The 122,539-nt window shown below is 35.6% G+C and overlaps 14 protein-coding genes, 2 non-coding genes and 2 pseudogenes across 19 annotated transcripts in view; 6 read left to right on the plus strand and 12 right to left on the minus strand.

The window, feature by feature from the left end:
- The window catches only part of LOC103955035 (rho GDP-dissociation inhibitor 1), a 2,943-nt gene extending 1,108 nt beyond the window's left edge, over window positions 1-1,835 (minus strand). The window contains exons 1-2 of the mRNA XM_009366902.3: window positions 1,090-1,835; window positions 889-955 (exon numbers count right to left, since the gene is read on the minus strand). Coding sequence (XP_009365177.1) covers window positions 889-955; window positions 1,090-1,290 — 268 coding nt within the window. The 5' untranslated portion in view covers window positions 1,291-1,835. The remainder of the gene's footprint in view (window positions 1-888; window positions 956-1,089) is intronic.
- A 15,184-nt stretch (window positions 1,836-17,019) lies between these two features.
- LOC103955037 (fruit protein pKIWI501) lies at window positions 17,020-18,355 on the plus strand. The gene is made up of 2 exons (XM_009366904.3): window positions 17,020-17,197; window positions 17,484-18,355. Exons 1-2 carry the CDS (start codon window positions 17,183-17,185, stop codon window positions 18,072-18,074), a joined length of 606 nt encoding a protein of 201 aa, XP_009365179.2. The 5' UTR covers window positions 17,020-17,182; the 3' UTR covers window positions 18,075-18,355.
- A 1,331-nt stretch (window positions 18,356-19,686) lies between these two features.
- Window positions 19,687-22,239, plus strand: LOC103955036. The gene is made up of 5 exons (XM_009366903.3): window positions 19,687-19,935; window positions 20,959-21,040; window positions 21,546-21,707; window positions 21,818-21,936; window positions 22,035-22,239. The coding sequence occupies exons 1-4, from the start codon at window positions 19,747-19,749 to the stop codon at window positions 21,883-21,885; spliced, it is 501 nt and encodes a 166-aa protein (XP_009365178.2). The 5' UTR covers window positions 19,687-19,746; the 3' UTR covers window positions 21,886-21,936; window positions 22,035-22,239.
- Window positions 22,240-23,922: 1,683 nt separating this feature from the next.
- LOC103955038 (F-box protein At3g07870) lies at window positions 23,923-25,644 on the minus strand. Its single transcript, XM_009366906.3, has one exon. It carries the CDS (start codon window positions 25,627-25,629, stop codon window positions 24,196-24,198), a length of 1,434 nt encoding a protein of 477 aa, XP_009365181.2. The 5' UTR covers window positions 25,630-25,644; the 3' UTR covers window positions 23,923-24,195.
- A 2,071-nt stretch (window positions 25,645-27,715) lies between these two features.
- On the minus strand, window positions 27,716-28,858 carry LOC103955084. Its single transcript, XM_009366957.2, has one exon. The coding sequence runs from the start codon at window positions 28,517-28,519 to the stop codon at window positions 28,103-28,105; it is 417 nt and encodes a 138-aa protein (XP_009365232.2). The 5' UTR covers window positions 28,520-28,858; the 3' UTR covers window positions 27,716-28,102.
- Window positions 28,859-43,689: 14,831 nt separating this feature from the next.
- LOC125468193 lies at window positions 43,690-51,027 on the minus strand (annotated as a pseudogene).
- A 6,403-nt stretch (window positions 51,028-57,430) lies between these two features.
- Window positions 57,431-60,210, minus strand: LOC103955040 (exopolygalacturonase). Its single transcript, XM_009366908.3, has 4 exons — window positions 60,051-60,210; window positions 59,474-59,785; window positions 58,669-59,190; window positions 57,431-58,257 (listed from the first exon to the last, which is right to left on the minus strand). The coding sequence occupies exons 1-4, from the start codon at window positions 60,183-60,185 to the stop codon at window positions 58,021-58,023; spliced, it is 1,206 nt and encodes a 401-aa protein (XP_009365183.2). The 5' UTR covers window positions 60,186-60,210; the 3' UTR covers window positions 57,431-58,020.
- Window positions 60,211-67,471: 7,261 nt separating this feature from the next.
- On the minus strand, window positions 67,472-69,658 carry LOC103955041 (annotated as a pseudogene).
- Window positions 69,659-71,826: 2,168 nt separating this feature from the next.
- Window positions 71,827-72,507, plus strand: LOC125474540. The gene is made up of 2 exons (XM_048578465.1): window positions 71,827-72,173; window positions 72,294-72,507. The coding sequence occupies exons 1-2, from the start codon at window positions 71,827-71,829 to the stop codon at window positions 72,505-72,507; spliced, it is 561 nt and encodes a 186-aa protein (XP_048434422.1).
- An 8,952-nt stretch (window positions 72,508-81,459) lies between these two features.
- On the minus strand, window positions 81,460-83,815 carry LOC103955042 (exopolygalacturonase). Its single transcript, XM_009366909.3, has 4 exons — window positions 83,652-83,815; window positions 83,046-83,357; window positions 82,239-82,757; window positions 81,460-81,903 (listed from the first exon to the last, which is right to left on the minus strand). Exons 1-4 carry the CDS (start codon window positions 83,784-83,786, stop codon window positions 81,667-81,669), a joined length of 1,203 nt encoding a protein of 400 aa, XP_009365184.2. The 5' UTR covers window positions 83,787-83,815; the 3' UTR covers window positions 81,460-81,666.
- Window positions 83,816-88,937: 5,122 nt separating this feature from the next.
- On the minus strand, window positions 88,938-91,485 carry LOC103955043 (exopolygalacturonase). The gene is made up of 4 exons (XM_009366910.3): window positions 90,957-91,485; window positions 90,379-90,690; window positions 89,642-90,160; window positions 88,938-89,357 (listed from the first exon to the last, which is right to left on the minus strand). The coding sequence occupies exons 1-4, from the start codon at window positions 91,089-91,091 to the stop codon at window positions 89,121-89,123; spliced, it is 1,203 nt and encodes a 400-aa protein (XP_009365185.2). The 5' UTR covers window positions 91,092-91,485; the 3' UTR covers window positions 88,938-89,120.
- Window positions 91,486-93,144: 1,659 nt separating this feature from the next.
- Window positions 93,145-97,166, minus strand: LOC103955045 (threonine--tRNA ligase, chloroplastic/mitochondrial 2). The gene is made up of 8 exons (XM_009366912.3): window positions 96,813-97,166; window positions 96,195-96,341; window positions 95,944-96,091; window positions 95,504-95,757; window positions 94,997-95,374; window positions 94,598-94,906; window positions 94,184-94,384; window positions 93,145-93,779 (listed from the first exon to the last, which is right to left on the minus strand). Exons 1-8 carry the CDS (start codon window positions 97,116-97,118, stop codon window positions 93,519-93,521), a joined length of 2,004 nt encoding a protein of 667 aa, XP_009365187.2. The 5' UTR covers window positions 97,119-97,166; the 3' UTR covers window positions 93,145-93,518.
- A 1,639-nt stretch (window positions 97,167-98,805) lies between these two features.
- Window positions 98,806-101,754, plus strand: LOC103955088 (putative MO25-like protein At5g47540). The gene is made up of 11 exons (XM_009366960.3): window positions 98,806-99,083; window positions 99,374-99,535; window positions 99,624-99,742; window positions 99,839-99,916; window positions 100,013-100,106; window positions 100,194-100,253; window positions 100,458-100,526; window positions 100,655-100,753; window positions 100,877-100,921; window positions 101,058-101,160; window positions 101,240-101,754. Exons 1-11 carry the CDS (start codon window positions 98,946-98,948, stop codon window positions 101,365-101,367), a joined length of 1,095 nt encoding a protein of 364 aa, XP_009365235.2. The 5' UTR covers window positions 98,806-98,945; the 3' UTR covers window positions 101,368-101,754.
- An 867-nt stretch (window positions 101,755-102,621) lies between these two features.
- On the minus strand, window positions 102,622-108,447 carry LOC103955046 (heterogeneous nuclear ribonucleoprotein 1). Of its 3 annotated transcripts, XR_007255984.1 has the most exons (6): window positions 107,960-108,446; window positions 107,706-107,826; window positions 107,182-107,408; window positions 105,601-106,816; window positions 104,224-104,287; window positions 102,622-103,212 (listed from the first exon to the last, which is right to left on the minus strand). XR_007255984.1 is itself a non-coding variant. In XM_048578208.1 (5 exons), the coding sequence occupies exons 3-5, from the start codon at window positions 107,401-107,403 to the stop codon at window positions 103,199-103,201; spliced, it is 1,452 nt and encodes a 483-aa protein (XP_048434165.1). In that variant the 5' UTR covers window positions 107,404-107,408; window positions 107,706-107,826; window positions 107,960-108,446; the 3' UTR covers window positions 102,622-103,198. The 3 variants fall into 3 exon arrangements, 1 of the variants encoding a protein (XP_048434165.1); XR_007255985.1 differs by lacking the exon at window positions 107,706-107,826 and having other exon boundaries at window positions 107,960-108,447; XM_048578208.1 differs by lacking the exon at window positions 104,224-104,287.
- Window positions 108,448-114,233: 5,786 nt separating this feature from the next.
- LOC103955047 (N-acetyltransferase 9-like protein) lies at window positions 114,234-117,592 on the minus strand. Of its 2 annotated transcripts, XM_009366915.3 has the most exons (6): window positions 117,388-117,592; window positions 117,079-117,150; window positions 115,508-115,595; window positions 115,159-115,291; window positions 114,977-115,015; window positions 114,234-114,537 (listed from the first exon to the last, which is right to left on the minus strand). In XM_009366915.3, the coding sequence occupies exons 1-6, from the start codon at window positions 117,575-117,577 to the stop codon at window positions 114,460-114,462; spliced, it is 600 nt and encodes a 199-aa protein (XP_009365190.2). In that variant the 5' UTR covers window positions 117,578-117,592; the 3' UTR covers window positions 114,234-114,459. The 2 variants fall into 2 exon arrangements, with proteins under 2 accessions (XP_009365190.2, XP_048434166.1); XM_048578209.1 differs by lacking the exon at window positions 115,508-115,595 and having other exon boundaries at window positions 115,159-115,280.
- A 1,282-nt stretch (window positions 117,593-118,874) lies between these two features.
- LOC125474137 (cytochrome b561 and DOMON domain-containing protein At2g04850-like) lies at window positions 118,875-121,042 on the plus strand. The gene has a single exon (XM_048577581.1). It carries the CDS (start codon window positions 119,005-119,007, stop codon window positions 120,325-120,327), a length of 1,323 nt encoding a protein of 440 aa, XP_048433538.1. The 5' UTR covers window positions 118,875-119,004; the 3' UTR covers window positions 120,328-121,042.
- LOC125474566 lies at window positions 120,940-121,042 on the plus strand. Its single transcript, XR_007256036.1, has one exon. It is a non-coding gene; the product is annotated as a U6 spliceosomal RNA (small nuclear RNA).
- A 397-nt stretch (window positions 121,043-121,439) lies between these two features.
- On the minus strand, window positions 121,440-121,520 carry TRNAL-CAG. The gene has a single exon. It is a non-coding gene; the product is annotated as a tRNA-Leu (tRNA).
- Between the last annotated feature and the right edge of the window lie 1,019 nt (window positions 121,521-122,539).

Below are 122,539 nucleotides of genomic sequence, written 5' to 3' on the forward strand. Positions count from 1 at the left end.
CCCGATAATTGACAATTTCATCTCTACATTCTACAAGTCTACAAGATTGGAGGAAAAAAGTTCCGAGAATGTTCTAGTAAAATGACGATAGGTGAAGAATCACTAATTTTCAAAGTTCAACAATTATGGTGTTCTAATATCAAGTCCAGATACAGGCCTTGTGCTGCAAGATACACCATATGCAGAAAAGAGTGCAAGATATCAGCTCTAAATTGTTCCATCACAGGTTTTTGAGAAAGTTCAATTCTGTGAATAGCAATGTAGTACTGACATTTTCGTGATCACGATTCGTGATAACACCATTCATTAAAACAGACAATAAAACAAATTATGCAAAACCATTCCCAATATTATAGGCCGCCTAAAATGATAGCGCCTCGGACAGAGATTGAGATTCATAAAACTAAGAGATAAGCTCAGGGTTGTGGCCAAACAGAACAATGTCTCCAAGATGATCCTTTATTCTTTCTTCTACATATGTAAAAAACATGACAATTCATGATAGAATCTTAAATCAAAATAAAGAAAATATTTACAAATTCTCACGTGAAATTTTCTTCGGAAACAAGCGTAACAGGAACATTGACCGAAGCAATGATACGTATTAAGATGCAAACATTCTTAAGATGAGGAATCATTATTAACTATCAAGGCAGGAAAAGGACTGCACATCCAATGAAAGCACAAAAGGAAAAGGGGTTAAGGGAAAGCTACACTTTAATTATTTCCAATTAGTTATTAACAACTTTGATCATTGGCAATCATCGACAGTGAAAGATTAAAGTACAAAAGAAACTAACATAAAATTCAAAGATTTTGAAATTCGACGATTCTAGTAAAATCACAAAAGCTGAGAGCTGATGAATTGAAATTTTCAACGTCTCATACCCCCAACATTCTCAAAATCCACAGCCCCAAGAAGCTGCTCCTTCCACCTCCTCAAACTCTCATCATCCTGAAACAACAAAGTCAACCAACAGTGCAGCAAACAAAAAAAAGTCAACAACCCAAGAAAATATTGCATAAATAAAAGAAATTAATGTGAAAAGATACTAACTTTTTGCCATTAATTGAGCAGAAAAAACAGACCTTATCCTTCTCAATCTGTTCTTTAAGAGTGCATTGGGGACCCAACTGAATTTTACTGCTTCCTTCTTCATCTTCCTCCTCCTCAGCTGCAGAGACGGAAGTCTCACTCATCTGCCTCCCAATCCCCTCAACTCCTTCATTATCTGTATCACCTTGGTTTTCTTTCTTTGTTTCTTTGTCACTCTTCTCTCCTCCCCCCATGTTCTTGGAACTTGAAATAGCTCCAAAATCCAGAAAATTATCAACTCATCAACAAAAGAAAAGAAAAACCAACTGGCAATTCCCAATTGCAGACGAACCGAACAAACGCATTACAGAGAAAACAGAATTAAAGGTTCTTGCTTTGTGAGTTTGGGGAGAAAATGGAAGAAACCCAGGTGGGGAATTGGGGAAAAATGGCAGAAAGTGAGATAATTTGTGTTTTGGGGACAATCCAATGAAGGAATTAATCGTCTGTGTGTTTGGGAATACACAAGAAATAAGACCTTGAAAGCAAAGAAAGAAGAGCAAGAAAAAGGCAAAAGGGAAAAACTGGACTTTTGTCCTCTATAGCTTCCTCTGTGGTGGCTTGTTGAATTTCTCAAAAGGGAGAGAGAGATTGAGGATGATTTGTCAAACTGAGTGAGAATTGGTCCTGTGGTGATCCGAAACATAAGTGAGGAGAGAGGCGAGAGAGAGAACGTGTAGGACACTAATGCAGAAGTTTATGGAGATTGGGGGAATGTTTAGTGAAATAGAGAATAGCTTTGATGTTCTACACATTTATCCCCTTGCACGAGGGATTAGATTGATCATGGGGACCCACATACCATCGAAAATAATGTACTCCCCACTCTTTGAATGTGTCTTCTCTTTTATTTTTCTTATTAAGGGGTGCTAATCCATGTTTGTTACTAAAATAATATTAGTAAGGTTGCAAGGTGTAGGACAGGATTGCACCTATATCTTGTGAAAAATGATAATGACAAGTCATTGATGTAATGTGAGTTCTACATTCATCAACGATTGAGAGTTATTATACACCTCAGCATAAAAAAAATGAGTTTTTTATTTTGTCACATTGATAGAAAGGGTTAGAGATGAGTTTTTCGACACATCATCACAAAAAAATGAGTCTCTTATTTTGTCAGATCATCAATTTAACAAAAAATCTAACGATCAATCAAATCTTAAATAGTTGTAATGTTAAATCATCATGGTGTAAATTGATGAAACTAAACTCAATGACTCATTTTGAAAACCACTCAGAATCATAAAACATTTCTAAAGGATCTTGAATAGCTATTAGAACCCAAAAATCTCTCAAAAATATAACTTGAGGAAACTCGTTATAGGGTTATACCTTGAGTTAAAACTGCCAATGGTGCCACTGCCATGGCAGACTCTATTGGAAGTTTGGAACCATGGCTGACATTAAAGGCTTTGTAATGAAGGTGTAAAAGCATAAACCCAATCACTCTGCTTATGGGCTTTATGGTATCTTTCCAGAGGCTATAATACAGCCCTATACCCCATGACTTTCTCGTAAGAGTGTCTTTATTGGCACCCAACTTTAAATTAAGTTCACTGGATCAATGTTTTAAAAACTTTTAAAATTTTATATTGTTTAAATTATTTTCCTCTCGTAGTTTAGATGAATTTATTTAAGTTATTCTATAGTTTATAAAAATAAAAATTCCTATAAAATTTCAGTCTTAGTTACTTTTTATTTATTACAACGATAGCAAAATAGTTTTCAATTTTCTTTTTTTTCTTTTACTAAAAAATGAAATGAGTTACTAAATAAGATTTCATTTTTCAGTTTTAAAACGGTAAAAGCAGAAAATAAAAACTAAAAATAAAATAATTATCAAACGGTTCCTTAACTAATAATTTCATCTGGAGAGTCATTTGAATTTGAAAAGGCCTTCTAATTGTATGAATCTGATTATTATAATTTGGGTTTTTATCACAAATGGTCCCTGAAATTGACCCTCACTATCAAGATGGTTCCTGAAATTGAAAATCAATCAATGTAGTCCCTAAAAATAGGTGTTGCAAATCAATGTGATTCTTCCGTCACAATTTTGTTAAAAATTTCGTTAAGTGCTGATGTTGCACAAAAATGGGCCCCACAAGATTTACGGGTTTTTATCACAAATGGTCCCTGAAATTGACTCACACCATCAATATGGTCCCTGAAATTGACCCACACCATCAAGATGGTCCCTAAAATTGAAAATCGATGAATATAGTCCTTGAAAATTGGTGTTGCAAATCAATATGATCCTTCCACCACAATTCTGTAAAAAAATTTGTTATGTGTTTTGTAGATATAATAATTAATTAAAAAAGTTGTCTAAATACCTTCTTGCACAATATAATTTTTTTTCTTATAGTAGGACCTACTCTGAAGAGAGATCTCTTCCATAAATTCTCAAAGACACAAGGCTTAACCAAGGCCTAAGAGGAGGTTTGGAAATAGTTTTCAACCACCAATAGACGCACCTCACTTATAACCTCATTATCTCAAGGCAGACCTCGCTGTTCTTTGAGTCACCAAACCACTAGGGAAGCGCCGAACAAGCTCTCCAAGATTAAAGTTGTGAGGATATTGATCGTCTAAATGTTAACAGTGATGTCCCATAAGTCATTACCAATCAGACAAGCCGTCACTAAAGGTGATCTCGATCTAGGTTCAATTCGGTGAGCCGTGTCGAAGTATGTAAAGTTGGATGTATTGAGATTCTTTTTAGAGAATAGACAACGAAGAAGGTAGAGGAATGTGGACTGGGATTGGAGGTGACTATAGGACTGGGTTTTTGGGTTCACAATTTTTTTTATTAACAATTAAATTATTAAACCTATTTGTAATTTTTTTTTTTAAATTGAATTAGGCTTGTGTGATCCATTTATGTATCACATCAACACATAATAGAATTTTTGACAAAATCATGATGGAAGGACTACATTGATTTGGGACACTTATTTGCGAGACTACATTGATTGATTTTCAATTTCAGGGACCACTTTGATGTCATGGGTCAATTTCAGGGACCATTTTGATGTCATGAGTCAATTTCAAGAACTATTTGTGAGAAAATAGGACTTATGGGACCCATTTATGTGCCACATCAGCACTTAGTAGAATTGTGACAAAATGACTAAATTGATTTGCAACACCTATTTTTAGGGACTACTTGATTGATTTTCAATTTCAGGTACTATCTTGATGGTGAGGGTCGATTTTAGGGACCATTTGTGATAAAAACCCTTAAGATTTTGTCAAAAACTGATTTGTTGTGTTATACCAAACAGCTTGATGTAGTAAAAGTTTTAGCTAGAAGCCCAAATATGTCCCAAAAGCTTTACTAAACGCAACCTTAGTTGTTTTGCACTTGGAAATAAATAAGGGTGGCTTCAAAACCATGTAGAATTATGTAAACTGTATATTGTATTGATATCACAAGATACATATGTAGATGATGCTTTACTGTAGTAGCAGAAAGAAATTGCATTTTGGTGCTGGTTTGATCCCCTCCGATCACCCTCCCCCAAGTTATACGCTTGTGTGTGTGTGTGTGTGTGTGTGTACAAGTGTATAACTTAGGCATCAAGAAATACTAAGCCCACAAAAATTTAAAAACCTAACCCAAGTAGAATCCTAATTGGATTCACTACAAGAATTTTGGCTAGAGAACACCATTTTCATTGGTGTCTATTATAAAGAGTGGGCACTGACATTGGTGGCAAACCTCAATTGCCACCTTGCAGCCACCAAATTAAAGTACGTGTCCTATGTAGAAGTCTCTATTGTAACAATAGCTGCCCTTAATACATTGGTGCAATCTGAAAACAATGCCACCAATATAATTGGTGCCATCTGAAAACAGTGCCACCATAAATCATTGGTGTCAAACTTGCAAATTGTGTTTTAAAAAAAAGGATGCCACGTATGGTACGGGCACCCAAATTAGAATTTCATGTTTCTTTTTCTTTTCCTTCTTTTTTTTTTTTAATTTTTTGTGAGAAAACAAATTGTAATATCATTGATATGTGAATACAACTACAAATTTGCATAACTGATCTCTTATACAATTTTGCACAAATGTTGGTAACGATGACTGTTAACAAATAAACTGAAAATTTAGAATCAATGAAGGGCTAAATGACAAAAGCTTCCTTTACTAAAATCACAATTATATTACAAGATTAAGCTACTTCAGACTTACATTTGCTCCTTACACAAAGATAATAGCTTCCTATATGCATAACACCATTTTAACTGATACAAAGTGCTCGTTTTGTGAATCCTTGTAGCATCTTTGCTCCAAGCTATTAGTGATCTGTGGGGGAGAAAATGGAAACACATAAGATGGAATATAGAAATAACTAGCAAGGGAGCCCGCGCGATGTTGCGGGTTTTAAAACCGTATAAAACATGTGAAACTCTATTTATATAATGTAGAAATATCAAATCTATTTGTACTCATCACCTAAGATTAAGAAAGTTTTACAAAGTTTGATATTAAGGAGGAAAATAAGGAGTAAATAAACTCTTTAATCTCAACAACTACAGTTTGACAATTAAAAGTTTTAGCAACAGAGTATGCATGCTTGACCCAACATTTCACCATCTAAACAATAAAAGGAATCAAAATATCAGTCAATTATATACATGAGTTTTTTATTCTATTTATGAAATAGATGACACAAATATCCACTTTGGTTGGATCAATGATTCGAACATACATTAAATCTTCATAGTTTCCACTGTCAACCAAATTTGCAATCACTTAAAAGTTATAAATTCTTTATAAAGTATGATGGCTTACCGTAACTTCAGTGTCTTGAAAACTTTATTTAGTGTGCAGACTTGCATGACTAATAACTTGAAAAAAAACATTTGATTATCAATAATAGTGACAGATATAAGGAAGGGAAAAAACAAACGATGGAAAATAGAATTTTGGATAGCAGAAGATTAGCAAATGTGATTAACATGTGAAAAAAAATATTTAAAATCAATTGAGAGCGAGATTGAGATAGAAAGACACAGATGTTACACTTTTGTCGTATGAAATACATCTTCATATGTATACTCTTAACTGGAAGATTGAAAACCATGCTATAACCAAAACTAAAGAGAACAGTAATGTCACAGCATGGGGTGAAAAAGAAGGAAAAAAAACATACTTTCCAGCTTCACCAAGTATACTCTTAAGGTTCGCCACTAAATGATCCTCAGGTAGGCTTTCTACCAAAATAGTGCACTATAATGCACAAATTAGATGCTTGAAGTGTGACAACCTGTCCCGAAATATAATATATTTTATCATCGATAGCGTGGAATGACTATTTTGCCCTTGAGCGTTAGGTTGTGAATGTATTATTGGGCTAAGAAAATGGACTAATTCTTTTCTTTTCCTACTTCTTTGGACCCAATTGAAACTTGGGATTGTTTTGGATGAATCTTAGCCTACAATTGGTAGCCCAATTAGGCTTAAAGATTTTATATGGATACCCAATTCGGACACACACACATGCACTCACACGTATAAACTTCTCTCTCTCCCTCTCTCGAGTCTTCCTCGTCCGTACAATCCGTATGTCCAATCTCTCTACCAGCTTCATCTCACATAAATCAAGCTAGTAGAGGTTGTTTTTTAACTCCTTGCAAGCCTTGGAGTTGAGCCATGCTCTTGGTTTGAGGAAAAGACTAGTAGAACTTGAGATGCTCGAGCTCCGGCAAGGAATGGAATTTTCTTCTGTGTGATCGAGAATATATTAGCTGGATTTAAGACTTAAGAAGGTAAGAATTCATCTCCTCTAGCATGTTAGGCTAGTTTTGGTTTAGTTTGGACGTAGAAATGAGCTTGGTTGTGGGATTGCTGGAATAGCCGATTTTTCAAGGATTTTTCTGGCCATTTTCCATCGGGTTTAGGACTTAAAAGTGGTAAGAACCAGTTCTACTCGTTTAGAGCTTCATTTTGATACAAATTTCATGAAATTTGGTTGAGAAATGGCGAAGATATTCAAGTTTTAAGTTTTTCTAGAAACCGGCGAGTGCAGCGGTGGCCAGCGTCGGAATTTGGCGAATCATCGCAGAAGAAGGAGAATATTTCGTCAATTTTGACGGAATATGCTAACGACTTCAGGTAAAATTAACGGTATATGCTGTTATTTAACGGAATATTCCTTAACGCCGTTAGGGAATCTGTCAGTGTGCCAGGCACGTGCATACGCATGGGCGGCGCATGACGGCGCGTGGGAACTTAGAAAATTATTCTAAAAATATGGGGATGTTCGTGGGGTTGAGTAGGCCACAATGGTATATTTGAATACCCCAAATGAGCAACGTATGAAAAGTTATTACCTAGTTTTGGTTATGTGCTTAAAATAACGTGAAAATAGTTGTTTCACATATAAGTGAGACGTTTCTAGAGGACGAGCACAGTCAGGCAAGGCTCGGGGGTTACAACCCTGCCATATTTCAGTGAGTGGGCTTTTGGTTTTCAGTATATATATGCCTGGTATTTTTCCCAAAAACTCATTTAAATGGACTTATGTTTTGAAATGCCATGCCAAATATTTTATACTTAGAATATGCATTTAGTAGTTGCACATATTTATGTTTGACACTGCAGAAGCTCAGGTAAGTGCCAGGTGAGTTTATAGATTGTGGATGTGAGTTGCATGATTATGTTGAGATGTATTATAGCTCATAAACCTGCACCCCGGTGTTAGTGCTCCCGCCCATGGTCAGGGCACAGTCTTTCACGTGATGTTCACCTCCCGCACCCTACGCTCACCTTAGATCCAAGTTAGGTGCACAATCATGTCATACAGATCACTATAGGTGGTTCCGACTCATAGGTGACCCGCGATAATTCGCACAGTCTTCACATAATCGTAGCAATTGAGCATATTTATTTACAACCAGTCCTGTCGTACATGCCACTTTAGATGGTTCCGATTCGTGTGCAGGCGTACTTGTTGAGCTATTGGTTGAGCCGTACATGTCATATTAGGTGACTTTGGCTACATGGATGAGATATAGATTCAGCCGTACAAGTCATATTAAGTGACTCCGATTGACATATCATTTGCATTGATTTATATCACCTGACTTACATATTTTATGCTGAGATATTTGACATGGCATATATGTGGATTTTGCTATTCCAAGCATGGTTTTGATATACGTATGTATTCTATTTTCTGGAAAATTATACAGGTTTTATAGTAAGGGGTTATTACCTTTGACAAGTGAAATGGTTTTGGAAAGCTTTGTTTTTGCCCAATCACACTTTCTGTTTTGCGCCGCTCCAGGTTTTAGGTATCACTAATGTAGGACCGCCTCTGGTATTGTATAATTAGTACCTGTCCTGCTGGACTGCACTTTGGCTACCTATGCTCTGATTATTGTGTAACCACACTTAAATATTGGGATTGCACTTTTATTTGGTTAGTGTAAATTAGTTAGCTTGGTTCTTAGTTATTCACATTTCTTTATATCATTATCATTTCCACACTGTGCATATGGTTACGTCACCCTCACGTCGGCAAGCACGTCTTAATTTTGGTCGGGATGTGTCATGAAGTTTCCGAAAAATAATACATAAAAAAATTAAGAACAAAAACTCAAAAAATTAAAATCAAGTTCGAAAGGATACCTTTGGATCCCTGTTTTCAGTTAATGGAAGGGGATGAAATCGTTACACTTTCCCATTCGAACTCACAACCTACAAGAAAGAGATTTATGCTTATCTTTAGCATATTCGCCATTCTACTTGCACTTAGTTCTATAAAAGAGAACAAAATTAGAACATTACAAGGAGGGAAGACTCCCTCAATGCAGTCGCTATTGACAAATTGTTTCGTACGAGCTTTCTCATTTTTCTAAAAGAAGCAACAACTGAAATTGGAACTGCAAAAAGAAATGTCAATATTTAGTGAAAACTGTTAATTAATACGACAGTGTGAAGAAAAGGAGATTTCTAAGAGCTCCACAAGAAGCAATATTGTTATAGATAAAAAAAAAAATAAAAAAAAAAAAAAAGAAAAACTAGAACTTATTGATCTAAAAGATTCAAGATTGGGAGCTTCAACTTTAACTGTAATATCAGTTATCTTGTTCGCCCTATTTTGAAGCAAATATTCTAATTTTATATAAAAATGTGATAGTTGTGGTTAAGGAGAAAATCAACCTGTTCACCTTAGTTTTTTTTCGAAGAACCATGTTCACCTTAGTTTCACCCACAACCTTCCAAGGCTTCCATTCTTCTCGGCCTAGGTTGGAAACAACCTTGGTTAACCTTCTTCGTCCCCAATCTTCGACATGCATACAGAAAATGGAATTAAAATTCAAAATCTAGAATCGAACTGAAAGTTTTTATTTTGAGAAATCACTTACTTTAGGGTACAGCCACAAGGAGAGGATCATTTTTACCTCTTGGGTTCAGGTCCAATAGCCCTGCAATAAACAAGCTTGATTAGTGCACTAGCTATCTCTAAGTCTCATGTGGCATAAGTAGAAAGTAGTTTGGCAAATCAAATATACATTACAACTAATTAATTAGGGACAGCTCGATTGTTGCACCCATGAAGTTTATAGTGAACCACACAAATCTGGCACCATGTGTGATTATCTTAGCTTCATATTTCATTAATCATGAGTTAATGAACAAAATATATGCATTTAGATTCAAATCAAGGAGATGAAAAAAAGACAAAGGTTAATAGAGCACGAAAGCTTTTTCATTCCCCAACTTGCCACACTTCTCTTATTCGTGATTTGTCACGTGGACCCACAAATTGAGCACCAAAACTATGACCATATCATGGAAAAGGATTATCTCCGGATCATTTCCACCAAGTTCACCAAGGCATACAATTTGGGCTTTTGAAATTTAATCAAATGACTACAAATATGGGTCCATTTTAAAAATTATAATAATTTTAACCGTTGGATCAAATTTCAAATGTCCGGATTGTGTGCTTTGATGGACTTGGTGGAAAAGATCCGATAATGATCCTTTTTCCCATATCATTGTCCATTGCTGACAGGGAGCCACATCCCACCAAGTGGTCAGTGATGTGTTCACCATGTATCACACATTCATTGGCACAAAAGTACAGCAAGGCACTGTGAATCTTGATAGTTATTGCCTAAACTGAATGAGGATCATAGGAATTCTCAAATCGTGTTTGTTTATCACATATCGTACGATCATAAATTATTTCAAATGTTTTTTTAAAAAAAAAAAATTAAACATGAAAAGTACTTGACGAAAACTAGTTGTCCGATGTACGATAAATGAACACAATTTAAGGATCCTAAGAGGATCCTCATTCACCTACACCCTAAAGGTGCGTTTGTTGCATCAGACTGTTTTGGATTGGACTAGCTTCAAGGACTAAATTGGACTAACTTAGACTAGACTAAGCTGAATTAGCTTAGTAGAGCGTTTGGTGCAATGTCAAACTGAGAAGCAGGATAATGAAAATAGTACTATCACTAGTTTGGTGTTTGCTCAGACTAGGACTACATTATTGTTCTATTTTAGTTGCTTTTTTATTAAAGATATTATTAAAATTAATAATATTGGATGAGAGTGAGACTCAATAAAAATACAAAAACCAAATTACTCACTATGTCCCCAATTGTTACTCTTTATTGAAGTCAACTTTGTAAATTGTAATAGTGATGTATTTAGGATGACACTAAGCCAACTAAGGTAAAATGGGTGAGATTGTAGTCACTAGTCAGCCACAGCCTTCGGTTTGGTTGTCAATACTTAGGAGCATCTTTGAAATTGTTCTATAACACTACCCCGAAATTGCAGTCTTCAATCCCTGCTTGCAAATGCAAAAGAGGTTATCAGTATCTCCCTACTACTGTCAAAAAGAGATAGCACAATTAAGATGATAAAACTGATCCAAAGTGATAAACTATAAGCTTCAATTAAATCAAATGGCAGCTGAAGAGAAAGAAATAAACAAGAATAAAAATAATCAGCATCCTTATCTCATGAATATCAATGCACAAAGAAAAAAAAATACAAATCATTCAAAAATAAAAATAAACCTCAGGTTTATAGGTTTAAAGAAATGCAAGATGACATCTATGTAAACCTGTGTGGATGACGAAGAACATTAGTTGTTATTATATTGTAGTTGAGAAAAGCTATCTTCCTTCTTGTAATTTATTTGTAAATTTATACGAATACCTCAGATTTATGTATTACCATCACCCAGCTTTAAACCATATAAACCTGTGTAGTTGACTGATTTTGTAATGTAAAAGATAGAAAATCAAGATGACATTAAGAAGTCAAGATAAGTGGGAAGGGGATGCAAGATGAGTGGAAGTCACAAAGCAAATACCTTTTCATATGACCTCAAGGTTGATAAAGGTTAAGGATGCAATCCAATATCACCATAAGTTTGAGTTTACAACTAGAACAGTAGAGGCACTTGAAAATAGGATGATAAGATGGTAACTTCATTCTGGTTAATCAAATATTTTAGCTAGCAACAAGTGGGTCAAGGCTCGATACCAAAGTCATAAACTATGATTTTAAAGCACATTTCAGCCAACAAAACTCAGAGTACTCATGTCAAATATTAACAGCCAAAACCTCGAGTACACATGATAAACTATAATTCATTGATGGGAATGAAACATCTGAGAAAATATGAACTTAACAACCAAATCCAGTGTGCTCATGTCAAATATTAACAACAAAGGAATTTGTGTATGTATGTCAAGACTCAAGAATCAAATAAAAATATCACCCAAGATAAAAATCAATCAGGGGTGCTTTCTGTATTAGGAAGCCCAGAACAACATAAAAAAAAAAGGCTATATGGGTTATAGATCAGAAAGGGGTGCTTTTGCATGCTCAGAAGATTGTTAAAAGGCCATAAAAAGGTGATTTTTATGTAACCAAATCGGACAATTTTGGATAAGATTAAACCACAATAACAACAATAAGTAGGGAACGAAGAAAAAATTGCAATCAATTTACAAAAACTTAGCAATTAGTTCACAGAAGGTAAAATAGTAGATAAATTGGGTAGCAATCAATTCAAAAACTCACTCAATCACAGAACAAAGACGCACCCAATCATAGAACACAAACCCACAAAAATGCACTCAATTTTTGTGCTAGAAGTTCAAAATTTCCAGAGATTTCAAGCACAAAACAACGACATCAATCAAAACCCAATAATAATTACGATCACCAAAACAAAATTGAAGAAATTGATCGTCAGATTCAGAATTTACCAGACGAGAACAAGGATGAGGGGGCAAGAGGAAGGGGCAGGAGGAGGATGAGGGAGTAGAACGAACATGAACAGGATGAGCGAGCAACTGTCTCGTAGATCGTCTTAGTAATCCGGTGATATTGGAGGGTTCTTGCAAGGGCCCTGCCGCAACTCACTATTGAATCCTCTGAACAGCCCTTGTCTTTAATGAACAGTAATATGCACCTCTAAACTTAATAGGTAATAAAATATTAGTATTTTTTATTTATAAAATAATAAAAAAATAATTTTATTTCAAATTTCGGATATGATTTTTAATCGGTCTCACTATTGAATCGTCCCAGTGAATAACAACTGCCTTTAATGAACAGTAACTGCTTTTTGCATCCCCACCTCTAAACTAAATAGTTATAGCAATAGACAATAAAATATTAGTATTTTTTATTTTATAAAATAATAAAAAATAATTTTATTTCAAAATTCGGATATGATTTTTAATTGGTCTCGTTGTACCACGTTTCATTAAATAAGAAATTACAACCCAAAGTATTTGAGAAAATATAAAATTGTGGTGTAAGGTGAAGATAATGATAAGATATTTATAGAAATTTTTTTGAATTTTTTTGGATTTTTTTATTAATTGTTTACATTTTTTTTAATCTTTTACTTTTTTATTTATTTATTACATTTTTATTGCTTTTTTACATTTTTTTTTATTAATTTTATAATATGACTGACATCAGCTTTGCATCATGTGGCCTTAGGCTTTTGGGCCACCAATTCGAGCCAAGCATCTCACTGGGGCCTCACCCGAGCCCCATTGCCCGCATGGGCTGGAGTAGATTGCTAGGACTATTGGGTCATTTCTATCGCCGATCCATCGTGCTCCAGCTCCTACTAGAGTTGCTCTAAGAACTTCTAAGGAAGGGGTTAGTTGGAGCGAGTCTCACTTAATCCCATTAAACATAATCATTTTGTCAAACAAACACAAGATTACACTAATAATTAGTCCTATCCAGTCTAATGAGAGTGAGGCCAAACAAACACATCCTAAATGAAACGGCAAGTAGGACTTGAATCATGGTTGCAATGTATATACAACAGCCATCCCAAAGCCATCATCGCCAGCTGCTAGTAGTGTACGAAGTTATCAATTGCAAATTGAACATGCATGCATGGGGTAGATAATTTGTTCTTGGAATATTGTTTGTGCAACTTGGTTTTGGATCCAAATCGCACAAAGAATGTCATACGTATCAGTGAAACTTTAGTATAGGAGCATTGGAGATAACATTTCTAACTAATAGAAACTCGATTCAATTATGCATGAGGGTTTGAGTTTTCACACTTGCGTTAAAGATGTGATCTACACTGCAGTTACATGCAGTTTGCTTTTCTTTATCTAGTTTCAACTTTCTTAGTTAGAGAAATGTTAAGAAGATTCTTAAAAGTGAGACTTTTATGGATTCTCTGCCACCTCATGTTTCTTACACAATATTTTATAATAATAGCACAGAAATAGACGTTAAACTATGATATGGCATAAAGTCTATTGAGAATCTCACTTTAAAAGAGTTTTCCTATAATTTCTCTTCAAGTTAAAGTGATTAGTGAGAGTTTGATTACTTATGAATTCTAAGAAAATGCTGATGTATACACATCATCGCATGTGTGACTGTCTTCCAATTCAGCCAAGGAAACTAGGGAGAGTGGGATCAGAAAACTATTAGTATTGATAGTGCAAATTTTGTCGCCTAATATTAGGGCTCCAAGACAAATACAGGAGGCAATAGGTGATTGAACATATTGTCTATGATGTTCCACGTCAGAGTGTTATTCATTTCTGATAAGCAAATTGTGCCCATTGGTTGTTATGGTCGCATAATCTAAGGTCGGCCTAACCTTTTATACCTTTAGTGACTTTGTTGATGCTAAAGCAATAAGCATCATGTTTCACACTTTGTCTACTTGTTAAATGTTAGGTTATATCAAACATTTTAAAATTTTGGAGGAGACTTAGGAAGAAGATCATGAAGAAAATATATAATTGCCCAATATAAAACGTGACATAGTAAAAATTTGAATGTGATCGTAACACTGTTATATAATATATATTATAATTTATTTTATATAAAAATACATATGAATTACTAATAGCACGTGACGATGATCGTCTGGTATCAAAAATAAGTTTTCCATAACCTGATGAAATAGTGACATGCATGGTAGCTTAATTAATTTGGTAAATAGGCCAAACAAATGGTAGTTAAATAATAAAGATTTGAAAGATGCATATGAGTGGATATGATGATAGTAATGTAACCCTGCAAGCCCGACTGCACAAAGCACATGAGCACACTGCACACGCAACCGAAAGAAGAATGATGGCTTGGATTTAAAAAGCGAAGGACGTCCATTATTGGCATTTCCTACCCTTCTAAATATGCTAATGAGTCTCCTTCAAAAGTAGAAATCTTTATAGATTTTTTATCATCATACATAATTGAATTTTAATTTATGTGCCAATTTATAAAATATTGTGTCAAAATTAAAAAATAAAAAATGACAAAAAATCTATAAAAAATTTCACTTTTAAAAAAATTTATTTAGCATTTCTCTAACTACCTTAAGAGCGATTATTTAACCCAAATTGGATCCAACAACTTTTGTGTGACATTATTACCAAACATGCCAATCTCTTCAATTTTGAGAGATTTGAGGTGTCAAATCCCAAGATTCCTCAAGTACCATCGCCCTCGCCACCCCACCATGATAAAAAAATTTCTGAATCCATAAAGAGTGTAGTCTCCATGTGATCTTAATTATTGACTGGGATATATATTAAATTTCTAATAATAAAGGTAAAAAAAGTTAAATTTATAAACACGTATCAGTTAATGATTGAGGTTATAGAGAGGCCACACTTATTTTGGATACAGAAGATTTAATCTCCCCTATTAGGGTGTGCATTTTTGTTCACCACTCTCAAGCAGTGGCAATTCTTTACCACCCTATTTAATTATTGTTATTATTATTATTATTACATGAATTTAAATTTTGAGATTTATGTCTTATAAGGATTTTACCACCTGCAAAAGTAGAGATAAAAACGCTTAAAAATACTTGCAAGAGTACAATGTTGTTGTAGTATAGCAGCTCAAGCAAGGTCGTTTTCTATAAGGATTGAATGAATGATTTATGTTAAAATCAAATCTTAATTAATTATTTAAAACAAAGTTTAGAAAAGGGTGATTTAATGACCTAATATATTAAAATCAAATTTAATTAATAAATAAATAAATAAATTGAGAAAGTAAAGAAAACCAAAAGAAAATAGTTTTGAAAATAAATTTGAGCACTACGGTTCCACCGTCACCTTAACAATCCTATGTAGTTCTTCCAATTATTTATGAATTACCCATGCATACTTGAAGGTTAGGTTTTTCCTAAAGTATGTCCTACTTGGAACCTCCAACATAGAACGTATATCTAATATGCAATCTGTCCGTGATGTTCAAATCGAATGTGAACGTGCAAGACTCAATAAATTTTGTAAAAACCTTCTGAAAAACCATATAACCCTTAAGACTTGTCGTCCATCCTAAGAAGTTACACATATTAAGCACAGGAAGCCTTAGTCAATTTCAGGAATTTTAGGGACAACCCTCCGCCAAAATTGCATCAAATTACTTTTCTAAATATCTTAATGGTGGCCAATCATCAAAACAGGTAGATAGTTTTAAATATAGTGATTAATAATTAAAAACTTGCATACATAATATCATAAGCAAATTGAAAAGAAGCTACATATTCTTGCTAAGGCTCATGGCCTCGCCCTAACAAACGAAACTAGCTACGAACAATCATAAAATGAAATATTATTAAAAACATGGATAGAAAACACCTTGATAATAAACTTGAATCCTCTAAAGTAGTGTGTGCGTTCACCTCCTTTTCTCCTTCTTAAACCCTAATGGCTAAAAAGCCTTATTTATACTACTACAAAATAAAACCCTACCTAGAAAAGGTCTTAGAATAAGATTAGGAAACCAAATAAATTGAAATAAATTAGGAAACATAATCCTAAATTAACTTGGAAATTCGCCCAAAATCGTTCACAGCCACGTTTTGGACCCATATCAGCTCCAAAACTGGCCCAAAATAGCTGGATTTAAAGCTTGGACTATTCCAAATACTTCTTGAGAAGGCCACAAACCCATCTGAAACCATCTTGGGCTCCAAAAACTGCATTAAAGCCCAAAAACGTCACTTTCTAGCAATGCATACTACTCCTTTATTTCATCGCCATAAATAAACTGCTTGGTAGAAATTGCTGAAATTTTGAAACGAACAAGTTGAGAGACATATGAACGTTCTCCAATTTGAATCACTCCAAAATTCGTCCGTTTTATCATGTTTTACTCCAGAGGAAGTTGAATGTCCTACATTAAAAATTCATATCAAAGTATCAAAATTCTACCAAAATAACCAATAAATTAATACTAAGATTAGGGTAAAATATGTGGTATAATATCAACTCATCAGTGTCTATCTATTATACAGATCTCGAGATTTAAACTAATCCAACAATAATAGATGATAAGCACCACCATCATTTGAGGGCGGTGAGAAATTTTTTTTTCTTCCCACCACTGGAGTCCTCTCGTGCATCAACCACGAGGCAGTGAGGTCTATGGACTCCTCTATATAAACCATCCCATTGATCATTTTTATTCATGCAACCATTAGTTTTAATTTGTTCTTAGCGCTCTCCTCTTCTAAGTTCGCCTTTCTCTCGATCTTCTTATTTGTTCAATTTGATCACTTTTCGATTCTCATTATGGCCACTGCTCAGGTGTTCACTCAACTTCGGTTCTAGACTGGTTCATTTTACATTGATTTGTGTGAAGTGATTTCCGAACATTTATTTTGTCTTTCAATATATCTTTATTTACTTGTATTATTTTGATCAAAGAGGAATTAGGGACAAAAATAAAGACTTCTGCAAAAATCATTCCCTTAATTTGTTCAATATGTAAAACACATTTGTGTTTGTGACGATCAGTTCAAGCTCTCTTACAATTTTAACTATTACAAAATATTAATCAAAGAGTTGTATCTGTATGTATATGATCATGCAGGTTGTATCAGCAAAGACAGCTCTTCCTGTAGAGGATACAACTCATCACGAGGAATCAGTTAAGGCTCAAGAGGCTATTATCACTGCTACTACAGAAGAAGTAGCACCAACTGAAGTTGCGGAGGAGCCAAAGGAAGTTGCAGAGACTGTTGTGGCTTCTGGGGAAGAAGTACCTAAGGCTGAGGCGGAGGCTTCAAAAGACGAGGAAAACCTAGTTGCAAAAGATGAGGAAGCCCAAGTCGAAGCTGAGACAAGGGAAGTGAAGGTAGAGGAGCCCAAGGAAGTTGTAGGAGTCAAAAAAGAAGAAGAACCAACTCTGGAGAAGAGTACTACAACTGAAGAGGAAACTACTACGCCTAATTATAAGGTAGCCCCTGAGCCAGAACCAGAACCAGTGCTTGTGTCGGAGGCCAAGGACAAGGAGAATACTGCTGAAATTCCTCCGGTGGCACCAGTTACACCGGAGGCACCGGTGGAAGAATCAGCAGTTGAAGCCCCTAAAGAGGAGGTAGTAGTTAAGGAAGAAGAGAAGGCAGCTGATGATGCTGAGGAGAAAGCTGGTACTGAAGCCCCGGTGGAGAAGACTGAGTGAAATTTTAAGTTGTATTATTAGTGGGTATATTGGGGTTTGCATACATGTGAAGAGATCAATTAAATGTCTTTCATTTAGTGTGGTTTAAGAAATTAAATAAGGAGTGACGTACAAAGAAGGTGAGGTGAGTGTGGATCATAGATAATGCTAGCTCTCCATATACATATGGTAGACATGATGATTTGTATCGTGGTGCATGTACGTACGGATGTTTGAATATTTGAGTAATAAGATCGACCATTGTAGTACTATATACATAGCTACTACTTGTTTCATGACAACTTGAGTTACGTGCATTTTCTACTTGATCAAGTTTTTCTTTCTGATTTTAAGTTTTCTTTTCCTTGATGACAAAGGTTTATCATGTGGTTGTTAGGAGTTTAAGGTATATTTGGAGATAAGAATGGGTGTATATGTAACATCTCACATCGTTCATGGGAGTGGATCTTGTAAGCCTTATATGTCTATTCACATCTCTACCTAGCACGAGGCCTTTTGAGAGCTCACTTGCTTCGGAGTTCATCGGAACTCCGAAGTTAAGCGAGTTCATGTGAGAGCAATCCCAGGATGGGTGATCTACTGGGAAGTTCTCGTGTGAGTTCCTAGAAACAAAACCGTGAGGGCGTGGTCGGGGCTCAAAGCGGACAATATTGTGCTATGGTGGAGTCGAGCTCAGGATGTGATGGGGGCCCGGGCCAGGATGTGACAATTTCGTATCAGAGCCAATCCCTGGCCAGAAGTGTGCCGACGAGGACGTCGGGCCCCTAAGGAGGGTGGATTGTAACATCCTACATCGTCCAAGGGAGTGGATTATGTAAGCCTTATATGTATATTCCCATCTCTACCTAGCACGAAGCCTTTTGGGAGCTCACTGATTTCAGAGTTCATCGAAACTTCGAAGTTAAACAAGTTCATGCGAGAGCAATCCCAGGATGGATGACCCATTGAGAAGTTCTCGTGTGAGTTCCCAGAAACAAAACCGGGAGGGCATGGTCGGGGCCCAAAGCGAACAATATCGTGTTACGGTGGAGTCGAGATCGGGATGTGGTGGGGGCCTGGGCCAGGATGTGACTTTGGATCCAAGTCTCTGGGATGTGACCTTGGATCCAAGTCTGGTGCCAGCTTATCGTATAGACCACAATAGGTGGTTCCGACTCGTAGGTGACCCGCGAATCATCGCACAGCCTTCACGTGATGGTAGTACTTGAGCGTACTTATTTACACCCAGCCTATTGTACAGACCACATTAGGTGGTTCTGACTCGTGTGCAGGCATAGGTTGATGAGCTATAGGTTCAACCGTATAAGTCACGTTAGATGACTCCTGCTGGCATATTATTTTACCTTGATTTTCACACCTGGCTTACATTTTTCAATATAAAACGCTTGATGGGCCTTAAAAGTTAAAAATGATATGAAAGTGTGAAGAAATCTCCGAACTTTATCTTGTGCGTGGAACTTTCACACAACATTTGTCTTTTATAATCTTTGGACGGGGATTGGGTCAATTGACAAATGACTTCCACCAAGGCTAACCTTGTGGACAGAAATGAACCCAAAATTGCGAATTATCCCCTTTATAATAATATAAAAATAATATTTAAATTTTTTTCATATTTTTGTTGTTCATCTGAAACCGATTCAATATTTTTTTTTTTTTTTTGGAAAACCAAATGGCCTCACTGCTCACGAAACCAACAGTGACAAGAGGAAGGGATGAAGTTTATGTTGCAGCAGTGCCTCTAAGAGCAACAAAAGGACCCGCCCAGCTGCTTACATCTGCTGCTTACTCTCTCAATCTCTGGAATTTGCAGCATTTCATGGTTATCATTAAACCCTCCCCACCACCACCTGATTGTCAGGTTCTCCTCCCTCCATTTCTCTATATAAGGTAGCTTAGCTAGTACACTAATTATTCTTTTGGATTTTCTTAGGCAATTTAATTTACTTGGTTGATTTTTGTTTACTATAATTAACATTAAAATCTATTTCCTAACCTGTGTCCCAACTAGTACATAATCTCAGTTTGCCAAAAAGTCAACTCTCATGCAATTTCATTACCAAACTGATGCTTTATTTTTTTTTATTTTTTGTCAAACGATAGAATTCATTAAGTCGAATATAAATGTTTATATCATGAGCAAGAATATTAAACAACTACACGGGAAATAACATGCCCAATCTATAGACTCTTCCATTCTTACTCACAAAAGAAGCCACAGATTGTGCTGCTCCATTACAACGTCGGGAAGCGTATGAGCACTCAACTAGCTCCAGTTGTTTCGTTAACTCCCACACATCAAGAAGGATACCTTCAATAGACAGAGCCCCTTCCTTCTTTGGCATGCCTATCAAACTTAAGACAATGACTGCACAATCACCCTTTTAAATGCCTCCTGATCCAGACACACCACCATCCGCAAACTGATATGCTTGATTCAAGAGTGCTTAAATCTTTGATATGAAATCACCTTGAAGCCCAATGGTGAATTGGTATAACAAAAACGAAAAGGGTAAATTGAGATTAAATGTTAAATGCTGCTTTTTTCTGTTTCAAATACCAAACTTTTTTATATTTAGATTTTAGTAGTAGTTGAGAAGATAAAGCATGCTACAAGAACAAAAACATGGTAAAAAATATAAATATGAAAAACGTTTTTTTCTTGAAATTAATTAAAGTAGTCTAACTCAAGTGAAAAGAAAAGTTAACTGCTATGGAAAAAATGTCTCCTAATTAGTACTTAATCTCCAACGCTAGTAAGGTGCAGTACAAAAGTTTTTGGGAAAATGTATATTAACATAGCCCTGGTATCCATATTTTGTTACCTTTTCAATACAAAAGTTTGAAAATTTGAACTCTAAATTCGTCTAGTCTCTTTTTTCAGGCCATAGTTTTCGATTTTCAACCTAAAGATCCTGAAAACATATATGCAGCCCTTGCAGTTCTATCCGGAAAAGCAATACCAGGTAAGCCTAACTAGCTGCATCATCTACTACATCTTTCATGTTGCTCAAGAAAGCATAGTTCATCGCTAATTGGCATATGCATTAGTAAGTTATTGAAAATAATTAAAATGCAAACATCAAGGTCGAAGAACACCTAAACTTAAAACTTGTGCACCTCAAACCGGGGCTTGGTCTTGTCTGTCCTGTCTGATATACCGCTTTGAAACACCGTTCCTTGGAATCCTTGATCTCATACCGCATAACTCTTTGACAGACTACGGCACCCTGTTAGTTGTTTTTGATCCTTTAGTTTCTACCTGTGAAACTTTGAACCTTAGTTAATTTGTATGGGTTGAATATATAATAGAGATACCATCGAATGTTGCTTATGAAATTAAAGAAGAAATTGTGACTGTACTGATATAATTATAACCCTGCAACATAATATTACAAATTTATCTTTGGGTTCCATTTAAGTTTGCTTTTATTTCTTGGTATTTTAGACTAGCATGCATTTTTCTTTTAGGAGTTGTTCTTATGAGGAAGTCGTCGAAACTGCCGAGAAGAAAATGCTGGTACGTTGGTTCTCCCAAAGGATCAGGTGCCATAGATATGGCACTTGAATTCAACAAACTGTGGGAAACTAAGCTGAGAGTTGGCCATCATGATTGTCGGAATTATACCAATGGTAACAATTTACATAGGATGTCAATATTCACTTAGGTATAATTTATTATCTTATTAGTAAAGATGTGCTTAGGAGGTTGATGTATTTATTTACTTTGAATTATTTTGAAGGCTTGGTCCAGTATCTGACCGATGAAGAACATATCTTGGAGCGTTTAGAAGGAAAACGGAGATATTGAATGGGTGATGCGCGCATTATGGTGGCTAGCAAGGCCCAAACTCACTTCCAAGTAAGTTTGATTTTCACTGATGTTTGCAAGGCTATAAACGTGACAATATATCGTAGCCTAGAAAACTTATCTAAGTGATTTACTATTTCATTCTGCAGTTCGGGACTCTATTGATGTTGCGTAATCCCAAGAAGGAAATCATTCACTACTTATCTATCAAAAGTTTTGGCCGTTTTCAAGTGCAACTTTGCTCCCATATGCTTCCATATCGTCACCTCTTACACACTCTTTTTTGGAATTATTATTACACTGGTGAAGCCTGAATATGGTCACCAAGGAATAAAAAGAATTGTTATTTGGTCATGCTTCAAGTCCTCACTTTCACTAATCACTATACACAAAAACAACTGACAACAACATAAAAGGTACTCTTGTCACCAGTTTATCATGTGGTAAATTTTTAATAGACGAATGGTGTACGTTTTGAACCCATAACAAACATATGTTCCACGAATAACGCTACCATAACTATGTCATGGTTTCTAGAGAGGATCTCTCCAATAGTATAGTCACGAGGTTTGATTGAAGAGGACAAAATTAAGAAAATTTTGTTCCTTACTATAAATAAGGTTGCAAGTAGATCTTCACATGCATGATAGTATTGCCTATCACACACGCACACACATATTTGTTTATACTTTTCTATATGTTTTATACGATTTTAAAACCTACATCATCACACATGCACTTTTGCTAGTGACCTACGAGTAGATAGAGTAAAACCCTAAAACAGAAAACGAACATGAGCACAACGAAAGCGGAATCTTAATCAAGATCCAAAAACAAGAACATACAATTTTCACGAACTTAAATAAGACAGATCAACAAACTCTAGAAAACTGATATCAAATAAGAGTGGATTAAACCCTGAATGAACGAACATAATACTAAACTACAAATAATATTTTATTAATCGAAACAAAACAGAACATTATAAATTTGCCAAAGCGACTAGATAACTAGTAAGACTTTTTTTGTGACTAACTTGCTTCTAACAACAGTACAAACATCTATTTATACGAGAAAACGATAGCAAACCCAAACTTGACGAGCAAGACAAATAAATTTAACGAGCAAGGAATCCTAATCCCTGGCTTACAAGAAGAACAATAAAACTAACAATAATATTAAAACTAATTTTCCAACATAAAGCTCTAACTCTAAACTCTAGTTTCCAAACATCAATCTTAGGTAAACTATTAGGTGTCCAGATTTCAGCAAAGAAAAGGCAAATCAGGTTGCATTGAAAGTAAATTATTACTCGTGATCTTTACCTCGAGTGTGTTCTGAATCTCCTCAAGTTTACACCTCATAGCAAGAGCTTGTAGTAACGGTTAGTATTAGATTACTCGTGATCTTTACCTTGATTTGCTTTCTTCTTTGCTGTTATTTCGACACCTGATAATAACTTGAGGCTGATGTCTGGAAACTAGAGACAGTAGTTAGTAGTTAGAGCTTTATGAAGTAGGGCTTTAAGTTTCATTACTAAAGAATAAAATGATCAGTAACCATATTCTTTCGTTGTGATTTTAGTTGCTACGGGATGCATTTTGTTTGGGTAGAAAATTCGTTTAGTATCGCAGTTTGCTTGAGACATTTGGGAATATACTGCAGCCGTGACAAACCACAGGCCCAGATGCATTCTGAATTCACACATGATCATTTGAAACAAGTTAAGATGCAGGGATTCAAATGTCTTCCGTACGAAATTGAGTTCAACTCAAGGATGTAAAGACTGATGCTCGAATAATTGAATTGTAGTTCTGTAATCGTCGCACAGAATAGCTTCAGACTAGTTAAGCTAATTTCTATGATGCATATGTAAATGTTATGTAAGTTAACCATATAATTATCAGAGTAAATGAAGAATTTCATGTTGGTTTCATTACATTTGTTTAGGATACAATTCTACAAACAATACAGAAACAAAGACATCTCAACACCCCGCCCCCCACGTTATGTAAGTTAACCAGATAATGATCAGAGTAAATGAAGAGTTGGTTTTATTACATTTGTTTAGGACACAATTCTACAAACAATACAGAAACAAAGACATCTCAACCCCACGTTATGTAAGTTAACCATATAATGATCAGAGTAAATGAAGAATTTCATGTTGGTTTCATTACATTTGTTTAGGACACAATTCTACAAACAATACAGAAACAAAGACATCTCAACCACACCACCCCCCCCCCCCCCCCCAACAATTCCATCAAAGAACCTGCGCAAGAGCCACTGTCTTCTCATTGCCTGCCATCACATATTAACAAGAGTATGTATCGGATTGAGAGTGCCCTCGTGAACAACAGTTTGAAACCACTTAGGCATCCCCTGAAACAAAAGATCCTTAAACTTTCGACTACTTGGTTCATAAACAACTAGAGCTCTGCTTTTGTACTCCAACAAGATCTGGCCACTCCCCAAAACACACAAAACCCTAACATGTCTTCCTCTTTTAACAATCTTTGAAATCTTCCATGATCTATCAACATCTTGTTTCAATGTCTTTGGCACATAACTTCCAATGGTCAACTCTTTAACCCATGATTCCTTCACACCGTACTCCGCCATAACCCACATCTCCAATTTCCCATAACTGCAGTAAAAAAATGCAGCAAGACAACCTCTCACAACCAGCACATGATAATTCCACCTGCTCAATCCGTCACCTTCCAGTTTCGGTACCTCCCTGAACTGCTCGTCTCCCAAGTCAAAAGAAATGAGCTTTCGACCCGGGTGGTAACCCTTTCTCCAAGTAACCCAATGAAGCCTTCCATTGACCAAGACCTGAGCTGGCCAGTGATGAAGGTAGTGAGATGTTCTTCCTAAACTTCTCCAATCAGAAGTCCCAAGAGTGAAAACTTGAACTTCTGATTGTGGCCGATACACACGAAACCGGCTCCATGATTCCCGTCTACTATAGTACACTATCTTAACTACCTTGTACTCCTTAGTAATCGGATGAAACCCGAATCCGTAAATCACTTCTTGATTAGGAAATCGAACTGATTTAGGCAGCTCTCTATGATCCCTAGTGAACGGATTATATATGCATATTGCATCATTGTACAACGAATCAGATAAGCACAGCAGACCATCACATGATCCTACCACATCAAACTCAGGCATCGAACCACAGAAAGGAGGGTGAATTTTTTTCACTAGCATTGTCTCCTTTTCACCATGGTGAAAAGGGTAATCTACAAAGTAAATATGGTTTCTGATGGGGTAATCACAGTGAAAAATCAGGCACAGATTGTTGAGATCAGCTGTGTTGGAGTTATGCAAAGCATCGAAAATTCGAAGATGTTGGTCTTGTGCTAAATTTTTCCATGCTCTGCATACATACCTGAATTTTACCAGAGATGAAAAGGGCAGCCTTGATGTTACCTCAGTGATGATTTCATGTGGTAAATTTTCCAAGCCAATTACTGATTGATCTTCTCTTTGGTGGCTCCTCCTCCTTTTGCTCTGCTGCAATCCAGAGTCTGAGTCCATGACCAAAGGATGAAGTATTTGTTCCAAGAGAGATGATTTTCTTTCGGATGAATTTTCATGGCATGAAATACAAGGATTTGGTGACACGGAAACCACAAGGGAATAGCGGTGTGTGGGATCCACAGTTGAATAATGCACTTGGAGGAAAGTTGGGTTCTTAGCCTCACCGTTGGCTTTGAAATGTGAGGCCATGATTTGTTGGAGAAAATTCAAACTTGAAGAGTCTCTAGTTTGTGTTGATGTTGATCGAGGAACAAGAAAGTCTTCGTATAACAACCAATTGGACATTGTTGAGTGTTTGTCACTACTTTGGAGGCTATTGGTGTAGTTTTGTTTTTGGTACCGTCTGAAGGTAGAACACGAGAGATTTTTCAGTGTAATACAAGTACATAAACTATATGTCATTGTATTATACAATTAGAAGAACACTTAAAAAAAGAATTCTCTCAACTTGTATAATAGCTTACAGAGTGCCGCACTATATTCATGGCATGTTGAAACATCCATCACAAAACACCTCAGTTGGTGTAGCTTTTTTGAAAATACATAAAAGCACCTTTTACTTTCACTATATTAAAACACACATTTGAAAATTGTATTTGGCCTTTCGAGTTTAGTTTTATCTAGTGGGGGTGGTTTGGCTTTTAAGTCCACTTTTTAAGAAGAAATGGCCATTAAGATGCTCACAAGTTGAATTTATTGCAAATTTCTCTCACAAAAGAAAAAGGGAAGTTTAAATTTTGTCCCTCCACTCCTTTTTTTCATCTTTTGCTCTCATATCTCTATTCATTCACTCAATTATCTTTTAGTTTATTCAATTTAATAGTCATAAAAACAGATTCGTGTAGAAAGTGAAAATAGTGATGCAAAAATTGCTTCTCTTAGTTTTTGTCCTAAATACAATAATTCGAGCCCAAACCACTTTTGCGACCCCTCAGCAGTCCAATCATTAAGGGCCAATCCAAACAGCCCAAGATACAGTTAAAACCAAAAAAGTAACAAAAGAATCCACTTAAGCATTTTTATGACTTTTTCCCAACACCAATTGAATTTACTATCAACATAAAATCTAACGTAGGAACTGCTTTTATAATAACTAAAACAGCTTTCATAGATTGTTTGGAGCCAAATTTCTTAGAAGAAATACCTCAACAGGTTTTTGTTCACTGTAATTCACACGCTTGTCGAATCACTAGCTCTACATCTTATGCGTGAGTGAAGGGCAACTAACATAGCATGCAAGTGGGTTAAATGCACTCCCCTCGTAAGTGGCCTCCTATCACAGTGGTGAAGAGAAGTGTTGTTCTTGCATCACGACATGAGTTTGAATTCTGTCGTCTCTCTAATCTAACATTCATTCTAATAAATCTATCGTTTGACACAAAAAAAAAAAAAAAAAAAAAAAACCACCTCCCCTCTATGCTTCACACTGAGTGTGGGGCGTGATGACTTTAGTAGGCCGCTAACAAAGAACTTGATAACGAATCTCCGTCCTTGGGCTTGTTTCATATCCCTATATGCACAACTTGAGATGGGTACGTGTGTCTAAATCGAATTTTATTCTCTCACAAGTGTTTATGATCATGTTTGACAAAAAAAGTTAAAAATATTTACGAAAAAACCACTTGAAATGCTTTCTAGAAACAGCATCATATGTGTACTTCTTCCCAAAAAAACCCTTGCATTTTTAATATAAATTTTAATGTGCTTTTAATAGTAGTTCCAAAAATAAGTAGTTTCAAACAGATGTCCCAATTGCAAGTAAGTTCTCTTTAGTCTTCAATGTCCCGATTGCATGTAAGTTTGCAGGGGAAATATATTGTTGATTAGGATGAATTATTGGATCACTAATACAAGTTAGAGGTAGAACCAACCAAACCCCTTGGTGGGGGTGGGTGCAACAGCTTACCAGCTCCAGCTGAGACATTGGCCACCACATTTTTTTGGGTTAAAACTTAAATTAATGAAAAAAAAACTTAAAAATTTTAAATTTTAATGATAATAACAATATAAAAGGTAAAATTAATAGTAACATGTTTGATTTTTTAGTATAAAAATATAATTTTTCATTAAAATGACCAGTACCGTTGACTTTTCGTTAAAACTCCCTTAATTCATTCCTTTTTATGAAATTAAACACAAACATTTTCATCAAATTAAACAAGCATTTTGTTAGTTCTCAAACCTTTCTCGCAAAAATCAAACGTAAATGATTTGAAGTTATTCAGAATTCAAAATCCCATCCTCTGAACAAATGTATGGAAATTAATACCTGAAATTAGAAAGTTAATTATGATTCAAGTTTACACAATAGTTGTACAGATAAATACAAATACAATGATGAATACAACAATCTGTAAGATACATGCTGGCATCTACAAGAACCTCAGAAGAAAATCAACAAAAACAAAACCCAACAACCCAATTGTCCTCAAATCAAAGAACACAATTAGCCTCAAAGCCGAGCCAAATAATTTGTAAACCGAGGGCGAAAACGATAATAAATCAATCAGAAATGTGCAGCAAGTAATGAATTTGACATATCTTCCACAATGTATTAGCTAAAATTATCTGCTAAAGCTGCAATCTTTGGGAGCTCCATCAATACAGCTTCCGAACAACCAACTAAAGCGATGAATCGAATTGGACTGGAATCCGAAAACTCTCAGAAAAGGCCGAACATGACGGAGAAGCCGAGGACGATGAGCCAAACCATGTGAACCAAAAGCAGAGCTTGAGCAGAGTGGGGGGCGGAGCCGCCGCTACCCACCTCACAAAACCCTAATTTCTCCACCTTGACACCAGCGCATTGGGCATCTTGGCACCCACACCAGTACGTCACGCCGTCCACGCCGCAGACCGGGTCGGGACGGAAGCAATTGACGGGGCACAAGGGGGCTGACCGGGTCGATCGGCCGCAGGCGTCCGCGGGCTCGGATTCAGAGGGCAATCTGATGATGGTGGGTTCGGATACGGATTCTGGTTCTGATCGGACGGCGGGGAAGGAGCAGAGGACGATGAAGAAGGCGAAGAGAAATAGGGAAAAAATCGAAATTAGGGATTTGGGGAATTGGGTATCCATAATTGGAGGTAAATATTTGATCTTTGAGAAAAGAAAAGCAAAACCTTAGAAATGCAGCCCTCTCCGAGAGCCCTGAACCTCCCCCAAATTCAAAGAAAGAAAGGTCCAAGCTGTTTCCCCAAATTCAAGCAATCCTCGATCTTTTTCCCCAAATCGAAAGAGGGTATCTTGGGGCTTTTCTTCGAATTCGACTTCACGTTTGGAATCGAATGTCAAATCGCCTTACAGTTTTTTTTTTTTTTTTTTTTTTTGGGGTGGTTCGAATGGAATTGGAGAAAAATGTGAGAAACTGATGAAACCCTAATTTTGTGGTTGAAGAAAGAAAGAAATGGAAGGAAAAGAGATTATTACCGAAAAAAAAAGCAGAAGGAGACAAGACACTTGGTTGACGCGGTAATTATTCTCTAGAAGTATCGGAAAAGTAGTTTGGAATTCGGACGGTGACCGTTGGAAACCTAGATGGCAACCTGTCAGCCGTTGATCTTGCCAGCCGTTGATTTGTTATTGTTCACCTACTTTGCTCTATGTGTTTTAGTTCAAACAAATTTTTTAATTTTTTTTTAATTAAGACACATATGTTTAATTGAGAACTAGGTTTTGGCACCTTTTGATGGGAGGAAATCCTCTTTCCTCCTATTTACTCCCCACGCGTTTCTTTTTATTTGTTGTATGGTGCATATAAAAGTTGTTGAACAAATTGATAAGAACGACAACACAATCTAAGAATTTTTCCTTACTTCATTGATAGCTCTAAGACTTTCAAAATAGTTGTCAAGTTTTGTTACGACCTCTAGATCGACTTAAGGAGCCACTCATGGCTGGTGTGTTAGAAGGAAGGCGATAAGTGGTGGTGTGAACATGAATGGAAAAGTTAGGGAAAGATTGTTGGACAAAAGCGATAAAAATAAAATGAAGCTCATTAAATATGTGGCACAACTTCAAACCATCAAATTTTCATTGAATGGTCTAGATTAAAAAAAAGAGGGGATGAGAGAAGAGAGAATTCAAGTCCCTTTTGATGATGAGACCAAAAAATCAAAAGTAAAAAGCAGGGCTTAACTTACTTTCCTACTTTTTCATATAGATAACATCGTATTTATTCAATAAATTGGAAAATAATTTGTTGCATAACAAACTATATACTTGGATACTTTTTTTCTTAACTTATACGGATTTTGTTTTCAATCTAATCATCATCCTAATCAATATTGGATATTCTTACCTTCTTTTTTTGCTGAGTTGGATTTTCTAAGCAGATCACGATCCTATCTAGCATTTTTCTATTTTCGTGATTTAAATGTTATGAATATCTCATATATTGTTTGTTTGTTTGTTAGCAATTAAACAACTTGATGTCCACAGATTATTCACACCATCACATAACATTATTAGTCCACGTATTAATAATGTTAATAGTCTCATTCATAACATTTGTTGCGGTACGGTCGTTTGTCCAAAAATAGATAAGAAAGGATATAACTAGTTTTAACTTTATATATCCTAATTAGACTTGGTATTAAGAGTCCACTTTTGATTATGAGACCACTCCAGCCATACCTAGCACAAAATTGAGAAAAGAAAAAAGAAAAATGAACCCTTGCCCAATAAAAATAAAAAAATGTTTATGACTTGCATTTTAATTTGTATAACTTGGTCAAATGGTTTAATTAGGTGATACCTACTTTCCCTAATAGGATTGGAAAAAGAAAAGTCCCCTCAAGTTGTATATATAGCACAGTATCCATTGACCAAATGCATATAATTTGATAAATTCAAGAGAGAATGAATATGTGCAGCCTTAACACCCCCTACCATAATAACCCTAATCCTCTTACTAACACTAAGCCTAGTACTAGTCGTTTTAGTGAGTTTAGTGCCGTTGAGATTGAGGTCTCTGAAATCCTGCTTCGTATGACCAAACTCATCTCTGCATCCAATCAGAAGATGGTGCGGGACCTTCGTCATCATCAGACGGCTAAGGTTGGTGTCAAAAAGCTTGATCGGGTAGATTTGGACAATGTACCTGATCTCAACATGCCTGTTTCTCTAGAGGAGGATTAATCAGCTGCCGTTGATCACTACACAAAAATCTCGTGCTATGTCAATTTGGGGTTTTGAGTAGATGATGATGGGCCAATGTCCTTTATGTATGACAAATAATTATTGGATGAATAAAATTATTTTATGTGTGTTTAATGTACCTACTCTACCCTTTTGATCATATTCCACTTGTGTATGTGAATGTTTGATGAATACTGCACACAGTCTATCCATCACAACCCTGATTCAAATTGATTTAGAAGAAATTTAGATATTGCAACAAAATAAAATGCAAAAAGTTTGTAATGTGGGACTCTAGTTTCATGGTACGTGTATTGGATCTGACTTGAAAGGTTAAATATGCAAGAGCTCTGCTGCATTGCGTTAAGTATGGACTAAGTGATGCAACCCGGCTCAGACCATGACGATTAAACTAGTTCTTTTATCGAAACATTGAGTTTATCTATTAATTTAATCATGTTTAGATTGCGTAATTTTTTGAAGGATAAATATTGATGGTCGTTAAAGGAGAACCTAAACAATAAGTTCAGGTCATGAAACCAGATTTTGAGGTAAACCAAAAGAAGTGGTTTTGTGCCATATATATAAGGAATTAACCTAGCTACAATAGCAAAGTAATCCCTAATACATGATTATATATTACAAGTTTGTGCGAAGCTGGTTATATTGAGTCATGTTTCAGTATACTATAGTGTCACAAAACTGCGTTAATCATGTATGGTTGATTTTTTAATCTCTAAATGGTATGTCCAACGTCAACGCATTTGTTAAAAACAAACGAATTGACCAATACCATATGCATTATAATGGCTAACAAATACAAACAAACAAGGAGTGATCTTTAAGTAGCTTTAAGAAGTCAGTATAATTTTTTTGCCCAGATTGTTTCAATTTTTTAATTTGCAGATGCTATCACTACAACTCTCATAAACATAGTTGCTTAGTGTGCATGAAAGGTGAGCAATTGAGTATTATACCTACCGACCTAAATAGTGAATACAAAAACAAATTATATTTTTGTGAACAAAAACAAATTATGTTTTGTGTCCATGATCGAAAGATTTTCTTCCTCTAAGGTTGACCATCAAAGTGGAAGTATGAGTATGGACTTCATCTAGACCTAATTAGAGTATCCCCAGTGAAGGGCTCTATATGAGGTTAGAAAAGTGGTGGATGTAGCCAAATTTAGAGCTCTGAGGAATCTTTGGGGCCCTAAAAAAGAATCTCTCCCAATAAAGGGTTATATATCTTTCGAGCTCTATATGGCGCTATATATTTTATTATGTAGTAATTTGATTACGCAGTAAATTTATTATTGTCTTACCTTCTCTAAACTTGATTATTGGACGTGTCATCACTTATGCACCGTTGTAGGTTCTCTTATTTCAATCTCATTCATTGATTTGTTTCTATGAAATCAGACAAGATAAGATTTCGTTTCATAACAATAATTGATTTTGATTATCTTATCTCAATCTCATATGTTGGTTTGTATCTATGAAATCAGACAAGATAAAATTTCATTTCATAACAACTATTGGTTTATTTCTCTGATTGGCACATTCTCCGAAATCAATCAAGATTTTCATTTCATAACAATCATTGGATTGGATTATCTTATCACAATTTAGTTATATTATTTGGTTATATTTTCGGTTTAGGTCTCTAAACTACCAATGTTAAATTTCATCTTTTTATTTATTTATTTATTTTTTATGAATTTTTCATTCTAGAAAATTAAACACGAAGCACAACATTTTTTTCTAATCAACAACACAAAAAATAGTCGTTGTTTGTATATGTTTTCTTAATCAAACAAACAGTTGAAAATAAACTCTTAAAATCCTAAACTGTTGAAAAATAAATCCTTAAAATCATGTTTTGGAATTAAAAATGGGGCTCACCCATTCCTAAACTAAAAAAACAAAAACAAAAACAAGAACCAAGACTGGGGCCTCAATTTGGTGTGGTCCCCCTACTTTTTGGGGCTAGATGTAGCATAACTTCTTGCTACCCGAGGATTGAAGTTGCTAGCCCTTGTGGTGGATGTAGTCCTATTTTCCGGCCCATTGGGGATGATATTTTTCATTAGAGCTACAAATGTGGTAGCCTCAAGAAGGATAAAGTCCCTATTGGGGATATCTCTATCTATTTGCAGGCCATGATAGGGTTAGCAGCCAGACCATACATTTGTGTAAGGCAATTTACATGAACTGGATGAACATTGACATTAATCGAGCCTTTGACACCTTGGAATTGGTCACTGATCAGTTGCAAATTCCATTATAGGAGCTGGCATTTTAAATTATAACTTTCACATAATTGGAGATCATAATATGATTCCGCACTAGTGATTCTAGTGTGTTTCTACAAAAACAATTAGAAATTAATTGAAAAAGACCTAATAAAGTCGTCTCCGTTTCTGTTTAAGTCCATATATCAAGTGTGATTGATACTTTTAAGGGCTTGTGAACATTAGTCCTTGAAAAAAATTGAAATTTAAAACAAATTTAGTGTTAGATTACATATTGATTTTAATTCTTTGAAGAGTACTTTTATTAAAATTCATATTATTATTTTTTTGTTATTTAATGTTTCCACATTAAAATTTTGATTTTATTAATATGCACATTTTAGTTCTTCCAATTATAAATAAATCTAAATGAGAAAACATTCAAAGAAATTAATGACACATAAGAAGAATATGTAAATATATAAGTGTACAAAAATAATTGTACTGAAATATATTATAATGAATTAGTATATCAAAATGTTTGTACTAAAATATGCTTATAATGAGTTAGTGTACCTAAATATTTGTACCGAAATATATTATAAGGAATTAGCGTAGACATAAAAAAAGAAAAATCATGAAATTACAAAAGAAAGAAGAAAAGACATGCAATATAAATGTTGGCATTTAAATAGAGCATTATCATACGATATTTAGTCAATGAAGCTGAAGTTTTGTAGCACCAATGGACTAAACTCAATTTTAGATCTTGTACAATCACTATGGGGTGGCCCAGTGGTTGGGGATAAATTTCAGGTATGTATATTCCATACAACACATCCTAATAAGTTCAATTTTTTTTGCGTTGGTGAATTGCACGATGTGGCCAAAAGAGGCTGAAATGCCTCTGTGAGTGTTCCTGGCCTCCATAAAGGTTGATTAACGTGGCGAAGCCACGAGCTAGTCTTTTTTTTTTTTTTAATATATATATATATATATATATATATATATATATAAAGATCTTGTACTAGGCACTAATATAAACTTCATTTTGTTTAAGAATTAAAACCTAATTTTGTATTAATTTTATTTTTATTACAAGGTTTTTTACATTTTAGTAATTTGTTCATAATTATAGAATTTTGTGAAACAAAACTAATTGAAGCATGCAGGTTCATGAACTTCCATCACTATGGACCTAATTAATCACTTTTCCAGTACTCAAGCACTAACTTGTTGATTATGTTTCTTTTCCTAAAAGAAGCAGCTAGCTAAAAAAATAAAAAGAATATGTGAACAAACCAGCCTGGTTTTGTTTCTTTCTTGAAGGTATAGCCCTAATAACTGTGGGTTGTATAAAAATAAGATTAAAAAAAAAAAAAAAAAAAAAAAAAAGCTGTGGGTAGTATAGCTAGTTAAAAGACAAGTAAATGGCAATCATGTCCAAGATCACAACGATTAAACTATCCATTATAGAAAAAGTAATGTTTTCTTGCTAAATTGTTGGACTATATCACCCCGTAATGTAGATAATATCGTTTATTAATAAAAAAAATTGTTGGACCACAACATATATAGTTTTGTTGTGACAAATTGTGAATTTAAATGCTTTAATTATAGTTAAGTCTTGAGTGATTTTGTCAAGGAATATGCTAGCTAGTACCCTTCTCACTTGAACTTTTTCTTTCTACCTTCTCGACAATCCTTTTAACCCTACAATGTTGCTTGATGATTGGAACTATCAACTTTCTAGGTTACCAACTGTGCAAATAATCAACTAAATCAGAGTTCATTTAATTGTTTAATTAACGTTCTTGAAATTCAGCATTTTAAGTAATTAAGAAACATAACTCGTATATCCAATAATTTTTAGATTATTACTAATCAATTTTTAGTTTATTTAATTTATTTGTAGAGATAATATTTGAAAAGTGATTTAAAATATAAATGCTTTGGATCATACAACACTACATATGATAAGAATATAAGCCACAAAGAAACATAAAGATCCGAATAAAAAGGCTGCTAAGATTTCTAAGTAATTATTTAGCAACAATACCAACTGATAGCTAGGTTACTATGCATGTTGATTACACCTGTAAGAGACTGACTTGTAGTGATAGCCAAGATATCAGAATTCATCACACAAAAAATTCCAGTATTTGATTCTCTCCTATGTAGTCCAAATCTGGGACCCGACTGATAGCTAGTAGACTTCCTTAATTATGCATCATCCGTCGTATGTGTGTTATGTATCCAAAAGAAAATATATATTCGAAGTTCAGTAGTTATCAAATAGTTGAAATTCTCTCATCATAAAATGATTGGTACCACACCATGATCTGATTTTTGATACGATCTGTAAGCGTCCCAAGCTTCATACACACATATGTGGGACATCCTCAGCCCTCAGTTTTGTACCAAATGAATTGTAAAGGTAATGCCAAAATTTTAAAAATTCACTCCTTTTGTATATGCTAAAAATGTGTACAAAATCAGCACAACAGGAGGGGGTTTTAATTTGTAATAATGTTATATAATTAGCTAGGCAGCTTTGTGGGAATGTTGGCCTTGATATTACCCCACAAAATAGGAATATATATATGTGAATGTGAAGTTCCTTATAAAAAGGCACACTCAGACATAAACCCTTTGTGATAAACACTAGCACTAGCAACTCCACTATCATGCCATTATCAAAAGCCACATAGAAAGTTTGGCCTCCCCAAAAGCTTTTTCCTTCAATTCACCAAATTTACAACCAAAATCTTCTGTTCATTAGTTTTCTGATTCCGGCAAGCAATTAGGCATCCGATTGGTGATTAGAGAGATGTGGAGTATGCTAACAACAATGAGGCAAAATCTCCACAACATAAGGAAAAGCCCTAGAGTAGCAGATGAGAGCATGGTAAATGTTGGAGCAGGGAACCCAGCACCAGCAGAATTGCCAATTTTTCCAGCACATCATGATCATCATCACGTGGATAGAAGATCGTTGCTGCGTATACGTTGGATTAAGGGGTTTAATTCGCTGTTGTACAGCGTTGTACTCGTGCCATTTTCTGTGATTTCTTGCTTTTCTCAACCTCATCATGTTCATGGTGCTGATGGGGTGTGGGCATCTGGTGAGTTTTCCCAGATCACGGAGATGAATCAACTAATGGTAAGTGATAGCATGCGCTATGCCATCTTGATGTGAAAAAAATAATGAATGTAACGATTGTAGTTGATCATCTTGTTTTTGTAGAAGTACTACTTGCATGGATTGGCAAACGGTCATGGTTACTTATAGATGGCCATCCATGTAAAAATGTTTCCCGTAGTTTTATCAATGATATGTTGGTGAGGTACTACATCTACATATATACATACATGCCTATGTATATATATAAAATAATATAATTCAGCTTTAATTTTGTTTTATGAATAATATGGGATGGTGTGGCTGCTTAATTTTATTCTCCCAGTACTCTATTTAGTCGTGTATGTCAAGGAGCAAAATCAGTTATATTATGGTAGGTTTAGGATAATTCACTCTTTTTTACGACATACTTTTGTTAATTTTTGGTCATTTATCTTCTTCAATTCATTTAATATGATGGTTGAAAATTAAGAAGTATGTGAGAAATAAAAATAAGGGTGTGAATAACGTTATCCTAAAACATAGTTTTCTCCAATTTTTGTGAGAGAATCATTATGTCCCACTGAGAGCTTTTTTTGCCGTTGTGTGAGTGATCTCCATTCTGATAACTTCTATGCCGCTGCCGACCTTAGCTATAGCTAGTGGTAGCTCTCTGCTCCTCTTTTTCTTTTTGTTTCAGCTTGTGTTTTCCCTCTCTCTCTTGATCTCCCGTCCTACACTCCTCTTGCCTTCAATATCACTGTCCTTAGCCCCAAACTCCGTCCTCCACTTCCCTCCACTCCCTGATGCCCGTCCACCTCCATGTTTCTCATCAATCTGATTCATACTGTTCCCACTTGGCTTCGTCCCTCCGTGGTCTACAACATCAATCTTGTTAGCCTTTTGGCATTGTAGCTTGCGAAACGTGAATTTTCACAGGCTCTCTTTGATTTGTGGCTACAATCTTTGTGGTGATGCTCGGTAGAGAATGGTAGAGAATGATGGAGCCTTATTTTCTTTCATTTGCTTTACTTCTGGGTTGTCGTTTGGTTGGATCTCAGGCTAGTTTATGTTGGTGGATCTGTGATGCTATGGCGGCGGCGGGGGTTGCAAGCGGTTGTGTTTTGCATTTTTATCTTGTTTTCTTTCTGTTTTGGGCTCCGTTTTGTTTAGTTTTGGGGGACTATTTCTTTGTGGTGTGCTTATCTTGTAATTGAGCCTCTGCTTGTGTACATTTATTTTGTTTGTGATAATATTTACCTTCGACAAAATAAAAGTACTTATATCATTGTTAAATATGACTGTAGCCCTTGAAATTAAAGTTCTTTTACATAAACTCGACCTAGCTAGGTTTTTTACTTGAATAAAACGCAATAACTAGATTCCATATAAGCAAATTTATTAATCCTATTTGACTTACCACATTTTACATTTTTTGGATGTCTAAAGTACCTCTAATTACAATTTTAATGTATACAATTAATTTATACGCCGATTTCAAAAGAGAAATTAATAATTCGGTATTATTGTATTAATGTTTTTTTAACAAACGATATTATCTCCACTAAAGAAGTGGAGGAGTGAGTTAAGTCTCACAATGACCTAGGAATAATGTAGTTCAAATTCGCTTTTGACGAGAATTGAATCTAAGACTTCTCGCTTACAAGTGAAGATGAGTACTATTAGACTATAGTAATAAGTGGATGAATAGATGTTTTAAATTCATTGCGTATTAATACAATTTGGAGATTAAGGTTTGTGGCCCAAAAAAAAAAAACAAAGAAAAAAACAGAAGCAGCATCCACTTTACTTAACAAATATAAAATGATATGATGTTTTGATTCCTCTTAATTGTTTTTCAAATTTGCATAAAATTACGCATTTTAAATTTATTTTAATTTTCTCACCAAATTGAAAATCTAAAAGGGCACTATAAAATGATTTACCTACAAAATAAATGAATATTGTTTGATTAAAAATTAATTTACCTATATTTTACATTAAAATATAGGTAAATTAGATTGGTGTTTTTGGCTTGAACTTTTCAAGATGCCACAATTGTGTCGACATTATTACTTTACCTTTAATTAGTTTCAATATGCATAACACAATGTTGTTGGAATATTTTGTTTAGTAGTTAAAGGGATTAAGATACAAAGGCATGCACCTTGTTGTCTGTACGTTTATACTGGTTGATTGCTGAGTGTGGAGGAGGGAATTTGTTGCCTTTTAAACATTTCTTGGCTCATATTCTGATAGTTCAATTTTTTTATGAGTTGAGTTATTGGTTAACATGGTAACTTTGGTTGTAGAGGTAAAAAGTGCAATCAAATTACCTCCAATCCCCCACTCTTACTTCTTTGTTAATTTGAAAGGTGTAGATTAGAATGATGGTGCTTATATATCTATTTGTACAATGCTATTCACACACCTGTTTTTACTTTACACACATCCTTGTTAATTTTTTGTCATTGATCTTCTTCAATTTATGCGATTCAACGGTCGAAAATTAAAAAGAGTGTGTAAAAAGTAAAAATAAGTGTGTGGATAATACTATCCTTATATTTTTATGGACACGCTTCGACATACATACGTGAAAGAGAAAGGTGAATTAATGTATAGCGCTCATTACATTTTACACCCTTAAAATTTGGGTGGTTTTCAAATTACGCTATGAGGTTTTAATTTTTTCATATGCATCATGAGGTTGAAAACTGTATCAATTTATGCCTTTTGTCTAAGAAATTATTTGTATCTTTATTAAATTGATGACATGATGAGTGTGAAAACCATAATTGGATTAGCATGTAAGCTATATTTGTACCAAATTGGCTAAAAACTCATCAATCTAATAGAGAATTAGAGGTGCAAATAGACAAAAGGTATAAATTGATACAATTACGAAATCTTAGGATGCAATGTGAGAAAATTGAACCCTCATGACCTTGAAAATCACTATAAACCTTGAGGGTGTAAAATGTGGTTAGCCCTAATATATTTAAACATGGGTCCGGATCGAGGGACACATTTTTTTACACACATTTTGACACACTTTCCTTGTAGTTTGCATTTCCTAACTTTTTTTCAAGGATCCAAACCATTTACATTTTAATTTATCATTCATAATTCATCTTGCAAAAAGATAGACAAATCCAAAACTATTAAGATATTATTTTCTAGTGAAAAAATAGACGGATACGATTTTGCAAAGAAACACTGTAATGACAATCATTTAGTCCAATGATCATATGGTTTCAAATTTAGAAATTTTTTTGTGGAGGTGATATGTGAGGATGACCTAAAAAGAAACAACAAAGTAAGGTATAGGGGATGGTGATGAAAACTGTCTATGCGCGCGCGCGCACACACACACATATATAGTAGGAAACGAAGGGAGCTTTTACTTGTATTAAAAAAAAAAAAAAAAAAGTTACCTTGATAAAAAAAATTATGAGATAATGAGTGTAAGATAATTATTTTGGAACACTAATAATATTTCTTTATTAAAAAAAGAGAACAGAATACTCTATATGTAAACCAAGGACAAAAGGGAAAAAAACTAATGGTCCTTTGGCCAACCCATCAATTTTTGGTCCCAACGTATATGGGAATAAATTCCAGTGTTTACCAACAAGGCTACAAGAAACCCCGCTACCGAATTTGACAGAAACCTACCACATCATGCGTTACTTGACGAATATTTATGCATTTCCCAAAACCTTGTTTTTCCTTGTATTGGACATATATATTCAAATAAATATAAGGTTTTGTTTGACAATATATATATGGTTTTGACGATTGAGTAATGACGAGGGGACCCTATGAAATTGTGTTCAAATTAACAAATACGAGGGGAAAGAGAGTAAGAATGTGGCTTGGTTTTTGTCCAAAATAAGTGGGAAACAAGGATAGAGTCAACTGCCCCAACCTTTGTCCAAAATAAGTGGAATTTGTAGGAAGTCATGTGTATACTAGCAATTGCAGTTGTGGTCACTATGCCATCCCAACAAATCATTTCATTTAAGATTTTCTTTTTCCTTGTATGATGATCAGTCCTTTCATTCATATCCACACAAAAAAGTCTCGTTTCATAAACCATATGTGATGAGCTTGGTAACATTTTCTATCAGGTCTCCGATATGTATATTTTCATGTAAAGATATGAAATGTATAGTCAAATTTGAGCCACTCCTGATGATGAAGTACACACTGAGAATTTTGTGTTCAAGAATAGTTGTCATTGTGAGTTTTGTGGAAAAAGGATGTGTTCCATTTAAATCGAAGTATGCATTAATTAAACAGTAAAATTAGGAAATAGAAAACGCGGTAAAACTTGCCAACAGCAATGGCATCAGCATGCACTCTTTTTCAGTGTCAACCTTTTTATATCCTTATTAAGGAGTCTTACTCTTTTTCTTTTTCAATACCGTTTTGTTGATTGCTTCTCATATGTTTCTTAATTCGACAGGTTACCTATACATTATTGCCAACAACAATATTGGCTAAAACATCGAAAAGAAAATGTTTGCACGTTTCTGGAAACGAGTAATACTTTCCTTTTATATATGAAAAACACATTCAGTGGTTATGTATAAAAATCGTTGATCTTTTTCACGCGTGGAAAATACTATTTTAATAGTGTTAATGGTTGGTTTAACCATATGCTTGGTAGGTGGAGCTAGGGTGACTGGAAACCTTTTTGAAATTACACAAATATCTCTGTTGGGCGGAGTGGAAAAATGTGCGTACAACCAAACTTAGCCACATATTTGTATACAATTAAAAATTTAAGAATGTATAAAAAAAAAAAAATTAAGAATCTATCATTAGAGTGATACTTTGTTATACTTAGTGAGATAACTTGTGACACAATAAAATAAATTCAAAATAATCTCGATACGTGATAAGTAAAACAAGAGTTGTAACTACCATAATATTGCATAAAAAAAGATCTCTTTTGATGCTTTTTTGTAGGGCTGGGGTTTTAATTAGTCTCATCGAATAAAACAATTACATATGTATAACATTTTATTTGGTCAATTAACATAATAAAAAAAGAAAAGAGTTTTACTTATAAAGACAAAATTATAAAATACATTTTATAAAATTCTACTGGTTTTGAATCATTTTAAAAGAGACAAATCCTAATAAAAGTAACCCAAAAATAAGCAAACTAAAATTTTAAAATTTCAGTCACGCTCCAATAGACTTGTTACTTAACCAAGGTAAAACTACAAGTTGACGCTATCTATAAAAACTTCAAACTGATTCTAAATCCGTAAAAATCAATTTTTGCACTTCTGCAATATCAATTTCACATTCATGCTTTTGCAAGATTAGTTTCAAAATTTCTAGCATTTTTGCAAGATCAATTTCAAAGTTTTCAGCACTTCTGCAAGATTAGTTTCAAAATTCCAGCACTCTTCTAAGATCGGTCTTAAAATTCCAGCATTCTGTAAGATTAGTTTATGAGTTTTCAGCACTTCTGCAAGATCATTTTCAAAATTCCAGCAAATCTACAAGATTAGTTTTAAAATTTCAGCATTTTGCAAGACCAATTTCCAAAATTTAGCACTTATGCAAGATCAGTTTCAAAACTTCAGCATTTCTATAAGATCAATTTCAAAATTCCAACACTTCTACAAGATTAGTTTCAAAATTCCAATACTTCTACAAAATCCCTTTCAAAATTCCAGTTTTAAATTTTCAACACTTGTACAAGATCAATTTCAAAATTTCAGCACCTCTACAATATTAGTTTCAAAATTTTTAGTACTTTTGCTAGATCAATTTCAAAAATCATGCAACCAAATAATCAAAACCTAAATCAAATATATATATATATATATTTAAATGCTAAAATAAAAAAAATCTCAATCATTCTCATAAAAGAAAAAATAAACTCATAAATCTAAGGATTAATTAATACGAAGAACAAGAGGAGGAGAGAGAAGTACGAATAATAAGTAGAAGTAGGAGAGAGTGAAGGACGAAGGAGAAGGAGAAGAGAGAAAGAAAGAGAGGTAGGAAGAAAAAGGAGGAGAGGGAAAGTGAGATGTACCGAAGAAAAAAGAGGAACGAGGGAAATAAGGAGATTATCTTTCAAACATATAAGGATAAAATCGTAAATGCAAAGACAATTAACATCATCTACCACATGAATACATCTTGTTTCGTTATGAAATAAATAAATAAACTTTGCCTCTCTTCAAAATACAGTCTTCTAATTTGGTTCCACATGTAATTTCTTCTTCAAAGGGAATCACAAAGCATATAGAGAGAAACCAATGATGATGCTAAAAGAGTAACTATCAAAGAAAGATACCCTCGTTAATAATCACTAACTAGAAAAAAAAACAACATATGCAACTAAAGTACTTTCCCGTGCCCTTTAATTTGATCTTATCTTTTGCTTAATGAATACGATTTTAAAGTGCTAAGAGCTCCAATTATCTTATGACCATTTCTCACTTTTTATACAGACTGAAAATGACATGAAGAATAAAATAGATTATCATGGAAGACGGAAATAATTGAGTCTCAACAATGACTAATAGTAATAAAGATACATGTACTTGATGCAAAACACAATTAAATAAGCTAGTTAAACTAATTATCAAATTATTACCAATTCCTCTCTCTTTTTTTTATATAATTTTGTTGCTTGTTTTTCTAATCAAAATTTTACTTTCTACGGTAGCATCAAAGATTATGAAGTTGCCTTGTTGGTGACATTTTTGTCCACTTAAGGATTCTGAATTGTAAATCCACTTGCCAACGCTTTGATTAGTCGCTTTTGGCTTTGTTTTAATTATGATTATGGTATGTCAGTATCAGTTATGTGCTATATTCGACTTCAATGCTTTCCATATATATATGAGCAGCAAAATCAAATCCCAAAACTAATATTCTAAAACAATTAAAAGTGGTGAAAGATTCTTCTGTTAAATCACTTGATTTGGATTTGTATGTGCATGTATTTGATGACAGTGAGTCTTACATATCAAACTTATGTATATGAAAGCAAACAAATAAAATAAAATTATGAGTGACAAATTTTGCGACCAATCTACTCACATCCTGTCAAATTTATTTGTAATTCCAAGATTGTAAGATCTTTTTTTAAAGATAATAAGTATTTTATTAGTCAAATGAACGAAGAATAGCATCTATCATGATTACAAACGCAACAGAAAGACAATACAAAACCTACTCCACATAATCACATTTAACCAAACAGAAAGATAACGCTCACGAAGTTTGTGCTCTTGGCAAGGATTATGCAGAGGAAGCTCTACTTTTGTTGGAGGTGACTCATAGCAGGTTTTTGCCAACAATTGCAAGATTATGAATGGGTGATGCGGTCTTTCCTTCGTGGGGTCGTGGCAATGGTTCGAGGAATTCACAAACATGTTTTCTTGTTGTTGCAAAGTCTTCTATGATAGTACGATGTTTACCTTGTGTGTCTTGATGGTGTTAGGTCCGATCGTAAGGCTTAGGCTTTGTGAGCTTATCTTCTATTGGTTAGGTGTGGAATCCTTGATAGTTAACTTTTCTCAACTCACGTTTTTAAATAATAATTCAAGTATCCAGTATTAAATATCTTTGTAAAAATGGATTAGATATTGTTGATGATAAGGAATGATGATTTACATACACAATCACAAAAATATTAGGAAAGCAGTAGTAATCTAAGACCATAATGTTGTTCTCAATTTCTTAGCAAAAACATGGCAAACAAATTTTTACATCAAATCAGATAGGACTGCGAGTGCGACTGCGTAGATTATATCTTCCATTATATGAAGAGACTGCACGTAAATTATCTCCAACTTCTTCCTGTAAATGCTTAGAATCCTTCAGGTGTTCAATGTCGTCCGATACGTCTTTGTCAACTAATGCAGACCAGTCGGATTCATCATCTGATTCCCATGACAACTCTGCGTTTTTTCGCAAGCATATAACCTCCTCTGTTAGTTTTTGTAGCATATTGTAGTTTAGCCTTTCATAGTCCCTGAAATTTTTAGAACACATAGACATGTTAAATCCAAATCATAAAAACCAACTATATAATTTTAATGTTTGATGAGGTCTGTTCACTTGTATTTCCAACAAGCATACAATAAGTTAAGGGCAGCATACAGCACATAAACGTTCCTAAGTCCACTACCCCACCGAGTCCGTTGTTCTATTCCCTTTGTTGCAAATCGAAGGACTGCAAATTCGAGCATGAATGCAAGGCATAGAACTGTGACAAAAAATGTTCACTTACAAGTTAGTTACAAAATCACAAAACATATTTTTGTAAAAAATACATACGAATAATGGATGATACACTTACACAAGTAAAGCCAGTGTCTCACTGGATAGGTTTGCTTTGTGATGGTTAACATGTAAATGGCAAGCATTGATATGAAATAGAAAACGACTGCTTTCATTGACCGTGATTCCACCAGCAACGCGTCCTGCAAGGCAAATAGCCTATCCAAAGCAACAAACATGGATGACTGCTTCTGTTCAAAAGCTTCCCGTATACGTTAAAATGAATCAGTGTTACGTTAATCATAAATTATTACAAAGAGAATGGAACGAAAAGAAATAGTTACTTGAGCTTCCAATATGGTCTTTGAATTTTTGACTAAATGGTCTTGAGCTTGTTGAATCTTCTCTTGGCTTTGAAGAAGCTCTTCCTGTTTTTCACGGCCAAATGTAGCGAACTGCTGCAATTATCACCCTGCAAATTTTAAAATGTGTTATTAGCAACATTAAAACATACAGCTTGATAATGCCTAAAATTTCCTCACCACCATGACTAGTGCATTATGTCTTACTTGCTCTCTTTCAGAGCTTGGGATTGGAATTTGGTCAGAGACTGAAGCCCATTAAGCGCTTCAGATTGGCCATTTAGAAGTTCCTTTTGCCTTTCCAAGGAAATATCAGCTACATTCCCAATATCATCCGCCTTGCTTAATTTGCAACTTGCTCATCTTTGAAGACATGGTTTCTCCAACTACACCTATCTTCTTCTCTATTTCACTAGTCTCATCCTGCAAGCTGGGTATTCCTTTATCTAAGATGTGATAAGAGTCGTGAGCCATTGCCATCCTTGATTCTAAGTTTTCCTTCATTTTGTGCTACCCCATCTGCAATTCCAATTGGGAGGCTTCAATTTTCTTGGACTGCTCGAGCACTGCCTCTGACTGCTTCACTATCTCACCAATGTGATCACTGACATTAATTCTTGGAAGTTTGAGCCACTTCTTGTGTTTGTTCTTCAATTGAAGTCAAAGACTCGTGTATATCCTTCGAGCCGTCTAACAACTTATCTGCCTTTTGTTGGTATACCATGGGTCCAGCCCATGATGAAGGACATTAAAGGTCCAGCCCATTATGAAGGATGGATGTTAGAAAACTCTAGCATGCAAAGTTGGATGGCTAGTCTAGAATTATCTAAGTTAGAGGTTTGTAGAATATACTAGAAACTAGAAACTAGTTCTAGTTTGTAGAAAGAACTAGAAACTAGTAGAATGCCAAGCTTTCACCTATAAATATGGGTATGATGTTGTAGTGATGTAACCAATCAAGAAAGAAGTGAGCAGCAAAGGATCAAGTCCAAAGCTAGAGTTTCACTCCAAGAGTGAGAATGAGAGTGTTCCACTACACATTGTGTGAGTAAAGTTTAGAGTGATAGAAAGTGTGTGTTATACTTTCTTGTATCCATCAAGCCTTGTATTTGGCTTGGTAAGACTATTCTTATTGTACTCATTATTTTCATATAGTGAAGATTGATCGTTGTTCCGTGGATGTAGGCATAAATTGCCGAACCACATAAATTCTTGATGTCAATTTTCTACTACTTACTTTGTGCATTCTCTATCTTATAGTACCGACATTCCTAACAAGTGGTATTAAAGCCCGGTTGGCTCGTACTACGAGATGGAAGGAAGTGGCACTATGATCAAACTCACCAACTCTAATTGGGTAACATGGAAGCCAAGGATGGAGGACATTCTTTATTGCAAGGATCTACATGAGCCAATTGAAGAAGATACCGCTAAGCCCGAGAGCATGTCCAATGCCGAGTGTAAGAAGATGAATCGCAAGGCAATTGGCACAATTTGACAATGGGTGGACGATAGTGTTTTTCATCATGTGTAATGAAACCAATGCCCACGAGTTTTGGATGAAGCTTGAGTCATTGTTCGAGAAGAAGACCCCAGCCAAGAAAGCCTTCTTGATCAAAGAGCTCATCAATATGAAGTACAAGGATGGTTTAAGTGTAGTAGAACACTTGAACAATTTCCAGAATATCATCAACCAGTTAGCTACTATGAACATGACAATTGAGGACGAGCTGTAAGCACTCTTGTTACTTGGATCCTTGCCAGACAGTTGGGAGACCTTTTGTGGTGAGTGTAAGTAACTCTGCTCCTATTGGTGTTCTTACTTTTGATAATGTTAAAATAAACATGCTCAATGAAGAAACAAGGAGAAAGACTTCTGGCACAGATAACAGCCAAGTATTTGTCACAGAGAACCGCAGAAGAAGCAAGAGTAGAGGGCCTAGAGGTCATGGCATGAGTCCTAGCCGATCCAAGTCAAGGTTCAGAGGTGTATGCCACCATTGTGGCAAAGAAGGCCATATGAAGAAAAAATGTTGAGTTTGGAAGAGAGAGCAAAGGGAAGGAAACAATCAGAAGAAAGATGATACTGGCAAAACCATTGTTGTCATATATGGTGATGTACCAGAAATATTGTATATTGGTGAATGTCTGCATATGGGTGATTCTGACAAAGACATTGAATGGATCTTTGACAATGGAACTTCTTTCCATGCTACATCCAAATAGGAGTTCTTCAATATATACAAAGAAGGTGACTTTGGCATAGTGAAGATGGGGAATGAAAGCCATTCCAAAATTCTTCGAATTGGTGATATTTGCCTAAGAACTAACCTCGGTTACTAATTGATGTTGAAAGATGTGAGACATATTCCTGATATATGTCTCAATCTGATATCTATCGGTACCCTTGATCGACAAGGTTATTATCACCATATTGGCGAAGGAAAATTGAAGCTTACTAAATGCTTAATGGTGGTAGCAAGAGCACGACTTTGTTGTACGTTGTACCAGTCAAATGCCAAGGTTTTGAAAGGTGAGTTGAATGTTATGGAGGACTCATCTCTAGACTTAAGGCATAAGAAGCTAGGTCACATGAGCGAGAAAGGCCTACAAGTTCTGGCAAAGAAGTCTTACATTCCCTTTGCCAAAGGTACGTCGTTAAACTCTCGTAAGCACTGTTTATTCGGAAAACAAAGAAGAGTTAGTTTTTCTATTCCATTTACAAAGAAAAGAAATTTGTTAGATCTTCTTTATTCAGATGTGTGTGGTCCCATGGAAGTTGAGTCACTTGGAAGAAATAAATATTTTGTTACTTATATTGATGATGTTTCACGAAGGGTCTGGGTGTTTTTGTTGAAATCCAAAGATCAGGTGTTTCAGGCATTCCAGAAGTTCCATGCCATGGTGAAGAAGGAAACTGGGAAACCTCTCAGTGCCTTCATAGCGACAACGGGGGTGAGTACATATCTCACCAGTTTAGAGAGTATTGTGTGAAACATGGCATACGTCATGAGAAGACAGTTCCTGGAACTCCACAACATAACGGTGTTGCTGAAAGAATGAATCGAACCATCATGGAGAAATTCAGGTGTATGCTGAGGACTGCAAAGTTATCTAAGTAGTTCTAGGTTGAAGCTGTAATGATAGCTTGTTATTTGATCAACCGATCTCTAACAGTACCATTAAGTCTTGATGTTCTAGAGAGAGTATGGACTGGTAATGACGTGTCTTACTCTCATCTGAAGGTGTTTGGTTGCAAAGCTTTTGTGCATGTGCCTAAAGAGCAGAGATCAAAGTTAGACTACAAAGCTACACCTTGCATCTTTCTTGGTTATGGCGGTGAAGATTTTGGTTACAGATTATGAGACCCATACCAGAAGAAGTTTATTAAAAGCAAAGATGTGATCTTTTATGAAGATCAAACAATTAGGGATTTGGATAAAGAGGCACAACCAAATGGTGCAGTTAGATGAGTTGATCCATTAGCTTCAGATGAAGAAAGTCATGGTGACATCCCTGAAGCAGCTGCCAATGAAATGCCTGCAGAACCAAATAATGTTGATCAGGGGGAGCCTGATCAAGATGAGCCAGACCATGAAATTGCTGATCAGGGGGGGGGCCTGAAGAGAATATTCAAGGGGAACCTAATCAGGGAAAGCCTTCAGCTATGCAAGAGAATGAAGACTAAGTCAGAAGATCCAACAGAAGTCGAAAACTCTCTACCAAGTATTCTTCATCAGAGTATATCATGTTGACTAATTATGGAGAGCCTGGAACTTATAAGGAGGCCAGAGCTCATAACGACAGTGACAGATGAATGAAGGCAATGGAGTCAGACATGGATTCCTTATTAAAGAATGATACCCATGAGCTGGTGAAGCTTCCAAATGGCAGAAAATCATTGAAAAATAAGTGGGTGTTCAAATTGAAAAGAGACGACAACATGAAAAGGTACAAGGCTCGTTTGGTTGTTAAAGGTTTTGGTCAAAAGAAAGGAGTTGACTTTGATGAGATTTTCTCATCGGTAGTGAAGATGACTTCTATTCAAGTTATCTTTGGTATGACAGCAAGCATGGATCTTGAGCTCAAGCAGTTAGACGTTAAAACTGCATTTCCCCACGGCAATTTAGAAGAGGAGATATACATGGAGCAACCCAAAAGCTTTGAAGTCAAAGATAAAGAAAATTTGGTGTGCAAGCTGAAGAAAAGCTTATATGGTCTTAAACAGGCTCCGAGACAGTGGAATAAGAAGTTCAATTCATTCATGGTAAGTAATGGGTACAAGAGAACTCATGTTGACTCTTGTGTCTATATCAAACAATTTTCTGGAGGTAAATTCATCATTTTATTGCTTTATGTTGATGACATGTTGATTGTCGGTCAAGATGCTTCTATGATTAAAAAGCTCAAATAAGAGTTATCTAAGTCTTTTGACATGAAGGACTTAGGCCAACCAAGCAGATTTTGGGCATGGAGATAATTCATGACAGAAAATCCAAGAAGTTGTAGTTGTCATAAGAAAAGTATGTTGAACGAGTGCTTGAAAGGTTCAACATGAAAGCAACCAAACTGGTAAGCTCACTTTTAGCCAATCATATCAAGTTGAGCAAATAGTCGTGTCCAAAAACATATGAAGAAAAGGAGAAAATGGCAGTTGTTCCCTACTCTTCAGCGATAGGAAGTATCATGTATGCAATGGTGTGCACACGGCCAGATATTGCTCATACAATAGGTATGGTGAGCACGTTTCTCTCTAATCTAGGGAAAGAATACTAAGAAGTTGTTAAGTGGATTCTCAGATATTTGAAGGGGACTTCTAAGATGTGCTTGTGCTTTGGCGGTTCCAAACTAATCTTGGAAGGACTTACAGATGCTGACGTGGGAGGTGACCTAGATGGTAGAAAATCTACGTATGGGTACTTGTTTACTTTTGCAGGGGGAGCCGTCTCATGGCAATCCAAGCTGCAAAAGTGTGTTACTTTGTCCACAACTAAGGCTGAATATATAGCCACTACAGAAGCATGCAAGGAGTTGTGGCTGAAGTGGTTTCTCCAAGAGTTAGGTTTGAAGCAAAGTGATTATGACGTTTATTGTGATAGTCAGAGTGCTTTGGATTTGAGCAAGAACACTACATATCATTCACGCACCAAGCACATTGATATTCGTTATCACTGGATTAAAGATGCTATCGAGAACAAGTTGCTACGACTGAAGAAGATTCATACCGATAATAATTCCTCAGACATGTTGACAAAGGTAGTCACAAAATCAAAGTTGGAATTCTGCATTAAGGCTGCTGGGATGGACTCCAAGTAGTCATGATCGGAATTCCTCCCTCATGGACTGGAAGGGGAGATTGTTGGTAACCATGGGTCCAGCCCATGATGAATGAAATTAAAGGTCCAACCTATTATGAAGGATGGATGCTAGAAAATTGTAGCATGCAAAGTAGGATGGCTCGTCTAGAATTATCTAAGTTAGAGGTTTGTAGAATATACTAGAAACTAGAAACTAGTAGAATGTCAAGCCCTCACCAATAAATATGGGTGTGATGTTGTAGTGATGTAACCAATCAAGAAAGAAGTGATTAGCAAAGGATCAAGTCCAAAGTTAGAGTTCCACTCCAAGAGTGAGAGTGAGAGTGTTCCACTACACATTGTGTGAGTAAAGTTTAAAGTGATAGAAAGTGTGTGTTATACTTTCTTGTATCCATCAAGCTTTGTCTTTGGCTTGGTAAGACTACTCTTGTTGTACTCATTATTTTCATATAGTGAAGATTGATCGTTATTCCGTGGACGTAGGCATAAAATGCCGAACCACATAAATTCTTGGTGTCAATTTTCTACTTTACTTTGTGCATTCTCTATCTTGTAGTACCGACATTCCTAACACCTTTTCCGCTATGCTCTCTAATTTTTTCTCTGCATAATGGGATGATTTTTTCAAATCATTCACCAATTTCTCCGTCTGATGCCCGAATATACCAGACTGTAACTGATGGCAAATGGAGTTGGTTTCAAGATAGAATCCACGGTACGTGTGAATAGCATCATTGTCCAGTTTTTCAAGACAAGGTTTCATAGGAGATTCTACGCGACATGTAGGAAAAGGGCTTCTTCCAGAATCCTTTTCAAAGCAATTGCTAAGATCCCAAGCAAATCTCTTCCTCTTATCGTTGTCATCCGCGGCCATCTCTGAGCATGCTCCAAATATTCCTTTATAAGCATCATGCCAACACGAATTAGTGCCCACCAGTTTTCTTCTAGCGTTGTTGACACGTTCGATGCCTTTTTCATAATTGAGAGAATCCATAGAGATTTCGGAAGCAGTATCACCAGATATTTGAAGATTTTCCGGAGGATTATTGTCGGTCTTGCCGGCCGGAAGAAGAGGACCAAAACCATGACATACCAGACCTTGAGAGAGTTAGGAAGATCAGTTGGAATAGAAGAGACTGTCATTGTCCCATCTGAGCTTCTTTCCCTAGCAAAAGATATTCTTCAAATTTTGTATTTAATTCGAATATCCGGTAATAAGTACCAGAAAGTAACATAAACTATATGCTGCTAGGAAGTAGAAAGGTTAAGTCATTTCAATAAAAATTGGCGCAATTGGCAAAAATATAATAAAAATCAGTGAAAGGAGGAAAAAAGAAAAACCAATACAGAGAAACAAAGGTGATCGTAAATTTGATTCATCATACCAGTTGTGTCTAGAATTATGTTCGTACATATTCACTCCAGTAGAAATAATAAGCACCACATAGCCTACTAAATGAAAACTAATGATTGCCTTCGAATTCGAGGGCCCGGCAATATGTGCTTAATTATGTCGTTTTGAAGGCCGCTTCATCGTTTCAATTTTGTTCTTTAAATTGAAATTTGACGTTCAACTAATATGATTTAGTCCTCCTAAGGAGAAACTGTAGAGACGGGCCAGGGACACACCCTACATGCAGGAAGAGACGGGCCATGCAACCTACTTTCAACAACACCGATATTGTCCCAAATTTGGCCCACTTCTAACAACACCGATATTATTCAAAATTTGGTAATTATCACTTGCACAATTCGTCAGGTGTAGAGTTTTATCACAAAAGACATTGGTATTAGTTAGAGTAGGGTTAAAATATTTAAACTATTATTTCTCTTTTTATATAGCTAACGTGGGACCCAACAAAAACATAATTAAGGAAAAAAATTACAAAACAAAGACTATTACTTTTCATCTTCCTTAACAACTCTTTTGGAATCAATTATTTGATGGCATAAACAAATAAAACAGTCCAAAATCCCCGAAGGAGTGCAATGAAAACAATCAAACATCTAGGAAAAATCACACAAACCTTGAAATCTATGCAATCGGATGGTGAAAATTTAGAAGTATATGCAAAACCGAAAACGAGAGTTCACAACCTCAGAGAGAGAGAGAGAGAGAGAGAGAGAGAGAAGACTTACTTGAGAATGCGAAGAGGAGTCGCTCTGCCTGTGCTTGGGACTGTTGGGTTACATGCAATGGTGACTTTGAGAGAAAGAAACGGGTATGGGTATGTTTATAAAGGAGGAGACGCTGTCTTTTGAAAAAAGACCAATAGTGGGCTGGGCTGCCACGTAATGTTTTGATGGGAACTCCTTATTTCCGAGTACTGTTAGTGAGATTAAATATGTAAATTAAATTTTGTAAAATAAATAATATGAAAGTTGATGATTGAAAAATTATTTAAGTATTGATTACGTGTCTATTTTTTATTAATGACACATTATTTAATTTACAAATTTAGCATAATTACTCCTCAAGAAACATCGCGACCTAAAGAAAGGACTTGCGAGCCAAGGAAAAGCAGGGGCATCTAAAATAACAGAATACTTTTTAGAGAAAATATGACTTTAGCCCTTCAAACTCAATTTTTTTCATATAAAACCCTACATAACTTTTTTACTCAAAGAAAACCCAATGACTAGGATCCACATAAGCAAATTCATTAACTTCATATTAATTCACACATTTTACATTTTTCACATGCCTAAAATACCCCTATTACATACTTGATGTAGACAATTAATTGTAAGGAAATAGTAAATGATTTTGCAACAAGAAAAAAAAAGACATTAATGTTAAAAATTTATTGCATATTAATTTTTTAGAAAGGTTTTGAATTTTCATAAAACTATTCGATTTAGTTTTTTCACCCTACTCTTGAATACTTTTGAATTTATCCCTTTTTATTAATATATTAGAACATTGTATTTCATTATCTACATGCACATTAATTTACCTACAACAATTATACCATGGGTGTAATATAATATCTCTTTTTTACAATGATGCAAAATAATATACCAACAACAAAACGTGCCTAACATATGTACTAATTACATGGAAAATAATTTACCTATATTAAGAAGGAATGTAGTTCGATGCATAGTATTAAAAATACTATGTTACACCCATGTTTATAAAACAATAAAACGTGCCTAACATATCTAACAATACATGGAAAATAATTTACCTACAAGTTAGAGAAATGTTATTTGGTTGGGTGTAGCATAAATTTTTTTAATAATTGGAAAAATTAAATATAACTAGGTGTCGTGTAATTTTTTTTATATAATTAGAACAAATTAATTTACCTACCTACTCTTTGAAATGTTCATTTCCAATGATGCAAAATGTTCATTACCTAACTACAAATTAATTTCCAATAATTTACCTACACCAATTATACCATGGGTGTAGGTACCAACAACTAAACTTGCCTAACATAAGTACTTGTACATGGAAAATAATTTACCTATAACAAAAGAAATGCAGTTTGATGTATAAAATCAACAATATTATGTTCCACTCATGTTTATACAACAACAAAACGTGTCTAACATATATAACAATACATATAAAATAATTTACCTACAAGTTAGAGGAATGTTATTTGATTCAAAATATATAATATAGGTGTAGTATTTTTTTTTAAAATAATTGGAACAAACTAATTTACCTACAAATTAATATGGATAAAATTGCTACAAAATATATCATGAAAAAAAAAAAAACTACTTTTCTAGTTTAACATAGATACGGTTAATGCAAACACTTTTTTCATTTTATTTCACTTTTTCTACTACTTTTAATTTGGCATAAATTTAGGAATTTGAAAAAGGGACCATAAAGTATGAGTGGCATGAGTGTAAATAAATTGCATTAATAGGTCAATAGTGTTCCTATATGTTTGCAAATTTTAAATTAGGGCTTAAACTGGATCTTTAAAGATAGATGGGTTTTTATCTAGAAATAATGAATTGTAAGGGCTAAAATCTAAAGCACCCTAGTTTTTTCACCCTACTCTTGAATACTTTTGAATTTATCCCTTTTTATTAATATATTAGAACATTGTATTTCATTATCTACATGCACATTAATTTACCTACAACAATTATACCATGGGTGTAATATAATATCTCTTTTTTACAATGATGCAAAATAATATACCAACAACAAAACGTGCCTAACATATGTACTAATTACATGGAAAATAATTTACCTATATTAAGAAGGAATGTAGTTCGATGCATAGTATTAAAAATACTATGTTACACCCATGTTTATAAAACAATAAAACGTGCCTAACATATCTAACAATACATGGAAAATAATTTACCTACAAGTTAGAGAAATGTTATTTGGTTGGGTGTAGCATAAATTTTTTTAATAATTGGAAAAATTAAATATAACTAGGTGTCGTGTAATTTTTTTTATATAATTAGAACAAATTAATTTACCTACCTACTCTTTGAAATGTTCATTTCCAATGATGCAAAATGTTCATTACCTAACTACAAATTAATTTCCAATAATTTACCTACACCAATTATACCATGGGTGTAGGTACCAACAACTAAACTTGCCTAACATAAGTACTTGTACATGGAAAATAATTTACCTATAACAAAAGAAATGCAGTTTGATGTATAAAATCAACAATATTATGTTCCACTCATGTTTATACAACAACAAAACGTGTCTAACATATATAACAATACATATAAAATAATTTACCTACAAGTTAGAGGAATGTTATTTGATTCAAAATATATAATATAGGTGTAGTATTTTTTTTTAAAATAATTGGAACAAACTAATTTACCTACAAATTAATATGGATAAAATTGCTACAAAATATATCATGAAAAAAAAAAAAACTACTTTTCTAGTTTAACATAGATACGGTTAATGCAAACACTTTTTTCATTTTATTTCACTTTTTCTACTACTTTTAATTTGGCATAAATTTAGGAATTTGAAAAAGGGACCATAAAGTATGAGTGGCATGAGTGTAAATAAATTGCATTAATAGGTCAATAGTGTTCCTATATGTTTGCAAATTTTAAATTAGGGCTTAAACTGGATCTTTAAAGATAGATGGGTTTTTATCTAGAAATAATGAATTGTAAGGGCTAAAATCTAAAGCACCCTAATTTTTAAACAGAATGTAATGACTTCACCATTTGGGGCTCTTATAAAAACCCCACATAATTCTTTCCTTTATCAAAATTATTTCTCTTTTGATCGCGAGTTGGTGGTCTAATAGTAAGAATGGATTATAAGGCTTCTTTAAAACTAAAAACTGGAAGTCCCAGGTTCGAAACCCGCTACTAGTGTGGAAGCCAGACTTGTAACCAGGAGAGGCTGAAATGTCTCTTATGGATAACCATAACTTGCCACCGGTTATCTTCCTTTGAAGAAGAAAAAAAAAAATCTCCGTTCGAAGCAATCAAGCTGTGATTTATGAATGGGGGAAATCGTAAGTGCCGGTATTTTCATGTCGAGTTGTCCTCTCGATCTCTGCTGCTGCCACCTTCGACTCCTGTAAGGAAGGCTACCACTGCCTCGGTCTCGATCTCTAAATCATTAATTGTCGCTGCCCTCAATTATTTCATGATTTTGAATTTGATTACGAAATGACGATGAAGATGTCGTTGTATAAGCAGATGAAGAATCAGAACACCACCAAGGGCAACCGGCTCTTGATCAGCATCACTGTGATCGGCAGCGCCGACCCGATCCGCTTCGTTGTGAACGAGCTGGAGCTCGTTGCCGCCGTCATCGACACCGCCTTGAAATCCTATGCCCGTGAGGGGCGCTTCGGCAAACAAAGCGGGCAGGTTACATGGATAAAAGAAACCACCATTCTTCTGTCGAAAAATAGGGTCTAATTGTTATATTAATCACATACAAAATTACTAAATTATTGTGCAAGTAATACACAATTTAAAAACATGCACATGATCAACTAAATGTTAAATGAACATATGACATAATGAATTAGAAAAACCTGAAAATTAATCGAGGCAATATTGGGAGTGTCACCTTTCTGACGTCTTCGTCAAATCTAAATGGGAAATTGCCTTGGACAAGGGCCTAATTTTGCCAATCATGAGTAGTAGTCCCCCTGAATGTTGGAGCTTTTGAGTTGTTGAATGTATTCGCTTTTCTAGACCTTTTAGTTTGTTTTGGCTCAAACTCCGGTAAACAAAACAGAAGTTCAACAGTTCCTACGAAAAGAAGAGCATCCATGGTAGGACTAACTGAAGAAAGTTCCATGTGAAGGTGGAAGGAGACTCTAAGATCCTAATTGATGATATTAATGGTGGATCTTCGTTCCCTTGGCACCTTCTTACTTAATATTCATAATCTGCAGAAGTTGGCGTGTAACTTCCCGTGTATCTCGTTTCGTCATATCTTCAGGGAAGTTTATCTTTGTAGCTGATGAATTAGCTTCTTTGGGTCATTCTTTTGTTGTTCCTGCTATTTGGGTTCGCTCCTTGCCCAGTGAGGCAAGAGCATCGTGGATTTGGGATTTTGTTGCTTCTAGTTGCCCTAAGGGCTTCTCCTTGTACTTTTTGTTTCTATTAATTAAAAATAAATAATAAAAAAGGGAAATGTTATTAGCAATTCAAAAATCTCATTCTACACGCTTCATAAGTGTATTTTTCTTTCTAATTATAGAAAGTTTGGAATGTCAAATAAGATTTTTGGAGTGATAATAACAATTCCCATAAAAAATCAATAATTACCCAATAACACTATTACACATTACAAGAAAATAAAAATAAATGTCATTTAATACAACGTATTTCTCTTCGCTTACAAGTTAAATATGTCTTAAATTCAAATCACATGTGAAAATTCACTACTAGCTAAGGAGATGAAGTAATGAACACAAAATTTCTTTTGTCATCTAATTACAAAGAGAGCTTTGAACAAAAAAACTCAACCGTCAACCCACACTCATCTCATGCTATTTGGGAAAAGTCTTATGGGCAACTTATTTACAACGCACGACAAAAAAAAAAAATCCTTATTCACAACCAGGGTCGGTTCTGAGATTTTGGAGACCTTATGTGAGACTCAAACGGAGGCCCTTGCATGGTCTAAAATTTTGGTTGCTATATTTTCTTTTATATTATATATTTTTTATTGTGTGTAAATTGATATAACGCAAAAGAAAATAAATAAATAAATAAATACAGAAAAATGAAGCATAGTGTGGTAGTCATGTACCTATATGCGTTCTCTATGTTTTTGGTTAAAATCTCCATGCTTTTTAAATACAAAAATCATGGTGATATGACTATGTACCTATCATATCACTGTACAAATATCATAAGCAAAACCTTTCATGCTCTTCTTATCATCTAGAGTTCATCTCAAGAAAAATTTATGTGTTAAACGAATCACTGGTTATGATATTAGTAGTATCTTATAATGAACATTTTTCATTGCATTTTTTGTCACACCCTAAAGTGAGGATGATTCTCACTCCCCTTCTCCCGTTGATTGCCATTAGATTAGTTAAAATTTTGAGATTCATGTCTTAAACAATTAAACCAACTTAATCTAACAATATCGGTGTGGTTGTACTATAATTTTCTTTTTGATATGGATGACTCAATAGTCTTCAAATGGATTGAAAAATAGATGACTTTAAAACGGTGACCAAAAGAATTAACGATTCTAATTATGAAGTGTATTCTATTAAATGATATCATATAAGAAATGGGGGGCTTTTAAAGATTATATCAAATTTAAGAATTTTAATTTATTATGATATTCCTAACTACAAATTTATTAGCAAAATTATCTTGTATAATGAAAGAAATTAAACTACAAATATTTAAAAATAGAAAAAATAGTGTAGCTCAAAAATCCCAAAATAGTTACCCTGCACATGCCCTATGTTAAAGAAACATGGCTGAAAAATAAAAAATAAAAAATAACAAATATAAGAAAGTACCACATGAAGGTACCAGCGCTTGACAAACATGCTAGGTAAACATATATAAATTGTTTCCCAACTTTTTTATATATAGAATATTAAGAAGGATTTTAGAATGTGCGGACCCCAAAAATTCTCCTCGCACCTCCTCAAGACCGGCCCTGTTCACAACCAATAATTGGCTTGTTTTCAAGAAGATGTAGCACAAGCAAGAGGCTTCGCCACGTTGTTAATGGTGGGCTTGACATGTTTACATTCAGAGGTAAGAGAGCCTTTATCTCCAGTGTATGTGAGATCAATGTTACTCAGTTCTACATTCTCACATGGCAGCTTTCCACTGCATAAAAGCTTGACACCAACTGGGCCTGAAGACGAGCCCTTTATGTTCTTGAAGCTAACATTGCTGATCTTAACTTTGGATGAAACCTGCATACAGTAATAGTATTATTAGAAAGCATTTATACTCATAAATATTTTTGATAAAAATGTTTTAAATATAAATATGTCAAAAAAGTTATTAAAACTTCATGTGTTTTTTTTTTTTTTTTTTTGTTTGGTGGGAAAACCATACGGGAGTTCTTCCTAAAAACATATACCTTTCTCCAGAAATTACTTTAAAATTTTTATATCAAACATCGCTAGAAGTGCTTTTGTTGAGAATTTTTTTTAAACCTTTCATAAACAATCTCAAATAGGCCGATGGACTCAAGTATCCATTCAAAATAGTGGAGGTTGGTGTCAAGAAATCTTTGGATTTCTGTTTGGGTTCTTCAAGATTAAGTATTTGACTAAGCAATAAAGAAACTATGATATTAATTTTGGTGTAAAATAGTATACCTCAGGTGTACACAACTTATGTGGGCAATACTCTTGGTCTATGACGACAGGGTTTTTAACATTGTCCATGATAATATCCTCAAAGTGAACATCTGAGACAGCAGTACCCTTTGCAGGGGAAGCAGGCCAGGTTTTGATCCTTACACCATTATCGGTATTTGAAATTGTGCAGTTCTTGATAAAGATTCCGGACACAGGTTCTTCATCCTCAGTCCTTCCGAGGCTTCCGATGCTTATGCCGTGGCCTGGTCCGCATGTAACGTTGGTTACATGAAGTTGCTTGGTGCCATGACCTATAGAGATGCAGTCATCCCCAGTTCCAATGGTTGTATCTGTGATGTTGATCTCAGTTGAACGTCCCATATGAATTCCATCTGTATTGACACTTTCTTTAGGCGCTGATACTGTAAAATGTTGGAATGCCAAATTCTTGCAACCCAAAAGATTGACGTGGAAATTTTTGCTGTCTTTTGTTGTTATTTCTCGAACTATGGAATTGGTGACAAAATTGAATCTCAAATTCTGCGAATAGTGTGAAAACAATTAAAACATATTAAGACAAGTAATGTCTCTTGCCAAAGTTATGTCAGGAAAATTTTTATATTGTCACACTGAATCAAAATCGCAAATCATCCACATGATCCATGATTTAGATTCGCTACCTAATATATTCTCTTTTCACACGTATGGCTCAAGCTGTCAAGCACCATATATATATATTCTTAGAAGAGTATGATCAGCCGTTTAGTTTCACAATCTAGCAAGTGATTTAAATTATAAAAGAACAAGATTTAAATTATCTTACAACAGCTTTAGATTTGCAATTTTTGTTTTTGTGGCAATCATTTTGCTTCCAAGCAGTTGTTCCTTGGCCATCGAAAATTCCACCACCAGATAAGGTGAGCCCATCAATGCGCTCAAAAGCTACCCAAGTATCTTCTTTTGGGAGTTCCTTGATATGTTCCGGAGCCTGCACCGTGCCTTGGAGCTGAAACTCAATAGGAGCTTTGCATGGTCCTTTGAAAGTTGCCCCTACAAACTTGTATGTCCCACTTGGAACAACAATTTTACTTGCCGATGTCGATGCACATGCATCTGTCCAAGCTTTGCTCAAAGCCTAATTAAAAACATTGTATAAAAATTAAAAATTAAAAATTGAAATGATTCACTTTAATTACCAAACAATTCTAGAACGGAAATGATTTTCCGCTTATTCATATTTTTTCTCATGCATATTTATTTCTTATTTTAAATTAAACAAATCAAAAGGAAAATAAGAATGTGCAACATCCAAAAAGTGTGTACAGAATTAATTTCTCTTCTAGTTAGAAATATTAGTTTAGCATTTCAAGAAGAATTACATAAGCATGTATAATGTCTACCTGGGTTATATCAGAGTTTGCTTTTCCACCATAATTTGCACTTGTTACATCATAGACACCAGATTGGGCATTAGATGTGGATGCTAACAACAAGTACACAAACATTGGCAAGATATTTTTCAGCTTCAAATCCATCTTGAGTTTTCAATTCAGAATTAGTTTCTTTCGTTTGGAATTTTGATGAAAACTTTATTTTGGTTTCATCGCAACTTTATACTTAGACTGGAAAGCTTAACGCCCTCAAATTACTTAGCCAATTACTAGCTAGTTTTATGGAAGATGTCTTACCCCTAAAAACCGTGCACGAAAAAAACTAGCAGCCGTTGAAGAAGTAGTGAAAAAATCTCAAAATTTCTTCCAAAGAAAGGCTTAATTAAGAGCTTAAAATTTCCTCACTCGGAATATTTCTTCCAAGAAACAGGGAAGTAGACCCGAATTAAGATGTTTAATTACTGTGTAGTTCAAGAATTATATCCTATCATTAGGAATTATATCCTATCATTAGTAATTAATTAAGCTGCTTATAGAACATCAATTGCCACCACTATGTATGGCCCTAGGTTAGTTCTCTTAAATTTCAGGTAGACGGGTCATGGGCCCACTCTAACAATATTGATACTGTCCCTAGTTGGTCACCTGTTCAACCAGTCAGGTGTGGGGTTTTAATACAAAAGGTCTCGGTGATAGTTAGAGTGGGGTAATTCTATTTAAGAGGCTTGTTCTCAAGCTCTGTGGCTGATGTGGGACAAAGGAATTTTAACAAGTTCGGTGTCAATTACCACTTCAACATATAGTTCTCCATGCTTCCTCTCCAAGTCAGTACTCAAATTGTTCCTTCTAAGCAAACCCTAGTTGCTGCAGCCACCAACACCCTGATCAACGCCAACTCCACCACCGCGACACACCTACAACTTGTTTAAACTTTACAGCGTGACTTGTGGGAATCCTCACAATAATAGTTTTAAACCATATCATAGCATGGAAACAATACAAAGACAAATTGGTACATCATTTTACTTGCTAGATGGCATATCTCGGTGTCACCCTTTATAGTCTACTCTTCACTGAGCGCAAATTGGTACATCACTTTACTTGCTAGAAAGACGAAGACAAGAGCATCTACTATGACGTACTCATGCAAGTCACGTTTTCTTTCTCAAGGAGTTTCTCTCCATGACTAACGTTGTCGCTAACGGTTGTACCAAGATCCGATTCGTCTGAAGAATTAGAAGCTTGCGTGCCAGTGCTTCTGCCTCGTTGGTGTTAATTTGTCAAGGATTGAGTGGCGGCTGCTGTGGTTGAGGATTTGAGGGATGGAATCGTGGGGTTCAATGTGGCAGTGCAGGGTCGTTTTAGAGTGGAAAGAGGATCGCATTCCGCAGCTAGGCTTGCATACATCGAAATTTCAATGAAATAAATATTTACCAATACATTAAATTTCGACATACCTGAGCTTACGTGACATGCACCAAGGGTCGCACAAATCGTACATGTGACATGTCACTCATCAAAACCGGACGAATCATAAAGTGACACATGTGGACACTTGGCGGAAAGTAATTAAAGAATTATCTTTATTAGTTCTTTGATTAGTTTTAATTTAAATCGAAACAAATTAATTGATTTAAAATGCCAAATCATGAAACAAGCCCAAAATCAAGTCTTGTGTTTCTTTCGTCAATAAATCAAGTCCACAATCAAGACGAAATTCAACCGTAGGCAAGATATGGAAAGCCTATAAATACACGGCTCTAAGACAAACCCTTGTAGCATTTTTCATTTGAGATTAAGTCATCGCCACCATTAAATAAACAACACCCACAATTTTCACACCAGGATCGAAAAAGAGGATTCAAGTTTTGTAAAAAGATTATATGTAACATCCCACATCGTCCAGGGGAGTGGATCCTCTAAGCCTTATATGTATATTCTCATCTCTACCTAGCACGAGGCCATTTGGAGCTCACTGGTTTCGGGTTCCGTAGGAACTCCGAAGTTAAGCGAGTTCGCGCAAGAGTAATCTCAGGATGGGTGACCCACTGGGAAGTTCTCATGTGAGTTCCCAGAAACAAAACCGTAAGTGCGTGGTCAGGGCCCAAAGCGAACAATGTCACGTTACGGTGGAGTCGAACCCGGGATGTGACATTATAAGTTAAAACTCAAAGTTTTTAAGCCATTTTCATTAGTTTTCCTCTTCTTTTTTTTTTTTTTTGTTAAATTTTCGTCTTGCCCATACCACAACACAAAACTATCATCTTGATGTTCTACAAAATGTATTTTTGGTGAAAATTTTCTTCTAATCCATGTCAAAAAAAATTTGAAAATAAGGATACAAATATAAAAGGTATTTGAATCTAAATAAAGTAACGCACTAAGAAAAAGAAATTCAATGGAAAAAGAAAAAGAAAAAGAAAAAGGCGGGGGGAAAAATGTTATGATCGATACTTTGATCCCGATCTTTCCTGAAGAGAGTTGCTATAGCACTAGCGATTGTATCGACTACAATCGCTATAACACTAGCAATTGTACTCAACTAAAGTCGCTAGCTTCGTACCGATCCCCCTCTTTTCAATTTTTTTCTTTCTATTTATTTTATTTTATTTTATTTATCTTACCATAACTACAAATTATCATATTCGTGTTCTTCAAAATATATTATCCCATGCTAAATCTATTATAATTAATATTTAAACACTTGAAATTAATGATTTAAAACCTAAATTTAAAGATACTCTCATATTTTCAACTTGAAAAAATCAATAAAAAAATAGTTTTAGGACCTAATAAACAGTATCACATCCAAAGGTCTTCCAATATTTTCTTTAACTCCGACGCAAATATTTTCTAAAGCTAAAAATTTCAAATTTTCACAAAAACTGTGATTTACAACCCATAGTTCTCTAATCGATGTTGAGAACTTTTACAATATTCGTTATAAACTTATAAGCCAAAGTTATAGTCATTTTACTCGCACCACATGTTTCCTAAAATTAATTTAGCACATTCCCAAGATTTTGGACACCTACAAATCTCTTTGGGAGACCCCACTATTAGTTTTTTTTTTTTTTCCTTTCTATTTTTCAACTTCAAAAAATTAACGAGAAATAGTTTCGGGGCTTAATAAAGGATAAAATCACATCAAGGGACATTTTCGTTAATTCCCACATAAAATATTTGCTAGAGCTAAAGGTTATGGTTTAATAATTAGTAATTATGATTTACTAATTAATTTTATGTAGTTAATAAGTGTTAGGTTTAGTGATTTTTCAATATTTATCGGAATATAAATATTTTTAGATTAAAACATCTATAAAATTAACACGCCCCTAAACACTTGAACTTAGGGTGTTATTATTCACATGCCCCTAAACACTAAACCTCATGGGCCTTGATTGCTTCTACTGCAGCTTGAACTTTTTAGCGGGCATGTGTTTGGACTTAGGCGTGAGTTTGGACTACGTCTAAACCATTAATTTTATTTATTTAACGAAAAGTTCGCGGTACTGTTCACTTTAACGAAAAATCACATTTTTACACTAAAAAATCAATCATGGTACTATTCACTTTACCCTTTATTTTGTCTTTATCATTAAAACTCAAAGTTTTTAAGCCATTTTCATTAGTTTTCCTCTTATTTTTTTTATTTTTGTTAAATTTTCGTCTTGCCCATACCACAACACAAAACTATCATCTTGATGTTCTACAAAATGTATTTTTGGTGAAAATTTTCTTCTAATCCATGTCAAAAAAAATTTGAAAATAAGGATACAAATATAAAAGGTATTTGAATCTAAATAAAGTAACGCACTAAGAAAAAGAAATTCAATGGGAAAAGAAAAAGAAATTCAATGGAAAAAGAAAAAGAAAAAGGTGGGGGAAAAAATGTTACGATCGATACTTTGTTCCCGATCCTCCATGAAAGGAGTTGCTATATTCGTAGCGATTGTATTGGCTTAGAATCGCTACCATTCTAGCAATTTTAATCGTAAAAAGTCGCTATCTTCATACCGATCCCCCTATTTTCAATTTTTTTCTTTTTATTTATTTTATTTCATTTTATTTATCTTACCATAACTACAAATTATCATATTCATGTTATTCAAAATATATTATCCCATGCTAAATCTATTATAATTAATATTTAAACACTTGAAATTAATGATTTAAAACCTAAATTTAAAGATACTCTCATATTTTCAACTTGAAAAAATCAATAAAAAAAATAGTTTCGGGACCTAATAAACGTTATCACGTCCAAAGGTCTTCCAATATTTTCTTTAACTCCGACACAAATATTTCATAAAGCTAAAAATTTCAAATTTTCACAAAAACTGTGATTTACAACCCATAGTTCTCTAATCGATGTTGAGAACTTTTACAATATTCGTTATAAACTTATAAGCCAAAGTTATAGTTATTTTACTCGCACCACGTGTTTCCTAAAATTAATTTAGCACATTCCCAAGATTTTGGACACCTACAAATCTCTTTGGGAGTCCCCACTGTTAGTTTTTTTTTTTTCCTTTCTATTTTTCAACTTCAAAAAATTAATGAGAAATAGTTTATGGGCTTAATAAAGGATAAAATCACATCAAGTGAACATTTTCGTTAATTCCCGCGTAAAATATTTGCTAGAGCTAAAGGTTATGGTTTAATAATTTACTAATTAATTTTATGTAGTTAATAAGTGTCAGGTTTAGTGATTTTTCAATATTTATCGGAATCTAAATATTTTTAGATTAAAACATCTATAAAATTAACACGCCCCTAAACACTAAACCTCATGGTGTTACTATTCATGTGCCCCTAAACACTAAACCTCATGGGCCTTCACTGCTTCTAATGTGGCTTGAACTTTCTAGTGGGCATACGTTTGGACTACGTCTAAACTTTTAATTTTATTTATTTAAAGTTTTATTTTTGGGAGTTTTAACGAAAAGTCCGCGGTACTGTTCACTTTAACAAAAAACCACATTTTTACACTAAAAAATCAATCATGGTACTATTCACTTTACCCTTTATTTTGTCTTTATCATTAAAACTCAAAGTTTTCAAGCCATTTTCATTAGTTTTCCTTTTATTTTTTTTTTATTTTTGTTAAATTTTCGTCTTGCCCATACCACAACACGAAACTATCATATTGATGTTCTACAAAATGTATTTTTGGTGAAAATTTTCTTATAATCCATGTCAAAAAATATGAAAATAAGGATACAAATATAAAAGGTATTTGAATCTAAATAAAGTTGTCACATCCCGACCCGGGCCCCCACCACAACCCGGGCTCGACTCCACCACCGTAGCACGATATTGTCCACTTTGGGCCCCAACCACGCCCTCACGGTTTTGTTTTTGGGAACTCACACGAGAACTTCCTGATGGATCACGCATCTAGCCCCCTTCTCGCTTAACTTCGGAGTTCCGATGGAACCCAAAGCCAGTGAGCTCCCAAAAGGCCTCATGCTAGGTAGGGATGGGAATATACATTTAAGGATCACTCCCCTGGGCGATGTGGGATGTCACAAAAGTAAAGCACTAAGAAGAAGAAATTCAATGGAAAAAGAAAAAGAAAAAGAAAGGGGGGGGGGAAATGTTACGATCGATACTTTGATCCCGATCCTCCTTGAAGGGAGTTGCCATTGTGCTAGCGATTGCACTCAGTTACAATCGCTAGCACTTGAAATTTCATGTTCTTCAAAATATATTATCCCATGCTAAATCTATTATAATTAATATTTAAACACTTGAAATTAATGATTTAAAACCTAAATTTAAAGATACTCTCATATTTTCAACTTGAAAAAATCAATAAAAAAATAGTTTCAGGACCTAATAAACGGTATCACGTCCAAAGGTCTTCCAATATCTTCTTTAACTCCGACGCAAATATTTCCTAAAGCTAAAAATTTCAAATTTTCACAAAAACTGTGATTTACAACCCATAGTTCTCTAATCGATGTTGAGAACTTTTACAATATTCGTTATAAACTTATAAGCCAAAGTTATAGTTATTTTACTCGCACCGTATGTTTCTTAAAATTAATTTAGCACATTCCCAAGATTTTGGACACCTACATATCTCTTTGCGAGACCCCACAGTTAGTTTTTTTTTTCTTTTTCCTTTCTATTTTTCAACTTCAAAAAATTAACGAGAAATAGTTTCGGGGCTTAATAAAGGATAAAATCACATCAAGTGAACATTTTCGTTAATTCCTGCATAAAATATTTGCTAGAGCTAAAGGTTATGGTTTAGTAATTAGTAATTATGATTTACTAATTAATTTTATGTAGTTAATAAGTGTCAGGTTTGATGATTTTTCAATATTTATCGGATTCTAAATATTTTTAGATTAAAACGTCTATAAAATTAAGTTTAGATAGTGTACATAATTTTTTTTTTAAATTATTTAAAAAAAAGTCTAAATTAATTTTTTAATAATTTTGAACTAAAATTTAACCTATTTGGAGCAGGAAAATTATTTCTGAATCAAAACTTAAATTGAAGTTTTAATCCAAGAATTAGAGTGTCGCCGATAAATGAGCTAAAATCGAACAAAAAATTTGAAGAAAAAAGAAGCACAAATTAATAAAAAACCTCACGGTGTAAATCACACACTAATTTATAACCCTAAATTTATTAATACAAATTATTACTTTATACAAGTGTTCATGCATTATTTGTCTCAAGAATCTCGAGTTTACAAGGCTATTGAGGGTTGATTGTGATTTTGTCAGGGTTGAGATGTCGACCAATGGAACTGATGGAGCCTTATGTGGTGGCTCTTGTGTGGTGGATCAAGTAAATGTGATGTGGAGGGTAATTAAAAATGATCGTTCATTTTTATGTACTGCTTCAAACTATGCCCGTGCTACTTTATATATGTATTACTCTTTTGACTTATTGTGATGTGGCTCAATTGATTAAAAACATCTACCCCATATACCGGAGGTCATAAGTTTTATTTTCACTTCCCCCAATGTTTGCTTGCATAAAAAACTCTTGTAAAAGTCTATGGTTCTAGTAAATAAATGTGACTACTTATGTCCATCAGTTATAAGGAAATAACTATAGTTAGAAGGTCTAAACAGACTAAACATAGTGTCATATTCCAACAACTCGGATATCCTTGTAATTTTTATTTTTGTTTAAAAAAATGAAAAAGTTCAACAGTTAACCTATAAATGAAGTATTTTAAATTCAAATCACATATGAAAATTCAGTACTAGCTAGGGAAACTTGGAGTAATGAACACAAAATGTATTTTATCATGTTATTACAAAGAGAGTTTTGAACAAAAAACTCAACCGTCAACCCACGCTCATCTCATGCTATTTGAGAAAAGTCTTATGGGTAACTTATTTACAACGCACGACAAAAACAAACAAAAAAAACTTGTTCACAACGAATAATTGGCTTGTTTTTAAGAAGATGTAGCACAAGCAAGAGGCTTTGCCACGTTGTTAATGGTGGGCTTGACATGTTTACATTCAGAGGTAATAGAGCCTTTATCTCCAGTGTATGTGAGATCAATGTCACTCGGTTTCACATTCTCACATGGCAGCTTTCCACTACATAAAAGCTTGATACCAACTGGGCCTGAAGATGAGCCCCTTATGTTCTTAAAGCTGACATCGCTGATCTTAACTTTGGATGAAACCTGCACATAATAATAGTATCATTAAGAAGCACCAAAAATGTTTCAATTATAAATATGCCAAAAAAAGTAATTAAAAATTCAAGTGTAATTTTTTGGAAAACTACATGGGAGTTCTTCCTGAAAAAATATATTTCTCCATAAAGTGCTTTTAAATTTTTATATCAAACATTGATAAAAGTGCTTTTGGTCGACATATTTTTTTTAAACCTTTCATAAACAATCTCAAATAGGCTGGTGAACTCAAGTATCCATTCAAAATAGTGGAGATTGGTGTCAATAGATGAAATGGTTATCAATTGTATTCTATTCTTCAAGATTAAGTATTTGACTAAGTTAAAAAGAAACTATGATGTAAATTTGGTGTAAATAGTATACCTCAGGTGTACACAGCTTATATGGGCAAATATTCTTGGTCTATGACGAGAGGGTTTTTAACATTGTCCATGATAATATCCTCAAAGTGAACATCTGAGACAACAGTACCCTTTGCAGGGGAAGCAGGCCAGGTTTTGATCCTCACACCATTATCTGTATTTGTAATCGTGCAGTTCTTGATAAAGATTCCGGACACAGGTTCTTCATCCTCAGTCCTTCCGAGGCTTCCGATGCTTATGCCGTGGCCTGGTCCACATTTAACGTTGGTTACATGGGGTTGGTTGGTTCCGTGACCTATAGAGATGCAATCATCCCCAGTTCCAATGGTTGTATCTGTGATGTTGATCCCAGATGAACGTCCCATATGAATTCCATCTGTATTGACACTCTTGAGGCGCTGAGACAGTAAAATCTTGGAATACCAGATTTTTGCAACCCATAAGATTGACGTGGAAATTTTTGCTGTCTTTTGTTGTTATATCTCGAATTATGGAATTGGTGACAGAATTGAACCTCAAATTCTGCCAAAGTGTGAAAACAGTAAAAACATATTAAGACGAGTAATGTCTCTTGCAAAAGTAATATTGTTAGGAGAATTTTTATATAGTCAGAATGAATCAAAATCGCAAATTATCCACATGATTCATGACTTAGAGTCGCTACCTAATGGCCAATATATACGCCTTTCACACGTATGGCTCTGGCTGTCAGGCACCATAAATATATATATATATATATATATATATATATATATATATATATTCTCTTAGAAGAGTACGATCAGCCTATTAGTTTCACAATCTAGCAATTGATATTTAAATTATAAAAGAACGAGATTTAAATTATCTTACGACAGCTTTAGATTTGCAATCTTTGTTTTTGTGACAATCATTTTGCTTCGAAGCAATTGCTCCTTGGCCATCGAAAGTTCCACCACCAGATAAGGTGAGCCCATCAATGCGCTCAAAAGCTACCCAAGTATCTTCTTTTTGGGAGATCCTTGATATGTTCTTGAGCCTGCACCGTGTCTTTTAGCTGAAACTCAATAGCAGCTTTGCATTGTCCTTTCAAAGTTGCCCCTATAAACTTGTATGTCCCACTTGGAACAACAATTTTACTTGCCGATGTCGATGCACATGCATCTGTCCAAGCTTTGCTCAAAGCCTAATTAAAAACATTGAAAAAAAATTAAAAATTAAAAATTGAAATGATTCTGTTTAATTACGAACCAATTCTAGAACGGAAATGATTTTCCATTTATTCATTTTTTTTCCCATGCATACTTATTGCTTACTTCTAATAAAACAAATCAAAAGAAAAAGCAAGAAACAAAAACAAGAATGTGCAAAGACTATGTGTGCACGGAAGTAATTTCTCTTCTAGCTAGAAATATTAGTTTAGCATTTCAAGAAGAATTACATAAGCATATATAACGCCTACCTGGGTTATATCAGAGTTCGCTTTTCCACCATAATTTGCACTTGTTACATCATAGACACCAGATTGGACATTAGATGTGGATACTAACAACAAGGACATAAACATTGGCAAGATATTTTTCAGTTTCAAATCCATCTTGAGTTTTCAATTCAGAATTAGTTTCTTTTGTTTGGAAGTTTGATGAAAAATTTATTTTGTTTTCATCGCAACTTTATACTCAAATTGGAAAGCTTAACGCCCTCAAATTATTCAACCAATTACTAGCTATTTTTATGGAAGATGCCTTACCCTATAAAACCATGCACAAAAAAAAACTAGCTGCCGTTGAAGACGTAGTAAAAAAATCTCAAAATTTCTTCAATAGAAAAGCTTAATTAAGAGCTTGAAATTTCTTCACACAGAAAATTTCTTCCAAGAAACAGGGAAGTAGCCCCGAATTAAGATGCCTTAATTAAGATGTTTAATTGCAATGTAGTTCAAGAATTATATCCTATGATTAGTAATTAATTAAGCTGCTTCTAGTTTTAGAACATGAATTACCACCAATCTGTATGGCCCTAGGTTAGTTCATTGTCAATTACCACTTCTTTAACATGTTCTCCATGCTTCCTCTCCAAGTCAGTATGTACTCAAATTGTTTCTTCCAAGCAAACCTAGTTGCTGCAGCCACCAGCACCCTGATCAACGCCAATTCCACCACCCCGACAACGCCTATAATTTGTTTAAACTTTACGGCATGACTTGTGGGAATCCTCGCAATAATAATTTTAAACAATTCTTCACATTATAGCACGGAATTCCAGCTCAACTCCATCTCGAAGTGGCGGAGCCAAGTAGAAGGTTCCCTATAGGCTATAGCATATGGAGAGTTTTGAATTTTTTAAGTATAAAAACAGTAATCTTTTGGGCTATTTAATGATTTTTAACTGTCATTTTTCACTTAGCAAATGTAAATTTTGAATCTTAAAGATGTTTTTAAGGAAAATAAGAGCTACTAAATGTTAAATAAACTCATCATTTTACCTAATATTATAATTTAGTAACAATTTAAAATTTTCATACTACAAATGGTTTCTTATTTTATTCATTTAAAAGTTTTGAAGATTACAAGCCTAGAAAACATAGTATAAATTTCTTACTTCAAATTATTACTTTTAGATTTACTATTATATAACTTTATGTACGTAAAAAAAAAATTGAAAGATTAATTAACTTTGCCCACCCACGTACGTAATTCTTGGCTACAGCATTGCCATCTCAATTGCTCCCTTTATATACTCTTCACTGACCGCGAATTGGTACATCACTTTATTTGCTAGAAACAATTACAAAGACGAGCATCTACTACGACGTACTCAGACAAGTATCGGTTTTCTATCACAAGGAGTTTCTCTCCATGACTAACGCTGTCGCTAACGGTTGTACCAAGATCCGATTCATCTGAAGAATGAGAAGCAAGTGCGTGCCAGTGCTTCTGCCTCGTTGATGTTAATTTGTCAAGGATTGAATTGCGGCTGTGGTTGAGGATTTGAGGGACGGAATCGTGGGGTTCAAACGTGGCAGTGCAGGGTGGTTTTAGGGTGGAAAGAGAATCGCATTCCGCGAGTAGGCTTGTAGACATCGAAATTTCGGTAAAATAAATGTTCAACAACACCTTAAATTTTGACATGCCTGGGCTTACGTGGCATGCACCGTTGGTCTCACATATCGTACACTTTACATGTGACTTATCACAACCAAACGAGTCATTAAGGAAAGTAATTAAGGAATTATCTTTATTAATTATTTAATTAATTTAAATTTAAATCAAAACAAATTAATTGATTTAAAATGTCAACCAAACCCAAAATCAAGTCTTGTGTTCTTTAGTCAATTAATCAAGTCCACAATCAATGTCAAATCTAGCCGTAGGTAAAAACTTGGAGAGCCTATAAATACGCAGCTCCAAGAGAAATAAAAGGGTCAGAAATACATCCAAACACCAAGATGCTCAAACTCCCAAATTCCCAAACACTCAGAAGATTCAGAAAGCTTTTGTGTTAAAGAGGATATCTTGGATTGATTAGGTCAAACATTGTAAATTATTCATTAGTGATTTACTTCCTTATTTAGTTCTCAATTTGCCTTAATTATAGGCAATAAAATAGGATCAAGTCGTACACAGTGTGTATAAGAATGTAATCTTGTTCTGTGAAGTTAATAAGAAAACCTATTACACCATATCAGTTTTCTCTAGATGGTACCAGAGTGATCGAACTAGGACACACACAAAACACGAAACACAAACGCTAGCAGCAATAGCCATGGGTGACAAATCAGAAAAGTCAACCTCTTCAAGCATGACTTTGTATCAAAAATGGGAAAACCCTAATCATCCACTCTACCTTCACCACTCGGATCAACCTGGCGCAATACTTATGCCGCAGCCGCTTGTGGAAGATAACTATGGCACATGGGTCCAATCCATGACCATGGCTTTGATGGTCAAGAACAAACTAGGGCTTGTTGATGGGACGATCAAGAAGCCAAGTGATGAACAGATTGAAGAACTGCAACAATGGAACAGATGCAACAACCTGGTGAAAACATGGTTGCTTGGTTCCATGTCAAAGGAAATCTCGGGAAGTGTCATACATTGCAAGGACGCACGGTAGATGTGGCTAGACCTACAGGAGAGGTTTTCTCATGTGAACATCGTACAATTATTTCATATTGAAAACGAAATTCATGATTGTGTACAAAGTGACATGACGGTAAGCTCCTATTTTAGCAAACTTAAGAGTCTTTGGGATGATCGTGATGCCTTGTGTTCAATCCCGGCATACCATTGTGAGACCAAGAGAAAGATGATGTCATATGTTGAAACTCAGAAAACTATGAAGTTTCTCATGGGTTTAAATGAATCGTATGCTACGGTTCGTGGTAACACCCTGTTGCTAGAGCCACTGCCCACTGTAAACAAAGCCTATGCACTTGTCCTTTGACATGAGAAATAAGTTAGAGTCTCGAGTGGTAAGAGCATTGTTCAATCAGAAGCAGCGGTGTTCGCTGTGAAAGGTGCTGGACGTGAAACCGAGTCTAACAATAGTAGGCAACGCTATGGTAAATGCAACAAGACAAACCACACCACAAAGAACTGTCGTGCACACCTTAAGTGCACCTTTTGTGGCTGAAATGGTCACACTTTTGACTACTGTCGAAAGAGAAAAGCCGCTGCTGAAAATGAATCAGGTTATTCCTTGCCTTCCAAAGGGAATCAGGTTACATTGCATGGCAAAAAGGAGGTGATGCCTAGCTTTCCTTTCTCTCAGGAAGATTGCAAACAAATTCTTTAAATGTTGAACAAAACAAGTCTTCCTTCGTTAATCAAGTCGGTAATCCCTCACATGTTGAAGATTTTTCAGGTAAAGCTTTCTCTTTTACATATCATGGCAAAATATTTGGATCCTGAATAGTGGGGCTACGGACCACATTGTTTGTAGTCCTGATCTTCTCATGAATTCAAAACCAGTTGAGAATCACACTGTTGAATTACCCAATGGCTCATTTGCTAAAGTCACCCATATTGGACAAATAATCTTTTCACCCAATCTCATTCTTGATAATGTCTTATGTGTACCACCTTTTCGATTAAATTTGATCTCTATCAGCAAGTTAGCATATGACTCACTATATATCACCATTTTCCTAAACCATTTTTGTGTCATACAGGACCTACGCTCGGGGAAGATGATTGGGATAAGCATTGAACGGAAGGGGCTCTACTACCTTGACCCCCCTAAGAAAGGAACATGCAATAACGTTCAATTCACTTCTCCTAGTCTATGGCGTCAACATCTTGGACATCCCTCTCCAAAAGTTTCTTCGTTATTTCCCATTTTCAATCATAAATCTTGTGCTTCCAATAATTGTTTGATTTGTCCATTAGCCAAACAAACAAGATTGCCTTTTCAATTAAGCACCATTTCTAGTAAATCATGTTTTGAGTTAATACATATTGACATTTGGGGTGGTTATCAAGTTGCGTCTCTTTCCGGTGCCAAATATTTTCTCACTATTGTCGATGACCATACTAGAAGCACATGGGTTTATTTGATGAAGCAAAAGTCAGATACACGAGAACTCTTAGTCCAATTTATTCACATGGTAGAAACTCAATTCAATACTAAGGTCAAAATAATACGAAGTGACAATGGTCCTGAGTTTAAACTTGAACGTTTTTATGCTCTCAAAGGAATCCTGCATCAATCTAGTTGTGTTAATACACCCCAATAGAATGGTGTCACTGAACGTAAACATCGGCACCTACTCAATATGGCTAGAGCATTACCTTTTCAAGCTTCTCTTCCCAAAAGTTTTTTTTGGGGGGGGGGGGGGATGCCATTCTTGTTTCTGCATAACTCATCAATAGGACACCTACTCCTCTTCTCCAAGGGAAAACACCATATGCAAAACTGTTCCAGAAAGAACCCAACTATTCCCACTTAAGAGTCTTTGGTTGTTTATGTTTTGCATCCACTCATGCGCAACGACCTTCCAAATTTGATCCCCGTGCTAGTCGTTGTCTTTTTCTTGGATACCCTTATGGTCAAAAGGGTTATAGACTCTTTGATCTCACACTTAAAAAGGTCTTTGTCTCACGAGACGTTGTGTTTTTGGAAGATCAATTCCCTTATCACACTCCTGCTCTTTACACTGCACCACCCTCACATCATTCCATTTCACCTTTATCTTTTACCATAGACTCATTTCCCGAGCCATCTCATTCAGTCACTATCTCAAGAAACACTTCTCCTGATTCTCTTCGTCATTATGGCTTCACACCCGAGGATCCTTTTTCTCCATCATCTCCTTCCACCACCGCTCTCAACAACCTACCTTCTCTACCTTCGCCTACCCACCGCGATACTCCCCCCCTCCGACGTGGCACACGACCAACCAAACCATCCAGCTTCTTGCAGGATTTTCATAGTCCAGGCCTCAGGTACTTCTCACCCTCTTTCACATTATTTATCCTATGATCACTTGTCCTCTCCTCATAAAGCATTCACCACCACACTTACCCTTCTCCAAGAACCTACTAGTTTTCAACAGGCTGTCCAAGATCCCCAGTGGCGTGCGGCCATGCAAAATAAAATTGCAGCTCTCCAAACCAACCACACTTAGACTCTCATGCCCTTGCCACCCTACAAACGTCCCATTGGGTGCAAATGGGTCTACAAAGTCAAGCTTAAACCTGATGGCAGTCTTGAACGGTACAAAGCTCGGCTTGTTGCGAAGGGATATAGTCAAATTGAAGGTGTTGATTATCGGGAAACCTTTGCACCGGTTGCCAAACTGACCACAGTTCATGTCCTTCTCAGTGTTGCATCGCTACAAGGTTGGCATTTACACCAACTTGATGTGAACAATGCATTTTTGCATGGTGATTTATATGAGGATGTCTATATGTCCTTGCCTCTTGGATTCGGACAAAAGGGGGAGACTCGAGTATGCAAATTAAACAAATCCATGTATGGTTTAAAGCAAGCCTCGAGACAATGGTTTATCAAATTATCCACGGCTCTCAAGATTGTCGGATTCCATCAGTCATGCTCTGATTACTCATTGTTCGTCCGACGTCGCCAAGGTAATTTCATAGCATTATTGGTCTACGTTGATGATGTGATACTCACAGGAAATAATTTACAAGAGATAGAAGAGACCAAGAAATTTCTTTCCTTACGTTTCAAACTAAAGGACTTGGGACAACTCAAATACTTCTTGGGGATAGAGGTTGCAAGATCAAAGAAGGGAATCACTTTATGCCAACGTAAATATGCGTTGGAAATATTAGATGACACTGGGTTTCTTGGAGCTAAACCCTCACGGGTTCCTTTGGAACAAAATCTGTCTCTCACACAAATAGATGGGGAATTACTGAGCGACCCATCCCTGTATAGGTGACTCATTGGTAGATTGATTTATTTGACCATCATAAGGCCTGATCTAACTTATGCAGTGCATGTGTTGAATCAGTTCATGGATAAACCACGGCAGCCACACCTTGACGCCACTCACATAGTTCTCAAGTACATCAAACAAGCTCCTAGACAAGGAATATTTCTTCCTTCCATAGGTTCATTGCAATTACGAGCATTTTGTGATGCTGATTGGGCTCGATGTAAAGACACTCGAAGATCGATAACTGGTTATTGCATTTTGGTTGGCTAAGCACCAATTTCTTGGAAAACAAAGAAACAAAGTATCGTGTCTCGTTCCAGTGTAGAGGCAGAGTATCGTTCCATGGCCATTACATGTTGTGAAGTCACATGGTTGAAGAACATTTTGAAAGATTTGAGAGTGAACCATGCACAACCTGTTGCGCTGTTTTGTGACAACCAAGCTGCTTTGCACATCTCTTCAAATCCAGTATTCCATGAACGAACAAAACACATAGAGATAGATTGCCATGTAGTGCGTGAGAAAATACAAGAAGGAATGGTGCGAACAGCCTATGTAAGAACAACAAACCAGCCAGCTGACTTGTTTACCAAAGCACTGGGTTCGGTTCAATTTGAGGCATTACTCAACATGTTGGGTGTTATCAATATACACTCCAACTTGAGGGGGAGTGTTAAAGAAGATATCTTGGATTGATTAGGTCAAACATTGTAAATTATTCATTAGTGATTTACTTCCTTATTTAGTTCTCAATTTGCCTTAATTATAGGCAATAGAATAGGATCAAGTCGTACACAGTGTGTATAAGAATGTAATCTTGTTCTGTGAAGTTAATAAGAAAACCTATTACACCATATCAGTTTTCTCTAGATCTTGTATTCCTCTCCACACTTGTGAAGCACCCCTACACGTACTGATTCTTCCATCGCCACTAGCCAAACCCTTGCGGCATCCGTTCATTCGAGATCAAGTTATCATGACCCTTGGATCAACAACACCCTCACTTTTCACTCCGAATATCGAATCCGAGGATTCAAGTTTTGTAAAGAGATTGTAACTCTAAATTTATTAATACAAATTATTACTTTGTACTCCTATTCTTGTATTATTTGTCACAAGAATCTCGCGTTTACAAAGCAATTGAGGGTTGATTGTGATTTTGTCAGGCTTGAGAATGGAACTGATGGGGCGTTGTTTGGTGGATCAAGTAAATGTGATGTTGAGGGTAAGTAAATGTGATGTTGAGGGTAATTAAAAATGATCATTCATTTTTATGTATTTGCTTCAAACTATACTCGTGCTACCTTTATATATGTATTCTTTTGACTTGCGTTGTAGCTCAGTTGACTAAAAGCATCTACTCGCACTAGTTAAAAAAAAACCCTTGCGCGATGAAACACACATCGTCATGACGAAATTTTAAACTTCGTCCCGCAAAGTCGTGAGCGATGAAATTTTTCGCAACGAAACGTACATTGTCACGCAAAGTCACTTTGCGTAACAAAAATTTAAAGTTCGTCTCGCAAAGTCTTTACAAAAATAAAAAAATTATCATTTTAAAACTTTTGCGCAACGAAATCTAAATATTTCGTTGCCTAAACCCAACTTATTTATTTTTATTTAATTTTATATTTTAAATTGTAAAATAAATTATTTTTACAGTTTTTATTATTTTTTAAAAGCTTTGCGCAACGAATATTAATGTTTCGTCGCCTAATGCCTATTTATTTTATTTTATATTTTATATTGTTAACCTAAATTATTTTCTTTATTTTTTTATCATTTTCTTTGCACGATGAATCAACATTTCATCACCTAAACTCTATTTATTTATTTTATTTATATTTTAAATTGTAAAATAAAATTATTTTCTTTATTATTTTTTTTTAAACTTGGGCGACGAATACTAATATTTTGTCGCATAAACCCTATTTATTTCATTTTTTTAATTTTAAATTGTGTAATAAAATTTATTTCTATAAATTTTGCATGACGAACCAATATTGCGTCACGCAAAACCCAAAAAATTTGGGTGAGCGCCAAAAATGGGGCGCACAAATTTTTTTTAAGACTTTGCGCAGCCAATCTTTCATCGCTCAAAGTGATATAGATTTTAAAACCAAAATAACTCCTCAATTTTCTCAATGTATCTCTCTAGTTCTCTTACCTCTCCCCAAATCTGACCCCCTCCCCAAATCCAACCCCCTCCCTCACACCCAATCTCTCATCTCTCTCTATCTATCTCTCACTCTCACTCACTCTCTATCTTTTCTCACTCTCTCACTCTCTCCCTATCTCTCACTTACTCATCTCTCCCTATCTCTCACTCACTCTCAATCTTGCCAAAAGGTATTTTCTCTCTAAATTTTAATTTATTTCTCATTAATATGTGTTTTTGGAGTTAATTTTGGGTTTGGGGTCAGGTATAGGGTGAAGGGTGGAGTTTTGGGGTATGCCGATTTTAGGGGAGGTTATGTCCATTTTTTGGTATTATTTTATGTTTTTTTTTTTTTTTGCTTATTTGGCTTTTTTTTTTTGTAGGGAATCGTTGGGACTTTGATGGTGAAAGTTGAGGAGTTGAGGATTATGACGCTATCAGACCATATCCCCCCGCCACTACCACCACAATAGACTTGTATTAGGATTTTATTATTGTAATTTGTTAATTTATATGTACATTTTTAATAAAATATATTATGGATAATTTGATCACTATTTTTCATATGTAATTTTATTTTAAATATGTCAATTTAAATTAAAGTAATTAAAAAAATAAAGCCATACAATTAAATTAAATTTAAAAAGTAAAAATTCAAAACATCTTGCGCTACCAAATATTTTGTCACACAAACAATTACTAAAATTAAATTAAATAATAGAAATAATAAAACAAAATGTCAATTTAATTGCATAAAAAAATAAAAACCAAAAACTTTCTTACCAAATATTTCGTCAAGCAACATATTAAATTAATTTAATTAAATAAAAAAAATCAAAGACTTTGTGCGATGAAATGTTTCGTATCGCAAAGTACCTTCGCATGATGAAGATTAATTTTCGTCACGCAAACCCTATTTTCACGAGCTTTGCACGACAAACCATGTGCGACAAAAATTTTATCGCTCAAGGTTTTGAGTGACAAAATCTTACTTTGCGCAACAAATCTTATTTCATCGCACAAAGTATTTTTTGTAGTAGTGCCGTACACTCGAAGTCATAAGTTCTATTCCCACTTCCCCCCAATATTTGCTTGCATAAAAAACTCTTGTAAAAGTCTAAGGTTCTAGTAAATAAATGTGACTACTTAAGTGCATCAGTTATAAGGAAATAGCTATCGTTAGAAGGTCTAAACAAACTAAACAGTGTCATATTCCAACAACTTGGATGTCCTTTGTAACAACCCGTCCCGGGAATTACGGAAGAAAAAAGGTATTTTTGTATTTTCACTAAGTTTGGGGATACTTTCCTTTTTAAAATTGTTTTTGGGTCTTAAATGATGTGCCCAAGGGTCCCACCCCCTGATTCTGTCCCCCCGAGCCTCTCATCTCTTTCTTCTCTCTCAGTTCTCTCTTATCTCATTTCCCCCGACCTCTCTCTCTCACCTATTCTCTCTGTCTTTCTCTCCCTCCCTCCAAGCAGAACACAGCCATACACACACACACACCAACAAACCCTCATCTCCCTTATCATCAAACACCTCAACAACAGCAAAGCATCACCATCATCACCACGTTAGCTATCTCTCTCTTCGTCTTTGTGGAGCGCAAAGAAACTCCGGCGAGTTCCTTGCCCTTCCGTTTTGGGTAAGCCTCAAAACATTCCAAATGTTTCTCTCTTCATCCTTATAGTTCTTTTCTAACCCCATGGTTGTGTTTTGGACGTCAAACCATGAAGAAACCACCTCGGAGACATTTCCCCAGTTTTCCAGCGAGCACCGCCCCTTTCAAGGAAATTTCCGGCCAAACCACGGCGAGTTGGCCGGCGTGCAAGGTATCAATCTCTTCGTCTCGCTGAGTAATACAACTTTTCTTTTTGTTTCACCTAATTTCATTGAGTATTGAAGAAGTTATACTCATTTGAATCTTACCAGTTTCCGGCGGACACCCGTGGCTTCCAGGCTGTTTTCCGACCAACTCCGGCCACAACGACAGGAACCAAGGGTATATTTCGATTCCTTACCTTCGAGGATTCAATTTGGTATATTGAATGACATGTTTTGGTTGAGTTTTGAGCTACATCGGAGCTTGGGAATTCTCCGGCCAAAATCCGGCCTTCTCCTTCCTTGGAATCCGGTGAACCACCAAACCCCTTTGGGCCTTTCCTGCCAAGCCCAAAACCCTGGGCAGCCCAACCCAACCCTTTTATTATTATTTTTTTTTGTTTTGTTAATTTAAAGGCCTTTGGGCCGTTTCCTTTAGGGCCTTCAGCCCGTTAGTCCTAAACCCATTAGACCCAAACCCGAATCCAACCCAAGTCCAAACCCTTTACCCCAATCCGGATCCAAGCCCAGACCCGTTTGACCTGTTGACCCGGACCCGGTCAACGGTCAGCGTTGACTTTGACTTTGACCGGTCAACGGTCAACGTTGACTTTTTGGGTTTTCGTGCGGGACCCCTCCTAGACTAATTTCGACGTCCTGAACCCGTTTCCGATGTCCATTTTCCCAAATTCAGTCGTTTGAGTAGAGTTTGACTAAATGTACCATTTATGTGCTTAGGGGCAATTATCTGTGGCGTTTCCTTCTTCGCTAGATGGCGTGACTTTTCGACAGCAAAGTACTATGAGTGGACCCCTTAAAAAAAATGCATGTTTTGATAGTAGAAATACATACATGAAAAGCATGATTTGATGATTATGTTTTATGAAACGTTTTACGAGATAACATGCTTACTGAGGCTAGTTTGAATTATTACTATTTTTCCTATAACCCATGTTCTTATAGAATATCTGATGGATGATGATATGATATTTAGAACATGTTTAGAATACCTCTTTATAGTATAGATGATGGATGACTTTATACTATGAAGTTGATTTTCAATATATGTATGTTCACTGGTTTTGTACTTACATAGTGGTCCTTTCTGCTACGGGACGTAGGGATAGATCCGGTCTGTCCCGGACGACGATTTGGTGTTGGCATAGGGCCTAGAGTGTGTTTCCTCTGGCTATTTAGCACAGGGACGGGGAGCTGGCATGGGGCCTGTAGTGTATTTTCCTCTGACTGTCTGCTCAGAGACGGGGAGCCGGCATGGGGCCTAGAGAGTTATATCAGACATTCACTAGTGATTATTATATATACAAGTTATGATTTGAGACACTGCACGACATGCTAGGTTTCGGAAAACCAATGTTTATCATAATATTTGTGTTTTCATAAAACCTGGTGGTTAGTACGTTGATAACTGTTTTATTTTATATATATATATATCAACTTGATCCACTCATGTTTGTTTTGCGCCCCCTTCAGCACTTAGAATCGAGGCATACAATCCCAACGTCCAGGCACTTCCGCATCGGCATCTTCGAGTCCTCTTGGTGTAGGAACCACTCCCTTGGTTCATTCAATTTTATATTATTTTCTTTTAGTGTTCTAGATTGGAGGTGTGCTCTGAACACGTTCCTTATTTGCATATTCATTATTCTTTTATATTTATAAGTCTTATTTATCCCTTGTTTTCAGCATTTGCACTCAATAAATGGCTTTCGTCACCCTCGGGTGTCGGCCAGCACGTGTCTATCCTAGTATTCGAGGAATATCGGGGTCGGGGCGTGTCATCCTTGTAATTTTTATTTTTGTTTAAAAGATAAATGAAAAAGTTCGACAATTACCCAATAACACTGTTGCAAATTAGATTCAAAAAAATTAATTTTAAATGAAATATTTTATATAAAATTGTTATTAATTTCAAAAGATAAATGTAAAATTAATTTTAATTTATTTAAAAATAATAAAAAAAATTTATTATGTGATTCAAAATATTCTTCTTAACTTGTAAATGAAATATTTTAGATTCAAATCCCTTGTAAAAATTCAGTACTAGCTAAGGAGCACTAGAGTAATGAACACAATATTTCTTTTGTCATTTTTTCTATAAGATAGGTTTGAACAAAAATTTCAACCGTCAACCCACACTCATCTCATGCCATTTGAGAAAGTCTCATGGGTAACTTATTCACAACGAGTAATTGGTTTAGTTTCAAGAAGATGTAGCACAAGCAAGAGGCTGCGCCACGTTGTCAATGGTGGGCTTGATATGTTTACATTCAGACGTAATAGAGCCTTCTTTTCCAGTGTATGTGAGATCAATGTTACTCAGTTCCACATTCTCACATGGCAGCCCTCCACTGCATACAAGCTTGATACCAACTGGGGTTGAAGATGAACCCTTTATGTTCTTGAAGCTGACATTGCTGATCTTAACTTTGGATGGAACCTGCATACAATGATACAATAATAGTATTATTATAAAGCACTTTTACTCTTAAATATTTTATATAAAATTGTTATTATAAATATGTTGAAGAAGTTATGACAAATTCAGTTTTTTTTTTTTTTTTTTTTTTTTGAAAAACGCTAAAAGTGTTTTTGGTTAATAGAAATTTTTGAAAACCCTTTCAGAAACAATCAAACGGTGCACTCAGGTATTTATTCAAAATAGGTTGAGGTTGGGGTCAAGAGATCAAACGGTCGTCGGTTGTATCTATTATTCAAGAATAAGTATTTGACCAAGTAAATATGATGTAACTTTGGTACTGTAAAATAGTATACCTGAAGTGTGCACTGATTATGTGGGCAATACTCTTGGTCTATGATGACAGGGTTTTTAACATTATCCATGATAATATCCTCAAAGTGAACATCTGAGACAACGCCATTTGCAGGGGAAGCAGGCCATGTTTTGATCCTCACACCATTATCTGTATTTGAAATTGTGCAGTTCTTGATAAATATTCCGGACACAGGTTCTTCATTCTCATACTTTCCGAGGCTCCCAATGCTTATGCCGTGGCCTGGTCCACAAGTAACGTTGGTTACATGGAGTTGCTTGGTGCCATCACCTATAGAGATGCAATCATCCCCAGTTCCAATGGTCGTATCTGTGATGTTGATCCCAGTTGAACGTCCGATATGAATTCCATCGGTATTGATGCTCTCTTTAGGCGCTGAGACGGTAAAATGTTGGAATGCCACATTGTTGCAACCCAAAAGATTTACGTGGAAATTTTTGCTGTCCTTTGTTGTTATGTCTCGAATTATGGAATTGGTGACAAAATTGAACCTCAGATTCTGTGAATAGTGTGAAAAAGTTAAAAACATATACAAACAAGACGAGTAATGTTTCTTGTCAAAGTTATGTTGTCAGGAAAATTCTTATATTATCATACTGTGAATAAACATTGCAGATTACCAACATGTTCGATGGCTTTGATTTGCTCCCTGACATATATACCTTTTTCACATATATGGGATCAGCTATCAGGCACCATATATTCATAGAAGAGTATGATCAACCGCTCAGTTCACAATCTAGCAATAGATTTTAATTATAAAAGAACAAGATTTAAATTATCTTACGATAGCAATAGATTTGCACTTTTTGTTTTTGTTGCAGTCATTTTGCTTCCACGCAGTTGCTCCTAGGCCATCGAAAGTTCCACCACCGGATAAGGTGAGCCCATCAATGCGCTCAAAACCTATCCAAGTATCTGCTTTTGGGAGTTGGCTGCCATCTTCGGGAGCCTGCAATGTGCCTTGAAGCTGAAACTCAATAGGGGCTTTGCATGGTCCTTTGAAAGTTGCCCCTACAAACTTGTATGTCCCACTTGGAACAACAATTTTACTTGCCGATGTCGATGCACATGCATCTGTCCAAGCTTTGCTCAAAGCCTAATTAAAAACATTAAATAAAAATTAAAAATTGAAATGATTCTGTTTAATTACCAAACAATTCTAGAACAGAAATGATCTTCCGCTTATTCATTTTTCCCATGCATATTTATTTCCTACTTCTGAATTAAACAAATCAAAAGAAAAATCAAGAAATAAGAGCAACAATGTGCAAAGACCAAAGAGTGTGTACGGAAGAAATTTCTATTCTAACTCAAATAATTAGTTTAGCATTTCAAGATGAATTGCGTAAACATATATATATATATATATATATATATATATTATGCCTACCTGGGTTATATCAGAGTTTGCTTTTCCACCATAATTTGCACTTGTTACATCATAGACACCAGATTGGGCATTAGATGTGGATACTAACAACAAGGACACAAACATTGGCAAGATATTTTTCAGTTTCAAATCCATCTTGAGTTTTCAATTCAGAATTAGTTTCTTTCGTTTGGAGGTTCGATGAAAACTTTATTTTGGTTTAATCACAACTTTATACTCGGATTGGAAAGCTTAACGCCCTCAAATTATTCAACCAATTACCAGCTATTTTTATGGAAGATGCCTCAACCCCAAAAACCGTGCACGAAAAAAACTAGCATCCGTTGAAGAAGTAGTAAAAAAATCGCAAAATTTATTCAAAAGAAAAGCTTAATCAAGAAACAGGGAAATAACCCGGAATTAAGATGCCTTAATTAAGATGTTTGATTGCAATGTAGTTTAAGAATTGTATCCTATAATTAGTAATTAATTAAGGTGCTTATAGTTTTAGAACATCAATCACCACCACTACGTACGGCCCTCGGCTAGTTCAGTGTTCATTACCACTTCTTTAACCTATTGTTCTCCATGCTGCCCCACCAAGTCAGTACTCAAATTGTTTCTTCCAAGCAAACCCTAGTTGCTGCAGCCACCAGCACCCTGATCAACGCTAACTCCACCACCGCAACACAACTACAACTTGTATAAACTTGACGGCATTACTCGTGGGAATCTTCAACAATTCTTCACATCATAGAATAATATTCCAGCTCAACTCCATCTCGGTCTCTCCCTTTATTGTCTACTCCTCTTCACTGACCGCAAATTGGTACATCACTTTACTCAATTACAAAGACAAGAGCATCTACTATGACGTACTCATGCAAGTCTCGGTTTTCTATCACAAGGAGTTTCTCTCCATGACTAATGTCGTCGCTAACGGTTGTACCAAGATCCTTTTCGTCTGAAGAATGAGACGCAAGTGCATGCCAGTGCTTCTGCCTCGTCGGTGTTTGTCAAGGATCGAGTTGTGGCTGCTATGTTTGAGGATTTGAGGGATGGAAACGTGGGGTTCGACGTGGCAGTGTAGGGTGTTTTAGGGTGTGGAAAGAGGATCGCATTCCGCGAGTAGGCGGGTTGATTGTGATTTTGTCAGAGTTGAGATGTCAAACAATGGAACTGATGGAGCCTTGTTTGGTGGATCAAGTAAATGTGATATTGAGATCATTTTTATGTACCTGCTTCAAACTATGCCCGTGTTACCTTTATATATATTATTCTTTTGACTTCGATATAGCTCAATTGACTAAAGCATCTACCCTGTATGCTCAAGATCTCAAGTTCTATTCCCACTTCTCCCAATATTTGCTTGCATAAAAAACTTTTGTAAAAGTCTAGGGTTCTAGTAAATAAATTTGACTAGCTACTTAAATGCATCAGTTATAAGGAAGTAACTATCGTTAGAAGGTCTAAACAGACTAAACAGAGAATGTCATATTCCAACAACTTGGATGTCCTTGTAATTTTTGTTTTCGTTTAAAAAGAAATGAAAAAGTTCGATAATTACCCATAACCCTGTCACACATTACACGAAAGTAAAATTCATTTTTATTTATTTTTAAATATAAAAAATTAACACATAATTGACACACCCCGATCGAGATCAGGGCATGCTGGCCGTCACGTGGAAGTGACGTAACCATGTGCACAGTGCGGAAGCTAATAAAATAGTAATGTAACAAGTACGAATAAATAAAAACTAGCATACATAAGGTAATAGAAACAAGTGCTAGCGTAAGTGGGACACAAGTTCAGAGCATAACGCCTAAAGCAGTCCAAACGAAAATGACGCGACAATAGTACACCCGAAGGTGGCCCTACGATGGTGATCGTCTGTCAGAAATGCCGGGAAGCCCTCTAGGAAACCACCAAACCTGCTAGACAACTAGAACCTGGAGGGGCGCAAAACAAAAGCGTGAGTGGGCAAAAACAAAGCTTTTCGAAAACCATTTAACAAATAAGTTCTAACCCCTCGCCGTAAAACCTGTATACTTCCCAGAAAATAAACATATGTACATATATATATATATATATATATCAATCATGCTTCAGGATATGTCATGCCAAATCTCACAATGAAATACAAGTGCTCAGGTGAAAATCATATCAATATTATATAGTCTGGCAGCCGGAGTCACCTAACGTGACCTGTACGGCTGAATCTAGAGCTCAAATCTCAATATCTAACTAAACCTGCCCACGAGTCGGAACCACCTAAAGCGGTCTGTACGACAGGCCTGGGTGTAATACATATAAACGCTCTGGTGCTACGATCACGTGAAGGCTGTGCGAATAATCGCGGGTCACCTACGAGTCGGAACCACCTAATGTGGTCTGTACGACAGGACTGTGCACCTAACTTGGATCCAAGCTGAGCGTGTGGTGCGGGAGGTGAACATCACGTGAAGGACTGTGCCCTACTCTGGGCGGGAGCACTAACACCGGGGGTGCAGGTTATGAGCTCTCTAAGCATCTCGAATCGCTACTGAATGTAAACATGAATAACACTTACCTGGCACTTACCTGTGTGTCCGCAGCACCCAATATGCATATGTATATATATACAACTAATAATGTAACTAACGACGCATAAAAAACGATAATCTAATGCATGGCATATGGCAAATGACAATTCAAATCAATTTATGGGAAAATATAAGTATATAGGTATATACGGAAAACCAAAAGCCCACTCACTGGTAAGTGGAAGGGTCATAACCCCCCTGCCTCGAGTGACCACGCTCGTCCTCGGGATACGTCTCACCTATATGCGAAACCACTATAAAAACGTTAATTTTAAAGCACATAACCAAACTTTAGAAATAACTTCTCATACAATGCTCAAATAGGGTGTATGAATACACCAACGTGATCTACTCAACCTCAGGAACATCCCCATATTTTTAAAATAATTTTTCACCGTCGCACGCGCCCCCACGCGCCGGCCACGCGCAGGCACGTGCCTGGCACGCTGACGGCATCAACTGACGCCGTAAGGGAATATTCCATTATCCCTAACGGTTTCCAACAACGGCGTCAGGAATATTCCGTCAAACTTGACGGAATATTCCGTCGTCTTCTCCGGCGATCGAGAAAATTTCAAACTTCGATATCTTCTTCGTTTTTCAACCAAATTTCACAAAATTGGCACCAAAATGAAGCTTACAACGAGAGGAACACAATCATACCACTTTCAAGTGCTAAAAACCACGAAATCTCACCTGGAAAATCACCCCAACTCCGGCCAACCTTGAAACTTGTGATCCCGACATCCAAAACCATCAAACGAACCACCCCGAGCCTCCTAGGGACCTCACCAAGCTTCCTACAAGCTTGAAATTCCCTAAAACGTGAGAAATTACGTGTGCATGAACAGTACCAAAATCGGGCATCGTGGATTCGATGTGAAAACGAAGGTGTTCTTATCTGAAAAAGGTATAGTTAGACTCCTACAAGCCTCACGAGTCTGAATATATGCTTGGATTCCACGATCTGTGAAGGTTCGATGGGTTTGTGGGTGTGTCTGTACGTTTCAAAGGAAATGGGAAGGGAATGGGGACTCGGGACAGTGTGCAGGAAACAGGAGGAAAGGTTGTGGTGTGTGGGAAAGTGTGTGTGGCCTACAACATGCCAACCAAACTCAAAAACAACTAATAAACGTAAAGAAATCGAACTAGGGGCAATTTTGTCTTTTCACACGTACGTCGTAATATTTCTGGGACGGGCTGTCACAACCTACCCACCTTAATAGAATTTCGTCCCGAAATTCAAAACAACAAAGCAACAACCTGTAGTGACCAAAGAACAACCAAGGATACAAATCCCTCATCCGATCTTCCGTTTCCCACGTAGCTTCCTCCACAGAATGATTTCTCCACAAAACTTTCACCATGGAAAGGTGTCGTGCGGTTTGGGAAGAAAGGCAAGTTGAGTCCCAGGTACATCGGACCATACATGGTCACAGAGCGAGTTGGTGAGGTAGCTTACAGGTTGGAGTTGCCTCCGGAGTTGGCTAGAGTACATAACGTTTTTCACGTGTCCATGCTTCAACATTATGTTGCTGATCCGTCTCACGTGATACCTCCTCAACCCTTGGAAATCAATCTAGATTTGACTTATGACGAGGAACCAGTGACGATACTAGATTGGAAGGAAAAAGTTCTGAGGAACAAGACGGACCAATTGTCACATCCCGGCCCGGGGCGGATCACTTCCCAGGCCCGCTCCACCACCATAGCACGATATTGTCCGCTTTGGGCTTACCATTCCCTCACGGTTTTGTTTTTGGGAACTCACGAGCAACTTCCCAGGGGGTCACCCATCATGGGATTGCTCTAGCCCTCTTCTCGCTTAACTTCGGAGTTCCCACGGAACCCGAAGCTAGTGAGCTCCCAAAAGGCCTCGTGCTAGGTAAGGATGGGAATATACATTTAAGGATCACTCCCCTAGGCGATGTGGGATGTCACAATCCACCCCCCTTAGGGGCCCGACGTCCTCTCGGCACACACGCGACCAGGGTTAGGCTCTGATACCAATTGTCACTTGTTTCCAAAAACAAAACCATGAGGGCGTGGTCGGAGCCCAAAGCGGACAATATCGTGCTATGGTGGTGGAGCGGGCCCGGGAAGTGATATGCCCCGGGCCGGGATGTGACAATTGGGCTAAAGCAATCCCATGATGGGTGACCCACTGGGAAGTTGCTCGTGAGTTCCCAAAAACAAAACCATGAGGGAATGGTAAGCCCAAAGCGGACAATATCGTGCTACGGTGGTGGAGCGGGCCCGGGAAGTGATCCGACCCGAGGCGGGATGTGACAATTTGGTATCAGAGCCTAACCCTGGTCGCGAGTGTGTCGACGAGGACGTCGGGCCCCTAAGAGGGGTGGATTGTTACATCCCACATCGCCCAGGGGAGTGATCCTTATATGTATATTCTCATCTCTACCTAGCACGAGACCTTTTGGGAGCTCACTGGCTTCGGGTTCCGTAGGAACTCCAAAGTTAAGCGAGAAGGGGGCTAGAGCAATCCCATGATGGGTGACCCACTGGGAAGTTGCTCGTGAGTTCCCAAAAACAAAACCGTGAGGGAATGGTAAGCCCAAAGCGGACAATATCGTGCTACGGTGGTGGAGCGGGCCCGGGAAGTGATCCGACCCGGGCCGGGATGTGACATAATACTACGTATTCTTCTTTTAGCTTGTAAGTGAAATATTTTAGACTATTCACTACAAGTTAGAGAACAATGGAGTAATGAACACAAAATTCTTGTCATTTTTTTATAAAGTGAGATTTGAACAAAAATCTCAACCACCAACCCACAGTCATCTCATGTCATTTGAGAAAAGTCTCATGGGTAGCTTATTTACGACGTACAACAAAAATTAAAAACAAAAAAAAAAAAACTTGTTTACAAGGAATAATTGGTTTCTTTTCAAGAAGAGGTCGCACAAGCAAGAGCCCGTGCCACGTTGTTAATGGTGGGCTTGACATGCTTACATTGAGAGGTAATAGGGCCTTTGTTTCCAGTGTATGTGAGATCAATGTCACTTAGTTGCACATTCTCACATGGCAGCCCTCCACTGCATACAATCTTAATACCGACTGGGGATGAAGATGAGCCCTTTATGTTTTTGAAGCTGACATTGCTGATCTTAACTTTGGATGGAACCTGCATGCAATAATAGTATTATTAGAAAACACTTTTACTCATAAATACATTTAATAAATGGATCAAAAAGGTTATTAAAAATTCAAGTGGTTTTTCGAAAAACCGGAGTGCTTCCTGAAGACATGTACTATTCCAGAATGAACTCAAGTAGGTAGTCATTCAAAATAGTGGAGGTTGGTGTCAATAGATCAGATGGCCATCGGTTGTATTCTATTATTCAAGATTAAGTATTTGACTAAGTGATAAAGAAATTATGATGTTAATTTTTGTGCAAAATAGTATACCTTAAGTGTACACTGATTCCATGGACAATACTCTTGGTCTATGATGACAGGGTTTCCAACATTGTCCATAATAATATCCTCAAAGTGAACATCTGAGACTACACCATTTGATGGAGAAGCAGGCCATGTTTTGATCCTCACACCATTGTCTGTATTTTTAATTGTGCAGTTCTTGATAAAGATTCCGGACACAGGTTCTTCATTCTGATATCTTCCGAGACTCCCGATGCTTATGCCATGGCCGGGTCCGCAAGTAACTTTGGTTACATGGAGTTGCTTGGTGCCATCACCTATAGAGATGCAATCATCCCCAGTTCCAATGATTGAATCTGTGATGTTGATCCCAGTTGAACGTCCGATGTGAATTCCATCTGTGTTCATGCTCTCTTTAGGCGCTGAGACGGTAAAACGTTGGAATGCCACGTTGTTGCAACCCAAAACATTGACATGGAAATTTTTGCTGTCCTTTGTTGTTATGTCCCGAATTATAGAATTGGTGACAAAATTGAACCTCAGATTCTGCAAATAATGTCTCGTGCTAAAGTTACGTTGTCATCAGAAAAATTCTTATATTATCAGATTCTGTATCAAAATTGCAGATTATTAACATGATCGATGAATTAGATTCGATGCCTGACACATACCCTTTTCACATATATGGTCCGGCATCAGCCGTTTAGTTTCACAATCAAGCAATAGATTTAAATTATAAAAGAACAAGATTTAAATTTTCTTACGATAGCAATAGATTTGCAATTTTTGTTTTTGTTGCAATCATTTTGCTTCCAAGCAGTTGCTCCTTGGCCATCGAAAGTTCCACCACCGGATAAGGTGAGCCCATCAATGCGCTCAAAACCTACCCAGGTATCTGCTTTTGAGAGTTTGCTGCCATCTACTGGAGCCTGCAGTGTGCCTTGGAGCTGAATCTCAATAGGAGCTTTGCATGGTCCTTTGAAAGTTGCCCCAACAAACTTGTATGTCCCTCTTGGAACAACAATTTTACTTGCCAATGTCGATGCACATGCATCTGTCCAAGCTTTGCTAAAAGCCTAAATAAAAACATTGAATAAAAATTAAAAATTGAAATGATTCAGTTTAATTACCAAACAATTCTAAAACGGAAATGATTTTTTTTCGAGCATTCATTTTCTCGTATGCATATTTATTTCTTATTTCTTGATTAAACAAATCAGAGAAAAAAAATTAAGAAACAAGAATGTGCAAAAATTAAAAAGTGTGTGCAGAAGTAATTTCTCTTCTAAAAATATTAGTTTAGCATTTCAAGAAGAATTAAATAAGCATATCTAATGCCTACCTGGGATATATCAGAGTTTGCCTTTCCACCATATGTTGCACTTGTGACATCATAGATACTGGATTTGGCATTAGATGTGGATACTAACAATAAGAACACAAACATGGGCAAGATACTTTTCAATTTCAAATCCATCTTGAGTTTTCAATTTAGAATTAGTTTCTTTTGTTTGGAAGTTTTTTTTTTCTTTTTTCTTTTCTTTTCTTTTTTTTTTTTTTGAAAACCTTTTGTTTTACATCCAACTTTTATTTTGGTTTCGACGCAATTTTATACTTGGATTGGGACGCTTAACGCCATCAAATTATTCAGCCAATTACTACCTATTTTTATGCAAGATGCCTTGCCCCCAAAAGCCGTGCGCTAAAAAACTAGCAGTCATTGAAGTAGTCAAAATATTTTTCAAAATTGCTTTAAAAATAAAAATAAAAAAAAAGCTTAATTAAGAGCTTGAAATTTCTTCACCACAACATTTCCAAGAAACAGGGAAATATGCCCGAATTAAGATGTTTTTATAGACAGTAATGTTAGGGAGACTAAATTTGTAGATAAAAATCTACAAATTTAGTCTCCTTAGCATTATAATTTTTGATTAATTAAGTTGCTTATAGTTTTAGAATTATATCCTATGTTAGGAATTAATTAAGCTGCTTATAGTTTTAGATTACCAACTAATACTTAGTTACTTACTAGTGAGTACCTTATATACTCACTTTTTGATTAGGATCAATTATATCTTAACAAATGTTTTATTGATGTAAAAAATAATAGACATGTTAGTTAATCTTTTATCTTTAAAAAATAATTAATTTTTTAGCTTTAGAAAATAATGAACACATGACATCTTTAATTTTTTAGCTTTAGAAAACAATGAACACATGACATCTTTTAATTGGCCAAATTAGAAAGTGAGTATACAAGTTACTCACAGAGTACCTAAGTATTATCCTTACCACCACTATGTATGGTCCTTGGCTAGTTCAGTGTCTAATTTGCGCGAAAGATGTTCAAAACAGGATGATTGAAAACAAGAGACTGAAGAAAGGATCATTTTAAATCAAAATACGTACGTACCATGAACCATGTATATCCAAATTTAGTGCATATGTTAATTGTTAACCAAAACAAAATAATTTTTTCTATATCCAGTTACATAATCATCAAGAAAAGTCCACTCGTATTATAGACGTGATGGTAATATTGTCAGGAAAAAATATGGTACAAATAATATTGGTTTAGATAATTATGTTCTAATGTCATATTTGAACCTTTTCTTGGGCTCGACTCATGTAATAAGGGTATAAATAGTCTTTCTACATTAAAAATAATTAATTTTCTAATTAGTTCTATATAAAGCCATTCTTCATTAGGGTTTCATCATCTAAAACCCTCTTTAACATATTTTATTGTACTTCATGCTTCCCCTCCAAGTCAGTACTCAAATTGTTTCTTCCAAGCAAACCCTAGTTGCCGCAGCCACCAGCACCCCGATCAACGCCAACTCTCCTCCACTGCCGGCGAACCACCAACTTGTTTAAACTTTACGGCGTGGCTTGTGGGAACCCTCACAATAATAGTTTTAAACAGTTCTTCACATCATAGAATGAAATTCCAGCTCAACCCCATCTCGGTCTCTCCCTTCATAGTCTACTCCTCTTCACTAGCGCATGTTGGTACATCATCACTTTACTTGCTAGAAACAATTACAAAGACGAGCATCTTCTATGACGTCGTGCAAGTCTCGGTTTTCTATCACAAAGAGTTTCTCTCCATGACTTCACTGGATCAACCATGTATTTTCCCTTCGCTTTCACAACCGTGCTCAGCGTTGTGGATGTGCAGGCTTCTTTCCAAGCACCATTAATAGCCTAAAACCAATATGATAATCAAAATATCACTATTGTGCTAATAAATGTACAGTTCAGATTCACACAAATTAGACTAGTTTATAGAGAGAGAGAGAGAGAGAGAGAGAGAGAGAGAGAGAGAGAAAGAGAGAGGGAGGGAGTCAAATGTAGACCAAAACTTAGCCCAAATGTGTCCGCACCTAAGTTTAAATTTCTCTTCCAGTATTGATTTAGTGTATCGCTTATATAAGACAAAATTACGAAAACGAATGTTTAATCCATACCATCCAGTTTGGGTGGGTGGGTGGGTGGGTGTGTGTGTGAGAGAGAGAGAGAGAGAGAGATTTCATTGTCATCAGTTATCTTAGCAGTTCGAAAAAAAAGATGTTTAATCACTGCAAAACAATTTCGTATGCAAACCAGGTTAAGTGTTGATGGCCTTCTGGCTGACATTATTGCCCTCGGTCTATGAATATATACAAATATAAGTGCAGCCTTTGCGTCGATGCGGACTTCAAGCTCTCTCCAAATCAACCTCCATTTGATGAATCAATCTTGGCACTGACTGAACAATAAATGAGTATATGCTACTATGGTACAGGACAAATGCAACAAAATTGCTTTTAAGTTATCTGATTTGTTTCATTTTGGTGTTTCCCTGTGACTAGACATCATTCAAAATCGATAGGATGACCACCCTTCGCCAACTGCAAGAACTTCAAATTGACGCTTTGCTTTCAATGGCCGACTTGATTGTACTGACAAAATCATCAATTGGCATGGTGCCAAGATCGCCACCAAACCTGGATCTTACTGTAACAGTGCCAGTTTCAACTTCCTTGGCACCGACAACAGCCATTAATGGAATTTTCTGCATCTCTGAATTCCTAATCAGTTTTGGAAGGCGTTCACCCTGGCAAAGTTCGCCGCGGATACCATTTGCTTTCAGTTTGTTGGTTACCTCTTTGCAGTAATCAAGCTGCACACATTCAAATTTCTGCTTTAGTGCAAAGATAATCATCTCTGGTAACCAAACAAAAAAATACATTTATCTAAGGTTCGTTTCTTGTCTATAGAAATTTGAATGTCCCTTCGCAATGCACAAATTCTGTCATCTTAAATGGATCCATCACTTTTGAAGTGTTCGAGCGAAAAACCCTTAAAAAATAATAGCATATTGAAAGAAGTACAAGTATACAATTCATGGCATGGATAATCAGCAATGAGATGGATGAAAAAATAGACCCATTTTATCAATGAAAAGGTATAGTAATCCAATGTATGATGAGCCATTCAAACTTTATGGGGCAACCAAAGAGGCCCTACGTAGGTGAGTTGAGGGTTTCTTGAGTTAAATGAAACATAAACGAGTTCTTTACATACCTGAGTGTCGGTAACTGGTAAAACATGAGCTTGCACTGGCGAAAGCCATAATGGAAAATCCCCCGCATAATGCTCTATAAGGACTCCAAAGAATCTCTCCAATGACCCAAGAACAGCTCTATGGATCATGATAGGCCGCTTCTTTTCCGAGTTTGAGTCAACATATGTTATGTCAAAACGCTGTGGTAGGTTAAAATCAACCTGTACAGTTTGGGAAATAAAAGATCAAACAATTGTAAAAAACAAATAAAGTAGCTTTAGTTTATCAAAAAAAACCATGTAATTCACTCCGCTCAGAAATATGCTTAAAATCTCCCATGAACATTTTACAAAGTGATACAGGGAGAGACAGAGAGACTATACCAAATAAAAACATGCATTAAAATTTTTCCCATTAACAAGTTCAGGACTTACCTGTATAGTTGAGCACTGCCACTTCCTTCCAAGGGCATCCTCAATCTTAAGATCAATCTTTGGACCATAAAAGGCACCACCACCTTCATCAATTTGATAGCTCCAACCTTTATCATCCAAAGCATCTCTAAGGGCAGATGTTGCTTTCACCCATATATCATCATCTCCAACAGCTTTCTCTGGCCTCGTAGATAGATTGACTTCATAATTACTGAAGCCAAATTGCAATAAAAGTTCTTCGGTAAGATCTAGGACACCCCTGATTTCATCTTTGATCTGATCTTCTAGACAAAATATGTGTGCATCATCCTGCAAAATGGTCCTCAGGTTAAACAAAAAACACTTTGTAGATCTAGGAGTATAGACTAACAGTTCGGAAATGAGATACTGACACCATACCTGAGTAAAACCTCTTACACGAAAAAGGCCATGCAAGCTTCCAGATAATTCATATCTATATACGGTTCCCAACTCAGCAACTCGAATAGGGAATTCATGATAAGAGTGACGCTTCCTTTTGTAAACCAAGATATGATAGGGGCAGTTCATCGGTCGAAGCTGATAAAGTTCATCCTCAACATTCATCTGATCATACATATTCTCTCTGTAATAATCCAGATGACCACTTATCTGCCAAAGGTTTGCCTTTGCAACATGTGGAGTATACAGCAAATCATAACCACGTTCTATGTGGATCTTTTTCCACAAATCTTCTATTACATGCCTCACAATAGCACCCTTTGGATGCCAGAACACTAAACCCCCACCGGCATCATTCTGTAAAATTCACCAACTAAAATGTTCAATGCAAGAACCCTCATACCAAATAATTGCCATTAATGGAACTGCTAATGATAAATCTGTGTAAAGAACAAAAAGAGAGGCAATCCACTTCAACTTGACTACCTGTAAAGAAAACAGATCAAGAACTTGACCAAGGCGCCTGTGATCTCGACGTTTAGCTTCAGCTTTGAAATGAAGATATGCCTTCAATTGTTCTTCGCTCTCCCATGCAGTGCCATAAATCCTCTGCAGCATGGGTTTCTTTTCATCTCCTCTCCAGTAAGCACCAGCAATAGACTCAAGTTCGACAGCTTTTCTGTTAATTTTTCCAGTTTTTTCAACATGAGGCCCCGCACACAGGTCCCACCATTCATCGCCTATGAATAATTTAGAATAATATAAGGAACTATGACATGAAAACATTTTACTCCAACTAGATGCCAGTTCAAAACAAAATCAAATCCCAGGACATGCATTATGCATATGGTAGATCATTTAAGCAAAGTTCGTGCATATGAAATCATCATCTTTCATGCTACATTGAATAATGTAGAAAACCTTACCAATGTGATATATGGTAATGGGATCTTCCTTAATACTATCCAAAATTTCCAATTTGTATGGTTCGTTGAGAGCAGTTATTCTTCTGTGAGCTTCATCTCTTGAAACTTCCTCTCTTATAAGTGGTAAATTCCTACCAATGATGCGATCCTACAGATGACATGAAAAAACTAATGAATACTGGTCAATGCTTTCATGGTTCCCAAGTTTTGAAAAAAAAAAATTTAGTAACTGAAACATAAATTCTACTTACCATTTCCTTCTTGATCCTCTTCAACTCTTTGTCTGTCAAAGGCTCCATATCAAAATCATAATAGAACCCATTTTCTATCCACGGACCAATTGTTACTTTTGCATCCGGGAAGAGCTTTTGAACAGCCATGGCCATCACGTGTGCACACTGCAGTCATACAAATAAATGGTTCATCCTCATAGTAACCGGAAAGGCACCATCGATACCAAATTCCGAGGAAATTCATATAAAGGAACATAGCTCAAGCTCAACACTTTATTGAAAGACAGAAACCCATGTAACTTCTCACATTCCCAACAACAGGATGAAAATTTTCCCATCTTATCTACTGCTGTAAACCCATTTTTCCGGGTCCTATTCGATCAAATTACCGAAAAGTAATGTTCTTTTTTTTTCTATCCCACTTCCTTGCTCTTCACAATAGAATTAAATAACAAGTAGTAACATAGAACTGGAAATAGTTGCACAAAAGCATCAAGTTTCAAAAAATAAAATAAAAGTTCCTAAGAACCTAAAGATCCATATATTTCGACACGAAAGCACCTCCTACTTCAATTTAACATAACACAATCATAAATCCAATCAAAAAAATGAAATTTCAATACGCATAGAAAATACCGTGTGTCGAATTCTGAGCAGGCTCTCCGAGGACTCGTTGGTTGGAAGCACGACTTTCTCAGGCTTATCAGTTACCTCCATCTCGGCATCCTTCAATTTTTCGTCTTGGGTCGAGACCTGAGCCTCCGTGGTCACCGCCGAGAAGGTGGAGACTCCATTTCTGCCGTAGAGGGCCAGAGCCCTGAACTCGGAGCTCAGTGGCGAAACGCAGTGTTTAATCGGGGAAAGGAAAGAAGGGGTCTTCAGGAGAGGGATTGAGAGGAAGGAAGAAGAAGTGGCCATTGCCATTCTCTGAAGAATTAACATTTGGGTTGCGTTTGAATTTCAGAATTATGGTTGTGTTTGTGTGTAACGGTGGAGGGTGAGTGAGAGTCGTGTTTGTGACTTTGTGGTGGAGGTTTGGCTTTGGGTTTTCTCGAGGACTTGTTTAAAGAAAATATTTTTGGATTTTAAAATATATGTATTTTTAAGGAGTAATTCGTGTCTCAAAAGAATTTGTATGTTTTTAAAGAGTGATTTTAAAAATATTTTGATTAAAAGTATTTTCAAACGAATTTTTAGAGTCAAATCTTAGGATTCAAAATAAAAAATGAAGTCAAATGGTGCGTTTTATAATAAGAAATGAAATCTAGTGAAAATAAAAATAAAAATTTAGGATTCAAAATTTAAGAAAATGCTATCATGATGAAATTTTACATATTTAGAGGAGAATTGGGTAAACAATAGTTTCACACGTCTGAGGAATTTTACTCATATTCACTTTTATAGGACTATAAACAAGAGTAGCCAAACTGAGATTGTAATATTTAAATTTGACTTGTTTAATTTATTTTTCAAGCTCAAATTAGATTGTCTTACTTTCAATTGTTATACGAGTCTATCTCAAGCCAGCTTAAAAAGTTCAAGCTCAACACCAAATTGATCTATTCGAGTTATCAGCTTGGAAACACATAAATCATGTAACACAACAATTTCAAACATAATAATGTAAAATAGTTGCATAAAGATCTCTTTCTTTTATGAATCTTTAAGGTTGGAAGCCAATGAGAGGCTGCATGGTCATCACACATTTATAGTATCTTTAGAAACAAAATAAAACAAAATAATATCAATCTCCATCTTAATAAGGAAAAAGCAAACCGAAGATGGTCAATCTAAACTTAGAGAAAAAGTATTAAACATAATTCATCAAAAACAAAATTTCAAACATAACTTTCTATGCCAAGCAAACTTTTTGAATAGAATCTAGTTAAAGTTGTCTCATAAAAAGTTACCAGCTACTCACGAACTTTACCACTCAAATGTACGAATGTGAGAGCTTGTTTCTTATACATTCAAACCTAAACTTGACTTGTTTCTTTCATAAGCTGAGCTTCAACGAGCCAAACACAAATTGAACCTTAAGTAAACTCAAGTTATTTCATGCTGATTTACAACCTTAGGGTTCAACTCGAACCATCTCCAAGTCTGACTAGATTTATAGACAAATTAAGGCAAATAACTCTAACAAGGGTTTCGAGACCAATTCATGAAAGTTAGGGTTTGTCCAAAGAAAAGTCCATCGTCGCACTCTATGTTATGTGCTAGGTAATCTTATGTCTACAACGACATAAAGAACTTAACACAAATCCTAAAACGACAACAATGTGGAAAACATTCTTAATTATTGTGTAACTTATAAATTAAAGCTAAAAACATACCGATACAGCGAAAAAACAAATGCTCCTCTAGTTTTATCTTCTTATCCTTTTTGCTCTTGCATTCTAAGCCTGTATTTACTATTTTCTGGTTGCAGTAGTTGTAAATCCAACCTACATCTAGCTTTCTGTGCCTCTAGAACCTTAATCCTCTGTCAGCACATATATCCTTCCAAGAAAATTGGCCCCTACCCTCATTTAGATTCCACGTGTCACGAATTGATTAGCAAGTTTATCCCCCTTATCAACGGTTCCTATATTTGTAGATTCCAACAACTCTTTGTTGTCCCAAAAAAACCGGTATGGATTGTAGATTCTAAAATTTTCAATCTCTTCTCTTTCTTCCTGCCTTCCTCTTAAACCCTAACATTCTGAAGTCGAATTCCAAATGTAAAGTAAGAAAAGTAGGGGAGGTTTGAATGAAGAGTTTATTGTAATGGCAAAAAAGTTGACAATCAAGGGTCTTTTCAAGCCTAAGGCGAGAACGCCGATAGAGCTTGTAAAGCACATGTGTGAGCTTCTAATGTTCGTTGATCAAAATAATGATGCGCGTGAGCAAAAGCGCAAAGAAAAGGTTTGAATTTTTCACTCGTATTGTAGAATTGTATATGGAGCATGATTGTTTGATTGGTTTTTCTCTTTGAGTTTTGAAAAATCGAACCCTACGACACAGAATTTTTTTTTTGCAATGCACTTTAGACATGGAATTTAAATTTTTGGGGTTGTGTAGCTTATTAAGCGTATAGAGTGACATGGAATTTAAATTTTTGGGGTTGTGTAGCTTATTAAGCGTATAGAGTGAGTATGGTTTTGAAATTAATGATATTGTTAGGTTAATGACATTTGCTTTGAACTTTGTTATAGATGGAAGAATTGACAAAAGCAATATTGGAGATAAGAACTATTGTATATGGAGATGATGATTCAGAACCAAACAAAGATTCTTGTGCACAACTAACCCAAGAGTTTTTTAGGGAGGACACTTTCAGGCTCCTCATTGTTTGTCTTTCACAGCTCAACTTGGGGGTAAGCGATATTTAAATGAGTTTATATGCCCTATTGCATTATTTAAGCATGTTACATTTGTGTTAATATTTGAGTACATGTGTTGTAGGATCGTAAAAACGCTACTCATGTCATTGCAAATTTACAAAGGCAAAAGGTTCAGTCGCGTTCGATCGCATTAGAATACTTGGAGAATAATATTGATATTATGGACATTCTGATAAAAGGGTAAGAATGTACCAGTAATGAAGTTCAAAAATGTACATGTCCATTACTGGAGTTAAAATAAAATATTAATGAACCGTTTGTTTTGGTTTGGTTTAGCTATGAAGACAGTGGTGATATTGCTCTATCTTATGGTGCAATTTCAAGGGAATGCATTCGTCATCAGAATATTGCAAGGTAGCGCTTTGTTTTGTAATTTTAGTGTCAAAATTTATCATTTTAAATGAGCTTGTATATCATATAATGAATCATTATTGTTGATTAATGTCACAGGTATGTCCTCGAATCAGGTCACATGAAGAAGTTTTTTTATTACATTCAAACTCCAAATTTCGACATAGCATCGGATGCTGCGGCTACTTTCAAGGTTTGGTCCATTTCAAACACTTACAAGATTTTAACGAATGATCATTTCACTACCTTGATCATTAACTCATTGTCCTTCTTTGAACAGGAGCTCATGACTAGGCACAAATCAACTGTTGCTGAATTCCTTTCTAAAAACTATGAGTGGGTAAGATTCATAATCTTCATGAAATAAAATTTCTGGTTGTTTGGAAGTTGGCTAGTATTTAGATGCTTTTAGCAATTTGGGCAGTCAGCAAATCACAGATAATAATTACTTAAATTTCTAAATCTATCATGTTTTACTTTTTGCAGATTATAAGTTTCAATATTTGAATTATTAATTTATCTTTTTCTGTGATTTTGATTCCAGTTTTTCCAAGAGTACAATTCCCAGTTGTTGGAGTCTCCCAATTATATCACCAAACGCCAGGCCATCAAGGTATTAAAATTTACAGATTATTTTTCAGCTGATTTTCTTGCATACCATTCAATTTGTTTCTCTATGTTATTTTCGTCTTCAGAACCATAATTGTTATTATTGACATGCATCTCGTAAATTTGTTTCAGTTGTTAGGAGATATGTTATTGGATCGCTCAAACTCCGATGTGATGGTTCGATATGTGTGCTCTCTGAATAATATGATAATCCTAATGAACCTTCTCAGGGTATAGAATCCCTCTCTCTTTCTCACACGAGAACTTGTCGTATAACCAGAAATATACACAGTGATATAGCAGAACTTATTTAATTCCTTTACGTGTTTTTGTTAATAAATCACATGTTTGCAGGATCCAAAGAAGACAATCAAGTTAGAAACCTTTCAGGTCTTCAAGGTTTGTCCAGAATATCAACTTTTAACCTTTTAGTACAATAAAGATAGAACTATTATTAGCACTCAAAAAATCTCATTTTTCACTTCTCACAAGTGTATTTAAAGTGTGATTAATTTCTTGTTTTTGTTAATGACAGTTATTTGTTGCAAACCAAAATAAGCCTCCTGAGATTGTTAATGTACTTGTCACAAATAGAACCAAGCTTCTTCGTTTCTTTAACGACTTCACCATTGAGAAAGGTAGGGTTTCTTTTTGTTCGATTTCGTCTTTCTCCTTCGAACTCATTTTTAATAAAATCGAACTACAATTTATATGCAGAGGATGAGCAGTTTGAAGCAAACAAAGCTCAAGTTATTAACGAGATTTCTGTTCTTGAACTCAAACCGTGCAATCCCAAGATGTCATCACTCTTCAGCTTTAGAACCAATTGTGAGGTTCGATGCTAAAATTGTACGGTTGAGCCACAAGCCTTGTTTCAAACTCGGTTTGAAAAGAAAAACTGAATTACACTATCACTGACCAATTAAAGTTTTGTTTCCATATACCACCTACAGCTTAACTCCGTCTATTGTTCCGTCCAAAATGTTGCACTTGACCCTTTTTCAAAGATATTTTGATGTGCATTAAATTATCTCTAACATAGTTTTTTTTAAGGGTCATGGAAATTCAATATTTTGAACGAAAAAATAAACAGAATTAACCTTAGATGTTACGTTGTATCAAAACTTTAATTAAGATGATGGATGTGAGTCAAATTTTCTTTTCCCGAAGTAATCTGCAAATAGAGCCTATAATTTCATATTGTATTAGTATTCAATATAATCCAGTGTAAACAGAAGATGTAGCCCAATGTTGGACCTATCTTCTTTGAAATTCTAATAAAAGTATATATTTGTTCTCAATTTTGCATGAGAATTTTAATAAGCTGCATTTATTCCCTTCTTTCTTCTTCAAATATGTTAAACTAATGTTTCTATGTGATATTTGCAAATTAATATAACAATTCGCTTAATATTTTAGTTTAAATTACAAATTAAAACACTTCTATAAGTTCATATAATATTTTAAAGATTTTGCCTCCTTTTTACTTAGAATTCGAATTTGCTCCATCCTTACTAGGTAATGAGCATTACCTCTCATTTCAAATGTGACATGTGTCATTGGCTCTTAACTAATTTTATTTTTATATATAACAAAATAATTTAGAAATTAAATAACAATTACTTCCTAATTTGTACCCCTCAAATCTTGAGATTTTTTTTTTTTTACTGTATTAAAAAATAATAAAAGACAGCCACTTAGTATTACGGTATAGTGATATTCCTCTTCACTTATAAGTGAAAGGTCTTAAGTTTAATTCTCGCCAAAGGCAAATTTGAACCTCATTATTGCTAGCCCATTGTGAGGCAAAGTACACACCTTAGTGTAGATAATATTGTTTGTTAAAAAAAAAAAATAATAATAATAATAATAGAAGACGAAACAATCCTAAAGCTTTTCCTCCCCAATTTTGAAGTCCTTCCTAATTTAATCAAACTTTAGAAGTTCAATAACATAAAGAAAAAGAGGTTGATCACAACCACCGGCAGCGGCCATGGCTGCATCATAATTTCCTTTTAACCTTAGTTTTTTTAATTCCAAAATATTATGAAGAGGGAGAAAAAAAAAAAAAAAACAAAAAGATTTCAAAAGGGTAAAAATACAACATAAAAAGATCAGGATATGCGATTACTTATTGATGGGGGTCCCTAGATGGGTAAACCCTTAAAATGTTTCACACTAATAGTAAATCAACATTAATCTCAGCTCAGGTACAATAAAAACAAACCAAATGATTGGGAAAAGAAGAAGAAGAAGAAGCAATCCCTGACCAGAACCCACAACTTGGCCAGAAGATTTTACAGATAAACTTCTAGAGGGAAAAAAATATATATCAGTTTCTCTCTTTCTTTCTTTCCTTTTCTCTTTTTCTTTTGGGTATCGCCGCCTCACCGGAGATGCATGATACACTTCTGACTATATCCCGCAATCTGATTTTACATCTCACTCATAGACCAAAACAAAACCGAAAAACCCTAAAATTGGTAACTCAATGCATTAACACAAAATCCATTTTTAACTTCTAACTCTAACTTCTTTAAAACAGCCACTCCCAGTTAGCTCTTACTAACCAAATCTCTCTTACTGAGATATATAAACGGCGGTGGTGTGCAAAATTCACAGTTCGCCTGCTTCATTATCTTCACCTACAATGTCGTGACATCAGAAATGACGATCCTAGGCAGCAATTCCTGAAAAACAATAGGAACGGAACTTGTAAGTGTCGGCAGTCACAAATATAATGAAGTGAGCTACAACTTTTCAGTTATATACGCACATACACGCACGCACACACACTTTAAGTTGAACATAATAATATCAATGGCTCTGACTTCCAACAAAACTAAGCTATTAAAACAAAGATATTTGCAGTCTAACACACAAATTGCAAGAAATATTGAGTAAAACAGTATCCTAAGCAATACAAAATATCACCAACTTAGAATGGGCGCTCATACGAGAGATTAAGTTATGTAATTATAACGAAATGCTTTATCTTTTAGAACTGTTGCAAGATTCCAGCAAACAAGCAATATGCAGCCATCATAATCTAAGCTGTTAATTGTTCACTGATGGAAACACTGCACAACTAATGTGACCTCAAATCTGAAAAGATGAGGATCAAGAAATGATACTTTCAATGATAGCCTATTCTCTGTCCCTCTTATTTATCTCTCCATTGTTACTTTGATACACAGTCTTAATTGCAGCAGTTGAATGTCCATGAGACAGCATACTTTTTAGCCCAACTACATCTTCCCTCTCCATTTCATGCCCTGATTAGTGATTTTATTACTTAAACTGGCAGACGGAGTTTAAAGGTTGGGTACAGAGGTAATCGTTGCCATTTGGTGAGGAAACACACGTAGGCAAGAGAGAAAGAGAGAGAGAGCCTAGACACATTTTAACCATAGGCTGAGCTGAATTTGTATTTTATAGATTCAACAATCTTCATCATAGACTCATTTAGATTTCTAGATTTCTCATTTTCTTCCATAAAGGTAAAAGATAATACTCAGAGCATCATATTACAGTATACTAATCTGCAAGGACCTTGTAGCTCAAGTAGCATTTATCCCAACACCTTAGGTCTTGGGTTTAATTCCCCCTCCCTAAGTAACGCTTGCATAGAAACAATAAACTTACAAACCATTGAGTATACTTATTGTGTGCCAAAGGTGTAGGTAAAAGAAAGCTCATACTTTAATATGCATGCCTTCAAGCTCAAGTTATGAACATCAAGGCCACTTTACTAGTGAAGATAACCTACAACGAAGAAGGAAAAGAAGCAACTTTATTTTGTCAATGGCACAGATGCTGGATCTCAGGAAAGACAAGATGAACAAGTCCTTAAAACAACAGATATTTTCAACCATTAAGGGCTAGATATTTCAAAATAGAGAGATAAGCAGTGCAGCGGATTAAAGGGGAAAATACAATTTTATACAATTTCTCATACAAAAGAAAAACAAACATTTATGATCCAAAAAAAACACACGCCTACAGAGAAAAAAGAATGAACTTGCAAATCTGGTGAAAAAACAGGAAAACAAATAAACAAACAAACTCAATGTATTGGAATGAGAATAAGAGAGCAACATTCTCAAAAATATTCATATGCCTTTCATTCCGGCACATACGAGTCATTGAGGTAAGATGCATAATCTTCCTACCACATGCAAAAGGGAGCATAAGATAGATGCACAAGAACACAGGAGATCACATAATGCCTTATCAAGTATCAAAGCCATGTTAGAATATAAGATATTGTCAACTGTCTCCATGCCCCTACACACTCCACAATCAATAATCATTTGGGACCATCATCCCCTTAATTACTAAGACGTTGATAATCATATTAGTTATCAAGGAAGGGTCACTGACCAGCTACAACCTCCACCAACGCCAACAAAATACAAATAAACTGAATTGACCGATACAACAAAATTGAAAGCCTTTTCCATTAATAGTCCATCCCATATTTTCCCCATGCCTTTAGTAAACTTGCCAAAAATCCTAACAAACCTAGGACTCCAAAGCAATACACATCCTGACCATTATGTATAATCCTAATAAGGCAACTAAACAGAATTGAGTGTAAAACAAGCTAGAGGAATTGTGATGAGTCCAACCTAAGTCTACTGAACTGCTAACTAGACAGTCACCTAAATCAACTGCACTATACATCAGAAGCTGCAGCGCCGTTCCTTTCTTGGATGGTATGCTAAACTAAATATAATCCAATACTACAGTAATCAGCTCGATGGAACATCAGCTAGAGAAAAAATAGATTTCATGAACCTATTGCTTGGATGCAAAAATTCAAATCAGTTAAATATTGTGGATCAAGTGCAGCATAGCCAGCCAAATAAGCAAGCTCAATAAGGTAGTGAGATTATATGTTACCAATATAAACTTATCCAATTTTGTATGGAGTCTATGGACCCATGCGAATTACTAGAAAAAAGAAAGTTCCCTATATTTCTATTAAAATTAAAAATTAAAAAAATTAAAAAAAAAACTACAGAGAAAAACAAAAAAGATGAAAATATAAGTTACCTCAGATATTGATCCCGTACCTGTATTTGGCTGTCTCTTATTAACACTAAAACCACCAACATAACCAGGAGAACTTTTAGCTGATACATCAGAGGCTGCACCGCCAAGCCCATAACCAAAGGGACCAGGTCCATCTCGATCGGAATTTGATGAACGCCAAGTAGGATCTCCATATACTGAACCGCTACTGTAAAAGTCAGTGAAGGTCCCATCAAAACCACCATTTGATGCAGCAAATGAAGATGTAGGGGCCACACTTGCACCACTGTTTCTTCCATACCCACCAGTTCCCAGATTGTAACTGTTATCCCCAACTCCATAACCAAGATTCCTGCTATTGTTAGAAACATTATTTCCTCCGACTCGAGCTGACATTGCTGAAGAAGGCCAATTATTTGCAGTATTTCCAAACGTACTTCCTCCAATGGTTCCACTTCCTGATCCGACGTAAGCATTGGCATTTGTGGAGTTTGTTCCATAATTAAGACCACCCTCATTCCCATTCCCATTCTCCCACAAGTTCCGAGTCACTGAGCTGAAAAACGAAGATGTGTTTCCTCCATTACCGCCATCATACCCAATGGGGCTGCTAAACCTATTTGAATTATTGATATAATAAGGACTCAAACCCCGCCCATAGCTCATAGTACTATTAAAATTTGCATTTCCACTAAATCCTGGACTCAACCCTGGCTCGTAATTCATACCAATTCCATAACCAGAAGCATATGGAGGAAATCCACTTCGACCACCTGCAACTGGGCTGAATCTACCAAGTCCATAGCCTCCAACTGTACTTGGATTATACCCCTGAGTGTAGCCATTAAGGAAGCTATTGACCCTACCAAGACCATAGTTGTATCCTGCAAGAGGGCTGCGACTGGGACCAGGTGATAACTCTTTCGGAACTGCTCGCTTTACCTCAACCATTTTCCCGTTCAGTTCATGAAATGTCTTAAGCAAAACCTTGTCCACTGCCTCCTCTGAATCATAAGTGATAAATCCAAAGCCTCTTGGCCTCTGGGTGCTGTGATCATACATCACCACAACATCCGTGATTGTTCCAAACTGTTCAAAGTACTTCTTAAAGTCACTCTCCGTGACAGTGGATGCTAAACCTCCAACAAAAATCTTTCTTGTGCGACCTGGACCTGGACCTGGAGAACCCTGGATGCTCCCACTGCTTCTACCCAAAATATTCTGGTCATCCCTGGGAACGGCCTTTTTCGCTTCAACCTGAGAATAGAGAATGCAAGGGTTAAAACCAAGATCAAAGTATATAAGCACCTGGATTAATTTAACAGGGTATAAGAAGTGAAGAGCAAAGTAATGCATCAACTAAAATGATCGCGGGAGAAAAATAAAATAATGAGAACCGTGATTTACTCTAGCTCAATTTGAAATTTAGTTTAACACAGAACCATAGGAAATGAATTTGTGCAGTTACATTCACAGACACCTAACTGTAACGAGCAAATGAATTTGCTTCGCCATTTCTGTTATCCAAAAAGAAAGCACAACGATGCTTGGTCATTGTGTAAACATAAAAGTGCAACTGAAGGACAAAACTACATTCATCAAGAAGAAGTTATTTTGATTACCATCCTTCCATCGATGTTGTGCTTCTCCATTATGACACTGTCCGCCACAGCTGGGTCAGAAAAAACTACAAAACCAAAACCACGAGCACGGCCTGTGGTCCGATCCTTCATTATCACTGCTTCTACCACCTCCCCGAAACCGCTGAAATACTCTTTTAGCCGCTCCTCATTCGTATCCCACGATATGCCGCCGATAAACAACTTACCACTATCGGATTGCATTTTCACTACAGGCCACAAGCACGTCGTCAATTAAGCTTCACAAATCAAACCCAACCCAAGGAAAAATGTAAACGTCTAATCAAAATCTCAATCCCAACCCGATAAAGATGGAGCATTTTACAACGGATCCGATATAATTCTACAACACTAGTAAACCAATTCCAAAAACCAAAATGCACACAATCACCAATCCAATCCAACACCAACACCGGCAGCTCAAAGTCTATATTTTTTTTATCAATCCACCTAACTAGAACCAAATGCAGAAAATAGATAACCAACCAAACTAGAAAGAATAGTACCTTATTTTTTAAATATTAAGAAGACAGATTGTCGTCCGATTCAAAAACAAGTGTTTGTGGATTTAATTTAGAAGCATCCGATCCTTCACCGATCAAATACAGGACCCAGAATTATGCACACCTACCAGAAGAAGAAAGAAGAAGAAAAACATAAACCAGAGAGAATTTTCAATCAGAAAAATCACCAGGATCCGAACCCACAACAAATTCAGAAAAAGCAAACAAAAAAACCCAAATCAGATTTCCCCCCATACCGGCAGATTAACGAAAACTCAGATGCCAAATCGTGCAGAAAATTAAGATCTGAGAGGAGGCACTGTAAGAATAAGAACAGAGGGCATGTTCAACCTCCTCCCCATATACGCCCCCTCCAATCCTTTTGTTTGTTCTTTCGATGGTGATTAACAAATGCAAATTCAGTTACCAAACAGATGAGTATTACGAGATTAAAAAATGTGTCTTTCCAGAGAGAGAAGGAGAGGTTTGTGAGAGAGAAAGGGAGGGCATCGACGGTCTCTGAAGAATATATAGCCACTGCGGAAAATGGGAAGCTCAAGATTTTCAGTTTTTCTCTTTTTTTCTATTTATATTATATCTTTTACAGGCTTTTTTTTTATTTTATGAACAATTTGATTCGAAAATTCATAGAAATGCAAACAAAAATAATAAATCTAGAAGAAAATAAAATTGGAGAAATTAGTCATGGAAATATATGGTTTTCTCTGGTGTCATAAAATGGGAAGGATTACGTTACCATGTCGTTCCCGTCGCCGTTCATTCCTTTTATAGCTTTTTCTGGGCTAAGGTCATTCCTTATATAGTTATTGACAAAAACGATGCCGTTTAAGGAAATTTGAAACCACACTAAAGCCTTGATTTTGAGGACATTTTTTTAGGCCTCTTCTGATCTTTGGTTTGTATATTTTTTACCTAATACAAGATATTAGAAAGGGATAAACGGAGGAAGTGGAATATTTTTAACCAACTGAGTTATGATATTTTTTTTTTTTTTAGTTTTTTTATTACTGATTATTTTGCTTGCTCGGACCATGCACCTGAATTTGGAACATTGTTTTGATTTGCCGTATGAACTTCCTATCAAGTTTCGAGCATCTTAATCTTTGAAAACGTATTTCGTTAGCTCAACTTTTTGTCTATTCAAGTAGAGAAAACTCACACAATAATAGTGGAAAATTTGATGCTTGGAAGATAATTGGCATGTTTTAGAAAACTAAGACCATCTCCAAAAGAGATGTCAAATTTTAAACCTAAAATTTAGATTTGAAGGCTTACATGGCACTTTGACATCTTTAAAACTTTTGCTCTCCAACCGATATATCCAATTTTAAACATAAAATAATAATTCATGTACTTTCTTTGCATTGGGAATGAAAAGAAACAAAAGGATAATGCTTTAAACTAATAAAAAAATTAATAAAAACATTTAATAATTAATTAAAAAAATCTAAAGGTGTTGTCAAATTTGGCAGTAAGGGAAAGAAATGTCAATCCAAGTCATGTCACATCAGATTTGGTTTCTCGATTGGAAAACATTAATGTTGTCTTTTGTTACCGTTATTGCTGATTTGGACAATTTGACATCTCGTTTAGAGATGCTCTAAAAAGCTCTGAACCAAATTGAAGGTCAACTAGACTAATTGAAAGAAGGTTGTTGTTGCGGATGATGGAATTATTGCATGACCAAATTTAACCATGGAAGCGGTCTTTGTTACGACTATGGCAATTACAAGGTTTGTTTTTTGTTTACCTAGGTGTAGTCAAATAAGATGAGAGGATTTTAATAGATTTTGTTAAGCGATGGGTTTGATAGAATTATGTAGAATTTTACAAAGTTCATATAGATTTTGAAATATTTAAGAAGATTCATATAACAAATTTTATTGGATTTTGATGGATTTTCTTAGACTCCAAATCACTTAAAAAATCGGCAACTACCAATTTATATATATATATATATATATATATATATATATATCTCTCTCTCTCTCTTCTAGCACCAACTTGGGGGCTCTTGCTCCTTTATATTTCTCTGTCATCTAAATATTTCCCCCTTTAAACCAACAACCACTCGCGACCAGCCACTTCAAATCCAGTCAATCATAAAATTAAACTTGAAAATAATAATTTCAGCCCACAAAATTAAAAAAAGAAGTGAACCCATCCAAATCTTTTGTATGAATCCAAAACACATACTAAAGGAGGCCATAATTTTGTATTTTTGAATACATAGGTTCCTTTCAATTTTTTTTGGAAATTCTACAATAACATTGAAATTGTTAGGGTTAGAATTTCAATTGGGATTGTACCATTGTTAGAGTAGCAGTGGATCGGTTGCGAAGAGGGATGAGGGTGGCTAACCCTAAAGATCATTGGACGAAGAGGTTGGCAGGTTCTTTTTTGTCTAAGCTTATGGGGGCGTGAAACGAAATCAAAGTGGAGATGGTTGGAGTTTTGATGGCATTTGGTATCTATACCATTCACCTTCAAATTCATCAAAATTCCTCGCTCATTAAAATCCTAGTAAATCTTTGGCATTTCATACTTAGGATTTGGATGTACCCTAATCAACTACATCTGGGTTTGAATGCATTCTTTAAAATCCTTTAAAATCTTAATTTGACAATACTATGATTTCAAAATCTTTTAAAATAATCTTTTTAATTTATAACTGACTACACATTGATTTTAAAGTCTATTAAAATCTCATCAAATCCTAATTTGACTACATCCCTTATATATTTTCTCTTGAATACTCTGCATTAAGATAACTTGATGCAAAATTAAAATATAATGAAAATATTTAAAAAGAGTGAGTGACCAACGTGGAGTTGGTGATGAGTAGCATCATTCATAAAATGTTAAATTTAAAACTAGTTGGCATGTTCCAAACCCAAACGTTAACTTTTCATTGAAAGAAAAGGTACTACAAAACCCAAATATTAAATTAGAAATAATCAAACAAAAATAAAATCAACATTTAATTTATTAATCTTCTAAACCAATCGACTTTCCTCTGTACTTTTTGTTAATAGGAATGGTTGGTGACCATCCATTGATATTGTTGGCCATGAATACTATTCCCCCTTTATATCACTCAAAGTACATTAATTATCCTTTTTCTTGTCCCATTTTACATGATTTAAATATTGTTTTGAGTTTTTCAAACTAAGTACACAAAATATTACTTAATTAGAATTCAACCATTTTTAAGATCAACTTGTACTCTAAATAAACAAGCATACATTGAAACTAGAAGTTTTGAAGCCTTTTATTTTTCGATGAGATCAAAAGTTCACTACTAGAAATAGAAGCATGTAGTTTTAGTTTTGATAATAGTTCAACAATTAAAGAAAACACACAAACACCCTTTTGAAAAACATACACGTATATATCATCGAGATCAAATGTTCTGCATCCATTTTGTGTGTGCCCTCTTTGTGGTCTTTATTATTGATTGATACGTATTAAGTTTATGATAACAAAGTTAAAGATGATTAATTTTATTAATACGTGTCAATTAATGATAATGACACAAAAGATACCGCATACAAAATGAGTGCAGAAGATTTTAACTCAAGTCCATCACCCAAAATTACCACCAACCTTATTTGCTACTTCACATTATCTCCACCACCCAATAACACTTTAAAGCTTCAAGCAAATATGAAAAGAATACAAGGAGAAGAAAAAAAAAAGAGAGAATAAAGGTCTTTAGAGAGAAGGAAGGTGCATATAAGAAGTTTAAAATTACTTCTTTTATATGAATAATGCAATATAAAATAAAAAGTATCACATTATTCAGTTAGACTTTTTGCAATCGATGATATATTTTATTGGACAAGACAATATTTTAAGATCTGTGAATAAGAATTCGAACTCGCATGTAAAGGACAACGCTGCTCTATTCAAAGTTGAATGTTAATTTAGGTACCTTGCTCATAATTTCAAAATTTCACCACTGAAATGGAAAAATAAAAAAAATAAAGCCTCCATTTGCTTTTAACAAGAGCAAAGAATTTCAAGTTTTTAACTTAAAGAATGTCACTTTCAGAAACTTAATAGAATAAGAAGGGGCTTTGGATTAATTAAATTTAGTAAGATTGGGATCATGGAATATGATTAGCAATCAGCATCTTTCTTCGTGCTCCCCACGAAAGGGAGTTTGGTCCTTCCACTCGATCGTTACTGCTTACTGGCCTACACTACAACCTCCACGTATCTCTAACATTTACACTACCCTTTTCGTTTTTGAAGAGTTTCTTATCACAAAACGCTACCTAATGTTATTAACACGTTGGCGACACATTAACATTATGCTTACTTATATTAAAAAATGCGAATTAGTAATATTACGTAGTTGTGTGAGTTGTGGTTGTCATATGTTAAAAATAAATAGAAAATCATAGTTTCTTTTTGAAGTTTAATGATTTCTTTAACTTGTCGTGTTTTTAGCTTCTACAACTTTTAATTAGTTGACTCTTAACCTAATAATATTTCTCTTTCCAAAGTCTATAGAGACCTAAGTTCAAATTCAAACTACTCCTATAAATAATGATAATATTGAAAAAGAACGACTTTTGATAAATATCATTCCTGTGTATTTATATTGACAACTTTTACCAGGCAAGGGATTAATATGGTCATTTTATATCCAAAGTCGATCGATCTAATGGTTAGTTCATGTGTGATGATGGGATCCGAGGAGTCATCATGCCATCACATGCATGCAAAATTATATTATTATATTTGATACATGTATTATTATGTCTGTGTGTATATATGTATATCAAGCCCCTTTGAGAAAGGGTTCCCCGACAACAATAAAAAAAACCTTATTCCACTAGTGAGGTCGGCTGTATAAATTATAAAATGCTATTGTGCTCGGTTTTACGTCAAATCTTCCGTTAGCTCTAGGCACTCAATGACTTTTCTTAGAGTCTCTTTTCAAATCTTTCTCTACCTCTTCTACCACGAGCCTTTGTCTCAGGGCAACAGGAAAGCGATTCCCATTTTTTGATAAAAAAGGAGATTAGTTGTTGAACCTGCTTTGCATCGGACTTTAGGGATCCGATCCGTTTATTTTGTAATTCTCAATTCACACATTATCCTTGTGAAAATTCAATTAAATCTAAAACTTTTTGCCCATTTAATTTTCATGATGAAATTTGAATGTTTCTAATAACCTAATGCTCATCAATTTTTTTAAAGAGTAATGTTATTCATATCATGTCTTTGTATCACATTTTTGTACCACCTTATGTGGCATTTGATGTGAACAACCACATCATTTGAATTAATCAGGTTTTTAAATTTAGTTCATTATTTAATAAACTAATAATTAAGAAAAACTGATTAATTAAATAATAATTGTGGTATACGATAAGTCTTTCTCCTTCATTTCCTTGGGTTTTGCAAATTTGTCAAATGATGTGACTGTCCACATCATATGCCACCTATTATGGTATAGAAATATAGTATAAAAATATGGTATGAATAGCATTACTCTTCTTTAAATTTAATTAGATGCCTTAAATATTTTTAATTTAGCTAATAATTTGCAAGGATATCTTTGAGTTGCAACTTAAAAAAATAGACGATTCATATCGTAACGTGGTAGAGGCCCCACAACTAATCGTCATTTAAAAAAATAACAATAAAGAACGAGCATCCATTCACCGTACGCATACACCTATATATTCTGGTTTTGTACTTGAAAGAGGAATGCATATGCCCAGTTGTTGTTGCCCCCTTGATTCTACACTTCAAATTAATAACTTAATCACGCATTATCTTCATTAATTAATGTTGTACTTCAAGCTCAATATCCATTAATCCATGGCAATAACTGCAAGACCTGTTTATTTTATTTTATTTTATTGAAAATTTTCAGTTTCTCCATTTTCTTGTGCTTACCTCGTCTGCTAAAACTAACACCTGCTCTGATTTTGACCTTTTCGACCAACTGAATCTTCGGTTCTTGCAGTGACGTCCAGGTACAACAACCCTACCTTCGTCCCATCCACCAGACGCGTCCAAATTTTGCTAGCAGAACTACTCAAGCTTCTACAGGATGGATTGCATTGGCAGTCGATCCAACCAGAAGGCTATCATCGCTCTTTGCGCAGTTGTATCGGGAGTATGGCAGTTTATACAACACCTACAACCAGTTACATTACAGCCCATGAATCAAACAGGAGCTCTTGCTTTCAAGTTTCAAACATCTCTGCAGACTAGCTAACAGCACCACATTCAATCTTATACCGCAAGCTGGGATTCAGTTTCAAAGAATACCCCCTCAGACTCACCCAACTTCCGGGCCAAATATTCAAACCGTCGGGATGAACTACTCTACTCGTCTTTACTACCAATACTTCGACCACATTTGTACGCTCTAAAGTCATGCGCTTTGCTTACTTCCCCTCTCCCTTTGTTTTCTCTGTATGTGTTTACAGCAATAGTTTACTAATCAACCAGCTGGTGAAAAGAAATAAGTCAAATAAAGAAGGGTGAAAAATGGATAGAAAATTAGTAAATCATCATGAATCATCTTCAAAATAGGATTGAATGTGAATTCGAGCCCTAACATTTTGATATAGCCCTGTTCAGTAAGGTTAAGTTCTATGATACGGTAGAGTCTAAACAACATCGTAGCTTTTCTGCATACCAAGCACTGGCAAAAGAGTTGACGTTGATTGTGAAGTGGAGAATTAGCATGATCATAGGCCCTTGACGGCTAGGTATGAGTCACGAAGCTACCTATCTGCAGCAACTCCTCATGCTTGTCCTTTGTTACATGTAACTCCAACGTCACCTGTCATATATGACAAGAAATTTGTTAAAATGGACGGATGATGCTCCAACACTGAATGTAGTATAAAATTAACCAAGCACCTTGAACTTTTTTCTCCGGTAGAACGTTTAAATTTCCATTGTTTGTGGATTTTGAAGAAATTATTCAAAAGATAATTCTCGAAATCATCAAAGAAAAAACGATTCCTATTCTTTACAATACAGGTATCAGGGCCCTTTTAAGAACATGAAACTATTGGAAATTTTTATGATGTGAAGCTGGGCAGTGCACATAAATTGTAAATAGACATCTGTTATAAGAAATAATGACAGTCTGAGCCACTCCAAGGTCATACAGAGATTCAGAAGATTAGAAATAGTATTTCCGTTAAGATGTCAACTGCATAGACCAACTAAAGCCTGTGCACATATGCAAATTTCATAAGGATAATTGGACTCACCTCCTTGAAGATTTCACTACGAGAGATCTCCTCAAAGCCCTACATCAACCATATGAGAGTTTAGTGAGCCACAAGGAAAAACAAGTGCAAATTAAATGCAAGGGGAATATGAGAGGCCAACATTGCATGAGTTTGTGATAAGAGAAAATCAGAAAGAGAGGGAGAAAGACACACAGACGGACCAATTTCCGAAACAAGCTAAGAGATGCTCCATTTTGTTCCCCAATTTTAGCACGGAAGATGTGGACCGCCAAATTTTCAATTGCAAAGGCCATCATCATCAAGGCCGATTCCTTCCCAAGTCCTTTACCACGACTAAATTAGCAAGAGAAAATACTGAAAAATTACATTATAGCATACATATAATAGTCCCTAAAGTGAAAACTAAGTGAGGAAGAAACATAAATATTTGGTGCTGGAATGCTTCAAACGAACAAGCACATACACAAATAGAAAAACAAAGGGAAACCAGATTAAATCGAACGCAATCACTTCTGTTTTTTACCATCAGAAGAAAGTAAAGGAAGGTACCATTTCTGTTCAGCAATCATTATTTCAATCTCTCCCATGTGGGGATCGTCCAGGTCATTCATATATAAGTTCACATCACCAATCATGGCTGCAAACCATTAATCATAACGTTACTCACTCATTAATCATAACACAAAACAAAATTCTTTGAAAATATGTTTTTTTTCGTTGTTTCCTCCTCGATTTCTAGTAAAAAGAAACTGATCATAAAAACACGAGCAATATCATGTAAACTGATACAACTTAACAATTCCCAAGTTTACTTGCTGAAAACTAGAAAAGTAACAACCTTCTCAGGAATTTCAATTAAAACCATCCAACCAACTGTTCATTTTTTTTAAGAGTGGTGATATGCCCACCCCCATGTCTTATTTCCCCACCCACCTTATATTTACACCCACCATAAAAAGTGAAAAAATACATCAACTCTTTTCCCACCCACCATTATTTCCAAAATAACCCTACATATTTCTTTTTCAATTTTTTCTTGCTTTAAAAAAATTATTACAAATTAAAAAAAAAAACAATTATCATTAAATGAAAATACCCAAGAACTCCAAATATCACCAGCAGCAGCCCTCTCCCCAGAAAATTTGCAGAACCGTCACTATTGACTCCCCAAATCCCCAACACCAAGCGCCCCTCCTCTATCAACAACCATCGCAGCACCACCACGTCTTGAAAACCGCTTCGGTACCCAATTTCTGTCGTTTCCAATTTGAATTCAGACCACACAAGAGAGAGTGTGATTAAATTGGAAGAGCTTCACTCATATTTTGGTGTTGCATTAGCTTTCCCTAACATCAAATTCCTCCAAATTCAGTATATGGTAGGTATCCAAATTGTTCCAAAACACCAAACACAATCAGAGTTCAATGAGTGTCGGATCCGTGAGTCCCCTAATGTAATCTGGACTATGAGCTTCTCTCCTCATCTATCTCAACATTATAATAGTCTTGAAGACTAACTTGCTCTACTCTCTGGTGAAGCTTGATCACACCTTCCACAACATGCGCTTTATTGTGAGCCTCGAGGCTTTGCTTTGTCAAGTCCGAATTCACCCTCTTCCTGATAAGTTTAATTTCTGAACTTCCTTCCCCAGGAAAGCTTGTGGGGGTTCATGATATTTTTTTCTTTTTCTTATTTATGATATTTTAGGTTTTTTTTTTATCAGTATAACTAATAATTTGTTTAAAAAGAATCAATTTAACTAATAATTATGTGGCAAGACATGATTGGTTGGTCTTTAGGTCTTTAAAGGTCTTTTTATACTAGGATAAATTTGTCAATAAGAGTATCATTTTATGGTGGGTGTGGAAATAAGACACTGGGATTGGCTTAACAGCACTCTTTTTTAATAACAAACTGTTCTTAAAAATATGTACTTTGCATACCTAAGGTAAGTAATCATTCTAATTTCTCCTTAAGATAAGTAATCATTCTAATTTCTCCTTAAGATAAGTAATCATTCTAATTCTCCTTAAGATAAGTAATCATTCTAAATTCTCCTTAATTTTCTCAGCAACCAATCAGAAAGTAATTAGTGAAGAAAGACTGTAAATTTGGCTAACCTTCCACATGGGGTTCTCCATGGCTGAACTCTCCCACAACCAATTGCTTATCCAATACAATGAAAGTCTGCTCTGCAAAACCCAATTCCAAGTTCCAAATTTTCAATCATTCACCAAACCAGTAATACAACTACACAAAAAACCCCCAATCGTTTATCAAAACTAAATTCAACACTTTTTTTTCCCAAAAGATCAAACCTTTAACTGCAGAATCCACAATTAGTCAAAACCCAGTTCAGTTTTTGTTACGAAAAAGCAAGGCAATACATAAAAACCAACAAAAACACCACAGAGAGAGAGAGAGAGTACTGTTGGGGTCTTGGGTCCAGGTGAGCTGCATCTGGTATTCCTGGTCGAGGGTGAGGGGCTCGGAGCCGGTGGCTTGGAGGAGAGCTGGGTCCTTCATCCAGTCGTGGTATTTTGGGACGTGTTCCTTCATGTACGGGACCAGTATCACTCTCCCTCCCTCCAAGCTCACTTTCTCTTTCTCTCGCTCCATCGCTGGTTTCCCTTCCTATCTCTCACACTCGCACGTACAAACTGACCGTCACAATGACAAAGATTAGTTAACCCCCGACGACGCCGTTTGGTTAGAAAGACTAATACAAGTCAAAGTTCTTTCTCTCAACCACAAGAAGTTGGCTTTTAGATTTTGTTTTTTTTTATTTCTTTTATTTCTTTGGAAAATATATGGAAGAGAGAGTTGGAGATAAATGTGAAAGAGAGAGGGAGTAACGGAGAGAAAATGTGGGAGGCAAGAGAGGTTTGCGATATGACGTCATGATATGTGAGTGAAAGAAGAAAAAATATACAACAAAATTTAGTTTGTACAAAATTGCATTACTTCAATCATTTTTTTGTAATATACGATTAAATTATCTTTCGTCTTGTTTGGTTAACAAAGAGGCTTTATTAATAAGTAGCGATTACAATTTTTGACAAAAGAAAAAGAATGAAGGGAGTAGAGCTGGGGAAGACTGTCAGCCACCACGTTAGTTACCAAGGCCCACCCCAATAACAACTCAAATTTTCCTAGGTAAAAGTAACCCTTAACAAATCTCTATATTTGATTGAAACAAATTTGGAAAGAAGTGTAATTTAAATTTTTTTTCTTATCTTAATAATATTATTTATATATGAATTAAATTCCTTAATCATGGTTAACTAATTGGACATAACGCCCTCTAGGAATGGTGATTCTAGTACGAGTAGTATATACATATTTTTAAAGTTTTTTTACTATTAGGAGAGGAGAGTTCGAAACTATTTGCTTTTACTTTGCGAACCTTAGGCAATGGAGACGGATTCACTCAGTTGCTGATCGAAATCAAATGAATATACACAAATGCCTCGCTCCCAAATGTATGATTGGTCGAGGACGGAAGGTAGCCTTAGCCTCGTTTGGCCCTGCTTCTACTTAGGATCAATACAATAATTTAAAGGAGGGGGAAGTTTCGAACCCGAGACGCATTGATAGAAACTCAACATTTTATCCACTAAAATATTGAACCACATGCAGTATAAGTAGTATATAAATTGCAAGTAATTTTCACTCAAGGAAAGAAAATGAGAACCAATTGGCAATTAGACAAAAGGGATTAACTTTGGCAAGGAATTAGCCAAAAGAAAACGTCTTTGGCCCTTTGGGTGATGATCTGATTAATTGAGTTAAGCAAATGAAATATATAATTGTGCTCAAGCGTCTACTTTCTATATAATGATGCTCTCTAGGATAAAGTAATCAAAATTCCCTTGCTTCAAAGCCAAGCACAATCCTTGAAATATTTTTAGCCATCATAATTCATCAGAAAAAAACACCTCCACTTCCACTTGAAGCATCATTTTCTACTCCACCAAACAAACACTTTGGTTGCCTTAACCTCAAAGCTAAGCAGTGCTTAGTAAACACATAAGTTCTCCACAGCCATGATGATCAATTACATCAACCTCAATACCAAACACTTAAATGTTAACAAAAGCTTGCCAACCAATTCTACATCCCTAGCTTCCACTCTCTTTGATATTCAACCCTTGTTCCCAGCCATCAATATGCTCTTCCTCCTGTCCCTTTTCCTTCTCTTTTCCTTTCCCTATGTCACATTTTCTGCCCATTGCACCACCACCACCTCCACTAAAACCTTTCAAAAATGCATCACACTCCCTACCCAACAAGCCTCCATAGCATGGACTTTCCATCCCCACAATGCCACCCTAGACCTTGTTTTCTATGGTACTTTCATATCCCCTTCCGGGTGGGTCGGGTGGGGCATCAACCCGACCTCTGCGGAAATGACTGGCACACGTGCTCTGATCGCCTTTCCGGACCCTAGCACCGGTCAAATAGTCGTCCTCCCTTACCTCTTAGACCCAACCACAAAGCTCCAAAAACGCCCTCTCCTCTCCCGCCCTCTTGACATCCACATTCTCTCCTCGTCTGCCACCCTATACGGTGGAAAATTGGCCACCGTCCACGGCGGCGCTTCCATCCAAATATTCGCTACATTGAAACTCACGCCAAACAAGACAAAGCTCCACCACGTGTGGAACCGTGGTCTCTACGTCCAAGGCTACTCGCCGACCATACACCCAACCACCGCTAACGACCTTTCATCCATAACAACATTTGATGTCATGTCAGGCACTACGGCCACACACCACTCCAACATTGGCACACTCAGAACAGTGCATGGCATCATGAACGCCATTGCATGGGGCATCATGCTTCCCATTGGAGCAGTGCTTGCACGCTACCTCAGGCACATACAATCATTAGGTCCCACATGGTTCTATGTGCACGCTGGGGTCCAACTGTTTGCCTTTTTCCTAGGGACTGTAGGGTTTGCTATTGGGATTAGGCTTGGGGATATGTCACCTGGGGTCCAGTATGGGCTCCACAGGAAGCTAGGGTTTGCAGCATTTTGCTTGGGAGCGCTTCAAACCCTAGCACTACTGTTTCGACCTAAAACTACAAACAAGTACAGGAAGTACTGGAAATCTTACCACCATTTAGTTGGGTATGCATGTGTGGTGCTGGGTGTGGTGAATGTTTTCCAAGGTTTTGAGGTGATGGGAGAAGGGAGGTCTTTTGCGAAACTGGTTTATTGCTTGGGATTGTCTACACTGATTGGGGTTTGCATTGCTTTGGAGGTGAATTCTTGGGTGGTTTTTTGTAGAAAATCAAAGGAGGAGAAGATGAGGAGGGAAGGTATATTTGGAGCGTCGGATAAGGGCAGCGGAATCTTCAGATGATCAGAGGCATCACAGTATTGAATAATGCTTCTCCCACATGGAAATTTATCAATCCACGAACACAAGTTGTTTGTCTGAAGGTCGACTTAGAGGATTTTTTTTTTTTTTTTAATTAATGTGTGAGGATAATTCTTTGTTCTTGTTTTGATGTCATAATTTCAAGAATCATATTTATAGCTGCAATTTTGGTTTGCTTTTTTTTTTTTTTTCCTTCATATTTTTGTAAAGAGGTGAGATCATGGACAAAGTTGTTGTTGATGTTATTCCATTACCAAGGCTTCACTCAACTACTTTACAAGTCGGGTTTTTTACCCTTGGTACTCTCCAATTCTTTCGATCTGGGTTAACAACTATCTAACTCAATTTGTTTAATCTTTAAGGAAGAAATCTTAGATTCTTAGGTTGTTTAGGTACAAAACTTGTCTACCTTTCACAGTTTTACTCGATACTTGATTGCTTCATTGGGTTTATGACTAAGGATACTCAGTCCACTGAGGAAAGCCCAAGGTGGGAAGTAAAGTTGACTATTAAAAGAACGGAAGCCAACGTCCCACATCGGCCAAAACATGGTTTCTAAACGACTTTATATACTCTTTCTTGACGTCAGGGCTTGTCCCTTCGGGGACATCCGATAAAATTGGAACGATACAGAGAAGATTAGCATGGCCCCTGTGCAAGGATGACACGCATAAATCGAGAAATGGTCCAAATTTTTTTTTGTCATTTTTACATGATTTTCCTTCTGTAATCTTGAATAAATTTCTAATGTTGTTTTTACATAAACCGTCATATGATGTTACTAAGTTATGCGCTACACATAAACAAAAAAATAATCTTAAATTATTAACGATTTTACCTGATTTTACTATTTTTTTAAGGAGAAATATTTTAACGTGATATTATTGATTCAAGTGTTATAATGAGCTAATAAGGGTAAGTATTTTCCCACAAAGCTAAAGGAGTAACTACTTTTCTAACCTATAATATATTAATGGTAAAAAAAAATACATCAAAATAATTTGCCACGCAATCAAGTGATATAATTAACCTACATATTACATTAACAGTGGACAATAATAATACGGGCTTGACAGAAAATTACAAAAAATATTTGTCAAGAATGGGATTCGAACCCATGCCCTTTCGGACCAGTACCTGAAACTGGCGCCTTAGACCAACTCGGCCATCTTGACATTAATTGATTAGCTTTCAATCTTTTAGATATACTTGATGATAGAACAACTACTTGGGTGTATGCCAACCTGTATCTCACACTTAACAAAAGATTTTTTTTCCAGCCAATTACTAGGTAAAACTTTGGAATAATCTTAATCATATTTAACCAATCTTAATCATATCCACTTGTTATCAAAACGACTTTGAGTGAGTTTGTCTAGTGAATTTATGAGTAACTCTCTTAAATATTTCTTTTTAAAATAGGACTTGATATATATAAAAAGACGAAAATCAAACTCTTATCATAAGTATTCAAGAGCAGAATTTGAATGCAAGTGTTCTATAAATTCAACTTAAATCACTTCTAATTAAAAATTGGGTATCCAGCATTGTTGCCCACCCATGAACTTTTCATATCACTGTTTGCTGGTGTCGAATTTGCATCTTGAATAGTAACTTCAGTATGTAAAAAGTTGAAAGAGATTGATCTGGCAGTACAGAGTCAAAAAGGTCAAAAGGTGGCAATTACCCAATCCTCCTATTTTCTTTTTACTTTTTGTGCTTTGAACTTTTCGGCTGTTCATATTCCGAGTCTGTCAGAAATTCCCACAAGAGACATGGAAGAGTGCCAACAGGATTCTCGCGCGATTTTCTTTATGAAGATTTTAGAAATTCGTGAATCGTGTTCATTTATCGTATATCGTGTGATCAGTTTTTATCAAATACTGTTTATGTTTATTTTTGAATAAAAGTATTTAAACTAATTTCTAATCGTACAAAGTATAATAAATGAACACGATTTACAAATTTTTGGTATCCTCACAAAGAGAATTTAGCCGGAATCAGAACTCGGAAGAGTGAGAAAAAAAGCAGAGGGAAGCAAACGAGTGTGAAAGGAATGTTGGTCTCTCTTTTAGGGGTCCTCTATCATTCAGGATTTTCTCTCTCCTTTTTTATTACTTTCAAAGATTTTCAAACTTAAATAGTGCCTTTCTTTTATAATGCATGTCGCACTCTTTGCCTGATCAGGAACCAC

Source organism: the organism of the source record quoted next, unplaced genomic scaffold (assembly GCF_019419815.1).
Source record: "Pyrus x bretschneideri cultivar Hongxiangsu unplaced genomic scaffold, Pyrus_bretschneideri_v1 Contig12, whole genome shotgun sequence".
In the NCBI taxonomy this organism is placed as follows: Eukaryota; Viridiplantae; Streptophyta; class Magnoliopsida; order Rosales; family Rosaceae; genus Pyrus; species Pyrus x bretschneideri.

Bases quoted from the DNA above. Each gene is read 5' to 3' on its own strand.
- LOC103955036 (XM_009366903.3), top strand. From the start codon at position 19,747: ATGGCCTCACTGCTCACGAAACCAACAGTGACAAGAGGAAGGGATGAA. The intron at 21,041-21,545 runs GTAAGCCTAACT...TTTTTCTTTTAG, and splicing joins ATCCGGAAAAGCAATACCAG to GAGTTGTTCTTATGAGGAAG. The intron at 21,708-21,817 runs GTAACAATTTAC...ATTATTTTGAAG, and splicing joins TTGTCGGAATTATACCAATG to GCTTGGTCCAGTATCTGACC.
- LOC103955038 (XM_009366906.3), bottom strand. From the start codon at position 25,629: ATGGCCTCACATTTCAAAGCCAACGGTGAGGCTAAGAACCCAACTTTC.
- LOC103955084 (XM_009366957.2), bottom strand. From the start codon at position 28,519: ATGGATACCCAATTCCCCAAATCCCTAATTTCGATTTTTTCCCTATTT.
- LOC103955040 (XM_009366908.3), bottom strand. From the start codon at position 60,185: ATGGATTTGAAGCTGAAAAATATCTTGCCAATGTTTGTGTACTTGTTG. The intron at 59,786-60,050 runs GTAGACATTATA...GTTTTTAATTAG, and splicing joins CAAACTCTGATATAACCCAG to GCTTTGAGCAAAGCTTGGAC. The intron at 58,258-58,668 runs GTATACTATTTT...TACTGTATGCAG, and splicing joins ATAAGTTGTGTACACCTGAG to GTTTCATCCAAAGTTAAGAT.
- LOC125474540 (XM_048578465.1), top strand. From the start codon at position 71,827: ATGGGTGACAAATCAGAAAAGTCAACCTCTTCAAGCATGACTTTGTAT. The intron at 72,174-72,293 runs GTAGATGTGGCT...CTCCTATTTTAG, and splicing joins ATACATTGCAAGGACGCACG to CAAACTTAAGAGTCTTTGGG.
- LOC103955042 (XM_009366909.3), bottom strand. From the start codon at position 83,786: ATGGATTTGAAACTGAAAAATATCTTGCCAATGTTTGTGTCCTTGTTG. The intron at 82,758-83,045 runs GTAAGATAATTT...CACTATTCACAG, and splicing joins AGTGCAAATCTATTGCTATC to AATCTGAGGTTCAATTTTGT. The intron at 81,904-82,238 runs GTATACTATTTT...CATTGTATGCAG, and splicing joins ATAATCAGTGCACACTTCAG to GTTCCATCCAAAGTTAAGAT.
- LOC103955043 (XM_009366910.3), bottom strand. From the start codon at position 91,091: ATGGATTTGAAATTGAAAAGTATCTTGCCCATGTTTGTGTTCTTATTG. The intron at 90,691-90,956 runs GTAGGCATTAGA...GTTTTTATTTAG, and splicing joins CAAACTCTGATATATCCCAG to GCTTTTAGCAAAGCTTGGAC. The intron at 89,358-89,641 runs GTATACTATTTT...TATTGCATGCAG, and splicing joins GGAATCAGTGTACACTTAAG to GTTCCATCCAAAGTTAAGAT.
- LOC103955045 (XM_009366912.3), bottom strand. From the start codon at position 97,118: ATGTTAATTCTTCAGAGAATGGCAATGGCCACTTCTTCTTCCTTCCTC. The intron at 96,342-96,812 runs GTATTTTCTATG...GTATGACTGCAG, and splicing joins TGCTCAGAATTCGACACACG to TGTGCACACGTGATGGCCAT. The intron at 94,385-94,597 runs GTAAGTCCTGAA...CAAACTGTACAG, and splicing joins GGCAGTGCTCAACTATACAG to GTTGATTTTAACCTACCACA.
- LOC103955088 (XM_009366960.3), top strand. From the start codon at position 98,946: ATGGCAAAAAAGTTGACAATCAAGGGTCTTTTCAAGCCTAAGGCGAGA. The intron at 100,107-100,193 runs GTTTGGTCCATT...TTCTTTGAACAG, and splicing joins ATGCTGCGGCTACTTTCAAG to GAGCTCATGACTAGGCACAA. The intron at 100,254-100,457 runs GTAAGATTCATA...TTTTGATTCCAG, and splicing joins TTTCTAAAAACTATGAGTGG to TTTTTCCAAGAGTACAATTC.
- LOC103955046 (XM_048578208.1), bottom strand. From the start codon at position 107,403: ATGCAATCCGATAGTGGTAAGTTGTTTATCGGCGGCATATCGTGGGAT. The intron at 106,817-107,181 runs GTAATCAAAATA...CTCTATTCTCAG, and splicing joins ACAACATCGATGGAAGGATG to GTTGAAGCGAAAAAGGCCGT.
- LOC103955047 (XM_009366915.3), bottom strand. From the start codon at position 117,577: ATGGAGCGAGAGAAAGAGAAAGTGAGCTTGGAGGGAGGGAGAGTGATA. The intron at 117,151-117,387 runs GTACTCTCTCTC...TGGGTTTTGCAG, and splicing joins CTGGACCCAAGACCCCAACA to AGCAGACTTTCATTGTATTG. The intron at 115,292-115,507 runs GTACCTTCCTTT...TTGCTAATTTAG, and splicing joins ATGATTGCTGAACAGAAATG to TCGTGGTAAAGGACTTGGGA.
- LOC125474137 (XM_048577581.1), top strand. From the start codon at position 119,005: ATGATGATCAATTACATCAACCTCAATACCAAACACTTAAATGTTAAC.